General features: G+C 42.4%; 3 protein-coding genes across 3 annotated transcripts; 2 read left to right on the forward strand and 1 right to left on the reverse strand.

Moving 5' to 3' along the window:
- Positions 1 to 9,224: 9,224 nt before the first annotated feature.
- Positions 9,225 to 88,608, forward strand: Rxfp1 (relaxin family peptide receptor 1). The gene is made up of 18 exons (XM_042055985.1): positions 9,225 to 9,405; positions 31,370 to 31,507; positions 51,253 to 51,336; positions 53,985 to 54,090; positions 57,357 to 57,428; positions 62,289 to 62,360; positions 63,513 to 63,584; positions 63,671 to 63,742; positions 64,506 to 64,580; positions 68,039 to 68,110; positions 69,706 to 69,777; positions 71,120 to 71,191; positions 73,902 to 73,973; positions 75,100 to 75,171; positions 78,871 to 79,100; positions 81,473 to 81,883; positions 85,275 to 85,493; positions 88,307 to 88,608. Exons 1-18 carry the CDS (start codon positions 9,225 to 9,227, stop codon positions 88,606 to 88,608), a joined length of 2,394 nt encoding a protein of 797 aa, XP_041911919.1.
- A 6,974-nt stretch (positions 88,609 to 95,582) lies between these two features.
- On the reverse strand, positions 95,583 to 99,177 carry C11H4orf46 (chromosome 11 C4orf46 homolog). The gene is made up of 2 exons (XM_038347382.1): positions 98,276 to 99,177; positions 95,583 to 97,100 (listed from the first exon to the last, which is right to left on the reverse strand). The coding sequence occupies exons 1-2, from the start codon at positions 98,450 to 98,452 to the stop codon at positions 96,945 to 96,947; spliced, it is 333 nt and encodes a 110-aa protein (XP_038203310.1). The 5' UTR covers positions 98,453 to 99,177; the 3' UTR covers positions 95,583 to 96,944.
- On the forward strand, positions 98,831 to 121,672 carry Etfdh (electron transfer flavoprotein dehydrogenase). Its single transcript, XM_038347380.1, has 13 exons — positions 98,831 to 99,064; positions 102,728 to 102,868; positions 103,610 to 103,839; positions 105,396 to 105,477; positions 105,827 to 105,945; positions 107,154 to 107,231; positions 109,935 to 110,081; positions 111,521 to 111,661; positions 112,992 to 113,135; positions 115,819 to 115,987; positions 119,515 to 119,697; positions 120,326 to 120,547; positions 121,331 to 121,672. Exons 1-13 carry the CDS (start codon positions 99,031 to 99,033, stop codon positions 121,492 to 121,494), a joined length of 1,854 nt encoding a protein of 617 aa, XP_038203308.1. The 5' UTR covers positions 98,831 to 99,030; the 3' UTR covers positions 121,495 to 121,672.
- Positions 121,673 to 121,896: the final 224 nt, after the last annotated feature.

A 121,896-nucleotide genomic window follows, 5' to 3' on the forward strand; every position in this document is an offset into this window, starting at 1 on the left:
AGTTCTGTCAGTGTCCTTATATGTATGTGGAGATTTTTCAAGGCAGAGAACCAAGATGTTTAGAGGAAATGGATCTGTGTGCTCTCACAAACTTTCCTTGCTGCCTGCTTCTCTCTCTCTCTCTCTCTCTCTCTCTCTCTCTCTCTCTCTCTCTCTCTCTCTCTCTCTCTCTCTCTCTCTCTCTCTCTCTCTGTGTGTGTGTGTGTGTGTGTGTGTGCAAAAATATTAAGACTTTCAGAAAAGGGAATCAAGAGAAGAGAGAGGGAGGGGTGGAGGGATAAAGGAAGGAAGGGAATGAGGGAGGGAGGGACAACGAGAGAGCGAGAGAGAGAGAGAGAACTGCCTTCTAGCTGCTAAGACAGCGGACAGAAATAGCACAACCACTGTGAGCTGTGCGCGACTCATTGTATCCAAGACCACATTTTATCTACGTTCATTAATCAGTTGCTCAGAAAGAAGGAAATGACATCTGGTCCATTCTTCTTCTGCGTCTTCATTATTGGAAGATATTGTGAGTATGCTCAGCGTCTAATTTTATGTGCCTTAGTGTTTCGTGGAATAATCACAAGTGCAAATGCTCCTTCCTTACACGTACGCTGTGAAGCTAAAATGCATGCTCTAATAAAACTGCAGTCTTACTTTCGAGTCATTCTGCTTAGTAGATTTCTGATGTTTGTCCTAGAATATCCTGCCATAATCAAAAGTTAAGCAAAATTGCATGTTTTAAGCCTATGATTAATATCAGACAACTTTTATAATTGATAAGTAGTCTTTAAATATTTAAAAAAAGACTCTGTAGATTCTGTGCAAGGAGCAAGCATGTCCATTGAGAGGTCCCGGGGAGTTCCTGATATTGGCTCATTTCTGTGTGGTTGTCGCATGTTGTCACCCTTAATGTGCTCCCTGAGGTTTGCATCCACACAGGGATGCAGCCATGTAACCTTTCTGCCAGGTATTGTATGAGACCGTGAAAGAAAAATAAGAGAAAGAATAAAGCAGTGAAAAACATGGATAGGCAAGAAAATAAAAAGTCATTTTGCTTGTAATAGAATGGCAATTTTCCTTGGTGTGTGCAGCCATAGGTCTTTTTTATAATTCTAGGGAAAGGGCTGCTGTGTATTCTGTCTCATTAAACTGTCATGTCTGGGTTAAGAAAACACTTATGTGTGTTTGAACAATGAAATAATTCAAACCCGGTACAGAATGAAAGTTTCTGAGTCCCCCTCATACCTTAGGATTGTGAGGGAGTAAACATCACCAAATTTAAAACACAAGCGTGTTTATATTCTTCTGGCTCTCAAAGTCTACAAAAGTTTTATTTATACTAAGATATTCTACTTAATTTCCCAAGATAACCTTTCATCTTAAATCTCTTAATTCTGACAGCATATAGTATACTTTGATGATTTTTTTCCTCCTTTTCTCCACAGTACAACTAATCTAAATAGTCAAAGATTAAGATGGTTTCAAAACCAGAGGAATGTCTAGGAATACCTGAGAGTATTCTGTTCTTGTTTTTATCTACCTCAGTCTTAATTATGACATTCCCACGTGTAACTACAGTAAGAAAACCTCAAACTTCTCATCACCAAAAGACTGGATCTCTCTAATTATAACCCACTACTTAATGGATCAGGGCTGCACACACACACACACACACACGAGCTGTGCCCAAGCTTTTGACATTTGCAACAGTGCAACGGGAGAAATGAAAGATCAATTTTAGCATTTTCTATTCCATTTGAAGGAAGTGCATGGATTGAGAGACCCAAATAAATCCTCCTAGAACAGGTGTTCTATGATGAAGAATTTCAGATGTATAAAAGGTTTTCTGGACAGGCTAAGAAGGAATTCCGGCTGGTGCGGTACTAAAGACATTCCAGGCTATTAAAATGCTCCATGTGAACATTCTTTTGTTAATAAATTATTTTCATGAGCAAAATACTGAAAGTGATAAAGATGATGACAATGTCATAACCCTCCATCCTTTTACATTTAAGTTCTCTTAGGTTAAAAAAAAAAAAGTAAGTTGTTGCTTAGTCACAAACTCCAAATTTTCCACATTCCATGCTTCCCACTGGGGATGAGGGAACCATGGTGATGCAGAGATGAGGGGTGGGATTCTAGGCTGCTCGCTCTATCTGAATAATTGGGGGACCTTGGGAGAAACCCTACACTAGTAACCCACAATAAACTCAGCCCACCTTTATTGTAGCCCATCACTCAACTCCAACTGAGTGGGGACTTTCTATGCACACAGAAAAGACATGAGCAAAGGTGATCATCAGTAGCAGAGACGGGCAGGCTTCTAACCCTCCACTGCTGTCCTGAGCTGTGGATTGTTTACTCTGCTAGCTGGGCTTGCTTGGTTGGGCTTTGTTTGTTGTTGTGTTGTGTTGATCCAGTCCTCTGGTGCTTCGGAAAGGGAATGTGATAGCATAAGAGACACCATCCTAACACGTTCAGCTACACTGCCATGTACTGCTTCTACCATTCTCAGCCATTAATTTACCATCTTTGAACTTAGTTTGTGAAACAGCAATCAAATACTTTATGGTATCTACTTTCCAGGACCCTTGTATTCAGCCTTTGCTAGAAAAAAAATTAAGTCTTCACAATAACAATTATGTAGAAACAATTCAGTAAGACCCAGGGACATTTCATGCCTGTCACACGACTCACACTAATAATGCCAAGAGTTGAGTGATTTGGGTTCATGCTCTTCCTTCTGGACAATGATTGTCCACAGCAGGGGTGGCACAGATAATTGGGCCTTGAAAACAGCAAAATTTCCTATAGATGGAAAGAGCTCTTGCCCACGTTTAATGAAAAAGCCCAATTGAATGCCAGATGCTTTAATAAGCAATAAGATAAAGTGTCACTAAAACTTCAGCCTTGCCAAAGATGGCAGCACATTAACCCAGTACTGCTCAGTGACACACACAGCAGCCAAGCTGGGCTCAGGAAAGTCAGGCTTTTATTCTTCAGTCCTCTGTCCATGCTCTATGAATCGTAATAAACCAAAGTTTATCATAAATCCCTCAACCAGAGATATTTTTAGTATTAAACAATATCATCAAGCAAAATAGTCATTGTACATGATACATTAAGGAGGGCAGAGAAAACAAGTATAGGAGAGAAAGCAAGGGGGGCTTTGAAGGAACAAGCCTGACCATTTTTAGAATGTCTTATTCTTTTGCTTCTTCTATGTCTTTCTTCTTTCTTTTCTGACTGGCGGAAGGCCCTCCCCGTCCTCCTCCAGAAGAAGACTCCTCCTCCTCCTCTCCTCCTCCTCCTCTTCTTCTTCTTTCTCTTCTTCTTTTCTTTCCTTCTCCTCTCCTCCTCCTCCTCTTTCTCCTCTTCCTCCTCCTCCTTCTTCTTCGAGACAGGGTTTCTCCTTGTTACTCTGGCTGTCTTAGAACTCGCTCTGTAGACCAGGCTCTGGCTCCAGAGTGCTGGGGTTAAAGGCGTGTGACACCACCACTAGGCCACCTTAGAATTTCTAAAAGACTAGTCCAGATGTTGAGGGCTTCAGCTACAGAACCCCAAGGAGACCTAGCAGACTGTCTGACCTTGGCCCTGGAGCCTATACCAGTGTGACTTCTTAGCAACTCTCTAAGAAGAAAAGAAAGGCAAAGACAGACATCCCATGAAAGGCCATAAACTTGATGAAGACATTCAAAAAGACCCACACTGACTGACATACTTATCCATGTCCAAATATGGGAGAATAAGTTTACCAATGCACAGACTACCGGATACCTAGTGTTCCTAGTCAAGTCTGTAAAGGTTGCTACAATTTTGTGCTATTCTTACTCTGAATTTGGACTCACATTTTTAAGTTTCAAGCAGATAAGGAATTAATAGTCCATGTAAATGCATTACCACCTGAATAGAAGGAAACAAATTACATTTGTGAAGCAAATAGACATTGAAGCATAATTTCATACCTCAGAACAACCTTGTTCAACTGGAGTGCCTGGAGATGGGTGCTTTAGTTAAGTTTGCTCTTTTGCATGTAGGAAAAAAGTTGTTAGCATTTAAACAACTTATTTTCAAACTTTATAGTGATTGTTTTTATATTTCCCATTCACTGTGAGCTTTCCAAAAACCAGAAACCACGATAAATGTTCACAAATGTCTCATGTTTCCCCATGACTTAGGAGATGTTCCTACCTTAATGTAGAAAACAGAAAATGAGCACTGCTCTGTAGTACATCCTTGGCTCCACTTTCCAAAAAGTGTTGCAAAAGAGATTTGCATCCAACTCTGTTAACCACGCCCTGCCAGTAAGGAGTAATTTGGTCCCAATATTTCTAAAATTATAGTATCTTAGAACTTAAAGGTACTGGGAAGACACCCTGATTGGGCTGACTTGCTTTCATACAAATTACATAGCACCCACTTCAGAATCTGAGCAACCCCAGGTCTCAAAACCAGAAATACAGGTGTTCTACCAGACAGGGCGAGGCCAGGCAGTGGAACTCCTTCGACCTCGGTGTCCAGGCACGTCTTTTGATGGACGGGTGAGGCTCCATGTACCAGTTAACACATACCAACAACCAGAGGATTAGGGTACAGATGTGAGCTACTTGTATCTACAGAAAACGCTTTTGCTTCCAACGGTGTAGCAAATGCCACTAAATATCAGCTTAGTTCCTGTGTCAACTCCCTCCTTCCTCCTCCTTGGCTATGTCCTCCCTCGCTAGCTCTGCTGCCCTGGGAGCGCCTCTCTTACCCGATGGAGAGAGATCCAGAGCCACCGGGCACTGCTCAGTTCTACAGGTCCAGACACTGACCCAGTAAGAACACCCGGAGTCCACCCGGGACACCAAGACCCCTTTCCGTCTTTGCTAAAGCAACAGGAAGTTAGGAAGACTTCAGATTTAGGTCTTCATCTCCAACCCCAGAAACAAACAAACAAAAAAATTAAGTAACAAGAACGGGACCGAACAGAGTAAACAATCCTGTAATTTGTGTTAGGAAATGTTTTTTCTTCTTAAATTGTTGTGTTCTACAATGTCGGGTTCATTGCTTCTTGGGTTTCATTTTATAATTGATTCAATATTTGCCTGAATTAACTGGGGTCTCTCATTACTTCAATCTTCTATTATAATGAATATATCTTTGGGAAATAATCAAAAATTTTCTGAGTGTTCCTCATGGAGAAGAGGGCGCGCTCTCAGAACTTTCACTGGCTGTTCTGGGTCACGTGGCATCCCCAACTCTGGCTGTGGTGTCTTTCCTTTCTGCCTGTCTCTCCCTATGGTTCTTCCAGAACTCCCCGAATCCTGTCTTAGGAACAAGAGCGTTCATTCAGTGTAGACCCCGACCCCAAAGTCAGCTCCACGTCCACCTTTAGTCAAGGAGCCCAGTGAAAGCCCAAATGTCACCTTCATGATTAACTACAAAAGGGGGCAGCAGTGGTTCTGGCAAATTCTTCAATGGTGAAATTTGCTATTTTTTTTTTAAGAAAGATAGTTGACATTTTAAGTAATTTGATGTTTTTGTTAGAGGACCCATAGGCACTTGAACTCAGAGGCCATGGAATTCTGAGCGATTTTGATGACTGTAACATCTAATTATATAAAGGTCTTCTAAGCATCTTTCCCCTTGGCTCTTATCTAATTCACCTATGGAGAAATAATATGAAGTTTCTTTTTTCCCCCTCTCTCTCTTTGCTGCATGGAGTCTGAAGCGCAAATGAATTGCTATTACCTTAGGCAACTCCATAAGTATTTTTAAAAGACATTTCGGCTTTACACAGTAAAGCTCCTTTGAGTTGGAAGGAAACCTGAAGTTTCAGAAGATGACACCCACATCTCTGACACGGGAAGACGTTACGGCTTTTCCTTTTCTCTGCATGATCTTGGCTCCCTTCTAACCACGGCTCTCCAGTTGCACACATAGGTGATAAAGGACAGGAAGGAACAGAAGGGCAGAATATCGCCTAAACATAGAAATAATCTAGACTGAAGCTCTTAAATTTAGTATCCACCGAAATGCTGGTCTCAAATGCTGTGACTTAGCCCATATGCTACCCAGTAGCCACTTTTCCTGCACCTGCCTGGTAAACAGACGCTTCCAGTCTTTCTCAGAACCAGCGAGAAAGGTTCTGATCCCATGTCTCCAGCGCTGTTTGCAGTCAGGCCCTCTGTCGGAAATGGCAATCTCTGTTCTCCAGTGCCCCCAGGTATCAAGTCACTTTCTATTTTTCCCCCCAATTTCCCTGGTAGTGTAGGCACTGAACACCTGTGTATCCCACCTCTTCCTGCTTCTTCCTCCCTGCAGGAAGAATGCCACCTCCCTGCCTTCCCACTGTTCTGGTGCCATGTAGACTTACCTACACGGGTCCTATTGTTCCTTTCCCAGCCCAGTTTCTAGAGATGGAGTAATGTGTTTTATTTTATATGTGGAGTAAAAGGTGCTTGTGGGAGCAAGCGGTGAGCCCTCACTGTCAGGGAAAACTACCCCAGGCTTTAACAAGCCATGGCTTGCTGCCATGCTGAGCCTACATTGGTAGTTCATTGTCCATTACGACACATCTGGTCTCTCATTCATCATACAGGGCAAGACTATCATTGTATTTTGGATTCAGGTCTAGGAATGAAATGGGAATGTCAAAACGCAGCCTGTTACCTCTAGCCCCCTTCTAACCTCCTTGGGTTTGAGTCTACTGTGTGCTCTGTTCCACCCCTGTTCTCCCCTACACAGAAGTAGCTGGTTGTCACATGTGCTCGTACATTTCCTTTCCCCCCACCAGGAGCCCAGATGTGCATGTTGAGAGGATCAGACCCAACCTCCTGTTCCCTTCGTGTTAGTTTCTCTCTTCTATCTTGTCTCCTTTCCTTAGTCTCTCAGTGGCTCCTGACATAGTACCCATAGTTCTCCTTTCTTGATACCAAATCCTGCTCACCTCTTCTCCCAAGTGCTTCCTCCTCGTGAGTGGAAACTTCCACATAAGAGTTGTGTGAGGCACCCTTACAATAGCAGCAGCAACAACAACAACAACACACACACACATACACACAAAAACACACACACAGACTTACTTTGTAGCTATCTGGATTCATAGGCTCTGGAGCTGACATTTTCAGTTATTAAATAAATTGGTTCCAACATCTTTCTCAAACATATGGAAACTATTAGCCTACAGTTTTCCTTAGCCACATCCATTTAAACAGATATATATGACTTCATAGGGTTGAAATTAAAATGTTATGGAATAAAAATGAATACGAACTTACAGACCTTAATAAAAAATGTATGTATCTTGATCTACTGAGAGAGATCAGATAAGCAGTCCTATAGTGATTTCCTGGGCATTTTTACTGAGGTTGCATATTTTTAATATGTTAAGGAAAGTGGCTGATCAGGTTCTGGGGTCATCAGGCACCAGCTTCAGGGACTGAGCTCGAGTCTCTGCCCCCACATCACTCACAACTCCTGATCCCTGTCTTTCCTTCACATCCTCTTCTCATCCCTTGCTGCTGTTTTATTTGTTGGGGTTTCATTGCTGTTGATGTTTTAATGTGTTATCCCAAGGTGGGCTAGACATGCCTAATGCATTTTTTTTTATTTTTTTCAAGACAGGATTTCCCTGTAGTTTCTAGAGCCTGTCCTGGAACTAGCTCTTGTAGACCAGACTGGCCTCGAACTCAGAGATCTGCCTGTCTCTGCCTCCCGAGTGCTGGGATTAAAGGTGTGTGCCACCACCGCCCGGCCCTGATGCATTTTGAATGGTCCAGAAGACTGGCCATTTTTACTTTCTCACTTGTCGCTAATTAGTTGGACTAATTAGTTGGAAATTGCAGATGACCTCATGGTTTATAAATTTTTCTACTTTCTCACACATCTCAAACTTAAAAAGACAACACTCTCAGACGCGCTTCCCACCGTGGGCTTCTCCTAGCTTCTGCTGACCATCTTCTTTGTATAGGGCCCTGGGAGGGAGGAGACCCAGAGAAATGACCAGTTAGCGCAGTTAAAGTTAGATTTTGTTTTTGCTCTTCTGACTGTCTTACCTTGACCCTGTAAGCTGACAGCAGAGTTTAAGTACTTGGAGAAGAGATGGATTTTATTTTCTAGGTGTTTCAGCAACCTTCTGGACAGCTGAATTCACCCCAGCCCTGGCCAGAAGCAATGCAGTAGCATTTGTCCAGCAGATCCACTTTAATGGGGGAGATGCATATGACTTGTTTGGGTTGCTCTTGGCCACCTGCTTTCAAGTTCCTGTGCCAACCTATGTGGCAAGTCCAAAATTATTCTCACTATCCAGCAAGCGAGAAGTGCTTCACACGCCAAAATGTAAAAAACAGTCTCATTTTCCCTTAAAGGCTTCATAATCAATTATAGACAAACCGAAATAGACACAAACTTGGTTTACTAAAATGCAAACAGAAACACCAAGGCCAGCCAGGGCAGCATCATTTCATCTGCTCAACAATTTAGGTTTAACGCAGTCACAATAAATGCCTGAAGAGGTGAGAATGGATGGATGGATGGTATGGTATTCATGAAGAAAACTGGACTCTAGCAAGAATGTGAATTATGGAGGGAAGGAAAAAATGAAGAATGGTTGTATTAAGTAAAAATAAATGTTATTTTGGATGGCTTGGAGGCATGGCGAAAGCTCTGAGGTATAAAGAAGGCTTCATGGCAGCTTAGGACCTAGAGCCAGGACAGGCATTAGAGCAAGGAACACAGGCTGGAGGTGATGCCGGAGCAACTGTCATTCCATGTCCTGTGCCAGCATGGTTTGTCACTGCCTCTGAGATGAGTTACAGAATGTTCACTTTATTATAGCTACTCTGCTCTGTTCTGAACAACTGTGAAGAAAAAATCTCGTAGATCATAAAATCAGAGAACATTTGACAGTAGGAGCTATAACCATGAAGCCATAGTACTTTGAAATCCAGTTGTAGTGAAAACCTGGGTGAAATATGAACTCAAGACTTCTCAGTTTATAGCATCAGGGTTTTAGCAGTGACCAGTGGATATCAGTGAGTGTGCATGTCAACTGTCATCCCACGAGATTGTACAAGAGAATCCAGACCTTCGAAGCTTTCCCGGTGGTTTTGTTTAGCAGAGAAGCACCCCTACTGGGAAATAAAAATGTGTTTAAATCAAACTCAAATATTTTGACTCAAAGTCCTACCTCATTTTAGATGTCATTCCTCCACGTTTTTCTATTTTGTTGCTGTCTTACTTACCTTTCTGCTGCCATGAAGAGATACGACGCCCAAGGCGACTCATCAAACCGAATTGGGTCTCACAGCTCCAGGGCTTTGGAGTCTGTAGGTGTCATGGCAGGGAGCATGGCAGCAGGCAGGCGGGCATGGCTGATGTTGGAGCAACATGATGATGTCCACAAGTGCAAGGCAGAGAGAGAGTTATCTAGGAATGGTAAGGACTTTTGAAACCTCAAAGAACACCCTCCAACAAGGCCACGCCTACTACTTCATCCCATACAGTTCCGCTAAGTGGGGCCCAAGCCTTCAAACACATGAGTTTATGGGGACCGTTCTTATTCAAACCACCACAGTTGACCAAATTAGTTCCTGTTGCTTTACCTTTGCTTACATCTACCTACACTGCATGTAAATTTTATTTTTAATTCCTTACCCTGGTTTCTGAGGCAGATATTTTTGCGTTGCTGGGACTAAAATACCTGGAAGAGTAGGAAGGAGGCATGATTTAATTGGCTCGCAGATTCAGGTGGTTTCGCCTCAGGTGCTTGATTGCCTGGGCTTGGGCAGAACACAGTGGCGTGGGACTGGGTGTCAGAGTTGCTTCAAGGCATCCTTTTAAACAGCAGGCAGAAACAAGAAGAGAGGGAACCAGTGTAGATTTCAGTCCTGTGATATACTTCCTCTAGTCCTGACTCCCAACATTTCCACAGCCTCCCCAGATAGTAGTGACACCCGAGGACCACACCATAAAAATACAAACCCGGGAAAAAAACATGTCATATTCAAACCATAAAGAAAATAGTGCATGCATTTCATAATATGCTTTTCCCCTTTTTCTAGCAACACTATTGATAGTATTATAAAATAAAATAGCCGAACACAGAAATGTTGCTCTAAATATGGAAAATTCCTAATGACTGGTGTTATTAGCTTTATTATACAAAAAAAATTTCCAAGGAAGTCCCTAAAGCCATATGATGTGTAATCCATAATTAAAAGGAGCAAAGAATGATATCATATAGTAATCTCCTCTGTTTGGAAGCTGAGCTGTCTGATTAGTCACTGCGGAATGTATTCTACTTTAACATTTACGCTGGAGGAAATCATGGCAAACTTTTAATATAAGCTTTAATATTCTTTAGTCCATGTACTTTAAATACACAGACGTGCTCGAACAAAGTCACTGCGCTTTGGTTGTTGGTATGAATTATTGACCTTACTTAAGTTGTAGCACAGTCAGGTACATCATTGAAGTTCTAGTTAAATGACACAGTAATGTCTACTTAAACCATAGAGGGGGGTACATATAGCATTGTCTCTCCAAACGCAACGCTCAGCTTCAGAGAGATTTGTGAACTGACCCAGGTCACAGGCCCACAAATACTCAGGGTTAAACTCGGGTTTATCTAATTCCCAAGTCAGGCATTTCTGCTCAGCATGCCAGTACCAAAGTCATGTCACACAGCTTGTACGTGGTCTGTTATTTGGGCAGTTATTCCTGTTCCCATACACGGATGAGCACGTTGATCCAGTAATCCACAGTCCGTTTAGATCTACAGGGCACTACTTCCCCAGAAGGAGAAAGACGCCACACAAACAGCAGCGGTATGGCGTAGTAAGGGCCCAGGACAGGGAGGGGCGTGGCAGATGTGGGAGATGACGAGAAGTTCAGTGGTTTACAAAAGGCTGAAGCAAACACTTGGAGAAAGCGGGAGAGCACGGTGGCAACCGGGTCATGAAGTTGGTTGCCTTTGGAGGCCACACTCCGCAACATAGACTGCATTCAATGAATTCATCACAAAGTGGTGGAAGGCAATGTATGCCTAAGGAAGTAGCTCCTGAGACTTAAAAGGAAATGGGCTAGAATGGGAGACGCTGGAGAATTCCTCAAAGAGGCATGGCTGTTGCAGGGAGTCATCAGAAAGGAAGGGGCTGTGACCAACCGATTGAGTAGCTGGTGTTCAAGTTTTTGAAGGACGCCTTTATGTTTTTAATGTATTTTCTCTCCGACACATGTATATAAAACACCCAGAATCCATGTGGAATACATTGCATAGTATATTTTTAATTGAAAATAGATTCCCTTCTTATATACTACATCCTGATTACAGTTTCCCCTCCCCCTACTCCGCCCAGTTCCTCCCCTCTGGATCCACTCCCTTTCTGTCTCTTGTGAGAAAAGAGCAAGTGTCTAAGAAATGACAACCAAACATGACAAAATAAAATGGAATAAGATTAGATAAAGTTTGAGAATAAGGCAAGAGATAAAAGCATTGGAGAAAGCACTGTCAGCAATGGCTAATTCAATAGTAGACCCAAAATAAAGGCACACAATCATTTGAGTAAAAAGGCAGGCAGTCTCTGTAAACATGTTATATACTCTTTAATCTCTCTACAGTAAGGAGCTGGTATTGAGAAAGCATTTGTGAACAAATGCATCTTTCCTCACCTGTGACGTCACAACAGTAGAAAGCATCATATGTGCAAATAATTTCAGCTACTTAGCTCATAGGACCAAAGCATGGCATCTCTAAGAAAATAGTTTTTACTGTACTTTATTAATATTTTAAATAATGGCACCACTCAGGGTAAGTTTTGCACAGGTTTATGTGCCTGTCTGTAGTTCACCTGGAGTTTTCTTGGGGGAAGGGGTGTTGGAGTGGATTTTTCTTTATAGGAGAAAGAATCTGTAAGAGCAGAATGCAACGGGCCTGAACCTGAAGCTGCACTGGTCACTCTGGACCAGGAATCCCCCCACTCCCTCAGCACAGTTTTTAATTTCCGTAAAAACTGCATAACTGTAGTCATGCTAACTGATTAGTTTGAAAAAAATTCTTAAAATAGGAGCGAATGCATCCACTCATTCTTGCAAACAATAATGTAGCCAAAAGATCCCTGAAAGCGACCTTTTGCAGATATATTATAAAGCATTGCAATTGAATAGAGAAAAATACAGATTCATAAGGAAAAGTCTATACCACTTCAATATACTTATGAAGATTAGGGACTCACCTTCAGCTGCACTAAGTCGGACTCTCCGAGTTGGGTAAATTTCTTGCTGATATAAACTAAGACACATTTGAAAATTGTGGGCAGGATCTCAAAACACTTGCCAGGAAATCAGATGTATTCTGGAATTCCAAAATCAGTGAACTAAATCAAATTCATGCTGGCTGGCTGAAGGAATTTCTTAAACATGGACTACACCATTTGACCGTCTGTTATAAACAGTGAACACTGTCAGAGCTACTTTTCTTTTTCTGTGTTAAAATGCCATGACCTTCCAGGGGATTAGAGTCCATGATGGCGGAGTGAGCACAGCAGGTGGCAGGCAGATGGAGCAGGAGTTGAGAGCTCTCATCTCATCTCATCCAGCAGGAAGCTGAGGGCGCTAACTGGGGATGGCCAGAGTCCTTGGATACCTTGGAGCCCACTGTCTCAGTTACTTTCCTATTACTGTGAGACATTGTGACTAAGGCAACATATAGAAGAAAGAGTTTGTTTGGGTTTACAGTTTCAGAAAATGAGTCCATGTCCATCCTAACCAGGAAGGTGGCAGAGGGTGAGCAGACATGGTGCTGGAGCACTAACTGAGAGTTTACGTCCTTCCCCACAAGCTGAGGTAGTGGGGGGGGAGTGGGGCTGAAGGGAGAGGAAGAGGGTGCACACGATCTAACTGGAAATGACGTGGGCTTCTGAAACCTAAAGGCCCACATCTAGTGACAAACCTCCTCCAACAAGGCCACATCCCCTAATCCTTCCCAAACAGTTCCACTAACTGGAGTCTGGCTATTCAAATATATGACCCTAAGGCATCCATTCTCTTTCAAACCACCATACCCACCCATAGTCACACATTTTCTCCAGCAAGGCCCCATATCTGAATCTTCCCCAACCAGCTACCAAGTAGGGCTCAAGTATTCAGAAGTCTGATGCTTGGGGAGGGGGACATCTCATAACCACCACAAGTACTGCTCCAATTATCAGAATGGATCTGGGAAAACTGACTTCTAGTCACGTGATTAATACAATGTATGTTCTAAAGTCTAAGTCCAATCACTCTGAGATTTTTAGCCATCATTTGATGACAACGACCTTGTGAAGAATCAGTACTAGCCCCACAGCTGGCTTTACTGAAGAGGTAGCCACAATTTAAAACATTCCATTTTTAATCTCTTTCTTGCATTACTTTCCTTTACCACAAAAAAAAAAAAAAAAAACAGTAAGTCTCCTTAGTCTAGTTGTTCACAGACAGAATCTGTGGGCCCTAGAGTTTCCGAGAGGCTGATGAGGGGCAGCATTCTCTGAGGAAATAAGAAATGAGGACTCTTGACTGACTACACCAATCTCAAACATCAGAGATGTTGGCAGACACTGCATCGAGTGGTGTAGGCTGGAGAAAAGGCCCACTTTCTGTGCATATTAAAGATAGCTTCACAGCATCATGACTCTTTGAGCTCTGTCCTAAATGTGGTAACTACAGAACTAGTAATTGTTTGTAGCCTCTTTCCTTCTACTCTGTGTGTTTAACACAGTACACCTAGGACCAGTAAAGTCATAAACAATCATTGGGGGGCAACATTGAAAAGACCCTTCACCTATAGGAATTTCATTCTGGAACTTGACAGAAGGCAAGCTCATAGTCTGAGTCTCATTTCCTGTGGCTGTGATAAGATACCCTGGCAAAAGCAATTTCCAGGAGAAAAGGTCTCCTTGGCTCAGAGTTCCAGGTTACAATTGCATGAAAGTCAAAACAGCAGGAAGCAGTGGTCACATTACAAACACAGCCGAAAACAGACCAGCGAATTAATGACTTCATGCTCAGCTCTTCCTCTTCTGTTCATTCAACACAGGGCCAAGCCCATGATATAGGATTGCACATATTCAGGATGGGCCTTCCCACCTCAGTTCATCCAGTGTAACAATAATGATTACAGACCCGCGCGTGTGGGCTGCGTAGCTAATTCCAAGCCAACCTAAGATACACAGCAGGACCTTATCTCGGAGACAGGATGGAAGACCAGGAGGAGAGGGAAGGCAGAGAAAGGAAGAAAACGCTACAGTTGCACCTTCAAGGAACATGCCTTTAGAGGTATAGCATGGGAGAGATGATGAGATGAAGCATGAATTCTGGGCTGGGCATGCGGCCAGTGCTCACCTGGCACGGTCAGTCCCCAGCCCTGAAAGCAAATCAGCTGTGTGTGCTGACTTCTTGGCACTCCACAGACGCCTTGCCTTGCACGACACATTCTGACTTGAGTCCTGAAGCAGGAAATCTCAGCACTGGCTGCTCACCCAGAGGACAGGGTCCAGTCCCATCCCCCACAGGGCAGCTCACAACCATCACAGGGAATCTGACTCTCTCTTCTGACCCCCAAGATCACCAGGCATGCATGTGGCTCACACATCCATGCATGTTACAAAGCACACCCGCTCACATTAAATAAACAGGAAAATACAGGCCCATTGGCCCTGTTTAAGTCAGAGTTCCTCAAGAGATTTCATCTTGTGGTCATCAACACACCAACCCAGTCTAACTGGAGAAGGCACTGAAGGCCATGGGAGTTGGTCGGCGTGCACCACTGTGTGGTTAGGAGTCGACTCCGGGTCAAATGTGGTGGTTCACATCTGTAATCACAGTATTTGGGAAGCTAAGGCAGGAGGATTGCTGCAAGTTAGAGGCCAGCGTGAACTGTAGGGTGAGTTTGAGGACAACCTGGACTACAAGGTTGGGACCTTATCTCAAAACAAACACACGGAAAAAGAACATTCTCTGTCTGTAATGCTTTTCATCAGCATCATGGTGGGAAGACAGATTTAATAGTATATGCCTGTAATGTCAGCACAGGGGAAACTGAGGCAAGACGACAGCCATTAATTAAAGAACAGCCTGGATGCTGATGAGACCCTGACTCTAAATTGATAAATAAATAACCTTGGTTAAACAAAAAAAAAAAACAATAATGATTACAGAAGAGTTCCTAAATTTGAGTGGGAGGACAAAGGAGAATTTGAAGAGGGGGAAAAGGTGGGGTGGATATGATGTAAATACAGAAATTCTCGAAAACATTAAGTTTTAAGAAAGAAAATTCCTCCCATGCATGGCCATGAGTCAGCCTAATCTAGAGAACTCCTCATTTAGACTCCCTTCCCAGTTTTATCTATGTTTTATTGAGCCAAAAATCAAAACTATTCAGCACGCTAATAAATTTCTCAAATGGCAATATGTTCTGAAGAAAACAAACACATGGACTAGGATAGTAACGAGCAAAGAATGTGGGGGAACGTTCGCTGGCACAATCCTAAACAGCATCTCCCATCCAAGTACTAACCAGGCCCAGCATGCTTCACTCCAGATCAGGGCAATATTTTAGTCGACAGAAACAGTCTTTCTAAGGCAGTGTTACTTACGAGAAGAACCCCTTGCCTCATAGAGATCTGGACAACAATAATCCAAATATCCAGAAAGATAGACTGGCTCACTCAAAGACCTGGAGAAGCTGAGAACACAGCAAGGGTAGCGCTGAGAAAAGGACGTCAGCCAGGGGACAGCTGTGACCTATGCACAGATGATCTGAGAGTAAACGTGAAAAGGTTGGATGTTACTCTAGGGACAGTGAGGTCCCGGGAGAATTCTGGAGGGAGAACACTTTTATAATCTCTTTTTTTTTTGAAGAGTATTCTAGGTGATGTATGATGGCCAGGTTGGCAAGAGACTGAGAAGAAGTCAGAAGGCCAAGTAGGGGACAGCTACTCTTCAGTCAGTCAGCCTGGTTATCCACACACGGGACACCGTAGAGATGAGGAGTTGACACACTGATCACAGTCATACACAAATGCTCTCTAGCACTTGAAAACCAGATGAAAAACGAGAAAGAGAATTGCTTACCCCTAGAAAATAAGAGGATATAAAATGACTCAAAACGGTCAATCATTTCCACTTTAAAAAAAAAGAGAGGGGGAATATGTAGGAGTCTAGGTCGTCTCTCCCGGATCACTCTTGCCTCTTCCCTGCCACAGGTGTGTGTCTAACCCACTTAACATTCTTGAGAGCTGGATAGAGATGGGTATCCAGCCACCAGTCACACGAAGCAAGGTCTGGTGGTGATGGCTGTATCAAAGTGCAACTGAAGATGGGGAAAAGCAATCCGCCCTCACTACTTAACTTAGTGACCGGAATTGGCAACCATGTCCATCACAAGCTTAACTCTTAATTTGAGGTGGCAGCATGGACAGAGAAAGGAAGACATACATCCAGCAACATCAATTAAGTGTTTGCTAGCAGTCCTGTCCATGACGGGGCAATCGGGAGAGGCTTGGAGGTGCCTCATTAAAGAGCGTAAATGTTGGCTGGTTCCCCATAGACACTTGTAAGACATGATGGAAGATGCCTGCCATCTCTATGCAGTAGGAAAGTTGCCCATTCCTTCCGCATGAACCTTGACATAGAGTGCTTGTAACTTTATGGACTGGTGTTTGATGGGATATTTGACAGAGTCCATGAAAAATGATTTTAGCACAGCTATTAGTTACCGTATAACTAACCTGGAGGTAAAGACAGGTGGGCGTGCAGAGGTAATGAACATCTGCGCTTGGATGTCAGCCAAGGCAGCGGTGAGTAGCTGCTTCAGATTCCTTATCGTTCACTTAACCGCACTAGGTACCTAGGAGTTAGTGAATCCTATATCTAAAAATAAAAAATGTTTAAGAATCTGTTCAGGGGTTGCAGAGACATCTTGGAGTTAAGGAAATTTGTTGAGCTTGCAGGGGACACCTGTCTGAGTTCCAGAACCCACATGGCAGCTACATGTTGGAGTTGTAACTGTCTGTAACTCCAGTGTTGAGATAGAGATTTTTGTCCCACCCATCCTGAAACCATTCAGTCCCAAAGAAACACACAAAGGCCTGTGTTAATTATAAACTGTTTGGCCCATTAGCTCAGGCTTTCTTATTAACTAATTCTTACATCTTACATTAATACATAATTCTTACAACTTATATTAACCCATAATTCTTGTCTGTCTTAGCCACATGACTTGGTACCTTTATCAGTGAGGCATTCTCATCTTGCTTTCTCTGCATCTGGGTAACGGCTGAAGACTGGGCATTTCCTCTTCCCGGAATTCTCCTGTTCTGTTGCCCCACTTATACTTCCTGCCTGACTACTGGCCAATCGGCATTTTATTAAACCAATAAAAGTAACAATTTTTACAGAGTACAAAACTATTGTCCCGTTCCAGGACAGGCTCCAAAGCTACAGAGAAACCCTGTCTCGAAAAACCAAAAAAAAAAAAAAAAAACTATTGTCCCACAGTACTCCAGTTCCAGAGAATCCAGCAGCCCTCTTTTGGCTCCTGTGGGCATCAATCGTACATGCAGTACACATGCATACATGCAGACAAAAACTCATACACATAATATAAAAATAAATAAAATCTTTTTAAAATACTTTTAAAATTTACTTTATTTTATGTTTATCAGTGCTTTGCCTGCATGTATGTAGTATACTATGTGCATGCCTGGTGACTGTAAAGGCAAAAAGAAGCCATTGGATTCCCTGGAGCTGGAATTATGAATGATCCCGAGCCTCCATATGAGTTTTGGGAATTGGCCCCAGGTCCCCTGGAAAAGCAGCCAGTGCTATTAACTGCTAAGTCAACTCTCATCTTGTCTCAAAAAACCAAAATAATAATAGTAATGATGATAATAAAATTTAAATCCTGTGCAAAGCCCACAAGGTCCAGTTGGGAACACTTTAGCTAACTGTCTGAGCCACAGTAGCCAGGTAGTCTATACAGGGAGTGGGGAAGAGCATCAGCCACTCCTTCTGTCTGAGACCAGTATTCCCAAGAGAGGATAACAGCAAGAAAATACAGGATTTAATCATATTTAAATAAACCTCTTTGCTTTTGACGAAGAGTGAGTAGCTATAGGGGACAGAGTCAAACCAAGCTTTTAATAGACATCACAAAGAGAATAGTAGACACCATGTGACTCCTAAAGAGGCACTGGCCACCTAACCTACAGCCTGCAGGCCTTTCCTGGATCCTGAATGCCCAAAAGGCATCCAGGCAAAGTCTCCACTGTGCACCATGTCCGGGAATGCTTGTCTGCTTCTCACAGCCTCTATGTGTCTTTGAGATTATCCTATTATTTTCCAAAGTCATGCATTTCAAGTCATAAATACACAAGTGAAATAAACTGTCTTATGAACAATATTCCTAACTTATAAAAGTCTTCCTATTTCTTACCCAGAATTCTCAGAGAACATAAAGCACACACACATGTATGATACCTGGGTCATTTTCTAGTTTCTCAAAGTTGCTGTACCAAACCCAAACTCAAGGTAAATGGGAGCCAAGGCATCTCCAAACAATGAAAATCTGAAACCTTTTCAAAAACCATTTCAGCTACCTATAAAAACAGCTTTTCAAAGAATCCTACCAAACCTAATTTAAAATTTTTCAAACATACAGAAATAATATTTGAAACTGTTTCCTCTGGATCCATCTCCCTTTACTTGATCTCAGCGCTCACCAAACTTACACTTCTTTGCTGAGTGGCTTCAGAATGAATTGCATGCATCGTGACTGCTCATGTAGATGCTCTGGAGTGTGTCTCTAAGGATTGCATTATCTTAACCCCCATACAATTACTGAGTGGTACAAATTTAGATTCACAAAATAATGCTGTCTAATGTAAAACCCATCTTCATATTTCATCAGCTGCCCCCTCCTGTATTGTATGTGGCGTTCTCATACCTACTCGGAGGTAGGGTGGGGTGGTTGTATATCGTACTCTTCAGATTGAGTTTGTTTAGTGCAGGCACATTTTTATGAAGTGATAGACGCACATCCAGTGCATACACAAGACCACTGCAGACGCTGTGCTAAGGGTGTTCAGAGGAACACTGCATGTTGAGTCACAAGGCCTCCTCACGGCTGCCTCAGTCTACCTATCAAATTATGACTCGTGTGGTTTTCTTTTTTCCATGTCCTTGGTCTTCTAGTTGTTCATAACCAAATGTGAAACGTCACTCATCTCCTCTAACTTTCAAAGTTGTCTTGTGGAGTTGGTGGTGTTTGTGTGTGTATGTGAATGCATGTACAGGTAAATGTGTACATTTAAATGTAGAAACAGAAGGTCCACACTGGGCTCTTCTTCAGTCATTGCCCACCTTAGCCTTTGAGATAAGGTCTGTCATTGAACTTGAAATCCGCTGGTTAGGCTAGGCTAATCCAAGGACCCACTTTTCTCCACCCATCTGCCCACAGTGCTGGAGTTACAGGCACAAGCTAGCACATCAAGCTTTTTATGTAGGTGCTGGGAATCCAAACTTAACTCTCCACACTTGCATGGCTAAGTCTTAACCAACACTTCATGCTTGCATGACAAAACCTTCACAAAGCCATTTCCACAGCCCACAGCATCATTCCTAAAGCAAGATCTGCTCTAGTCCGACTCTTCGCCCTGGCCTTGAGACAGTTCATTTCAAGGGTCTTTTGTAAAAACCCACTCCCAGATCCTTTGCTGGCCTCCGGAATAGAGTCTGATCGCCTTAAATCCTTCAAGACTGCTTGGGAAAGCATCCTCGATGCAACAAAGGGAAATACCAAGCAAGAGCAACTTAAAGCAGGATCCTTTTCACTTCCTTGTAGGTGCATCAAGTCAGCAATCAGCCAGCCCCGAAGGTCACAGGTTTTTCTACCCTCCCATCCCACCTATCCCTCGTGTTTATAAGGTTCAACCTTCTAAAGTTCTACAGAGAAACTTGGGTCATAAGCCACACTGCCTTCATGGAAGGCAACGTTCCACACAAACCATGAGTCGTCTATAGGGCTTACATCTTCAAACTTTCTGCAGAAAAATCATTTTTAAAAGATTTATTTTGATTCAAAATATATTTTAAACCCAGAGGGGAATAACTTTGAAATTCCAGAGCAAACGAATGAAAAGAAACTGACTCCCGTCTTGTCTTTGCAACTGAAGGTTTTCAGACAGTGGACAGAGTGCCTAGAGGAAAATAATTATAGAAGAGTTAGAAAATAACATTGGCTTTGATTTTGAAGGGAAGGACTTCAGTGGAAAAAAGAAAAGGAAGGCAAAGATATTCCAAGCACCTTCAATATGGATGTCAGAACTCAAGGGGGCATGATGTAAAGAATGCTTGACAAGTCTATGCCCTGAATCAGACAGACCTACGTTTAAATCCATTTCCCACTGATGAGCCCGGTGGCCCCTGAGCAGGTTGCTTCTCTGTGCAATGGCTTATGCATTCATAAAATCAGGATGTTGTTAACCACGTTTGACAGAATTATGACAAGACTGAAGTAAAACAGGCGTGTAGCGTGCTCACCTTGCTTGCCTACCACAATTGCACAAAACATGGAAAAACAACGTGCCCACCTTTTAATAGTAGGATGCAGTCCTGATGGTTCATCCATAGCTCATGGTAAAGCATAACTTAAAAAGACGATGAAGTCTTGGGCTATGGAGACGGCTGAGCGGGTATAGGCACTTACTCTGCAACCTGGCAAACTGAGTTCAATGCCTAGAGCCCACGTGAAGGGGAGAACTGACTCCACAAAGTTGTCCTCTGACCTCAAGACACAAGCCGTACCATGTGCGTGCACACACATATCATACACACAAATAACAACAACAGGAGCAATTTTAAAAATAAACTTACAAAATAAGAGGAAGAAATATTATCATTTGTGGCAATGTGGATGATCCTGGAAGACACAAGTAAAATAAGACAGGGATGAGAAGACACCTGCATAATCTCACTGATAGAAAGTACAGCAGTCTAATGAGCACGGGCAGAGTACCATGGTGGGCACCATAGTAGTGGAGTAAGAAACTACATATAGGCCAAAGCGTGAACGTTTCAGTTAGGACGACTCTGTTCCAGATCTCGTATGAAGTACAGTCTCTAAGGTTAGTCACAGTGTGTTACAGGTATGGAAATCACCTAGCCTAGATTTTAAATAAAATATAAATAAATAAATAGATAGATGATAGATGATAGATAGATAGATAGATAGATAGATAGATAAGTGCCTGAGATAACAAATTTAAGTTTATTGAATGACTTCATCATTCCACTCTCTATATATTCCATTATATCCCAAATGTGTATGCAATATTATAAACTAAAAATACACATTTTTAAATAAAGGCCAGGTGTGTATTTCTTGCCTAGAGTGTATAAGGCTCTAAATTTAAACTCAGCATTGTAATAATAATAATAATAATAATAATTTGTTAGAGATACTCCCTAGGAAAAAAGAAGGTTGCCACTATGGTTGATTCTGGATACTTTGACCATAAGGCTAAGGAGTAGACAAAAGGAAGACACTACCTTTTTACTTCCTAGACATTTAAATTCCTAGTACGAATTAGAATGGTAGCTGCAACAGTAAGAGTAGAAATTGTTGTTGAGTGAAGAGGTATTCAGAAAGAACAGAACTCAAGTGCCCTTGGTTCCGGATCTCACTTCCTGGCTGCTCCGGTATGTTGGTTTTAGTGCCTGTGCAAATGTCCATTCCGACCCTTGTCATGAAAGCATGTTGGATTTGTCAAAGGTCTTTTCTGCGTCTGAGATGATCATGTGGTTTTTGTCTTTCAGTTTGTTTATGTTGTGGATTGCATTTATCAATATACATATGTTGAACCATCTCTCCCTCTCTGGGACCAAACTTACTTACCATAGAGGATAATCTTTTTCAATGTGTTCTTGGATTTGGTTTGCAAGTATTTTATTCAGATTTTTTTGCATCTTGTTCCTAAAGGAAATTGGTCTGTAATTTTATCATTGTCTATAGGTTCAATGACCTATAGACTGCTATGTGGAAATGTGATTGTACAAATAGGGTCTCTTATGAGGGGGCAGACTGGGTGGGGCAGAGATCAAGAAGATCTGTGTGCTTGAACTCTTCTTAGCCTCTCTGCTAAGTTTTTCTTTCTCTCAAGTAGGCATGCCACAGAAGATCTCTGACATATTGTGAGACAAGGGCGGGTCGCAGAAGCTCTTTATAGCTAGTACTTACACAGAAAACCAAGGGAAGGTCAGGGCAGTATTTTTAGATTTTATTGCTAACTTTTGAGAAAGTTCCAGTTTCTATGACCTACCGTGAGGAAGAAGAATTCCAGCTTCTATGGTTTCACTAGTGAAGTAGAGGCAGAATGAGGGAGGAGAGGCAGGAAGGCAAGAATAAGCCAGAACCTGTGCTTCTGAGTCTGCTTCTGACATCATTTTAGGGTCTCAGTTCTTCTGAGTCCAACATGCCTCCCAAAGTGGAATCATGCTTTAACACTGGTTACGTATAAAATTCAATTGCTAAAAATTAACAAAAGCCAGATTCAAAAGTCTTGACTATTTTGGTCAGACATTGAGTCACTCAGTACAGATTTACAACATCAAGATGTTTTGTGAGTGTTCGGTAGACACGTCTCAAATCTCACACATGCTCTCTTGGTTTCCTGCTGTATCTGTTTATATTAGCATGGGTTTGTGGTGCTAACACACTCTTCCAGAAAATATCCTCTGCCTGTGCTCCCTACCTTGAGCAGGATAGACTTGAATTGTCAAAAACTCCTGAAATGTTTTTTGCTAACTCAGCCCATTGTTCAATAATCCTCACTGTTATCACTAACGTGGATATTCCCCACTGATAATAGTGGCACAAACTGCAGCCTTTTTCCCAAGACTCTCATCCAAAACAGAAACCATCACTGCTTCCAAAATAGCAAAACAGCTGCACTCATCCCCTACTTGCTAGTGTCCAGCTACTTCTTAATTCTCTTGGGATCAATTATAAAATCTCAGCAATAAGGAATCTTATAAATAAGGAATATAAGGATAAGATATCCTTATATTCCTTATAAATAAGGATATAAGGATATAAGGATATAAGGATATAAGGATATAAGGATATAAGGATATAAGGATATAAATAAGGATATAAGGATAAGATAAGGAATCTTAAAAATAGTTAACTGTCCGCTCCACAATGAGCAGTCTGTGGATGTTTCTATTATGTATTTCTGTGGTTTGGAAGACTGTCTCGTAGAGGTGTATTTTAAGCTTAGTCCCCAGACAATGACACTGATAAGAGACAGAGGGATCTTTAAAAGGCAGGACCTTTTGGAAGGATGTTGTGTCACCAGGGATGTGCATTTGAAGAGGATGTCAAAACCCCAGCCTTTCCTTCTTCCTCTTTGCTGACTGGCTGGCATAAAGGTGAGCTGTAGATTTCACTGTATTGCCCTATGCAATAGGCCATTGGTCATAGACTAACACCACCAAAACTCTGGACCAAATAAACCTTTCCTTGTTTTAGGATGTGTTTTTCACATATTTCGTGGCAATTAGTTACTCAGTTGTAAGTGTTGCAGTTATGAAGGAAAACGTATAGCATATTTGGGTCGCCAGAAGCTGAGGGATACCTGGAAGTGTTACAGCTCTGAAGGGAAAGGTATCCTGGCTGTCAGAAGCTGGGGAATACCCTGCAGGTATTATAGCTCTGTTCCTATAGACTATGGTGGACAGTCTCCCCAGCCAAGTGTTACAGTCCTTGCTCCCGGAAAGGATTGCTAATGCAAGTGTAACAATGTTGATCCAGCAGGGGAGGATTTCCCCGGGGAATTTGTTACAATTTGGCTCTGCTCTGCTCCAGAGAAGGGTTACAGCTCTGCTCATCTTCCCCAGAGTGTAACAACTTGGTTCCAGTAAGGGAAAGTTTCCCAGCCAAAAATGTTACAGTTCTGTTCTGACTCCTCTCTGGCGAGACCATTACAGCCCTGCTCTGCTCTGCTCTGCTCTGCTAAGGGAGTTTGCAGGGGGAAATGTAGCAGTTCTGCTTCACTTCCGCAAAAGAAAGTCACTACAACCAACCTCACTGTAGAGATTTATTGGGAGGGAGGAGTCTAGGTGAGTGGCTGCCTCTGTCATGGTGGGAAAAGGCAGCCCCAAACTGATCAGGTGCAGGGCTTATGTATGATTTCTTAGGGCTGGAGCTTCCCAGGGTGACAGTTTTCGGAGTGGGGTTGATAGAGATCTCAATTCCTGATCTTGAGACAAGCTCACAGACTGGTTGGACTTTGTGCTCAGGGATTAGCTGGATTTCAATTCCTGAGTCGGTTAGGGGCAGGGTGTGTTTCCTTGGCTCTGGTCTCGGGGCCAGGGCGTTCTTTCATTGGCCCTTTTTACCCTACATCCATACATAGCTCTGCATCTCTCAGCCTAAACTCTTATGAGATTTTAGAGCAGAGAAACTGCCCTGTGCATGTGGCATATCTATCAGAAACCCTGGCCTCTATTTACTAGATGTCGTTAACACCCTCTATCTGCTGGCAATCAAATATTTTTCCAGCCAGATGTAGTTGCTGCTACTTGTAGTTTGAGCTACCTGAGACACATATTAGTCAGGGCTCTGTAGAGGAACATAACTAACTGAGAGGGGTTTACTTGATTGGTTTGCACATTAAGGTCTAGGTGATTCACCAATAGCTGCTTTACACTGAAGAGGCCAAGAATTCGGAAGTTGCTCTGCCCATAAAAGTAGAGGTCTCAGCAGTCTCAAAATGGCACTGAAAATCTGGACAGTTCCTGGGGAGCTGCTTGTCTTCATCTGTTTTAAAAGTCAAAGTTACCTGGGTCTGTCAACAAAGGAATACAGCGGTGGCAGCAACATAGTTGGACTTGGCAGGAAGTGTGAAGGCAAGCAAGCAAGGCAATGCTTCCTTCGTCCACATGCCTCTCCAGATTCAGCCTTTGAATCCCATTCGTACAAAGACTCCAGAGCTACACAGAGCCCAGCTGCTTCCCTTCCCTGTGCGCGCAGTCAAAACAGATTCCAGGACATAATGTGGTCATACAAAAATAGCAATAACTTGCTCTCTGACAGAAAACATAAAGCTGGTACTCACCAAGTTCTTTGTTTCTCGCTTGGAAATGAGTAGATATGATTGCTCATCTCTTTTAACAGCGACCCAAGCTCAAAGATCTTCCAAGAAAGAGGAGACTTAAACTGTTCAGGAAAAAACATTCCCTACTGTCAAAGCAAACAACCAGCGGTGAAAAAATAGCCTACGGAACAGAAGAGAGTCTCTGCCGAGGGACTCATGGCTAGAGTCTAAAAGGCACTCAAAAAAAAATTCAACATCCCAAAACTCGCATCAACAAATGAGCAAATGAACTGGATAATTCTCAACAGAAAAAAAATACCGATGGCATGATTGTGCACACCTTGTCTTTAATCTCAGCACTCAAGAGGCAGAAGCAGGCAGATCTCACCCAATTCAAGGCCAGCGAGAGGTACACAGTGAGATCCCAACTCATAGAGAGAAAGGAAGGAAGGGAAAGAGGGATGGAAGGAGTGAGGGAGGGAAAGAGGAAGGGAAAGACAGGCAAATGGCTAGCCTATATTTGAAAAAAAAATGTTCAATAGTCTTATCCTGGAGAGACTACGAGTTGAAATGACTTGGAAAGCATCTCTCGACCCAACCAGAATGGTTATTCTCAACTGTTTGCTGCTGGTATGAATAAGAATAACTTCCCATTATTGCGGAAGTTCCTCAGAAAACTAAAAATAGAACTATCATATAACTCAACATTCTACTCCTGGGAATATACCACAGAATCCTCAGCATACCACAAGACACCTGAACATCCATGTTTTCCGTGTTTGTTGGAACACTAGTCACAACAGCCAAGGTATAGAATCATCTTAAGTGATCATTAATAGATAAAAGCATTACCTACATGAATGGTATTATGTAATTCAACAGAATGAATGGAACTGGAGAGCATGTCAAATAAAATACGCCAGTCTCAAAATGACAATTATTGTATGTTTCTCTCATCTCAAGAGTCAAGATTTAATTATACACATATGCACATGTGCACATACACACACACACACAAATGTAAGACATAAAAATAGAGAATGATGAAGATGGGAGAAATGATGTGGGTTGTTCTTCTGCATATGTGTTGCTCTTATTGGCTAATGAATAAATCTGTTTCAGCCAAAAACTTCAGCAGAATAGAGCCAGGCAGGAAATCCAAACAGAGATATATAGTCATATATAAGTAGGCAGAGTCAAGGGAATGCCCTGTAGCTGCTGAAGGAGAAAGACACCTGCCAGAACCTTACCTGGTAAACCACAGCCTCGTGGCGATATACAGAATAATAGAAATAGGTTAATTTAATATGTAAGAGCTAGCTAGAAATATGCATGAACCATTGGCCAAACAGTGTTGCAATTACTATAGTTTCTGTGTGATTATTCAGGTCTAGGAGGCCGGGAAATGAATGAGAAACAGGGATAGGACAAAGAACAAAAGAGCAATGGAGGATAGAAAGATAAATATCATTATCACTTTGCCCCTCTCTTTCATATACAGGACCTACATTTAATGATGTGATGTGATGGGATATGATATGATATGATTTGACATGTAAGCTACTTGGGAGGAAGGAAAGCCATTGAGTTATTGTACTCACTGATTTTCCTCATAATGAAAGCTAAGGTTGAGGCTTTCAGAAACTCACGGATCTGTGGAGGTGACAGATGAAGGCTGGGAGCCCTAGCCCATGGAGTCCCCATAATGACTGCTTTTCTTCCACCATACCAGGTGCGGGTGTGTTTTGCAAATATTTGCATGACGATTAAGCATTCACCATTAAGACAAGTGGCTGAAAATTCTGAATTAATGGCATGCATATTAACAAAAAAAAGACTGCTTCTTTTTCTAATATAAATTGCAAGGTTATAACATGCAAACTGGGACAGCAAGAAGGCAGTCGAGAGATGCACTTGCCTTTTCAAAATTGATATTCCTATAAAATTCTGCAGTAATGTTAAATGCTTTCCTCTGCTTCGGTGATATTACTGAATTGGCATTAGCTTAATACATAAAATTAAATGACAAATGAAATTTATCATCAGGCCAAAGGAACCTCAGAACTGTGACTATTCATTCATGGAAAACTAAGGTATAAAGCTTGCAGGGTATTTTAATGTTTAGTGGGCCTTTTCTCCCAAGGGGAAAGTCAAGTTCTCCTCCACAGCCTGGGACTCTAACATGGTATTTTCAGGAAGCAGAAGGACCCAGGCTCAGCTCTGGCTGCTCCTCCCCAGCTTGTGTGGAGAATGTGAACTCAAGTCTGCAGGGCCACCAGGACCCATCCTGTCACACAGAACACAACATACCTACTTGCCACTGGCAAAATGTCCCCATGCCAATGCTCTTTGCTTCCATCCAGCTAGGCACCAGAGAAGATGTGATAGCTCAGGAAGGTCTCTAATCTCAGTTGCTGTGATAAGGCCACCACAAATCCTCCCATCATAGAAACCTATGCTACTAATGTACCCTCCATCCATCTCTCTGGCGAGTCTGTCATCCTTTCAAATAGATTGTCAACCTGACCTGAAATTTCTCATCTTTAAAAGGAAACTGTGTGGAGGAAAAAAGACACTAGTGTTTCTTTCTTGCTTGGTTGGTTGGTTTGATTTTGTTTGGAAAAGAGTCTCACTATGTAGCTCTGACTGTCCTGGAACCCACTACGTAGACCACACTGACCTAGACCCCTCAGAGATCTTCCTGCCTCCCCAGTGCTGGGATTAAAGGTATGTGCCACCACACCCAGTATACTGGAAATTCAGTTATTAGAAGAAAAAAATAGGAGCCTACAAGTCTAAAGTAACAGAGGTTTATTCTTCTCACTGAAAAGAACCTGGTGAGCTAGTGATTCCAAGGTCAGCATGTGTGACTTGGCTCTGCGAGCGCCTTTCGTGTGTCGGTGCTGGCTAATCACAGCTGCGAGGAGGTTGCTGAGGGTCTACACGCCATCTCATGTTGGAGGCTGGAACATGGAAGGCATTTGTTAGATTCAGGAACGTGAGCTTCTCCAGGACTTTCTGGGGAGCACCCACGTGCGGTCTCCATCGCCAGAAGAGTGTGTTGTAGCCAACTGAAAGCAGGAGAGCTGGAAAAGTTGTTCTTTCCAGTCCGTGATGGGGAGGCTGTGAGCCGGCAGGGTTTCTGGAATAGCCAGGTAACCAGCAAGCCAACAGTGCCCACCACACTTGCGTCTAACAGTGATGTGAGTTTACTATGTGCACAATCATGAAACCTTTGATTTCTTGTTTCAGGTCTTACTATTCTATTCATAATCTTTCAGGATGGGAAATCATCCTCACTTTCTAACTCACCAAGTTCAGCTTAAGTTGAGGGAGCTGAGCTCCTTACAAACCCCTTCACAAACATACTGAACTATTATTTGAAGAAAATCTTACACGTGCACTAATTTTATTTTATATGGTTCAAATGTTTGCTTAAAATTCTTTTAAAAATCCAATAAAATGAATTTTAAATATAGCAAATGTCAACTTTTCTTCAGCATTTCAATGCTGCTTATATATTTTATTCCATTTTTTCTGATTAAAGTGCACATGTAGAACCAGACACAGTGATGCTTACTTGTAACCATGTGTACTTGGGAATCTGGGGTTAAGGGGATATGAGTTCAAAACCAGCTTTGGCAATATAAGAGGACTATATCTCAAAAAGGGGAGGAAGAAAAAAGAAAAAATAAAGGGGGGAAGGAAGGAGAGAGTGGGGGGAGAGACAGACAGACAGACAGACAGACAAACAGACAGAGAGACAGAGAGAGAGAGATCTGGGGATCTGGAGTTGGAGAGATGATTCAGCAGTTAAGAAATCACACCTTTTTTTCTAGGGCACTGAAACTTGTTTCCTGTTCTGTGACTGGACAGCTCACAACTACCTGAGCTTCAGCTTCAGGGTGTCTAACACCCTTTGTTGTCCTCCTCAGCACCCACATATGTGTGACAGACACACACACATTCATATAAATAAATTTTTAAGAAAATACACACACACACACACACACACACACACACACATATATATATATATATATATATATATATATATATATATCCTTCAAGGCGAAAATTGTACAAGTCAGTCAAAGCTTCATCTTAGACAAACAAGTAGAAAGGAGAGAGAAAGAGAAAGAGAGAGAGAGAGAGAGAGAGAGAGAGAGAGAGAGAGAGAGAGAGAGAACACATATTCGTGCCACAACATACATGTGGAAGTCAGAGAATAACTTGCAAGAGTAAGACCCAGGATGGAAGCTAGGTCATCAGGCTTAGTGGCAAGCATCTTTACCCACTAAGCCAGCTCACTTGCCCAAAGAGGTGTTTAAGAGACCAAACAGCAGATAAGAAAGTCTGTGTCATCTCTGTCCCTGTGCATCTGATGTGGGTCTCTGTGTCATCTCTGCCCCTGTGCATCTGATGTGGGTCTCTGTGTCATCTCTACCCCTGTGCATCTGATGTGGGTCTCTGTGTCATCTCTGCCCCTGTGCATCTGATGTGGGTCTCTGTGTCATCTCTGCCCCTGTGCATCTGATGTGGGTCTCTGTGTCATCTCTGCCCCTGTGCATCTGATGTGTGTCTCTATTCATCCTCTGGGGCTCTCTTTGTCACTGCTCTAGTGCTGGGAAGAGACACCATGACCAAGGCAATTCTTATAAAATAAGGCATTTAATTGGGGCTGCTTATAGTTTTAGAAGATCAGTTCATTATCATTACAGTGGGGAGCAGACAGGCACGCTGTTGGTATAGTAGCTGAGAGCTTTACATCCTGATCCACAGGCAGCAGGAAAAGAGAGAGACATTGGGCCTGGCACTGACTTTTGAAACCCCAAAGCCCACATTCAATGACACACTTCCTGCAACAAGCTCAAACCTCCTGATTCTTCCCAAAAGTCCCACTCCCTGGTGACTAAACATTTGAATATATTAGCTATGAGGGCCATCCATCCTCATTCTCATATCCTCAGGAAAGAGGTCCACTAGAGGTTACCCTTGGCCTCACTCCTGGGACTAACTAGACTGGCCCAAAGAGGGAGTCAATGCCAGCTTTATTTCCCAGATGTTTCTGCTGTTAGTCAGACAAATGAGTTCTAAGAAGGCACATTTCTCCATCTGTTGAGGTCCAAATGTCTTTAGTTCAAAATACCAACTCTGGAACACCAAGTAAATCCCCCACACCTGTTACAGGATAATTTAACAAGAATTGGGGGAAGAAGAGATTAGGAGTTATGAGTCATACAGATATAGAATCAAAATGTCTCAAAGACTATTTAACTCATTTACTAATAAGAAAATCAGTGGTAATTCAAGAGAGATTTATGTGTGTGTTTAGCCAATAGGAACAATGGAACAAAAGCATACAAAATCAACCAAAATACCATGGAACAATAATTAATATATCTCACCATCTTGTCTCTACCACAGAAAATCTGTATTTCTAGGGACAATGGTTATTTGCATTTTTATATGCTAGAGTTGAAAAAACAACAATCAAACAAACAAACCAAACAAAGAAGCTGTGAGGTGAAGAGAACTCCGTTCTGTGATCTTGTGTGTTTTTCCAGTTTCAAAGTCTTTCACTTTTGTTCCAGTCCCATGGTTGTGCTGGGACAAAGCCAAACATCATGAGACATCTGGGTAGTCAGGTGACAGGCAGGCTGGCATGCTTTCCCAGGGATGTTACTTTGCAAACCTTTGGGTGACCTTCCAGAGAGGTTCATTATCACATCTCGTATTTGCCAGTCCCACAACAACACGACTTCTTCCTTCTGCTGTAAGGAACTGATGCCATAATCGAAGGGAGACATTCTTCCCATGTCTTTACAGATTGCCTTCAGCGTCTCCAGAACTTTCCAAGAGCACTGCTTCCAGGTCGTTTGTCCCGAGAAATTGTGACCTGAAGGCATTTGGGACCTCGCAGGAAGATATTCTGTGTTGGGGGTGTAAGGAGTGACAGGTGCCAGAGCATGCTAGAGAAAGTCTCTGCAGGGAAAGCGGTCCACTTTGGCACTCAGAGGTGTAGGGGCAGTGGATAAAGAAAGAGAGGTTGGTTGGCAAGAGAATCCTAGGAACAGAAGCCAGTAAGAGCATTCTAGTGAGGCAGAGACTCTAGAAAGCAGCCATAGCCGTCCTAGATAGTAATGCCAGGTTCCTGCTGTAACCGGTCCAGGGGACAAACGGGTGGGAACTATGAGGGGACTACCTTTAGTGCTATGTGTATATTAACCGTCTCCAAACATTGCATCTCTCTCCCTCTTCCCCAGTTACTCCTGGGAGTGCACAGGATGTCAGCTGTCCCCTTGGTTCCTTCCCCTGTGGGAACATCACCAAGTGCTTGCCCCAGCTGCTTCACTGCAACGGTGTGGACGACTGTGGTAACCGAGCGGACGAAGAAAACTGCGGTGAGTGAGGGGTCACAGCCGGCAAGGCCTGACCACACCAACCTGGAAGAGAACTGAGTATAGAGCGTGCCTGGTTGGGGGTTGATTTGCTTCCATGTCTACTTTAGGAAAGGGCCAGAATCAGCACAAGACACCCCAAGACCAAGATCTCAGCACAAAGGAGATTTATTTGCCCTGGAGGTGTAGTAGGAGGCTGCTTGTTCATTCCCTGCCACCCAGACCCAAAATAATCACCCAGAAACTATATTAATGAAAACACTATTTGGCCTATTAGCTTAGGCATCTTTTTTCTTTCTTTCTTCCTTCCTTTTTTGTTTTGTTTTGTTTTTCAAGACAGGGTTTCTCTCTAGCTTTGGAGCCTGTCCTAGAACTAGCTTTTGTAGACCCAGCTGGCTTCAAACACACAGAGATTTGCCTGCCTCTGCCTCCCAAGTGCTGGGATGAAAGGCGTTCATCACCACCACCTGGCTTAGTTTAGGCTTCTTATTAACTAACACATCTTAAATTAACCCATTCCTATTATTTTATATTTTACCACAAGACTGTGGCCTATGGGTAGGCATCTTTCTCCTTAGGCAGCTACATGGCATCTGCCTGACTCTGCCTTCTTTCCTCCTCTATCTGCTTGGAATCCCCACCTTACTCTATTCTGCCCTGCTCTAGGCCAAAGCAGCTTAATTCATTAACCAATAAAAACAACACACATACAGAAGGACTTCCCACACCATGCAGGTACAGAGATCTGCCTCTGGATAGAGAGGATGTAGCCCATAGTAAATGGCATTTATAAAGGGAAAAGGGGAAACCCTGCGTTAGGATGAATTGGTTTGTTTTGATTGGGCACATTAATTAAGGTAGCCAAAAGGGAACTTTCGATTGCTGGACTTCAATACTATGATAGCTCAACCCTGGTAGTCAGCCTCAGGAGAAGGAAGTGGCTAAATAAGGGAATAGACTTAGGAGGTTAGCTTGAGGAACATAATCTAACAGTTTAGCAAGGCAGAGGGCATGGAGAAGGGCAAGGCCTGACAGAGCCTTGTTTGCCATGTTTGGGCCTACTAGAGCCCTCTGCCTCCCTATTACTGTTACTATAGTGACGAACTGTCACATCCAGCGCCAGCTGGGTTTTTTTCTCTTTTTTTAAAAATTTATTCTTATTGAGCTATGTATTTTCCCCATTTCCCCCCACTTCTTCTCCCCTCCCTTTACTCCTCTCCCATGGTTGCCATGCTCCCAATTTACTCAGGAGCTCTTGTCTTTTTCTATTTCCCATGTAGATTAGATTTATGTATGTCTATCTCTCTTAGGGTCCTCATTGTTGTCTAGGTTCCCTGGAATTATGATTGTAGGCTGATTTTTCTTTGTTTTATGTCTAAAAGCCACTTATGAGTGAGTACATATGATATTTGTCTTTCTGGGTCTGGGTTACCTCACTCAATATGATGTTTTCTAGATCCATCAATTTGCCCACAAATTTCAAGATGTCATTATTTTTTTCTGCTATGTAGTACTCCATTCTGTAAATGTAACACATTTTCCTTATCCATTCTTCAGTAGAGGAGCATTTAGGTTGCTTCCAGGTTCTGGCTATGACAAACAATGCTGCTATGAACATAGTTGAGCACATGTCCTTGTGGCACGATTGAGCATCCTTTGGATATATACCCAAAAGTGGTATTGCTGGGTCTTGAGGAAGGTTGTTTCCTAATTTTCTGAGAAATCGCCACACTGACATCCAAAGGGGCTGTACCAGCTTGCATTCCCACCAGCAATGCAGGAGTGTTCCCTTTATTCCACAACCTCTCCAGCATAAGCTGTCATCAACGTTTTTTATCTTGGCCATTCTTACAGGTGTAAGATGAAATCTCAGAGTTGTTTTGATTTGCATTTCTCTGATGGCTAAGGATGTTGAATATTTCCTTAAGTGTCTCTCAGTCATTTTAGATTCCTCTGTTGAGAGTTCTCTTTTTAGGTCTGTACTCCATTTTTTATTGGATTATTTGTTCTTTTGATGACCAATTTCTTGAGTTCTTTGTATATTTTGGAGATCAGCCTTCTGTCTGATATGGGTTGGTAAAGATCTTTTCCCATTCTATAGGTTGCCGTTTTGTCTTATTGACCTTGTCCTTTGCTTTACGAAAGATTCTCAGTTTCAGGAGGTCCCATTTATTAATTGATTCTCCCAGTGTCTGATACTGGGGTTCTATTTAGGAAGTGGTCGCCTGTGCCAATGCGCTCAAGTGTCCTTCCCACTTTCTCTTCTGTGAAGTTCAGTGTGGTTGATTTTATGTTGAGGTCTTTGATCCATTTGAACTTGAGTTTTGTGCATAGCAATAGATATGAATCTATTAGCATTCTTCTACACATTGATATCCAGTTATGCCAGCACCATTTCTTGAATATACTTTCTTTTTTTCCATTTTATATATTTTTTGTTTCTCTCTCAAAAATCAGTTGTTCATAAGTATGTGGATTGATATCCAGGTCTTTGATTGAGTTCCATTTATTCTCCTGTCTGTTTTGATGCCAATACCAGATTGTTTTCAGTACTGAGACAAACTCTATAGTAGAGTTTGAAGTCGGGGATTGTGATGCTTCCAGAAGTTCCTTTATTGTACAGGATTGTCTTGGCTATGCTGGGCAGCTCCAGTTGTTTCATAGGGAATAGTGTTACCCTCAGTATTTCAGATAAGCAGTTATTTGGCATAGTCAAGATTTTTTTAACCAAGAAACCTGCAGCGCTCATGTCTTTGAGGCACAACGGTATCAAAATTGAGAACAGGGTATCTGGAGACTGAACCTAGGAACAGCGTTCACTCACCAATTTGGCAAACTTTTGAGAACACTTTTTAACCTCTGTGTGCCTTGGTTTCCTCATTCTGTAGAAAGGTTTAATGATGGCACCTACACTGAGACTTTGAGAAGATTAAGTATAAAGGACTAGGAGAGTGCCAGGCATATGACAGGGACTCACAGCATGTTAGAGACTGCTCTGCCGTTCTATTTAATCCAGCTAGGGAGGAAATGGGAGAATCCTGAAACAGAGGTAGACTTGTTCCAACAACAACCCATCCTACAGCCTTACAAGGGCAGTGAGTGAGGCTGTTGGCCACATCAGATATTTAGAAAAATAGCTAGCTTGCAGTTGATGTTTTTGTTCAAGTTTCTGAAACTTTAAAGTACAAATTTATCAAAACCACTTGAATGCCCTGAAGCTGGTTCACCGCAAAAAAAAAAAAAAAAAAAAAAAAAAAAAAATCTGTTAATCAATATACAAGCTAGTAATATTCTCACTTGCAGGAAAACATGAGGCTATTTTTGGAAGGCCGAAACATACCTACAGTGCTAAGGCTGGATGCACTGTATAAATGATAAGCCTGCAGGAGGCCTCGCTGCCTGACTCTGGGCATTCCAGATTTACAAAGCACCACCCTTATGAATGAAACTTCCTTTACAAACAGAACGGAAAGGAGAAAAGGCTTAAAAACCTCCACTCTGAGTAAGCTTCACCCAGCTTATGTCAGAGCCAGCGCTTGGGCCTTGAGAAACAGGTCATTTCTTGTAAATGAAGAGTATAATCACAAACAACCCTAGATCATCTTCCTAACAGGATATGAAGTAACCATTTTCACCCAACTCCTGCTGCCTGTGGGAATCCCAGGGCAATAGCCAAGAACCGCAAAGCGCTAACAAAGTCTTCAGTTTCACTGCCTGAGCCTCCTCTGGCCGAGCTTCTCACCTGGGCTAAGGTGCAGAACTGCAAGCTGCAGTTTCTCTTTGACCACAAACATCCCTGTTGGATCCCCCAAGCCAAGCAGGCAGAACTGAAGCTGAGTTTAGGCAAGCAGTCACCGAGCCACACCCTCCAGCCTCAGGCTTTTATGGTTTGCTTTGCTTTGCTTTGTTGTTTTGCTTTGTTTTGTTTTGGTTTTGTTTGTTTTAACACCTTCCCCTGGTTGTATTTTCACAGCTTCTCAGTTTGGAACACTTTCTCTCTCCATAGGGGGTAAACCAAGTGCAGACACTTAACTCGTGAGTGAAAGCTTCATTTGCCTTTGAGTGAGAGGTTCGCAAACATTTCAAAGAACAGCGTTTGCTAAAATAACCGAAAATTACGATGCAAATGGCAACCCTGATCTGTGTGCTGCCAGCCGCTTCCCTCCGCACCTGCTTGGTATTTGGACACAGTCCCAGGTGGCGTCCCATCAGGCAGAATGGGTTCCAGGAGGCAGAAGCCGGGTAACTGTCTCAAGTTCACCAGTAAAAGCAGGTCTTCCGCATAAAAGGAAACGCTAGCTTTAGTGGCAGTCTTAAAGAGACCATATTAAAAAATAAAAATAATAAGTAGCCGTTCTTGTGATAATAATCTTTAGTCTGGTGCGTTCCTCAAGACTCCCCAGTGAGCGGCGCAAACACAGACAATAAGGCATTCGATGCAGCTGGCTCAGCCTCCAAAATTCCTACTTCAGTGCTGGCCTGAAGAGTGCTAAATGACGCTTCTCGTTTCTGAAAAAAAAAAAAAAAATGCCTATGCTATGGGTCGGTGAAGGCTGGAGACAAACAAAGCTCAGCAGTCAATAGCACTCGCAACTGCTGCAGAGGATACTCAGGTACCTCAGAACCATCTCTAACCCTAGCTCCAGAGGATATGACTCCTTCCAAGGGCAGTACACATATTCTACAGAGAGTGGGAGGAAGATGTTGGGGATTAAATGAGATGCTATAGGAGAGGTGTTTAGCAGAAGATAGATATGATGATTTTGTGACACCCCCCCCCGTTCATGCATGAGAATCCTACCCTCTAACATGTTAAAATGTTCGCTCTGATCAAACCTCTAAGATGTCCAAGTACATACTGCTGCGTCTGTCCTTGCCAGAGTGGGCTGGTGCGCTCAGAAGAGACTGCAGAATTCCACCATCTGTAGAGTCAGGTGATTACAACTAGAAGCCTGTGTTGCTTCTGCCTCTCGTTGTTCTGATTTCCCTGGCCAGCTGTGGCTTTTTATTTCTTCCCTTTATGGTATCTGGATAATTCATGCTCCCAAGGCTGCTCACTTTTAAGACATTCATATTTAAATTCTTGCTAATGCTAATTAAATTAAACCAGAAATGTGGTCTTTTCAGAATATAAACTTCATGAATATCTGATGAAGCAGTATTAGATATATTTCCAACTATGCAAAATAAAGTGTTTTACCTTATATAGATGGAAAGAATTCATGATCATTTGTGATTAAAAGTATATTGTCGAATCAAATGTCCTTTTTTTAGAAGAGAACATTTTTCATTAATCAGAGAAAAATTGAAAGTAAAACTTAAGATTCCAACATTCAGGAGGGAGAGGGAGCCAGTTCTTTGCCAGTTGGAGGCCAGTGTGGCCTATAATCTTTCTTTTCTTTTCTTTTCTGAGACAGGATTCTGTGGCTTTGGAGCCTGTCCTGGAACCAGCTCTTTTTTTTTTTTTTTTTTTCTTTTTTCGAGACAGGGTTTCCCTGTAGTTTCTAGAGCCTGTCCTGGAGCTAGCTCTTGTAGACCAGGCTGGTCTCAAACTCACAGAGATCCGCCTGCCTCTGCCTCCCAAGTGCTGGGATTAAAGGTGTGCACCACCACTGCCCAGTTTAAATCACTTTTATTAGATATTTTGTCATAGGTTTTAATAGATACATTAAAGGTAACTGATTTAGAAGTTAGGGAGATGGCTTAACAATTAAAAGCAGTTGCTGCTCTTCCAGAGGACCATGGTTTGATCCTGGTACCTACACCAGGGGGCTGTCAACTGCTTGTAACTCCAGCTTTGGGAAATCTGACTCCCCCTCTGGGCAGACAGACAGACAGACACACACACACACAATATTTTTTTAAGCAACTGATACAGAAAACATGTGCCAGGAAGTAGCATCTTTGCTGTGATAAAAAACGAACACATGGTTTATAAGCTTTTAAAACTGGTCTGTGAGAGGAATGTGAAATGGTTTGCAGGTACAGGCTAAGGAAATAAGCAGAGATTAATGGGCCATTCTGATGAGAGTTTGGGAGACCAAAAGGCCAAGGGAACAGGCGAACAGTGGAGGCCCAGCGCCTGAGTTTTCAGGAAGAACACGGCCAGAAGTCATTTTGGGAAAGATTCTGACTTCATTCTGCCTGTGTCCTGACCTTAACTCTGATCAAACCTCTACCATGTCCCGGGATGTAGTGCTGCTGTCTGTCTGTGTCAGAATCATCTGGAACACTCAGGAAGGAAAGCAGGATCACCCATCCTCTGTAGAGCCAGGTGATAAAACGTGGGAGTGAGTGTTGCGGAATTTCAAAGGAATGGGTTCTTCTTGTGGTTGTTGTGCAATGGAAATTCCAAAGCAGCACAGAAATCAGGCGGTGGCGTGACGACAGGTGTCACTCTCTCACCCAGATCTACGGTGGAAGCAAGAGAGGGATGTGGAAACTCTGAATCACCCGAGGAAGGGGGTTTGAGGTTGCGGACAAAGACCATGTAGCAAAAGTAGCTATGGTATGTAAAAAAGATTAGCACCAGAAAAGATGAACATCATGTTCCTCTATGGGACCATAGGAAAGCCGCCCTAAGCAAGAGTCAACCAACGAAGCCTCCAGCCTGCAAAACACCAATTAATTTGGAAAGGGGAGCCTAAGCTAAGAATACTTAGTTTCTTGTTCAAAAGCAGTAACCTAAAAAAAAAAAAGTTTGCTCAAGGTTCAGTAAGGCACAGCAGTGGCTGCAACCACGGTCCAAGAGAACAAGACCAACCAGGAGCTGGCAGCGGAACTCGGCAGCAGCGTCTGTGTGGTGCTGGTTTTATAAGCATGAAAGATGCGAGGGTGAGGGAGCCTTGTAGGCTTGCAGGAAGGTCCTTAAAAGCAGATTGAACATCTATCGTGTGCTTGGGTTGGAGTCCCTGTAAGGAGATTCTGAAACGCAATTGCATGAAGCTAAAAAGGTAGAAACCTACAATGCAGTGGAAACTTCGGGATGTTGGAGATGCCAGGACTGTGAGGTTTCCACTAAGGAATTCTGCAGAGACAGAACAGAGGCCACCCAAGAAAGAGACTGCATGCTGCAAGAGGCAGAGCTGGAGACACGGGGCTAACAAATCACTGTGGAGTCTAGATGATTCGTTCAAAAGTCCGAGTGGCCAAACAGCAATGATTTCCTTCCTGGGTATTCATCTCCTTTGGTTTGTTCTTCCCTTGCTCTGCCCCCTTTCTTCTCTGCTGGAATGGGCATATTTAGTCTGTGCCATTGTATATTAAGAGTACATGAGATTTTATTATTATTTTATAGGAGCTCACAGTTTAAAAAACCATCTTGAGTCTCAACTGAGACTTGGGTTTTGGACTTTTAAACAGTGTTGAAACTGGTCAAGACTGTGGGGAACTTTTGTAGTTGGACTAAATGCAGGTTTCATTAACTAGGTGGTCGTGAGCCTAGGAGTACAAACAGTGGAAGATGTGGCTTCAGAGTGACTTAGAAGAGGTAGACTCGTGATGCTTAACATAGATTATCAGCTTAGGACCTAGAATTACAAAGGAGGAAAGTCTCTAGGTTTGTCTGTGAGATACTTTCTAGACCTGAGTTCATTGCAGTAAGAAGGCCCACCCTGCCGGTGTGGATACCATTCCATGGGCTGGGATCCCAAACTGAATAAAATGGAGAAAGCAAACTGAGCATATACCGCCATCTTCAGCAAACCCTAAAAAGGGACTAGCGTAAGCAAAAGAATAACCATGAAAACGTTAAGTCACCACCGTTCATCTCTGTACGCTTTCCGACTCTAAGGCAGCCAGCTGCCTGAAGCTTCTGCCCTGCCTTCCCTGCCATGACGAGTTACACCCTTGAACTGTGAGACGAAGTAACTCTTACTTCTTTAAGCTATTTTTGTGGCATTTCATCCAAACATAAAGAAATTAACACAATAACCAAGCATGAGGAATAAAATACCTAATACAAAAACCATTAAAACATATTAAACCATTGAACATGTCCATGAGCATAATGCAAGAAAAAAATACTTAGAACCTTTCAATTGAATTCACTGGAATCCTTTTCTTTCTAAAAAGTAATATAGAGACCACTTACGTGATTTACTTAGATAGAAAAGTGAATTTCTCCAAGTTCTAGTATTTAATATAGTTCCCATATAATTTCTGTATGTTTTACCATGTGTCACTAATACAGTTTTTATCTCTCCTGAGACTTTTCACGAACGCAGTCTGAGCACAAACAAAAACAACACTCTGAAGTCATCAGAGTGGAAATTTGGTGTGTCTGTTGCCAAGCAGAGAGACAGAAAAAAACCTTTCCTTTTTTTGTGCCCGGGGAAACAGCAAGGGAATCTGATCACAAAATGCTGACAGTTCTCATTTAGAAATCACATGTGCTCATTTTGAACTGAATGCCAACTCGGTTGTGAAAGTGTAAAGTTAAAGTCTCATCAAATTCTTGGGTGAGGACTGGGGTTGGAACTCAGTGGTAGAGCGTTTGCCTAGCATGTACAAGGCCTTGGGATCGTTTACCTTCCATGGCCAATGTGTGTTTGTGTGTGTGTGTGTGTGTGTATGTATGTGTGTGTGTGTGTGTTCCTATCAGAATAAATTCACAATAACTAGATTTCCACTTGAGAGAGCTCTGCATTTCCAACATCTCTTCATGTTTTTTAAGTAGAGCCAATACACAGAGTGACCCCTCTCACGTCAGCTACACCACCTCATTTGAACTAGGCTGCTTGCTCTATTACGGAGTTCAAGTCTTCTACAGACCATGTCATCATGCCTGTCCTTGCTAGACTTGCTCTTTGAACATCTCTCGCCTCCTCGACACCTCTACAGTGCCATGCACAAAAAAAAAAAGAAGACATTTTGGACTGTTTCACACTAGCATTTCCACACTAGCCTTAGAAGAAATGGCATGAAATGTCTTCTATGACATTTCAAATGGTGTACATTAGCGAGAAAATGTCCAGAAAGCTTTGTGTCTTCATGGAACCTAAGAATGTGACCTTATTTAGAAGCAGAGTCTCTGCCAAGACAAGGACTAAGACCATGTTCATACAGAATCATTAGGATAGACCCCAAAGCCAATGACATAGTGTCCTTGCAAGAAAGAGAAAACGGTTGCAGAGATGTAGTGTTGGTGGGCAGGCAGAGGCAAAGGCTAGACTTTTGCTGGCACACCAGAAGCATGGAACAGCCTGGACAGGCAAGAGAAGAGCTGGAACCTGAAGAGAGTACGTAGCTCTGCTGACCCCTTGAGTTTAGATTCTGGCCTCCAAACCATGAGAGAATCCATTTCTATTGTTTCAAGTCACCAGATGGCAGTAATTTGTTAGAGCAATCAAGGCAGGGGATGAGAAACAGAGAAAGGTAGCCCCTCTGTAGGCCTGATCCCCGATCCAGATGAAAACAATCTGGAGCTGGATACATTACGGACAGCATTTCCAGTGCGGCGTCTTTGCACATTACTGCGTGCAGCATAGACTCTCTAAAGATAAGTTCTCTTCTCAGACAGTTGTCCTAGACTTGAAAAACATCTTTTTTGGTGAATACTCTTTGTTCTTTTATGTGCTGGTCAGTCATCCATAGTGACAAGGGAGGCACAAGAGAGGAATGGAGAAGAGTCACAACAACAGGAGGCAGAGCTCTCCAGACAGAGCACCCAGAAAGACATTAATGTGTTTAACGGACAGACAGGAGGAAGGGAAGGTCTTTGGCCAGAGTCGTTGGTATGAGCGCCATAGGAGAGGAAAAGCAAACTGAAAAGGCCAAGCCTGAATAACTTCAAAGGGCTCCACGCTGTAGGAGTGGTCATTGGCTGCCTCTCCTCTCCCTGTAGCTGGTTTTGGATGCTTCGGGAAGAGGAAGTTGTCTCCCGGGTCCATGGGCCAAATAGATGAACTCCTTTGGCTTCAGACTGATGATTTCATGTGTAATTGGGCTAAATGCATTTTCTCATTATTAGAGAGTCATGAGCCTTTCTCCCAGCTGTGTTCTTTGTTCCCTCTGAGAACCGTCTGGGCTGTGGAGAGCCAGCTGTCCTCGGCCAGGAAGGTTAGTGGCACAGCATTCCCTGGGCACAGGCACACAAAAATTAGTGTGGAGTATATGAGGTCTTCATGAATTCAGCTGTACTAGCACGTCCTTGCCTTCCCCCCTCGCAAGCAGATAGCAATGAACGGAAGGCAGCTTTGACTGCAGTGAAAACTGCACCATGCTTCCTGGGAAAGCTCCCCGCAAAGATAAGAACGATTGCTTACAGAATTTATATCGCAGCTGTGCGTTCACTTCCTGTCCCTGTAACAAATTCCTAAGAAAATCAATTAAGAAACTTACAAAGACGAGAGGTTCATTGTGCCTCACAATTGGCTCACAGGCCAGTTGGGCCATTTCAGCTCATGGGTTCTGGTACATGATTGATGGGTCTTGCCGTGGCAGAGGCACATGGCACAGTAGAGCCATTTACTTCATGTCCAAGAAGGAAAACAAAAGTAGGAAGGGATAAGAGTCCTCTTTCTGGCTACATGTCTGAGAATCGATAGATTTCCAACTAGACTCCGCCATATAAAAATCCCATTACCGTCACTTTTAGGACCAAACCTTTAAAACATGAACCTTTGGGAGAAGTCAACACTCAGACCTCAGCTTGAACTTTCCAGATTTTACCTTAACTGCTTCTCCTTTACCCCTCCCTCTAGACATCAATTGTTAATGCTGTATTTTTATTTGGAAAAATCCCAAGGTACTGGAAAGCCCATTTTTTTCATAGCTTTCTTATGTTTTTCTTACCTTCTTGACAGTAGTTGGTTTTCTCTAACAGGAGCTATAACCAGATTGTCTTCTGTATTTGAGTATTTATGTGTGCAGACACAATACAAGTCCCTCATATGCTGTCTTTCATTTTTTCCTCACTGTAAATGGGTATGCCGTCAGATACGCATTCCATTCCATAAATATGGAAAATAAAAGTGCAGAGAGATGACGTTAGTCTCCTGATAACAGGGTTAGTAGAATCCCATCCCAACTGTTTGCCTTGTGGGTCAGCTTCCCATCACCCCAACAGTTTAGGGAATCCACCTGGTAACAGGAATTGGTTTGTTTTGGTTCACAGCTTAGGAGGTTTCGGTTCATGATCAGTTTACCCCATGGCTTTAGCCTACAGCAAGGGAGTGCACCATGATAGGAGCACATGGTCAGAAAACTGCTCATAGTCAAAGGCCAAGGGACTAGGGTCCCCTTCGAGGACCGCTCTAAGTGGCCTAAAGCCCCCCCCCTTGGTCCCCAGTTCTCAAGAGCTCCATCATCTCCCAGTAATGGCGTGGGCTAAGGACTTTGAGAGATGCTTATCCAAACACGGAAGCTCCCCACATTCTGCTTTTGCCTGGGTGGAAGAACAAGGCCCGTGCTGTTAATCATTAGATGATTTTGCATTCAAACAAATGTCTTGTTGATAAAATTTAAATTGGATGGCACCTCCTCTTACATGATATTTAAAACATTTAGACTTCTTTTTAAAGAAAAGTTATTTTAAATTTCTTTCTTAGAAAAGTAGTGTATGAGAAATTAGAGATACCTCCAAATTTTAAATATCAAGTGTGGTGATGGGAGTAAGAGCTGATGTTTGTACGTAGTTACTAAATATAAGACACAATTCTAAGTCTGTATTTTACCTCATTTAATCTTCATGATGGTCTTTGAGACAGGAACTGTTTCAAACTGGGGAAGTTAAAGCCCTGCACTGCACATGAACTGGGAATGTCAGCTCCCGTCCCCAAATGAGTAACAGTGTTTATTTATGCAAACCTTCCTCTGCGGCCAAAGGTTGTTGCTATTGCAAGCTTCCATCCTTCCAAGAGAGAAAAGCCGTTAAATCTCTCATCTATGTCCTTTCTACTAGGATTACAGCTGGACTCGTGTGTCTCTGAAGTGACAGGACACTATATGGGATCCACAGGGACGGAGGTCTGGCTAGCAGTTGTCTTGTGAATCCACATAATCCCCTGAGACATGCATGGATTATTCTGGTCCTTTGCCTTAAACACCTCTGAGTAGTCACCAGCCTGTCACAGGCACCTCCACACCCAGTCTTTCTTGCCTCCATCCTTAGCCCTCCGGGGCTAGAGGGTAACATTTCATTGTTCCTGAGTTAGCCTTGCCCCTAGAGAACTTTCGTGGTCCTGAGACTCACCTGCCTTAGCCATTCTAATCTCTTCCATTCTGCTGCTTTGTTGTCAAGGCTCTGACTGTAGCAATTGCCCCGTGACCCCAGGTCACCCTGCTCCAGAATCCAGTGAGGGAAATATGACCCGTAACTAACCCAGAAATGAAGTACATACATTTCAGCTGTCCTTTTTCGGCCCACGTCTCTTATCTCGTTTGTGAGCAGAAAAGCCCAATGGTTCTCTTTAACAGGCTTGCAAACCTCTTGTCAAATGTCACTCTTAAGCATTTGAAAATAAAATCCCAGGAACTGAGCTCTTCTGTGAACTTTTGAACTTCTGTCTCATCTTTTTCAGATGGTGCAAGTGTGAACGTCTAGTTGCCTAAAGCAGGAAAGGGGTAGGGGCTGCAAGATATTTAAGAGAAGAGAAACTGTTAACACCCCAGGGAGATTTTCCAACACTGGCTTGGCATTGACTTTGAGAACAAGATAAGCAGTGCCTATTTTGGGGTGTGATGGTGATGATATGTGTTTTTAATAGGATTAGAAACCTGAAGTATATTCAAGGACTCTTTTAATGTTAATTTGTCCTGCATTTAAAATTCAGAAATATTAGATATTCCATAACTTCTTAAGTAAGCTTCTTATGTTGTTCTCAGGAGGACGACCGTGCCTAGCAGAGCAATGCTGGAATCAGCTCCCATTTCAGAATACCCCACTAAAGCTGTTGATGTGTCTTTTTAAAGTTAAAAACAGAGGGGTGTAGTGACATGGGTCATGACTCTTGTATTAATGTACAGTCGTGTGTGCATGTGTGTGTGAATGCATGTGTGTGGATATCCATATAGGCCAGAAGAGGGGGGCAGAGGCCCTGGAGCTGTAGTTACAGGTGCCTATAGGTACCACCATGGTAGCAGAAACTGAACTCAGGTCTATAAGATAGCAAGCAATCTTCACCACTGAGCCATTCCCTTCACCCTTTTAATGTAGGCATTTGTAGTTTTTACAAACTTACCTTTTAGGGCTGCTTTCATTGTGGATTTGGGGTTGTTGTATCTTCATTTTCATTCAGTCTTAGAAATATGTTTATATTTATTTTGATTTCTTAAGTCAATCATTCTTCACTCAATAGCATGTTGCTTAAGCTCCATAAATTAGTGTAAGTCTTGTAATTTCCCTTACTGTGATTTCTAGTTTTATTCCATACAGTCTAAAAGAATATAAGAAATTATTTCAGTATTTCCCTATATTTGTTAATACTTGTTTTGTGTCCTATTGTAAGATCTATTTCAGAAAAACTTCCATGGGCTGCTGAGAAGAATGTATGTTCTGTAGAATTTTTGTTCTTGATAATGATGGCATGTTCTATAGATGTCTGTAGAACCATTTGATCTATGAAGTCGTTTGACCAAGATGTTTCTCTTCTTTTGTTGGGATATGACCTATTTATTAGTGAGAGTGGGGTATTGAAGTAACATGTTGCTGCAATAGTATTGCCTGCATCTTTCTGTCTAGAAGGACTTAGTTTTATGAAATTGGGTGCCCCCATGTTCAATGAATACACGCTTAGATCTGTAATGTCATCTTGAGGGCTTTGTTCCCCTAACAAGAGACTTTATTTTTTTATGATTAACCCTTATTTCCACAGACACTAGAACACCAGTGTCTCCTTACTTCCTAGTTCCCTTGCCAGGGACACCTTTTTCCACCCTTCCTCTTTACCACCACATACTTCTCTGATGGTGAGGTTCATAGCCTGGATGGAGCAAACAGATTCTGCCTTTTAATCTAATCTCCTAACCTGTGTTTTAAAATGTCATATCGAGATCGCTAATATTCAGAGTTATGATAAAGGAGGGTCAAAATATTAGTTCACCATTTATTAATAAGCAAAATTCATGCACAAATATCACAAGACAAATGAGAATCTCAACCGAGCCACCAGCCACCAAATCCACCACTCATTCTTGGTCCTAAAGGACCCGCGCGCCTCTCTGCCCCACCTTTTCTTTTGACCTTGTCCATTCCCCCCCCCACCAAAAAAAACTCTGCCCTTGGGGGAAAATGAAAAGCTTCTCCCTTCTGGCTAATGGATCAGTGACATAAATTCCATGACATTTCCCCATTTTTGTCTAATTAAAAAGGAAAGGTTGTAAGCCTAGCATAATAAAAGCAAGTACAATAAGAATTATTACCAAGTATTGCCCACATAGAAAGGAAAGATAATAACCTTAACAAAAATGAAGCTCCATACAACAAGCACAATTATTAAGTAAGAAATGCATCCTAAATGCCCAGCCCATAAGTAACTGACAAATTTATAGAGATAATTCCATTAGTGGTCCGCTCCTGAAGAGTCCAAAGTTTTTTTTTTTGTTTTTTTTTTTTTACCTAATGTGTCTTTTGCTAAGATTCAGGAGGACTGTGGCTGTAACTCTCTAGTCTTCAACCCCACCAAAGACCTGAGAAGGCAAATAATATTACCTGAGTAAGTAGGAAGTGTAAGCAAGTGACTTCCAAAAACTGTGAGAAATGACAAAAACAGTTGGCCGCCTGGTCAGTCATCCAAGTTTCCCCTGAGGACTTGCCCTAAGATTCCTCAGGATACATAAAATGCAGCTATCCAGCCCCATAGTGTAAAACCCAGGCCCCACACTGTCAAAATTGATGAGAACTGGAACAAAAGAGTCTCTGTTCTTGGTAGTGCCTTAATTAGAGCAAAGGAGACTGAGATCTCTTTGACTGGTGTATCTTTAAGTACTCCACCCATTCAGCGGATATCCCCAGTCTTCTTTCAATGTAAAATACTCTGCAGATTACCCAAGATCACCTCAAAAAAAAGCAGAGATCTGAATTCCCGCTGTAGTTACTAATGTATGAAAAACTGTGTATCCTTAAAATATCAAGTGTTATATGAGTTAAAATATAGAAACACATAATACTAAAAAGCTGTTCTCTTAAAAATGCTAACTCCGACTTTGCAATGCTGGCCACATGTCTCTTGCTCTGTGTGCCTGCCTTCTGCTGGAGGAAGTAAAGGCTAGGAAGAAGAAAATGCCTTGGCAAGCAGAAAGAAGGTAAAAACTCATTACCAAATGCTTGTACTATTTAAAAAGAAATTTCTACAAAACAGACCTCCGACCTCAAGAAGAATGAGCAGGTCTGTTTTGTTTCTGCTAGTCAGAAATCCCTCATTGCCATTCTGATTTTCCTTATTTCCCCTTTTTCTGTTTCCCCACTGCTCTCTGTCTGCGTGTGCAGGGTGGGGGAGGGGAGCTGGAATGGAGTGAAGTAAGAATGAGAAAGAGAAAGAGTGGGAGCAGGGATGCCTGTGGCTCCACCCTGACCTCGCGTATGCACTCAGTGTGTCAAGGACACTGTCCCAGACACAGCAGTGGGAACAAAGTCACAATTGCTTATCATGAGCAGCAGCTCAGCTGCAACCGTCAGTGGAAATGACAGGAAGAAGTTCCAATAAACAGTAGGGGTGCAGGGGTCCTCTCCAGAATGGTCCATGTTGCCCAGCGACGTCGCCTTTAAGAAGGTCACCGGTGTGACAGTCACTCATGTTGGGCACCATCCATGGTCAGCTACTGTACCTCAGCAATGGTGTGCTACAAGAGCAGCCTGTCTACAGCCAGGTCTTCCATCGCTACTTGGGCTTCAGGCTTTCCCACTGCTAATATCCACAAACCCCTGCCTCTCTTCCCTTACCGTTCATGTCAACCACAAGAGTAATGGATGGCATTGTCATCCCTTCCCCAACAGCCAGCTTGTCCCTGCTGAAGGAGCTTTGGACCCCAATGTTCCATAAATACGTATGACAAGGGTGTAAATATTTATGATTTTTTAATGCCTGTTATGAGACAGATGCAGTCCACGCGGTGGGGTTTATGGTGATACATATATTTTGGTAACACCTGCTAAGGGTTAATATTATCTGTGAAGCCACCCTTGCCTGTAACAGGTCCACCTGGTCCCAGGTAGTGTCCCAGGGAAAGGCTTACTAAAGCCATTTTATAACAGAAAAGAAAGGAGAAAGAGCGAGCAACGACAAGACTTAAGCAACTACACCGTTTGGACTTGATTGACAGAATTGTTGCCACAGTGACGGCCAAGGCTAATTGTCAACTGGGAAAATCCAGAATTACCTGATAAACGGGCCGCTGGGCATGTCTGTGGGGAGGGGCGGTATTGTGACTGGGTTAATCGAGAAATGGCATCATTCCCTTGGCAAGGTTTCCTGGAGATGGCAAGGGTAAAGAAGGGGAACTGGGTGTAGCTGCATAGCCGAATTCAGCACAGCTGCCAAGTTCCTATGTGACTGAACATCCCCAAAGCAATGGACGGTAACCTCGGAGTTAAAATAAACTCTTCTCCCCTTAACTAGCTTTTGTCAGAGGCTTTTTTCACAGAAACAGTACGGAAGCTAAGATAGCCACGCATAGCGCATGCCTTAAAATAGCAGAAAGGTCGGAGAGCACTCATGAGAGACAAATAACCGGGAAGGGCACCAAGCCGGTGGTGTCAAGTCACTGCACTATGTATGACAAAGATGTGACAACTTAAAATAGTCCACTTACAAAAGCTCTGAGTTAAATATAGGACCTGCTAAAGGAGCATTGAGAAAAGCAACATCACATCAGTCACTGGCACGTCTGTCAGTTTCAGCAGCAAGGAAATACCACCTACAAAACAGTCCCGTGTCTCGGAGAGCTGCTGGGCCCTCAGTTTCCCTGCACTGCTTAGGAACAGAGGCGTAGCCAAATGAGCCTCGGCTGCCCGGTCCACGGTTTCACAACCCACTCTGCAGCCTGCAAGGTCAAGACTGCAGACCCTCCTAAGACCTGCTCGTCTTATCACTAGCTCTCTGGGCTCTGACACAAAGTTTTAGTTATAAAAAATAAGAAGATTGGGGGGCTGGAGAGATGGCTCAGAGGTTAAGAGCACTGCCTGCTCTTCCAAAGGTCCTGAGTTCAATTCCCAGCAACCACATAGTGGCTCACAACCATCTGTAAAGAGGTCTGGTGCCCTGTTCTGGCCTGCAGGCATACAGACAGAATATTGTATACATAATAAATAAATAAATAAATATTTTAAAAAAAATAAGAAGATTGGGAATGTTACCTCAGTAGTAGGGCGCTTGCCTGGTATGTGTGAGTCCCTGGGTTAAATCTATAGTATCACAGCAAAAGAAGAGAGAGAAGAGGGAGGGAGTTCGAGGGAGGGGAGGATGGTGAAAATGGGAGAGAGGAAGGCAGAAGCAGCAGCCCCCTCAACATTGCCAGAGACCAATGAATCACGTTATTCATTTCCACACTTTATTTATAAATAGATAACAACTTATAATGCTACTCTGAAAAATGGATTTTATTTATCTTGAAATTTTTGATAACAGTTTGTAATGTTCAAAACTTTCCTTAATTCCAGTTCCTAAATACTTCTGTATTAATTAAAAGAATTGATTAATTATTTACATAGATGTCCAAAATAAAAAACCCTGCCAAATCCACAAAAGGGGAAATTTCAGTGCCCAAAACTTCAAAACCCAATGTGCCCATGATTACACTGGTAACTTGTCGCTTCAACAAAATACCTGGCAAATGCAACTTAAGGAACAAAGCTTATTTTTGACACATGCTTCATGGGTCCAGGCCATTACGGAGGGGAGTCCCAGTGGCTGCAGGCTTGAAGCAGCTGGTCACAATGCACCCACAGTCAAGAAGCACAGGGCTGGAGACGAGGCTGATGCAGTAGGAAATTGCTGGCCTCATAGGCATGGTGAGAGTCAGTCCTCAGTGGCGAAGGAGAAAAGGTGATGAATGATTATCTCCAGCGCACGTCTTTTCTGTTTTGTCTGGGACCCTAAACTTGGTTATGGTTCTGTGCACATCTAGCAGGGTTCCCCTCCCCTTCAGCTAGTTCAGTCTACCCATCCTTCACAAATACACCCAGAAGCTTTCATCCTTAGGAAAGGAGGGTTCTGTCAAGCTGACACTATAAAATGCCACAAATGCACCCTTTATCAATGTGACACCCAACTATATCTCTCAGGCATTAACTCTCTGCTCTTTGTCCCTGTACATCCGTGGCCATAATACAGAATTCATCTGTTCCAGCTCCAACACTCCCCACATGCTTTAGCAGTTCCAACACTGAAAAGTCCAAAGTCCTCTGGTACTAGAGACAGTGACTGAACTGTGAACTCCTGTGAAGTTACAAGCGAGAGCTAATACACACAATGGCACGGAATAACTGCTCCCGTTCCAACCTAGAAGAATGGGAACAGAGATCAGACCAAACCAATACCACAGCCCGAAATGGCAAAACCAAACCACAGAGTTCCGTGTCCAGCTTCTGGAGCTCTTGATGGGGCAGTCTGGGTCCCAGAGGGCTTTAGTGCCGTTTTCAACAGCTCTGCTACCTACAGCACACACAGCCTTTCTCTTGAGTCAGTTCTGCTCCCTCTATTCTGCTTTTCCTCCACACACTGGGATTACAAGAATACACCACCATATCCCGTTTTCCTTCTTTTAGTTTTTTTTTTTTTCAATGTGGATTCTGTGTGTTAAATTCAGGTCCTCTTAAAAACAAACAAACAAACAGAAACAGATGGAAGGGCATGGTGGTGCACGCCTTTAATCCCAGTAATAAGGAGGCAGAGGCAGATGGATCTCTGTGAGTCTGAGGTCAGCCTGGTCTACAAAGTGAGTTACAGGATGGCCAGGGAAGTTACAGAGAAATCCTGTCTCAAGAAAACAAAAACAAGCAAACAAAAAAACCCTCAGGTTCAGGTCCTTCTGTTTGTACAACAAATACTTTACCAGTTGAGACACCTTCTGGGCCTACTGCTTCTTGTCTTAAATATAGTCAGCATGGGCACCTTAGTTAGGGTTCTGACAGTGTGAAGAGACCCCTGCCCAAAGTAACTCTTTTGAAAGGGAGCATTAGTCGGGGGCTTGCTTCTAGCTTCATAGAACTAGTCTGTGATTGCTACTGTGGGAAGCAGACAGGCATGATTACATCATGATCTGCAGGCAGCAGGCAAAGAGAGATGCTAGAGCCAGCATGGGTTTTTGAGTCCTCAGATCCCACCCCCAGTGACACACCACCTCTTTCCAGGCCATACCTACTCCAACAAGGCCATACCTCCCAACCCTTCCTAAACAATCAGCCAACTGGAGACCAAACATGAGACTAGCCATTCTCATTCAAACCCCCACGGCCACCTATCCAAAACCAGCTTTGATGAATCAAGATGTGTCTATATACACCAGGGATCAGTTTCTGTTCATGAAGGCAGTCTAGGAAACTAAAAACGACGTGGAGAAATGGTGGACCACGTTTCGGCATTTCTACCACTGGCTCACGGGTAGCCAGATATGACTTGCAGGAAGCTACGACACTGTTTGATGAGCGTAGAGAGCTGGGCCACCCCAAACCTCCCACTGGGGACAGAAACACACCACTGCACTGAACCACTGGCTTATTTAGAGGGATTGTTTGTGCCGAGATAGCGAAGTCTATCTGCTCGGTTTTCCTTTTTGACTCTCTCGCTCTCGGATTTTTTTTTTCTTTTCAGGAGACAACAATGGCTGGTCTCTACAATTCGACAAGTACTTTTCCAATATCTCCAAACTGACTCCACTACCCCCTTCTGAATGCTGTAAGTAGTCACACAGCAGATGAGTTCATGGTAAGATGCCAAGCTATTACGTTTTGGATACAGCAAACTTTTTGTGTCCAAGGTCATCCTGGGCCACGCAGTGGGAATCTGTCTCCAAAAACACTGGAAAGAAAAAGGGGAAAGGGAGACAAAAGGGAAGAAGGAGACAAGACGGAAGAGGGAAGGAGGAAAACGAAGATAGAGGAGGGAGAGAGAGAGAGAGAGCTGGAAAGCTCTTGCTGAGGAGAGTTCAGCGACCACATCCAAAGCTCAGGTCCCTAAGGTCAAGGAGAGGAACCGGCAGCTTACCTAACTCATAGTTTGTAAAGCAAAAATAATGGGAGGAAAACGGACTGGGTTGGCTAAAAAACCCTATTTTGCCCACTCTGTCACCATGGAAGAGATTTGTCATAAGTATAAATTACTCAAGGATTCAGGCACTATGCAACAAACAGAGGATCAAGATCAGCACAGAGGTAATTTTTTATCAATACTTTGAAGACATACAAAGCTCAATTTTTAGTTAGATTTTTTTAAAGAGAGTGGGGATTAAATTTGCTAAATTAAACCTCTTTTTCAAGCAGTACATGAAATACAAGTGCAGGATAAAAATCTTGGGGTGAAACTTAAATTAAGGTTCCTATTTGCAGCACTGTTCTCGTATTAGATTCTTGGTGGAAATTCACCCAAGAACAGCTCAAAAAACGTTTTCGGGTGCTTGAAAGGATGTGAGCGGCTCACATTTTAAAGTCCACTCCTCAGAGGAAAGTCGTGGAAAGTGTCATTCACAGGAAAGCCGATGCCTGACCAAAGTTTAACTTGAAGGATTGGAGGAAGAAATTGTTTACTCACTGTCCACAAGCATTGACTGGCCAATGCTTTCATCTTCTTTTTAACCCAGCTGAAATTCTTACACGAACAATTTTTAATATGATTTTATATTAGCAGGGTGGCTTTGAACCTACAGCCCTTCTACCTCTGCCTCCCAAATGCTGGATCACGGGTGTGTGCCACCACGGTCTGCAGAACAGGTACAACTTTGGGATGTGACGGGATTCAGTTTTCCAACATCATTTCCCATCATATATAGGGCGAATAATGCCTAAAACTGCACTTACGGGGTGAAGCTTTGCTGGGCATTCCAAGGTCACTGACATTGGGTATTGGGAAGATGCAGAATGGGATGGGTGGATGCTTTTAGCCATCTTGCAGGGCTGGAGTATCTTAAAGATGAGATTCAGCACATCTAGAATCCCCTGGAGGCCTGCAGTTGACACAGCTGAGCAGTTCGTTGGTATTTGTATCCCACGTAACTTACACGGCATGGTTTCTGCTCACTGTGGAACGGACACTGTCAAGACTGCGAGGGTTGCCCTCCCTCCGCATGTCCTCCTCCCAAGACTGTGAGGGTTGCCCTCCCTCCGCATGTGCTCCTCCCTGGTGCTGGGAGCTTCGCAGCTGCAGCTACGGCTGCCAACACTTACCGCCCCGGTGAACAAGGGAAACCACTTCCAACAGTTGTCCATCAGGAGCATGTGTAGCCATGTCTACCAAATTTTTCAAAGCAGCTAAAATTACAGTGCTTTCCATATAATTGCTTAAGACAGTTGTAGCTCCTTTAAAATGCTGCATGGACAAGCAGAAGCCTCTGCAGGGTTTCGGCTCTCTCAGTCCTCCACCCTGAGCCACCCAGGAAAACCCTTCTGGAAAAATGAAACCTCACCATTCAGTGCTTAGGTCTCCTTTCTTGCTTGCTTCTGGTTCAAATGAGTTCGTCTTTCAGCAAAGGCTTTTTTATTTGTTACTTCCGATTCTCATCCTCAAACAGAAGCTTGCAAGCGGACGTTAAGCCCCTCCACCACCACTCCTCCAGCTGGAGACAGTAGCAGAAGATTTCATTCATGTTGCAGCAAATGAAGGTCAACCCAATATTTAAAAATAAATGGGTGGAGCTGGGACGATGGCTCTTCTGCTCCTGCTCTCTACTCACCCATCCATCCCACTGTGTGATTCCTTTCCTTATCTCCTAGGTCTAGAGAAGATCCTAAGGAACTTTGTTCAGGAAACTCTCTTTTTTTCCCTAACCCCAAGTTAGTCAGCTCTCCATTATCATAACAAAGACGTGAGTTGTCAAGAACATTTTCTTCTCTTGGAGACCTAGAGTTTGGTTTTCAGGGTCCACCACCTCCCACCTCTCCTATCCCCATCCTCCCATCCCCACCCTCGCCAGCAGATACTCACAACCACCTGTGACCACCAGCGGCAAGAGATCTACTGCCCTCTGGGCACCCAGGAACACAAACACACATACACAAGCAAACGCATGTGCTCAGGACTACACACACATATACACGTGCACAGACACACAAAAATCAATCTTCAAAAAAAGAAAGGAAGAAGAAAAAAGGATGGGCTCCTCAATTCATGTGTTTCCTAATGTTAATGCTAGACCAGTCTGGTCTTGAAGTTAAATTCAGAGCAAACTGCGGAACCTTAATTTAAAGCCTTCCCCCAAGCACTTGGGTAAAGAAAGCATGGTAGACGTTATACTCGTCAATATTCTCATGGCTTTGCATTTCTTTCTCTTCGTCCCCCTCCTCTCCCTGGCCCCTCACTTCAACATTCCTCCCCGCTTCCTCTCTGTTCAGTGGTTGGCTCTGTGCCCAAGCACTGTATGTGCCGAGATCTAGAGATTGACTGTGATGGAGCCAATTTACGCGCTGTCCCGTCAGTTTCTGCCAATGTGACTGTAATGTAAGTAGCAAAGATTGGCTCGTCCTTAAGGCTGGATAGAACGGCAGGGAGACCGCCCAGACTGACACCAGGTCACTCCTGATGAGGCATTGTGTTCAAAGACTGCTCCATCTGTCCATCAGTTATAACAAACTTTTCACACATGGTTCTAAACACTTTAAAATACTAGGCCTCACCTTAAGTTACTTCGTAAACAATTCTGTGAGGTGTTGACTACTCACCGTATTTTATCCAAGCAGAAGACGCCGTCCATTTCAACTGTTACTGGGGGTGAAGGGACTAAAGAAACGATGATCCCCATCTTTCCCCATTACACGGAAATTTTATTGGATGCTTATTGCAAGAGCTGGCTTAGAGTTTATTATACAGGAAGACACTCTCGTGTATTCCTGAGGACAAGTAGACGTAATTTACTTAAGGAAAGAGTAAAATAAATTGGATAAATTATTCCCAAAGCTTCACATTTAAATTAATTTCTAAATCACCTTGACATTGTGGTCTTTTCCTACAAAATTCAAACTTACATATAGAAGACAAAAGGAGTCTATTAGGAGTAATAGTGTCTTGTTGGGCTCAGTGTTTGTGGTGCTAATTTCTAGTTCTGGTTATTTGAACTCAACCAGATGTGAGCAGCACACAAACACATAGTTTTTGGTCCAGATTTTTTTTTCCAAGAATACAATGGAAAGTAAAAGTTTTGATATACGCTTTATTCAGTGGGTTGGGTTTGGGGTTTTTTTTTGTGTGGGCTCTTCCTCCATGTGTTTTAATGTCTTGTGACTCTGGCTTTCTGGTTCATGCAGACACAGTAAGAGTAACCCTTGAGTATACAGGTGTTGGCAAGTCTTGCCTTTCTCAAACAACCTACCAGACAACCCAGATGCTTGGCACACAGGTAAAGGAGCTGCAGCAGAGTCCCATCAAGTTGGCAGAATCTGGGTACTGCCCCGTGGATCTCAGTCTGGGAACATAAACAGAGAACATGGGGAAAATCATTTACACAAACTTGTTTTCTGAAGGAAGTGACATTTCCTGAACAAAGAGAAGTAGCTGCTAGTGTTCCTCCTTTCTCACCTCCCGTGACTTATCATAGCAATTAGTCCCGCTAGAGGAAAAGTAATGATTTCCCCCCAAGGAAACTGAAGGAGGTCCTAGGAAGGGTTTATATAAATTCCTTGGTGAGAGAAATAATTATCACCCCCACTGCTTACATCGGAGTTGCTGGAAAATCCTAATGAAAACCTGATGCAGCCAACCTGACTTTTCATTTGCCCACAAGTAATACTGGAATCCATTTGCCAACAATCCAACTAACCTTTGTGAAAGAAAGTAACAGAGGAAAAAACGCTAGAGGGAGGAAGGCCGGGGGGACAGGGTAAATAGTTAAATTATGATTCGATTTAAAAAAGAAATGTTCTGACCACATATGTGTAGTATACATATGTAAATAGATATGAATCAGTCAACTTTAACCTAGGAAGGAAAAAAAAAAGGAAGGGAGGGAGGGAGGGAGGGAGGGAGGGAGGGAGGGAGGGAGGGAGGTAGAGATGAAGAGAGGGAGGGATGGAAAGGAAAAAGTAAAGCTAAGATCATATCCTGCAAGAAGACAAGGGGAGAACGTGGGTAAAGTGACTTCAGGGCACCTACCCTGGAGCACAGATTGATGGAAGAAAGAAGAGCCAGGTCCCAGTAAGTGGGGATGACCAAGACTTCAATGTTAGATTTCTTATTTCAACTTAACATTAGCAGGTCATTCAGTGGCTATTCAACAGGCATTTATAGATATAGGTTTAATGCTCAGAGGTCTAAGTCTACAATATTTGACTATTTGTGATTTTTTTAAAAAGCATTATTAGACTTGGGGTGTAACTCAGTAATATTGCACTTGCTTAAAATGCATGAGGCCTCTGAATTCATCATCAGGACTGTAAACACACACACACGCATGCACACATGCACGCACATGAGCACATACAAACTCTGAGTGTATATATACCAATAGATATAGCTATACAGCATTGTTCTGACTTTTGATTAAACCACTTGATTCCAGTTGTCCCTACAGACTCTTCTCTGAAGATACTGGCTCAATATCATACTTTGTTCCAGTCTGTTTGTTCTGTTCAAGAGGGAAAAAATTCTCTAGACTTTAGTGGACACGTATTAAAGACTAAATATCAAATTCCATTACTGAGTTCTTCCAGATTTTGAGTTGCAACTATTATAGGAAAACTTCAGGAATGGCTTAACTCACATGTAAGGAAAGTATCCCAGAGGCCAATCATCCAATGAGTATTTACTGAAGTCGAGACTTTTGGGAAATGTTTCAAATAAACGCTAAAGAGATGGGCAAACACAGGTAGCTATGAATATTTATGCATTTTTCTTGCTCAATAAATGTTAACTTCGAGAGTTGACGTTTAGATCCCCGCATGCAGCCACTGAAAGGTGAAGCTCTGGCTTGCCCTTCCCTCTCTGTGACATGCACATGCTATATATGAGTGTGTGTATGCATATGATTTAGTGAGGAACCAAACAGGGTACTGAATTTTAAAATATAAAGGTATCTTACTGATGAAAGTGTTTGGGGTTTTCCTAATCAATGTAAACAATATCTACCCCTTTCAATATGAGGCCATTTTGAAAATATAAATGAAGCTATTTCTTAAAATATTTTGTATCATTTAGAAAGAATGATATTTGTCTATAAACCCTAGGGATGCGCTAATAAGGATCCAGCTTTTCAAGAGTGATTTCTTGGAAACTCTTGAAGAAGCCTACCTCCCTGTATGACAAACCACTGCACTCAAGGGTAGTTAGCCCCTGCTTTAGGGGCTCTCATAGGATCGTACTTGGACCTCTCTTTAAGAACATTAAGTGCTTCCTTGCATAGTCTTTGGGGTCCCAATCTTCTCTTACAAGAGGGGAAAAGACCATCATCTCCATAGTTTTTCTAGATATCTTCCAAAATTTTGGTGTATAAATACCAAAAGACTGTAAGGCAGAGTTTGGTTCAGAAGCTCAGTCAGAACACTGGTTGGAAAGGATGTCCCAGCGAGCTAGGATAAAGAGGAGAGAAGGTTCAGCTGTGGCCCAGCTGCCCAGAGGGGCTTGGAAAAAGCATGACTAGTTCGGCTTTGTCAGTCACTCCTTAACACATCATGAAACCAGTGCATCCAGCTCAAGAGCACGGGGTAGATATCGTTAGAAGTAAGACATTTGAGTGAAAATCTGCTCAGCAAGACCGAACTATGTGTGTGTTTCAGGTCCCTGAAGCGGAACTTCATAAGAACGCTCCCTCCCAACGGCTTCAGGAAGTACCGTGAGCTCGAAAAGCTGTAAGGAAAACTCTTAACGCTGGGCTTGCGATGACCCTGCGGTCTTGTGCGCTATTTCTTGTTCCTTCTGTAGAGATTAGCATCATATCACGTGTTAATAATCCCATCTGGAGAAATTATGTGTCCCTTAGCTGGAAACTTGTAGGGAGATACTCTAGAAAAAACTCAGATAAAAACTCAGATAACAGTTCCTAAACAAACTGGAACCCATATGCCGTGGCTCCTCCACCATGCTCCACAGAATGGAAATAAGTATTTCTGCCTCCTCCTGTCATGGATCAGCTCAATGCTCATCTCAGAGAAAGTGTGCTGAGCTTGGGGCCAGCAAGATGGCTAGATGTGTAAAAGTCATATTAACTGATTTAGTCATATTAACCAGGGTTCTGTCGAGTAACAGAACATACATACATATGTATGTATATATGTACAGGTATACATATGTGTATGAGATTTATTAGAATACACATATGTATATATATGTGTGTGTGTGTGTGTGTGGATAGATAGATAGATAGATAGATAGATAGATAGATAGATAGATGTATATGATTTATTAGAATAAAACTATCCAGCATGGGCAGCAAGTCTGATGACCCGAGCACAAGCTCTGGAAGGAAAAACCTGACTCTCAAAAGTTGTCCTCTGATCCTTGCATATACTGCATGGTGTCCATACACAAACAGATGAATGAAGAAAAAAAAGAAAGAAAAGAAGCAGGGACTGCAGCGAAGCCTCAGCAGTTAGGAGTAAGTATTACTCTTTCAGAGGACCAGAGTTCAGATCCCAGCCCAAATCTGACCCTCACAACTCTCTGTCACTCTAGCTCCAGGGAATCCAACCCCTCTGGCTTCCAGGCAAACCCACTCATGTGCACATATGAACACACAGACACAAACACATACACATCATCAAAAATAAAATCAATCTTTAAAAAAATATATTTAAAATTTTGTTCATTTTGCATACCAACCTTAGTTCCCCCTTCCTCTGCTTTACCAACCTACCCTCCTCCCCCAATCCCACCTCCCCCATCCACTCCTCTGAGGGGGTAAGACCTCCCTTAGGGAGTCAACAAAGTCTGGTGTTCCAAGTTGAGGCAGGACCAAGCGCCTCCACCTGTATCAAGGCAAAGTAAGGTATCCCACCATAGGAAATGGGCTCCAAAAAGCCAGTTCATGCACCCAGGATAAGTCCTGGTTCCACTACCAGGGCCCTCCCAACAGATCAAGCCACATAACTGTCACCCACATTCAGAGTTTGGCCCCATACAGGTTCCCCAACTGTCAGACAAGAGTCCCGGAGCTCCCACTAGCTTGGGTCAGCTGTCTCCATGGTTTTCCCCATCATGGTCTTGCCCTTGCTCATGTGATCCCTCCTCCCTCTCTTCAGCTGGGCTCCAAGAGCTCAGCCCAGTGCTTGGCTGTGAATCTCTGCATCTGCTTCCATCAGTTACTGGATGTAGGTTCTATGATAATGATTAGGGTGGTCACTAATCTGATTATAGGGGAAGGCCAGCTCAAGCACCCTCTCCATTATTGCTAGGAGTCTTAGCTGGGGTCATCCATGGATTTCTGGGAATTTCCCTAACACCTGGTTTCTCCCTAACCCATAATGGCTCCCTCTATCAAAATATCTCTTTCATTGTTCACTCCTCCATCCCTTCCCCAACTGGGCTATCTCAAACCCTCATGTTCCCATCACCCATCCACCCCCTTCTACCCAGAAGATGTTAACTATTTCCCCTTCCTAGGACCCTCCATATGTTTCCCTCTTAGAGTCCTCCCTCTTACCTAGCTTCTCTGGAGTTGTGGATTGTAGCCTGGTTTCTCCTTTGCTTTACATCTAGTATCCACTTGTGAGTGAGTACATACCGTGTTTGTCTGGATCTGGGTTACCTCACTCAGGATGGTTTTTCCTAGTTCCGTCTATTTGCCTGCAAATTTCCTAATGGCATTGCTTTTTACCACTGAGTAATACTCCATTGTGTAAATGCATCGCATTTTCTTTACCCATTCTTTGGTTGAGGGGCATCTAGGTTGTTTCCAGGTTCTGATTGTTACAAATATTGCTGCTTTGAACATAGGTGAGCAACTAAATGTCCTTGTGATATGATTGTGCATCCTTTGGGTATATGACCAAGAGTGGTCTTGCTGGGTCTTGAGGTAGATTGATTCCCAATTTTCTGAGAAACTGCCATACTGATCTCAAGGTGTCTGTACAAGTTTGCTCTCCCACCAGCAATGGAGGAGTGCTCCCCTTACTTCACATTCTCTCCAACACAAGCAATTCCCATCAAAACCCCAACAAAATTCTGCACAGACCTCAAAAGAACAATATTCAATATCATATGGAAAAACAAAAAGCCCACAATAGCCAAAACAATCCTGTACAATAAAGGAACTTCCAGAGGCATCACCATCTCTGACTTCAAGCTCTGCTATAGAGCTATAGCTGGTTCAGCTCGGCGGCTGTGCCTGCCTTCAGCGGATCTCCAATGTATCTGTTAATGTTTCATCTACACCCCAACATCGGTTCTGTCTCTGCCTTCAGTGAGGCCCCGCTGAATTACAACCTCCATAATCTTTTTACTGTAACACCCCCCATGGGTCCTGAGAGTTAATATGGGTAATGAAAGAATCCGTGATGGCCACGGCCAGGCTGAAGAGCAGCGGCTCTCAACCTTCCCAATGCCGTGACTCTAATACAGTTCCTCATCTTGTGCTGAGCCTCGACCATAAAATTATTCCATCACTACTTCAGAACTATAGTTTTGTTACTGTTGTGAATCATAACATAAATATCTGATATGCAACCCCAAGAGGTCGCAATCAACAAACAGGTTGAAAATCACTGCTGTAAAGAGCTATCAGGACTACTTTATAAACTACGGCCAGCCAAAGCCATAGTTCTTGCAAATTTGTTGTTTTTCAATAAGTTCTGGCATGGTAAAAATACAAACATGCCCATCTATGTCGACACCGTATGCTCATGACAGACATAATTCTTTAGTTTTATCTTCTGTTAAAAAAAAATAAAAAGAAAGGCACAACCCTCAGAAGACCAAGGTCCGGCCTCATGTTGTCAGCAACTTGCTTGTCTTCCTGATAGTTTAAACTGTGTAATAAATGTGATATTACTAAAAATGATAATTATAGATTGAAATGGAGGAAAGTCAAATGGAAAATTAGTTACTTCACACAAATGGACTATTCTAAAGCACCAGATAACGTGAAAACAATATACTTCATGTTTGAAAATAAAACTCAAATAACAATCCATTTTTCAGAATTTCACTGTTAAAAGGGGCTCTTTAGCTGAGAGCAAGAGAATTGGTTTGTTTTTTGCTACATGCTGCACTGGGTGAGCTAGCAGAGGCAGTGCTGGAGAGCTTGCCCTGGTATTGATGGTGAGGGAAAGCTGACAGACTGACCACCCCAGCTACCACCCAGCCCCAGAACCAAGACTGTGAGTTGGCCCACCCCAGCATTCACATGTGAAGGGAACGAACCTACAGATTCAAAACTGCAGGATCTCCATGACACAGGACACACTCCTAATTTACTCAGGAGATCTTGTCTTTTTTTCTCCTTCCTAATAGGATTCATGTTTTTCCCTCTTAGGGTCTTCTTTGTTGTCTAGGTTCTCTGGGTTTGGGAACTGTAGGCTGGTTTTTCTTAGTTTTATGTCTAAAAGCCACTTATGAGTGAGTACTTATTACATTTGTCTTTCTGGGTTACCTCACTCAGGATTGTTTTTATCTAGTTCCATCCATTTGCCTGCAAATTTCAAGATGTTGTGCAGTACTCCATTGTGTTAATGTACCACATGTTCCTTATCCATCCTTCAGTTGAGGGGCATCTAGGTTGTCTCCAGGTTCTGGCTATTATGAATAATGCTGCTATGAACATGGTTGCACAAATACTTCAAATTTTTATAATAGTTCTACTGATTGCAAATTTCATATAATGTATTTTTATCACATTCATCCCACACTCCTCCCAGGTTTGCCTCCCCACCCCCCACCTCCCCACCCCTTCCAGCTGTGTGTTTTCTTTCTGTGTGTGTTTTTCAATGACCCACTAAGTCCAGTTTGTGTTGCCCATATACTCACAGAGGGGTGCCATCCCCTGGAGCATAGTCAACCTACCAGGGCTCACAGTCTTAAAGAAACCTCCTAGTCTCTCCCTCCTCCTAGAAGTCACTAACCATCAATAGCTCCTCAGTTAGGGGTGGAGGCTCATGATGCCCTCCCCTCCCATGCTAGAGTGTCTGCTGACTTGACCTTGTGCAAGGCAACATCTATTGTGAGCTCATGAATGTAATGGTCCGGTCACATCCAGAACACACTGTCTCGCGCCTGTCCTCCAGACCTCTGGTTCTTACAAACTTCGTACCTCCTTCACAACGGTCCCCGCACCTAGGGCAGGGGTGTGATGCAGATGTCCCAGTTAGCCCAGCATCCCACGGCACATGTACTCTGCGCCTTGACCCGTTGTTAGCATCCGCAGCAAGGAACCGTCCCTGAGGAGGTCCAAGAGCTGAGTATATAGCCTATGAGTAGATAAACACTTAGAGGACAGTTTGATACTGTTTGCATTTACACCTTCAGCTTGTAAAGAAAAACTGGCTCAAGCTGGCACAAATTTGGCAGCAAAACACCAGTTTCAGCCAGTTGATCAAGCGTGTCCCCTTTCCTCTCAAGTCAATTTCTAATTTCAGTAAAAGACTCTCAATAAGATGCACCATCTCAGCTTACAGGGGCCACCCGTACATGCGCGTGCCGCCGCCACTGCAGGCTCTTCCATCCTGCGAAGCTGAGACTGTTTTGTTCTTTTTTTCTTTGCCTGTTCTTACTCACAGGTGCCTGCAAAACAATAAGATTCGCTTCGTGTCCGTCTCGGCTTTCAGAGGACTGCGCAGCCTCACCAAACTGTAAGCACAAATGGGGGGCTAGAGGGGAGTTAAACGGTTCCCTGGACCGTCAGCATCCTGTCAGGCTAACCCATTCCGGCCCAAACCAGTTCCCCAAACCAGTGAGTCGGTTGTCTCACTGGGTGGTATCCTGAGCATAGGAGGCCTCAAAGCCCACCCTCCTAGTGACACACTGCCTCCAGTAAGGCCCCGGTACCCACTCCAGCAACACCACACCTCCTAATAATGCCGCTCTCCATGAGATTATGGGGACCGATCACATTCAAACTACCACAGGGAGGCACACTGAATATTCTAACAATCTCTTAACCCCTTACTCTCCTGGAGTTGTTGTTTTTGCATATGCTATTTCCTCTGCCTAAAGCAACTCCTGCCAGTTCTTTTTGCCTTGTGGACTTCCTCCTTTCCATCACCGTTCCCTGGTGTTCCTAAGTGTCCCATCTTCACAGGTCAGGTGCATTCTGTAAATGAAGAGTAACCACACGTTCGACACATCTGTCTGGTTTTGTGTGTTACCTGTTCACATCGCTGTCTGCCTTTCCATATTCAATGGTCCGATATACCTGTCACAACTAGCCTAGCCCCTTTGGTTAGTTATCTGTCACTAAAACAAAATCCCTGAGCTCATCAACTCATAAAGAGGAAATATTTTTGGCTCACACGTTTCGAGGCTTGTCTGATATTGACTGCCTCCATTACTTTGAGCCTGTTTTTGAGGCAACACAAGCCCGTGGGAACTCGTGGTGAGCATTCCCCCACCTCACAACTGGGAAGTAAGGAAGAGAAAGACATCCTTCAAGTGCACCACAGACAAGCACATTCCCTAATGACCTGAGGATTCATTCCCACAGGGCCTTACTCCCGAAAGGTCCTCAGCTCCTCCCAACAGTGCCCCCTGGGAACCAAGCCTTTGACCCACAGAAACCTATCCAGCAGAGTAGGTCATTAAAACATAGGCCAATTCTTTAGCCAACTATGGGAAAAGAAAGGCAAGAAACGACACTGTCAGTGGCAAGGGCCCTTAGACGTCCAAGCTGGAAGTGGAAGGGAGTGCTGTAGGAGGGGACTCAGGAAGGGTGATGACAACCGCCACCGTCCTTCTGGCGAAACATCAAAAAGAATAAACTCATTGCGGTTGTGTCTCCTTCCCAGGTATCTCAGCCATAACAGAATAACCTTCCTGAAGCCGGGAGTGTTTGAAGAGCTGCACAGGCTGGAATGGCTGTACGTCTCATTTGTGTGGCATTTCCTTGTATTAGTTCCGATGTGCCGAAAATACATGTGTCACTCTGCTCTCTTCCCGCTGACAGGATAATCGAAGACAATCACCTCAGCCGAATCTCCCCACTCACGTTTTATGGACTGAATTCTCTTATTCTCTTGTAAGTACTCAAACAGGGAGGCAAGATGGCTCAGTGAGTGAGATGGTTCATGGGCAGCCTGGTTCAATTCCCCGGGCCTAAGGGGTTGAAAGACCAACTCCAGCTAGCTATCAACTCTACATAAAGACTGGCATACACACACACACTCACATATGCATGTACGCATGCATGCATGCGTGCATGCATAAACAGCAATAAATAAGTAAATCAATGTAGCAAAAAAATTTTTAATTATTCCAATTGAAAAAAAGAGAGAAATAAAAGAATTAAGGCTTTAGGCATAGTAGCATTAAATTTGCAATTATTAAAGCTTTCTTGACTAAGACCTACCTTGCCTATATTCTCTAAGGCTGCTTATGGGTCTGACCATTTTGTAACAAAGTCCTGCCCGACCAGTCTGAGCACAGACTCACTGTGGTGCCTCAAGTACTCCTAAGCACTGCCCCTCCTACCCAGCAACTGCCCCCACCCTTCCCCCACCCCCACAAAAGAAAAGCCTCATACGTGGCCATTGTACAGCTCATGCTGATGGGTGCAGGCTTCATCAAAGACTGGCATTGCTGCACCCTGTGTGAGACCCGGAGAGTGTAGAAATGTCCTTACTACCAAAGCACTTCAGTACTTTGGGGTGTGTAGAGAGAAGGTGGTGGGGAGACTTGTGGCTTGAGGGTTTATCAGTTTCCGAATAATAATGATAACTGTGTTTGCCTAGAGATAGAAAAGAACCAGAAAATGTGACGTTGGTGGTCTCTTTCCTTTCTAGAGTGCTGATGGATAATGTCCTCACCCGTTTGCCGGACAAACCCCTCTGTCAGCACATGCCCCGGCTACACTGGCTGTAAGTCGGTCTTTCTCTCTCTCTCTCTTTCTCTCTCTCTCTCTCTCTCTCTCTCTCTCTCTCTCTCTCTCTCTCTCTCTTTCTCTCTCTCTCTCCCCTGTCTCTCTCTAATACACACATATGTATATGTATGCATATATATTTACCTGTATAAGTATACATATATTTACTTATATATGTATATTTTATATTCTGAATTTGACTAGCTCAGATACCAGGGGTCTTCTGTGCCAGGTGGTTAGTGTATCAAGTTCCTTGCATTACTTTATTGTATTTTTATATTAAACATACTCAGTGGCTAACTTCTCTAAACTTTCACCAAAATGCAATATCTGGAAGAGAAAAAAAAATATTTTGGAGCCAGGAAGAAGGAAGACAGAAAGGAGGTCACATGGTTGGCATCACACTTCCTTTTCCAGCTGCCAAATCACTCACCTATTAAGTTGGCACAGAAAGCTAAGTCATTTTCATGTTATCCCTAAATTCTGAGCACTGAGAATGTGTTTCTTAGCACTAATCATGAGAAAGTGGGGGCTGTGGGACGTTTTGAGACAGTCCCTTACCAGTTCTGTGTAGTTTTTTTGGCACAGTAGCTTTACCTGGTAACAAATTTCACTATACTCCACTAGGGAAAGGTCAATCAGCAGTAAATATGTTTATTTAGAATATAAGTTTGGTCATGTGTGGTGGCTCACACCTGTAATCTCAGGAGAATAAAACAAGAGGCTAAGGAAGGAGAAGCACCGTAAGTTCAAAGAGAGCCGGGTGTGTGGAGTGAGGCCATAGAAAAAAAACAGACTAAAGGTGTTTGTTCTGTTTTAAATTAAGAAATAACCAAAATTATTACTTAAAAGTTCAATCCACAAACTGCCTACCAGAATCAGGAAAACTTTCTACATCTTGTTTTATAAGAAATATTCAAAAGTTGATGGTTTAGTATCCAAGTTCACAGCAAACTAGAGGTGTCAAATTACAAGGACAGGAAGATGATGAGAAACATGGGGTTTGTAAGTAGTGACAGCTGTCAACCCCACAAGAGAAAGGGGTCAGATAAAAAACAAAGCAGCTTTGGCCTGTGCTCACTTAGAATCCCTTCGGGGAAGCAAGCATTTTATACACATTTCTAAGGTCGGAAGAACCTTGGTGCAACAGCTCTTTCTGCACGTGGACAACAAGCTGAAGCCAGAAGGAAAACTGAATCAGTAACCTTCTTCGTAACTGAAGCCTGATTCAACAGGATACTCTATGGCCGTTTTAATTAGTGATGAAAGACAGCTGAGCGATACTTCCACAAGCAATCAATTAAAACCTCGGGCCTTGTGAGACCAGAGCGGGAGCTCAATGGTTGAGAGTTTACTTAGTGCGCGGCATCCTGGGTTGAATCCCAAGCACACGCTCGCGCGTGCACACACACACAAATGTGAATTGAGACTAATTTTTTTCGTTAAAACAAGGTTTCATTATGTAGCCCAGGCTGGCTTTGAACTCATTCACGGGTATCCTCCTGCCCCAGTCTTCCCAGTACTGAGGTTATATAGACGAGCTGCAGCAAGCCAATACTTTGAGTATTCGTTGATTCTTCGGAGAGCACTGCCACCTGGTGGTAGGTTCATGATTAACCCTTGGCGATAAAAGGAATTTTAAAAAAATGAATAAAAATTTTAAAAGTTAAAAATAAAATAAATAGAAATAAAAATACACATTTGATTTAAGAACCGACAAAAAACCTGCACCAAGGCAAGATGCTAAGCATTAGCAGCCACTTTCGTTGAACAAAAACTCTGCCTCCAGAGGGTCAGTCTGCTGTTCGTTCTACAGCCTGATTTCAAATGCATTTCTCTTAGGTTACTCTCCATCCTCACTACACCTTCATCTTCAACGGGCTCAATTTTTAGGTCCATTAATTCCCAATCCCCCCAATCTTTCAGATATATTTCACTCTGTCAATGTCAGCCTCGGTGCAGTTCCCAAATCAAGGCTGGCAGTCCCCCCGGAGCTGGCGGACACTGGCTTTTCTCTAGAGCTTTCCAACTTTTCCTTGGTGATTTCGGGAACTCTTCCACACGTGTATTGTGCATGTATCACTGTCGCTTCTGAGTAACTCCATGCCATCTGGCGACCATTACACTAAGTGTGTTTTGCCCTTAGACCCAGGGGCAGAGTCCACCCCCTTCAGCTCTGCCAACTTCTACCACGCACCTAGTGATGGGGTCAAAGAAGAGGGGCCGTGTGAGGACAAGTCCAGCTGGGGACACAACTCAGTGGTAGGGCACTAACATCTTAAGTGCAAAGCCTTCCACTTGACGTTCCGTGCGCAAAGAAAAAGAGGTACCTTTCGATGCTGCAACTAGAGTTCTTGAGATGACAGCCCCACACAGCGCGAGCACTCAAGGGGAATGCGTAGTGGCTCCCCCTGCTTGAGAGTGGAGAGCAGGGGCAGCTGTTACAGTAATTTGAAAAGGCAATGACGATGCCCCCTCCACACACAGAGGCAACGTGTTGGGAATCCTTCCTAGGACTGTTTAAGTTAGGGAGACGGGAACTAAATAGTGTCTTCTGGAGACCATCACAAAAAACAACGACTGTCAAAATGCAGAGAACAGCTGATCGTGGTGTGCATAGCCCCAACAATAATAACACTAAGAGACACGCTATATCAAAAAGGGGCTATATCACCGAAGGGGGATATCCACCCTGTGACAAAGAGGTACGGGCAACTAATGACTTCTGGGAGAGGGAGAATTAATCTTCCCAGTGATGAGCATCTAATTGGTTGCCCAATGCCAAGTGGTCAGCTCTTAAGTCATATATAAACAAACAATACTAAGAGATCCAGCAGGTCGTATGTATGTATGTATGTATGTATGCATATATATGTAAAAATAATAATCAAAGAAAAAGAGGTCAGGAATTTGAAGGACGGGAGAGACTAGAGGAAAAAAATGAAAGAGTAAAATTCTGTAATTATATTTTAATTTAAATTTTTAAATTATTAAGATAATAATATCTTATTATAATTATAAAATTATTAATATAATAATCATTTCTGCTTATGGAAGCACCTTGCACCTCTGGACAAATGACAAGTGTTTAATATGCTTAACTACTAAATATTTATTAACAAATTAGATACTTCCCGCAAGAACTGCTTTTCTTCAATTTCTTGGAGTAATAATATCCATGTCATTGTGGACACATGAAGAAGATGTGACTCAAAATATTTTTATTCCTTGGTACTGGGGATTGAACCCAGGACCCCACGTCATTTCTACTGATGATACAGAAAACAAACAATACTACATGTACATGACATATATATAGTATATGTGTAAATTCAGCTTCATACAAAGGATTTTAAACAGAATGTAAGAAAAGATACCTTTTAGATAGCAGATAATTCTTAGCAGTTTATTTCTGTCTACGGTTTAATTTGATTGTGTTTTATTTTTATGTTCCAGGGACTTTGAAGGCAACCATATCCATAATCTAAGAAATTTGACTTTTATCGCCTGCAATAATTTAACTGTTTTGTAAGTACTATTTTTTTTAAAAGTAATATCAACTCCCCTTACAAACCAAATGAATCTTGTCTATGGGCAGAACCCGGCCTGAGCGTGTGCGGAGGCAGGAAGGTGTGACGTCTTTGTCTGTGTGTGTGAAATAAGCCAGACTCAAAGGCAAACACAGCACATTTTCTCTCATAAATGGAATCGAATTTGCGTTTGTGAAGTGTGTGTGTGCGCGCACGCACGTGCGTGTGCACGCATGTTATGAAAGGAGAAAGGGGACCATGAGGAGAAGGAAGAGATCTTAAGGAGCTGGAGAGGAGGGCAAAGATACCAATAGTGCACATATCACATCAAAGCAAACTGAAGGACCATTTGGTCCATTCATATATATATGAATCCCATTATTTTATAAACTAAGTTAAAAAGTTTTTAAATAAAAGAGTAGATTCTAAAACAACGGGAAGCCCTTTGAAATTTCCCAAATTAGCCATTTATGCTGGTAGCTAACAGGGATCATGAGGAGGGGACAGGGTGTGGAGCTAAAGTACAAGTGCCCAGCATATGTGAGGTCCTAGACTCAACCTCTCTCTCTCTCTCTCTCTCTCTCTCTCTCTCTCTCTCTCTCTCTCTCTCTCTCTCTCCTATCTGTCTCATTCTCTGCCTTTCTCTGTCTCTTTCACACACACACACACACACACAGTCAAGAACAAGCACTACAGTCTGACTCATGTTTCCAAACTAAAGAGTCATTGAACTGGTCCATTCAGACAACTCTCTCTCAAGCAGTTCCATCCTAATTCTATGCTCTAGCAAACAAGAGCTCTGTGGTGCATGGAGCCTTTTGTTAGACAGACACACTTTGCAGATTGAGGAGGTAAGTCTGAAACAATTCCCACGCTCATAGCTGCAAGGCACCCAGTTCTTGTTAAGGAGAGATGAGGTTTCCCCATTCCTTTCAAAGCCCTTCTTCATTTCTAATTACAAATTTAAATTCCAATTCATATTGTCCCTCCTAAAAGACTCAGGAAATTCAATAATAAAACTGAGTTGAAGCTGGGTGTGACGGCACACACCTATAACTGCAACTCCCAAGAGTCTGGTGCAGAAAAGCCATGAGTTCCAGGCCAGCCAGGACCGCATAGTTGAGACCATTTTTGAAATTAATAATATCATACTAATCAAAATATCCAGACATGAGGATGCACTCTATCTTGGTCTGTTTGAGGGGTCCCTGGCAGTGGGATCAGGATCTATCCCTCATGCATGAGCTTTTTGGATCCCATTCCCTATGGTGAGATGCCTTGCTCAGCCTTGATGTGTGTCGGGGGTGGGGGGGCAGGGGAGGCTTGTTCCTGCCTCAACTTAATGTGCCGGGCTTTGTTGACTCCCCATGGGAGGCCTTACCTTTGCTGAGGAGTGAATGGGGAGTGGGTTGAGCAGGAGGTGTGGGGAGAAGGAGGAAGGGAGGAAGGAAGAACTGTGGTTGGTATATAAACTGTATAAAAATTTTAAATAAAAATGCACTCTATATTCACTATCTTTGTAGGAGTTATACTTAGTAATCCATGTGATCATTGTGTTGACATGTTAACACGTACTTTTCCTTTTCCTTTCAGGGTAATGAGGAAAAACAAAATTAATCACTTAAATGAACATGCATTTACACACCTCCAGAAACTAGATGAATTGTAAGTTTAACTAAATACGTATTAAGAATGCTTTTGTCCGTTTTACTTTGTATTACTTATACATATAAGGTTCATATATTTAAGAAATAGTAATTTCCTCTTTCCAAACAGTATTTATATGTAACGTGGATCACAAAACAATTCAGATAGCTTACAAAAGTAAACATAAAATAAAATATGAAAGAAATAGTCAAAATAGTTAGATCAGGGCTTGAGATATGGCTCATTGGTTAAGAGCATGCACTGCTCTTGGCGAGGACCCCAGTTCAGTACCCGGGACCCTGTGGGTGGCTTACAAGGACTGATAACACCGTCTCTCCAGAGATCTGATGCTCTTCATCCCTCAAGCTCTTTCACGCTTGTGCACTTAGCCACACACAGACACATACAAAATTTTTTAAATAATAAAAAAATATAAAAATAAATCATTCTGCCCTTCAAAGTTGATTAACCAACTGGCATAGGCGACTCCTCAGCTTTTCTCCTGTCTGTCCCCTGGAGGTGTGGGGGAGGAAGTTACATTTTCTGTTTGAATTGAGTCACCGAATTCAAGCTCACCGAGATGTTTTCGTGTTCAAAGGAAGCTGCAGTCTTTCTCCTGAAATCTGTCACTGGAGAAATGTCACAGCTTCTGCTGCTGAAAGCCCCTTTTAGCTCCGAGGTGATGTCATGTTAGGCACCCCCTCTGCACATGTGCATCCTGCCCAAGAGAGTAGAAGCCTGTGCATCTCTCTGAAAGAAATTTGAACCTTAAATGGCATGCTTTGAGGTTACCTTAATGAACCCGGGCAAAAGAAAAACCAGGGCCTCAAGTCATGTTCTCAAACAGAAAAGGAGAAAGGGAAGAGAGAGGCTTAAGGGACATCATACAGTCCATAAATGAAATTAATATGTCAGAGCCACGTTAAATACCATCAATGATCTGTCTCCAAGGAAACATGAAATGGGGGAGGAGCATTAGTAGCCCATGCTGGCCTTGCACACACTCAGTTATAGTTGAGAATGTCCATGAACTTCTGATCCTCCTGCCTCTGCTTCCCAAATGTTGGGATTATAGGTGTGTACTACCATGCTTGGCTCAGGATAAAATGTTCTGTGCTCCTATCCACTCCCTCTGTGAAGCCTGTCAACTTCCAGGACCTGGAGTGGTAGGGCACACGCTGAGCAGGAGAGAGGCTGTGACTTCAATACACACAAAAAGGTGACACTTACTTCTTGGTATTTAAAACAACTAACAAATGGAGCTGTTGGAAAGTTGCAAATGGTTTTCTAATAAATTTTCTACCAGTGAATGAAGTCTTCAGAAAGCAATAATGTGATTTGCTTGCAATTGTTTCTCTAGGGACTTGGGAAGCAATCGGATTGAAAACCTTCCACCGAACATCTTTAAGGATCTAAAGGAGCTGACACAATTGTAAGACATTAACTTACCACTTCTTTATCTTATTTTTCAATTGTGGTAAAAAATATATACATAGAACTGGGTCATCCATCTGTTTCTGTACCACTGGATTACATCAAGATCTCCCATATTGCTGTTCAGCTCTCACCAGCATCCACCCTCCTAGCTTTCCACTGAGTACAGAGCTGAAACCCTGTGGCCATCCAGCAGTAACGCCACATTCATTCCACCACAGTCCTGGCAAGCCCCATCGTGCTCGCTCTCTCTGTATCGTAGTTGCCATCTTGTGACCAGCTTATTTCTCTTTACCAGACCAACATGGTGCATCAGTGTGGAGGTCTGTGTCAGAATTCCCTTTGCTGTGAAAGCTGAAATAGCACCTCGTACACTGTGTACAACCATCTGCCAACGTGTGGGCACTTAGGTTGCTTCCACCTGTGTGCAAATTCGTGTCTGGACGCCCACACTCAGTCCTTTGGGTTCTGTGTGCCTTCTCGGCTCACAGCAAACTTAAATATACCCAACGAAGGCATCATAAATCAGAACTGATATTTTTAAAGTTCATTAATGCACCTACCCTATCAACTATGGTAACTTAGGAACCAGTCCACTGTAGAGTATCAGTTTTGTACTCCTGTGTTTCCATGGCTGGCTGGGAGCTGCAGCACACACTAGATCATAACACACACTGCTATCCCAAGGAACGATCAAACAGGATCTTCTTCTTTATCCCTTCCTCCCTTCCTTCCTCGATATTGCTGTACTGGAATTCAGGGATGTGAGCACTGGACCACTAACCACCTCCCTTAGAGTACAGCTTCCACTAAAGGTATATTGTTTTGTAAAGTGAGAACATAACAAGCCAGAAACCACCACTACACCCCTAGCTATTGGGGGACTGGGTCACATGGAAGTTCTACTTTTGTTCTGTTTAATTCTACTTCCTGTCAGAGCTGTGCCATCCTTCATCTCTACTATCAGGGCCCAGGGTCCTCACTTCTGCAGTACCAACACCTGCTGCTTTCATTTTTCTGGCTCATAGCCGTCTCAACTGAGCATCCTTGAGGATGCTCTGATATCAGTGATGTTGAGCATCTTTCCCACGTGTTTGGTCACCTGTTTGTCTTCTTGGGGGGGAAACTACTCAAGTTCTTCATTCACTCCACGTGAGCTGCTTTTGTACTTGCTGAGCTCTTGTCTTCATCCTTCCTGGGGCTCAGCTCTACAGACTCGTATTTTCCCGCTATTGTGGGTGGCAGGTCCCTCTGAAGCAGTGTTCTTTATTTTTTTTTTTTTTTTTTAATTTTTTTGGTTTTTCGAGACAGGGTTTCCCTGTAGTTTCTAGAGCCTGTCCTGGAACTAGCTCTTGTAGACCAGGCTGGCCTCGAACTCAGAGATCCGCCTGCCTCTGCCTCCCGAGTGCTGGGATTATAGGCGTGCGCCACCACCGCCCGGCAGCAGTGTTCTTTAATTTTAATACACCTCCACTTTTTAATCTTTTACTTTATTGTCCATACTTTAAGTTTCACAATACATGACACTGCCAAATCCACACGATGGAGTTTTCTTCCTATATTTTCTTCTAGTTTGATAGCTTTCTATTTAAGCATGTGATCCATTTGAGTTCATGGTACAGAAGGGTCCGTTTCTATTCTTTTGCATAGGATATTCAATTTTCCCATTACTGTTAGAAAGATTGTCCTTTTCCTGTTGAATGCCTTTGGCACTTGTGTCAAACGTATTTGATTATGTCTGAGTGGGGTTGTTCCTGTGCTCTGTAGTCAGTCCCTTTGGTCTGCGTAGCTGTAGATGACTGTGCAAGCCCTAACTTTCGTGTTCTTTTTTTTCAAGATTGCTTTTGCTATTTGGGCTACTTTGATGTCTTGCATGAATTCATAAATTTTAATATGGACTGAGTCTTCCAATGCCATGAACAAGAGTATCTTCTTCGTTGGTGTTGATCTAGTCCATTTTCTGCTATTAGGAGGCTACCACAGCCTGGCTAATTTATAAACAATAGAATTTTGTGTGGCTCATTGTTCTTGAGGTTCAGAAGTTCAAACGTCAAGGTCAGATCTTGTGAGATGTAATTTATCCTCAGCCATACCTTGTCTCTAATATATAAATTAGCATTTTCTGACGAAGTGTTTCATATATCTCTCAGCCACTTTTGCATCTTCCTTGGAGAAATGTCAGCTCAGAGTCTTAATCTTTTCCTTAATCGGATTACTTGTCTCTTTACTATTGATTTGAGTTCCTTATATCTTTGTAGATATTAATCCATCCCCTGAGATACACTTTCAGGGATAGGGAATCTGGCTCAGTGGTAGAGTGTGTGCTTGTGGTCCCTGGAAGAGAATAAAGCAGCAAAGGATAGAGAGACAGCTTTGTGAATCATGTCTTCCATGCTGTGGTCTTCTCTTATGGTGGGAAGAAGCTTCTGACTTTAATGTGGTCCTCTTTGTCTATTGTTGCCTTCACTGTCTACATTTTGAAAAATCTCATCCAGGCTTTTACTGTCTGAGTTCTGAAAGTCACTGCCAGGCCAGTGTCAGGGAGGTCTTTTTCTACAGTCTCAGGTCTTACATTTAAATCTTCAATACACTTTGAACTGTACTATACTTTTTTGGTAAGTGTTTCAAATTCACTCAAAGTCAACAAATAAATTCCCTTGGCCCAAGCAATTTTTAGGAATGACGTTGCTTTTTTTTTTTTTAAACAGGAATATTTCCTATAATCCAATCCAGAAAATTCAAGTAAATCAATTTGATTATCTTGCCAAACTCAAGTCTCTGTAAGTATAGCCATATACAGTTTTGCTTCAATACTAATAGCATATATGTTCTTTTGTCTTTTAATTCTGTTTTATTTCCAGATCCACAAAAATGTATGAATCCTTGATTGACTATAGACAGCTATTACTTCTATCTCAAGTGTTAATAAACTAAAAATTAAACGATAATGAATCCCTACATCTCTGCCCCCAGAGATACTGAATTGTGCATTTACATCTCTCAATGTATGGGACATAGTCATGGCCCCATTAATTCTGAGTACTTGAGATTTTCTATGGGTGTATGTCCTAGTTTGTGTCTCCATTTCTGTAATAAAACACTCACCAAAAACAACATGAAAAGGGTTTATTTAGCTTATAGGTTACAGTCCATCATTGAGGAAAACCAGAGAGGAACTCAGGGCTTAAAGCAGAAACCATGGAGGAATGCCGCCTACTGGCTTGCTTCCCTGGCTTTCACTGCCGGCTTTCTTACACAGCCCAGAGCCATCTTCCTAGGGATGGTACCGCCCACAGTGGACTGCGCCCTCCCTATCAACCATTAATCAAGAAAATACGATATGCCCACAAGATATGCCCACTGGCCAAAATGATGGAGGCAGTTTCCTCAACTGAGGTTCCCTCTTCTTAAGTGTGTCAAGTTAAACACCAAGATTAGCATCCCTATCCTAAAATAGAATTTTCTAGACCATGTAAATCATGCCTCCCACAACACAAAAAGGACAAAAATTCTATTAATGCTAAGAATGGTCTTTAGAAGATAAGTCTTAGCTCATCTAACTATTCTACAGTAAAATAGAACTTCACTGGGGAAAAAGTATGACTTAAAAGGTACTAGGAAAATTTAAAGGAGTCCAGAATATAATGTGCATGCTCTACACATATTCTACAAATATTTATTGACTAGCTGGCATGCATTGGGCATTATACCATAAACTGGGAATATTTTTAAAAAATAGGCTTATATGTCTATAACCTGGGGAAGTGTTCAGGCAGGCTGAGTGTGAGCATTTCACTTAGAGTTATGCTAACCTAAAGCCTTTGACTGCATTGTTCTTCACAAAAGTAACTATTTTATTCGCTGTGGATAACCTATGTTCTCTTGACCATTACTTGGTATTTTTAGCAGCCTAGAGGGAATTGAGATCACAAATATCCAGCAGAGGATGTTTAGGCCTCTCGTGAATCTCTCTCACATGTAAGTAGATGTTGGCTTGTCATTCACCTTCATTTTAATCTGTGTCCCCACATGTCTTGTGATAATACACCCATACTAAATGCAAATAAAATATGAATAATTTCTACTAATTTGCCTCTGTACGCTTAGTATTTAAGCCCCTCTTCCAAATTGTATGTTACAATGCTAACCCAGAGTGATGGCATTATTAAAAGGCCAAGTTTTGAAAATGATTAGCCCCTGAGGGTAGAGCCTTCATGAACAGCATTAGCGTCTTTAAAACAGAACTGAAGACGAGGGGTGGTGGTGCACACCTCCAATCCCAGCACTTGGGAGGCAGAGACAGGCGGATCTCTGAGTTTGGAGTCAGTTTGGTCTATATGGCAAGTTCTAACCTAATTAGGGCTTCATAGTGAGACCCTGACTTAAAATGAATTTGAGAAAGACTGAAGCTAATGCACCATAGTTCTGGGTTTGATGGGTACCAAACAAGTGGTAGGAGGAATGGAGAGGGGGAGGCATGCTGGGGAGAAAACTCATTGGGGAGAGTGCCTGCTAGGAAGGCGGAGGGTCTGAGTTCACAGCACCCATGTGAGCCTAGAACTATGTGAGCCTAGAACTATGTGAGCCTGTAACCAAAGTGTCTGAGGTGGCCAGAGACAAAAGATCACAGGGGCTGGCTAGGTGAGCAGTCTAGCTCTGGTTTCAAAGAGAGGTTTTGTCTTAAGGGAATAATAAAGAGCGTAACAGAGAAAGACTTCCTAACTTTCCCTCCTTAGGGTTCTACCATGAATGTATACGCAAAAGAGAAAATAAGAGAATTAAAAGTATCAAACTTTAGGAAAGGAAAAAAAGAAGGAAGGAAGGAAGGAAGGAAGGAAGGAAGGAAGGAAGGATGAAAGGAGGGAGGGAGGGAGGGAGGGAGGGAGGGAGGGAGGGAGGGAGAGAGGGAAGGAAAGAGGGAGGGAGGGAGGGAGGGAGGGAAGGAGGGAAGGAAGGAAGTAAGGAGGGAGGGAGGGAAGGAAGGAAGGAGGGAGGGAGGAAAGGAAGGTTCTCTCCTGTGCCATCCTCCCTGTAAGAATGTTTCAGGAAGCAGCAGGTCACCAGACATCTAACCTGCTTGGTTCTGACTTTTGAACTCCCCAGCATGGAGAATTGGGAAGGAAATGTTGATTGTTCAAGTTCCCAGGCTATGTGGTTTTTTCAGCAGGCTAAATGGTCTCAGACATCAGTTGTCAATGATTTACTCTGAAAGTTGGCATTGGGTGAATGGATTTGAGTTTCCCACACTCTGTTAACAGTTTATGGGAAATTTTTCAAATACCAGGAAACACAAATGTGAGAGGGGTCTACTCAGTCTTCCAGAACACTCTCATCTCTGATTCCAGTCACGGGGGCTGACTTTACCCATCAGTCATGTGTACATTTTATGTAGGTGCCACCAGATGAAGAAGTAAGAATGTGTATAAGTTATATAAATCAATTATAAATAAGGCTGAGGAAATGGCTCAGCGGGTAAAAGTTCCTGAGTTCAGATCCTTGGGACCCAAGCAGAAGAACAAGTGGCATGTGTCTATGATCTCAGCGCTCCTCGGGTGAGCTGGGATGCACCGACAGGAGAGCCCACCTGAAAGCCTGGGGGCCGGATAACCTAGACTATGAAGCACAACAACAGACAACAAGAGAGATTCTGCCTCAAAAACAAGGTGGGAGGTCAGGACCAGCACCGGAAGCCGTTCTCTCACCTACACACACACACACACACACACACACACACCATGGCACACATGAGACCTCAAGTGTATGAGGTACATACACACATCTCACATACAACACACACATGTATGCATGTATGCATATATGTATATATTAATTTGTAGCAATTATTTTTCTATCTTTTAAGTATTGTATATGATATACGTATATATAATATACATATATAATATATAAACATATAATTTAAACATTAGAAATAAATAGTTGGCTACAGATTAATGAAGTCAGGAGAACTCTTCCCCAGGGAAAACTGTCCCTAATGTCAGAATGTGACCGGAGGAAGTGCAAGGATGAAATAGTAGCTTTTGTAAATCCCATGCAGTGTGTCTTGTTTGGCATTGATTATAACTTTTCTAAATATTTTGAGTGAAGCTCATAGCAAGTGCTCGAAGCTGACAGAAGTACTAGCTTGCTCTTCACACTGGCAATTTTCAGTGATTTAGAAGTACCTTGTCAGTCACAGTGCAATCTTCCTGGCACTGTAAGTCTACACAGGACATGGCTCATGTTCCCATGATTTCTCGGAGACAAGGCTTTTATAAGTTTCTTCGCTTGCCTACAACAAAACAGTCTGACCCAGAAAAACTGAGTTGATTGGAAGAAACTAGTATGGTTTGTAAAACTGAGAAATAACTAAAAGGGGAACCTGAGTTGGGCAGGTATCGTGGAATCAAGAGTTGGACCAAACACGGACAAAATAAGCCATTCACACGCCAGCACCAAGGCTCAGGATTCCTTATAGGGTATTTGCCTACCCTGGGCTAGGGGAGGGTCTCCACTGTACCTCCACTGTGGGTCCTGGAGCTAGAGAATGACTTCCCTCAGAAGAAATCAAGACACTGTTGCTAAAAGTTGAGTCTGTGCTAAGCAGCTAAACTAGCAACCAAGTGTCTGCTCAAGTTATTTCCATGAAAGCAGTTCACCCCCAGACACTTACAAGAAGAAACATCACGTCCTCCCTTATAGATTCTCTGTTCCACCCCATCACAGCTCATGCAGAAATCAAACTAGCAAATGGACACACCAGCAACTGACCTTGCCTATTGCGAGACACAAAATAACCATCTGCCTTGTACCATTTACTACTGCAACTTTTTATACTGCAGAGATAATTCCTATGGTTTTGCCACCCATCTTTGCCTATGAGGCAGACTGGCACAGTCTAAATTCTAATATCTACAATTACTAGAAAATGTCCCATCAACTAGATTCTCCTCCATTGAAGATTTATCTCCTATTATGGTGGTACTACCACTGATCTCATGGAATTCATTTATTTCTGATGTCTAAAAGATGCCCAGGAAGTGTTGCTTGTGTTGCTTCTGACACACAGTGATTCTTGTTTATCCAGATGCTGTCTTTATCAAAGTGGGTATCTATAAAAGAAAACATTTCATTCTTCATTGTGTTTCAAAATCCAGTGTGAGTGATAAATATGTTTAGCAGTTATTGATAATAAGTTGATGTAATGTTATATTATAACTTCTATGACAAAAAGCTATGGAAGCAGCAAGGAGAAAGCTTTTGATTTTTTTACCCAAGAGCCGAGCAGTAAGATCAGCCGTGGCAAAGTTATGGCTATAAGAACTCCATAACCGTGTGTTTATAAGGACCGAATTCTGGAAACAGTCATTGAAAGCGTCTTTGATAAATTGCTTCTCATGTTCACAAGCTAACCAATTATGTATATACTAAGACATGTCTAACATGTATTCATTACACCCGCTTTCAGTTCTTAACCACAGTTCTTTTACTGTAAAGTCAAGTGACTAAGAATTAAATTTTGAACTTCAGAATCATGGGGAATCAGTAAGGAATGTTTTCTATTCCACGAAATCTTATATGAACACATTTTTGACTGAGAAAATGTTGAAAACAAATAGCAGTGATGTTTAACTTAATGTTAAACATACGCTCTAATTTTGTCTTCTCTTTATACGTCAGCTATTTTAAGAGATTTCAGTACTGTGGCTATGCCCCTCACGTGCGCAGCTGTAAGCCCAACACGGATGGAATTTCGTCTCTGGAGAACCTCTTGGCAAACATCATTCAGAGAGTCTTTGTCTGGGTTGTGTCTGCAGTTACCTGCTTTGGAAACATTTTTGTCATTTGCATGCGACCCTACATCAGGTCTGAGAACAAGCTGCATGCTTTGTCCATCATTTCTCTCTGCTGTGAGTATTTCCCGGTTAAAGAGGAACTCGGTTTGAAACGTGCAAAGCTGTTGCTACTAGAAAATATATTCTGTGGGACTGAAGAGATGGCTCAGTGGTGATGAGCACACACAGCTCCTTCAGAAGACCCAAATTGGGTTCCCAGCCCCCGTACATGGTGGCTTACAACAGCTTGTAACGTCAGCTCCAGGGACTTCAACACCTCTGGTCTCCAAGGGTAAATACAAGCATGTGCACATACCCACATGCAAACACAGATGTACCCATGCATAATAAAAATAAAACCTTGTAAAAGAGAGAGAGGGGCCGAAGAGGCCAGAGAGATGAAGCAGCAGTTAAGGGCATATGTTGTTCTCACAAAGTACCCAGGTTCAGTTCCCAGCACTCACATGGTAGATACAACTGTTCATACCTCCACTTTCAGGGGGTCCTCTTTCTGACTTCTGTTGGCACCAGGCACCACACGTTCTTACCTGCAAGGAAACATGCCCATACTATAAGATAAATAAATCTTAAAACAATCTCAGAAAGAAAATAAGTTCTGTGAGTGTTAGAAAGATGAGATTTTAAATCTTACTTCTTTTTATTTATATGGTATTTTTGCCTTTTCTACATAAAAAAAAAGATCACTTTAGTTGTAAAAAAAATTAGTTTTAAAGCTGAGAAAACTTAGGGGCTAGAGAAATGGCTGAGCAGTTCAGAGTGGTTACTTCGTAAGGACATATACATACATACATACATGAATCATTTTAAAAAATTGAACTGAATGATTTCACTACAAATGAAAATGACGACTTCCCCTCTGAACCAACTAAACAAGGCACATATGAGCTCAGACTGAAACAGCAAGCACAGGGCCTACACGGGTCTACCCCAGGTCCTCTGTGTATGTATCATTGCTGTTAGCTTAGCATCTTTATGAGACTCCTGACTATGAGACCAAGTGGGTCTCTGACTCCTGAGCCTGCTCTTGGGACTCTTTTCCTCCCGTTGCGTTGCCATGTCCAGCTTCGATATGAGGGGTGTTTTGTTTTGTTTTGTTTTGTTGGTTTTTCGAGACAGTTTCTCTGTGTATAATCCTGGCTGTCTTGGAACTTGCCCTATAGACCAGGCTGGCCTCAAACCTAGAGATCCACCTGCCTTTGCCTTCCAAGTGCTAGCATTAAAGACCTGTGCCACCACCACCCACCCGGCAAAAAAGGATAGTTTTTGCTTCATCTTATTATATTTTATTTTGTTATGTTTGGTTGTTATCTCTTAGAAGCCTATTCTTTTCTAAAGAGAGACAGAAAGGGAATGGCTCCAAAGGAGAGAAGAAGTAGGAAGGAACTGGAAGGTTTAGAGAGAAAGGAAAGTATAATCAAAATATATTGAGAAAAAAATCTATTTCCAATAAAAGAGAAAAGAACATTTTCACACCCAGAGCTGTGTTTGTTCTTGGTTTGCATATTTAGTTACTAAACACTGATTTTACCACTTGTCATTTTTCTGGTCTCTGAGCTACTAGAATATTTTTCACTTGAAGCTTAAAATATGCAAATAGGGAAGTATTTCCGGGTAGTATTAATTTTAAAAAATCAGACTTCAGGACGTCCCAAGCTGATTATGTATGTATGTTTTTCAAGACAGTTTCTCTGTAGCTTTGGAGCCTGTCCAGAAACTAGCTCTTAAAGACCAGGCTGGCCTCGAACTCACAGACATCTGCCTGTCTCTGCCTCCTGAGTGCTGGTATTAAAGGCACAGGCAACCACCACCGGCTCCAACCTATGAATTCTTAAGAGAGTAAAATGTGTCTCCTCTTAATATAGAAGAAACTGGATCGGGCTGGAGAGATGGCTCAGAGGTTAAGAGCACTGCCTGCTCTTCCAAAGGTCTTGAGTTCAATTCCCAGCAACCACATGGTGGCTCACAACCATCTGTAATGAGATCTGGTGCCCTCTTCTGGCTTGCAGGCATACACACAGACAGAATATTGTATACTAACTAAATAAATAAATAAATAATAAATATTTAAAAAAAAAAAAAAAAAAAAAAAAAAAAAAAAAAGAAACTGGATCATTTAAAATGTTGACCCAGCACTCGGGAGGCAGAGGCAGGTGGATCTCTGTGAGTTCGAGACCAGCCTGGTCTACAAGAGCTAGTTCCAGGACAGGCTCTAAAGCCACAGAGAAACCCTGTCTCGAAAAACCAAAAAAAAAAAAAAAAAAAAAAAAAAAAAAAAAAAGAGCTAGTTCCAGGACACTCCAAAGCCACAGAGAAACCCTGTTTCGAAAAACAAAATTAATTAATTAATTAAAAATTTAAAAAATGTTTCGTGTAAAGGTAAGCATACTTTGTGTTTCTCTGAACCTGTAAACTTCGGACTCTCATAGGTGCTGACTGCCTAATGGGAGTATATTTATTCGTGATCGGAGCCTTTGACCTCAAGTTTCGGGGTGAATATAACCAACATGCGCAGCCATGGATGGAGAGCGCTCATTGCCAGCTTATGGGGTCTTTGGCCATTCTATCCACGGAAGTATCCGTTCTGCTTTTAACATTCCTAACATTGGAAAAGTACATCTGCATCGTGTATCCTTTTCGGTGTCTCAGGCCTCGGAAAAGCAGAACAATCACGGTTCTGACTTTCATTTGGATTGTTGGGTTTATAGTGGCTTTTGCTCCACTCAGCAATAAGGAATTTTTCAGAAACTACTACGGCACGAACGGAGTGTGCTTTCCACTTCACTCAGAGGACTCGGGAAGTACGGGAGCCCAGATCTATTCCGTGGTGATTTTTCTTGGTAAGAAACCCTGCATTGCCAGCCTTTGTGTGTTCCAGCTCTAGCTAGTGATGCAGGAGCTGACCAATCCCTTTGTCTGAGGGGCGTGACCCCTCGGGGCCCCAAATACCTTTAAAAGATCCGTGTGCTTTTGTTTGCTCTTTTTTATTTTCCTGCGCTCCTAGCTGGAACCTTGGCTTTTGTAAGTTCCCTTTTCTTTCCTTTATTAAAGCTAAATATTATATATTCAAGCTAGTCTGGTTAATCATAATTGCCGATCGACCATGCCCCTACAAGCTAGAGTCATTCACAGTAGGGAACTCATTTATTTAAGCCTTCTGTTGTTTACAAAGTTCTGTCCTTCCAACGTGCAGCTGGAGGGGTGAATGCAATCAGAATCAGAATACCAAGGGAGAATTCGGTTCCCTCAAATGACACTTTTAGCAGCTAAATTCCAATCTGATGTATTCAATAAAGGACATTAAGTGATTACATTTCACATACTTACCCCCAATAATATAAACATAATGATATTTGCTATTTTTCAAATTCCTATGTACAGGAATGCATAACTTTGGCTGCAGCATATATGTGAAACTGTTCTAAAACAAAAAATGAAAATATTCTCAAAGCACAGCACAAGGTTTTTAAAATATGAGAAAATATCATTAATATTAGAGAGCAAATGACCTGTGATATTTGTCAAATTTATTTAATATGCTAAATTAAAATTAAACATATCATCCTTCATTACTTCAACAATATTTGAGTCAAAAGAATTCATGACTTCTGTGTATGAAGTGATTCTGAAAAGCAAACAAAAAATAAGAAAAAAGATTTATTAAAAGTTAAGCATCGGCTGGAGAGATAAGCAGTTAACGGCACTGCCTGTTCTAAAAGTCCTGAGTTCAATTCCCAGCACATCCTTGACAACATGAGTTGTCATGTGTTTTATGGATCTTGGTTATGCAACTGGTGTCAGATGAAATTTCAAAGGAGTTTGATTCACATTTCCCTGATAGCTAAAACTGGTGAATGTTCCTCTAAATGTTCCCGAGCGATTTAGAACTGTCTTTTTAAGTCTGTACCCTGCTTTTCATTGGTTTATTTTACTGATGTCCAGTTCTTTTTTCTTTTTAGCTCTTTATATATGTTAGATATTGAATGTGTCATTAATAAAAATCTTTTCCCATTCTGTGGCCTACTTCTTTTTCTGAATGGTGGTGTCCTTTGCCATTCAGAAGCTTGTCAGTTTCATGAGGTCACGTTTATTAATTGTTGTTAGAAGTACCCGTTGAAACAATCTTTTTCTATGATAAAACTATTATCTACTTTCTCTTTTATCAGACTGAGGATATTCAGCCATATGTTCAGGTCTTTCATACACTTTAACTTGAGTTTTGTTCAGGATGACAAATATGGATCTATTTGAATCCTTCTGCAGGCAGCTTGCTTCTTAGATCTATTTGCTTGGAATAACTTTTTCCATCCTTTACACTGAGCCAATATCTATCCTTGATGTTGAGGTGTGCTTCCTGGATGCAGCAGAATAGTGGATCTTAGCACTTAGTCTGTCAGCCTGCATCTTTGTATTGGGAGAATTGAGACCATTGATGCTGAAAGCTTCAACGTTTGTTTTGTTCATTCCTGCTATTTGGATGTTATGGTGTGAGATTTTTCCACTCTTTTGATTTGCTGGTCTGGGATCATTTATTCCTTGTGTTTTCTTAGGAGTGGTTAGTCTTCAGGTTGAAGTTTTCATTCTAGTGCCTTCTCTAGGGGTGGAGTTGTTTTGCTTTTATTGTGGAGTGTTTTTCTTCATCTATTGTGATTGAAAGTTTTGCTGGGTATAGTAATCTGGGGGTGGCATCTGTGGGCATCTCTTAGAGTTTATTAAACATCCATCTATACCTGTCTGGCTTTTAGAGTCTCCGCTATTTGTTTATGCTTTCACAGACGTTACTGGTAGACTTCTTTATGCCCTCTTTGAGGTCCTTGAGCATATTCATAGTGGCTATTTTGAAATCCTTGTTTGGGGCTGAAACTATATAGCTTTTTCAGGACCTACTAGAGTAGGGTTCCTGGGTTCTGGTGGAGACATATTGTCTTGGCTACTAACTATTGTGGGTTTTTTTTGTACTGGCATCTAGGCATCTGGGTTTGTGTGGACAGAAGTTTCTGTTCTGCCTGGTTCTGTAGTTGTAAAGTTCCAAAGAAATACACAGAGGTCTGCATTAATTATAAACTGGTTGGTATATTAGCTCAGGCTTCTTATTAACTAATTCTTACATCTTAAGTTAGCCCATTATTCTTGTCTATGTTAGCCATGTGGCTTGGTGCCTTTATCAACAAGACATTCTCATCTTGCTTCCTCTGTGTCTGGGTGATGATCGCAGACTGAACATTTTCCTCTTCCCAGAATTCTCCTGTTCTTGTTGCCCCGCCTCTACTTCCTGCCTGGTCACCCTGCCTATACCTCCTGCCTAGCAACTGGCCAATCAGCATTTTATTAAAGTAAAACAAATGACAGGATACAAGACCATTATCCCACAGCGGGTTTAGGATTAGTATGATTTAGGTGCTGACGTCAGGTCTTGTCTTTGATAGGTTGAATATTCTTGCTTCTGTTATCCTCTCTGGATCTTCAGAGAGTATGATAGCTGAGGGTTGCCTGGGAGGGAGTGCTTTTGAGTCCCTGTCAGGTATGGCCACTGGGAGTTCCAGATTGAATGTATTTCTAGGTATTGGGAGCTGAAATGAAGGACTGGGGGTGGGCGGTAAGGGAGGTGGGACCCCAAGGGTCTACAAGAGGGAGGAGAGCTGGGTCTGTTTCAAGGTCTGAGGGAGTATCCAGAGAGTGCAATCAGAGAGGAAGGACAGGCACTTGTAGGTGGTCTGCCACAGAGCTGGGGTAAGGCTGGGGTGAGGCTGGGGAATTGGAATTGAAGGACAGGAAGGAGAGTGAGAGAATCGGTGCCTACCTGATCCTCAGTAGCCAGCGTGTTCCCAGGTAGAGCGTGTCTCTGGGTATTGGTGGCTGACACAGAGGGATGGGGTATGGGAGGAAGGCTGGGTCCAGAGGATGCGCAGAGTCCCTGGGGAACACAGGCAGACCTGGAAGCAAGGGGATGAGACTGTAGACGTGGAAATGGAGGTCGGGAAGGAGACCTGGTACACATCTGTAATCTGCAGCGGGACTGTGAGCTGGTGTCTAGCCTAGGCTACCTAGTCAAGCTGAAGGCTAGCCTGAACTCCACAGTAAGGCCCTGTCTCCAAGTAATGAAGTGGGCAAATAAATAAGTACCACTTTATGGGCTCCGCGGTCTTTAACAGTGAAGTCTAAGGCCTGTTTTGTCTGTTCTTCCTAGGAGAACGCTAACACGCACTACCGCTGTTCTCGTTGTCTGCACAGGTATCAACCTGGTGGCGTTCGTCATCATCGTGTTCTCCTACGGCAGCATGTTTTACAGCGTCCACCAGAGCGCCATCACAGCGACCGAGATCCAGAAGCAGGTGAAGCGGGAGATGATCCTCGCCAAGCGCTTTTTCCTCATCGTCTTTACTGATGCGCTGTGCTGGATCCCCATCTTCATCCTGAAATTTCTTTCACTGCTTCAGGTGGAAATCCCAGGTACAAGCTTTTCCTGGAATGGATAAATCTGTGCGGGGCTAACAACCAACACGCTTAATACTAACTCACTTTAAGAATTCCCAGTTAGGCCGGGCGATGGTGGCGCACGCCTTTAATCCCAGCACTCGAGAGGCAGAGGCAGGCTGATCTCTGTGAGTTCGAGGCCAGCCTGGTCTACAAGAGCTAGTTCCAGGACAGGCTTCAAAGCTACAGAGAAACCCTGTCTCGAAAAACCAAAAAAAGAAAAAGAAAAAAAAGAATTCCCAGTCAGGGCCTGGATGGCTCAGCAGTTGAGAGCACTGACTGCTCTTGCAGAGGACCCAGATTCGACTCCCAGCACCCACATGACAGCTCACACCTGTCTGTAACTCCAGTTCCAGGGGATCCAGCACCCTCACAGAGACATGCAGGCAAAATACTGATGTACATAAAATAAAAATAAAGTTTTGATTTTTTTTTTTAAAATTACCAGTCAGAGTAATGTGGACTCTGGTTCCACCATCAAGAAAATGTTTACTGATGGGGACTGTTCAGTCCTTTCCAGAAATGCTAAGTGCCACAAAAACAAAGTACGATGACCAAACGAAATGGTATGCAGGGCTGGAACTGGTTGCCTGCTTAAGGTAACCATGAAGAAAAACAAGCTGAAGGAGTTACCACATCATGAATTCATTTTTTTTTTTTTGAGAACATAATAGATGCTCCTCCCTACCTCCTATGTTAGGGAACACTGCACCGGGACGTGACATAATAGAGAACATTTTAGGTTTTAAAATAATGTACATTGCATGCGTCACGGTGACTGCTATGTTCAGAGAGGGAAATATGAATATAAATATGAATATAAATATGAATATGTTTGCGAGAAGAAAAGTGACAGTTTGTGCACTGATCGCAGAATCAGAACACAGTGTAGCTACCGAGGAAGGTGTGCTGGCGACCGCCAAATTTTAGATATAGGATTGCCAGACAATCCAGCCATTCTACTACTTGATAAACGTCCAAGAGAATTGAAAGCCAACACTAAAATAGATATCCACACACAACTAAGTTCACTGCAGCGTTAGTCACAGCAGCCAAGAGGGAGCAGCAGCACAGTGTCTACAGATACGTGGATGTATCCAAAAATGCACACAGATCATTACTCAGGTGCATAAAGGAAGGAACTTTTATTTTTTTTACATTTATGTATTTTGCATGTGTATGCATGTGTGCACACACACTTGTGCTATGACATACACGTGGAAGTCAGGGGACAGTCGCCGGAGTCAATTCTCCCCTTTCACCCTGAGTATCCTGAGCACCAAACTCAGGCTGTCAGGCTCGTTGGCACGAATCTTGACTCGCTGAGCATCCTTGTCATCCCTGAGAAGCATATTCTGGCACGTACTATGTGATAAATGAATCTTGAAGGTGTTAGGTTGAGTAATAACCTTGACACAAAAGGAGCAGGAGTTTTATGATTTATCTTACACAAGACTCTTGGAATAGAGTTCACTGCAAGGTCCTGTCTCAAAAAATAATGTGGGGAACAATGGAAAAAGACACCTGACATTGACCTCTCTGGCCTCCACATGCATGAACACACATGTGTACATATACCTGCATGTATCACACACACACACAATGTGTATGTGCGCAAGCCTTAAAATGTGTGCGGATTTTTAAAACAAACAGGTCTGGGAGCAGCGGAGTACTTGCCTAGAGTGTACAGTGCACTAGGTTTCATCCCTAGCAATGCCACCAAGAAAAGCAGACAAAAATCAAATAAATCACAAAAAAGAAATTCATTCAGGATAAATCTACATATTATGAGAACAGAAATACTACATGCGCTTGTTATGCCCAGATTGCAGGGTCCCCCCCCCCAAAAAAAAAACACCACAGAGTCTGCCTTCATATGTAAAAGCTTTATTCAATCAAGCTTAAGCTTAGACTCTCCACCTGTCCTTTGCAGCAGTTGAGAGCAGAGAGTGCCCAGCCCAGTCGGGATAGGGTTTTATCATAGTAGAGGTTGAAGTGAGGGGATTTCCAGAGTTCGGGGCTCTGATTGGCTGACATTTGTCCAGGGGTCCTGGCAAAGGGAAATAGCTGAGTCCTGGGCTCAGGGACAGCTGGTGATTAGAAAGTTAGCTACTGTCCCTCCCTGGGTGGTGTCAGCTTATGGCTTTTCCTGGAAGCCAGTGCTGCCTGCCATGGCAGGTATGTGGCCTAGGCCCCACGTGTGGCCAGGCTGCCCTGGGTCCCACATACTTCCTATTAATTAAAACATTTGCAACAACCGGGCCATGGTGGCACACACCTTTAATTCCAGCACTCAGGAGGCAGAGGCAGGTGGAACTCTGTGAGTTCGAGGCCAGCCTGGTAAACAGTGAATTCCAGGACAGCCAGAGCCATTACAGAGAGTAACCCTGTCTCAAGAAATTTAGATAGATGATAGATATCTAGATAGATAGATAGATAGATAGATAGATAGATAGATAGATAGATCAAAGGGTGATAAAGGCTAAAGAACATGTTTTTTTCTTTAAATGGATTCATCATGATACGTCGTGACTTTGTGTAAACACTCCCAATAGAGCTCTTTTATTGATACTCCTATGTAGTCAGGAAAAAACACACAGAAAGAACCCCATGCCTTCACAGCACTGGCATTTATGCCTTTAAACACTGACACTCCAGAAAGACATCCTGAAAATACCAGAGACTTGGTCTTTAAAAGAAAAGGGGGGGGGGGCCTGAAGATGGGAGACACAAAAGATGCCTGTGTCACCTATGAACACTCAGATATTTTTCCACTTTTTCTCTTCCAGACACTATCACCTCCTGGGTGGTGATTTTTATTCTGCCCATCAACAGCGCTTTGAACCCAATCATCTATACTTTGACCACCAGACCTTTCAAGGAAATGATCCATCAGCTCTGGTACAATTACAGGCAAAGGAGGTCTGTGGACAGAAAAGAGACTCCAAAGGCATTTGCTCCCTCATTCATCTGGGTGGAAATGTGGCCCGTGCAAGAGATGCCCACTGAGTTCATGAAGCCAGGGGTTTTCACAGACCCCTGCAATCTGTCACTAGTTTCTCAGTCATCTCGACTCAATTCTTATTCATAGCTGGTTCTGGGAACCATTTATTCTCAGAGAATACTGTGAAGTGCATCTAGAGGGACTTGGTGATATGAAGTAAATGTCACAAAATGTATAACTTATGGTTAAGACAAGTTCGCTAACAGTGACGCCAGGCAGGGAAAGGTAGCTGATGTTCATACAAAGAGAAGCAGCTTACTGACAATGTGTGCATGGATACTCATACTCATTTGCATAGGAAACGAAGGGGACTCTTTTTCTAGCATGCGTTTATGCACACTGCATGGAGGTAAAGTGCTGGACACACACAATATAAAGCCTCTTTAATCTACGTATTGTGTTTAACTGCTAACGACACAAATTCTACCCATGGCGCCTCAATTTCTCTGCTGTGCATATCAGCAAGCATGAAGCCCATAGACATTTTAAAACTGAGGACAAAAGCTTTATGGTACTCAAAGATTATAGCATCAGATAAAATGTGTGGAGCCACGGAGGCGCTCAGGGGATAAAAGTGATTACTTTACAAACGTGCTGATCTGAGCTCAGTATCTGGATCCCAGGTAAAGCTGGAAGGAGAGAATAGACTCTAAAAAAAAATGGTCTCTAACCTCCACCTGTGTGACATAGCATAGTATGTGTGTGCACGCATGCACATCACACTCATACAAATTATTAAATATGGTTGTATGCAAAGCAGAAACATTCTATCTAAAGAATCCTCTGTATTGTTCTCTGAGTCTCCACGCTTGAGAGTCAACACAACATATTTATTCAAAGGAAGCTTTGCTGCCAGATGTGGCGGACAAACCTGTGATCCTCACATTTAGAGAGGAAGAAGCAGGCGCACAAGTTCAAGGCCAGCCTCAGCAACCTAAAAAAAGACCCTGCCTCTGACGTGCAAAAGTAGAGCTTGGGATAGGGCCCAATCGCTAACGTGCTTGCTGCACACACACAGGGACCTGAGTTTGAATGTAGAGCATACCTATAATGCTGGGGAGGCAGGATCCCCGAGGCTTGTTGATCAGCTATCGGGAAGACACCTAACGTCAGCCTGACTTCCACACAAGTGTGCTCACCCATATGCACATACATACAGACACGACAGACGTACACAGAGATAAAGGAGCTAAGCAAACTTTATTATCAATTCAGAACCAGAAGTTTTGTCTCTCCCTACCCAGTTTTCTTTTGGCTTTAAGTGAGCACCATCGTGAGGAAACAGGACAGTAGGTGGGAATATTGTAGAGGGGTGAGGCAGAAAAAGGAGAATGAGGGCGTTTAAATCAATGAAATCCAATTCTGAGTCCAGGAATAAACCTTCATGTTTCCACCAACTGATTGTTTAAAAGGGTGACAAGTATAACCGAAATAAATTAAATCAGGAGGATATAGGCAACTCACACCCAGAGCCAGCCAATAACACTCTAAAGAATAAAGTTCCTCGACCATTCCTCAGACAGGAAGTGAAGGCACACCAGCAAACTCACTCCATGAGCCCAGCACAGCCTTACCCCAAACCAGAGAAAAGCACAACAAATAAAAACTACCTGGCAAACATAGATGCAAAGATTCTCAGTAAACACCCGCAAGTCGAAGCCAAGAACAGATTGGGGAAAATCACACACCTTCACCAAGTTTGTTTGAGCCAAGGATGCAAGTTTGTTGGTCCAATACACATAAATCAGTAAATCTAATATAACACACAAGCAGAAAAGGGCAGATCTCACATGATTATTTCAAGAGGCACATAGAAAGAAGGTCTTTGACAAAATTCAACACCCTTCATGATAAAAACCCTATCGAAGCTAAGAATAGAGGAACAAATGCCAGTGTAATAAAGGTTATAGAAAACAAAACTTTAGCTGACTAAATGAAGTGGGAAATGAATGAAAGAATTTCCTTTACAGCAGGGAATGAGATAAGAGTGCCTTTCGGGGTCCACACAAGTGTCGCGGGTGACAGGAAAACCACCTGCCTGAGGTGAAGAGGGAAACTCGAGGCAGCACCAATTTTTCAGGCACTGGAACAAAACTTCCAGAGTCTACCTTGTGGTTTATTTTTCTTACACACTTAGGCACAGTAAAACTTTGGAAAGAGAGGCAAGTATGTGACAATTATCACAACAAAGCTTGAGGCACAGGTTCATAGAGACTCCCTAGCAAAGTAGGAAACACCTGTGACCTTTGCAGTATGTTCTATTGACTGGTGAACAGCGCTCAGGACTAGGGCCTCAGGAGGAAGGACTTGTCATACGCATAAGGATGGATTCTATTGGTGGAGGATACAAGAACATAAGCCCTCTGTCATAAGGATGGGTTCTAGTCACTGAGACACAAAGCTCAGGATTAAACCTAAACAATGCCCAGGATTTGGAGGGATTCAAGTAGACTGACTCCATAGAATAACAAAAATATCACCAGGTAGTCAAGACAACATCCACTTCAGCCGTCCAGGTGACCAAGTGCCAGTCACGTTCTTCCTTTGAAGAAAACAGGCCCGTATGTTTAACAGTTCTGGTTCCTCCAATGCGTTCTTTAAGCTGTGCTTCCTACAAGTGCCCACTTACAAAATTCTTACTCAAGACACTGTTCAAAGTCCTAGCTTGAGAAAGAATAAAAAGAAACACAATGAACACAAACATGACAGGGAAAAGTTAATATATCCTTATTGTAGATAACCCAAAGCTACACTTAAAAGACCCTGAAAAGATTCCCCCAGAAAGCTCCTGGATCTCAACATTTTCTATATAGTGTTTCTAATACAAATACCATGTGACCTAGCAAATCAGTTGATGTGAAATTATTTGGCTTTGTGTTAGCAGACCCCTGAGATGCCTGTGTACCCATATTTATTGTTAATTCTGTTCACGAAAAAAGGAAAGAAAAAAAAACAAAAGAGCCTTGATGTTCATTGTAAGAAAAAGAGAATTTACATACTTACAAAAAATGCAGTAGCCTTCCTATATATCAATAAGAAACTTCATTTGAATTGAAGCAAGTTCATCGTGGATACATAGAAATACTTCTGGTTTTGGATTCATTTTGCAAATCTGTTAGCATGGAAATCTCCAGTTACATCCAATTTTCTGAAAATGCCAGTTCCTTTTTCTTGATGACTGAATAAAGTTCTATTATGTATATGTTAAATGAGATAAGCCAGACTCAAATGGTAAATAGTACGTTTCCTCTCACATGAGTGTGCGTGTGTGTGTGTATGAGTGTGTGCGTGTGTGTGTGAGTGTGCGCGTGTGTGTGTATGAGTGTGCGCGTGTGTGTATGAGTGTGGATACATATGTGAAATGAAATTACAAAAGGAACCGCGAGAGGGAAGACATATTGAGTAAGGGACAGGGAAGAGAGGTGGGGAAGAGGGTAGTATTTTTGTGGAGTTAGGGGCACAAAGGCTGGCAGTGTGGGGAAGAAATGAGGACAAGTGTACCTGCGTGTGAAGATGCCATCTACACTCATTATTTGGCATGTGAACCTTAAAGTAACTTCCAAAGCTCTTAGGAGAAAGCACAGTGTAATTCTTTGAGATTTTTGGATTGTGTAATGGATTCTGAATGAGGCAAAAATGAAAACAACAAAAGAGGAGAAATGGCTTTATCTCAGTTCAGACCTTTGGACATCAAGGAGGTGAACTGGGTTGGGGGAACACGGAACCCTTGCTACTTTTCCCGAGGACCCAAATTTCACTCCAGGTACTCTCATTGGTCCAGAGGATTTGATCTGACACCCTCCTCTGGCTTCCTCAGACATGGCACACAGAATAAATCTACCATGTGACCTAGCTATTCCACTGTGAGATACACTCCCATGGGAGTTGAAACCAGGACACAGACAAGCACTTTCAGAAAGACAAGGTTCTCCTCAACCTTTCGTGGTTGGATTTGTTGAAGTCTGGAAGAAATGAGTGTCTACGTTTACTGAGAAGAGTGAGTGATGGAGAGATGGCTCAGAGGTTAAGAGCATTGCCTGCTCTTCCAAAGGTCCTGAGTTCAATTCCCAGCAACCACATGGTGGCTCACAACCATCTGTAAAGGGGTCTGGTGCCCTCTTCTGGCCTGCAGGTATACACACAGACAGAATATTGTATATATAATAAACAAACAAATAAATAAATAAATAAATATAAATAGAGTGAGTGAGTGAGAGCCATAAGAAGTAGAATCAAGGACAGAGGAAGGTATGCTAACACTCAGGTTCCTGCTGGATCTACTTCCTGAAGGATATCTGGAAGAGCTAAATTATTTATAAAACAGGTTGGAGGAGGTTGTGGGGGAAGGGATGTGAGCATAAAGACAGTCTTTCATAGGGTTGTCATGGATGTCCCTAAGGTTAATCTCAGCTCATCAAGCACCAGAGCAATCAGGCCCGAAGGAGACAAGAAAGGAGGCCTGAAGGGTTAAGACCCCCAGCGTGTTTGCCGTGGCGCTGTTTTAGGTCACTGATAGGTGCCAAAGGTAGCCAGGACAAGGATTGATAGGCCAGCAATATCGGTGCCCATTTTGAGGTCTGGTGAGTCAAAGTATATGAACAGGAGAAAAAGAAACAAGCCTCTTGTGACCCTCAGTTTCCCTTCCAGAATTGTGGTCAGAGCAACAAGTGTGAAGCCGGAGTCTTAGCTTCCCAGCAACTGGTGGATCTGGGGAAAGGAGCAGACTTCAGCCCAGAGATCTCATTACCTGGTACTAGGATGGACAGGAAGCCTGGGAACGCAGAATCTCGCCCATTTGGAGACACAGTTCTGATACTGGAGAAAGATGGTATCCCCAATGAGGAAAAGAGGACAGGTGCCCTCGGGGCTGGGGGAGGTGGCAGAAAAGCCCTGGTCTGCCTGGACAGCCCACTTGCACACACCACCACCACAGCCACCACCATAGCCGCCACCACCATAACTTAATTGCTTTGGATTCCATCTTTTCTTATGCAGAATGGTGCCAGTAAATTTTCTTGATTCTACCTCATGAAGGTTTCTTCGACCCAACACCCAGGGCCTTAGTTCATTCATGTTTCACTTGGATATTTGCAATAACCTTCTAACATGATGGCTGCACCTTCAGTTCCAATCTATCAGCTGATCATCAAAGATTTTTAAACTTCTCAAAAAAAAGTATTAGGGTGGGGGTGTTGCATGTTATATTAGCGTTACATTTACATAACAATGTTGTTCTCTACAGATGTGTATATGCATACATGGATAAACACATATACATGTAAGAGATAATTACAAAGAAGGGACTCATGTGATTCTGAAGGTAAGCAGCACCGGGAGGTCTACAGAGAGGGGGTATCAGTTCAAGTCTGAAGACTGACAGATTATTGCAAAATCAGCAGCCATCAGCGTCCAATCCAAAGGCTGACAGAACTCTCTCTTGAGAACCTTCTCTATTTGCCCATCCCCTGTGTGGATGAGGATTACCACCTTAACTAGAATATGACTTGCTTCCTCTGTAAAAATCTACCTCCACCTGGTATACCCCTGTCATACAAGGGAGGTAGAAGCGAGGTCAGGAGTCCATGACCAGCCACAGACATTTACAGAATTAAAGCTACCCTGGGATACAAGAGACCCTATTATAAACAAACAAACAACAATTTCAAGGGCTGAGGGGCACCTGTGGCATCACCACCTATTAAGAGAGGACAGTCCTGGAAGCTTCTAGGCAGAAGGTATAGTACAAGCAAGTATTAATAATTATATGTCATAGGATATTAAAGATTTTAAGATTCCTGAGGAAGAGTGCTCACCTTGCCCAAAGAGGCCAGAAGAGAGTGTCAGGTCACCCAGAACCAGAGCCACCATGGGGTGTCAGGAACCAAACCTGGGTCCTCTGCAAGAGCAGCAAGTGTTCTTAACCACTGAGCCATCTCTCCAGCCCTGGGAAATTGTTTCCATCTCCTGCTCGGTGACAGATACCACTGTCCTTAGAGCAGATGACTTTATATAAAATAATGCTCCAAAGTTCTAACACAGTGCCTGACACATGGTTCACTTCACATCAATGAGAAAACTAAGTTTTCCCCTGAAGTTTGTAAAGAGCTACTTGCCAAGTCATAAAGTAGCTTAGGTCTTTAAGAAAATGAGTCTCCTCAAACTTTTTTACAAAATAAAGCAAAAAATATATGGAAGAGGATAATTTTTAATCCCAGCACTTGGGAAGTAGAGGCCACATAGGAATTCAAGGTCACTTTTTTCTACATAGCAACTTCAAGTTCCATCTAGGCTAATTTGAACACCTTATCTCGAAACCTAAATTACCTGTGGTGTGGGGTCTTCATTAGGGTTTCTATTGCTGTGTTGAAACACCATGACCAAAAAGCCAACTGGGGAGGGTTTATTTGACTTACATTTTCCTATCAATCTGTTCATCACTAAAGAAAGTCAGAACAGGATCTTAAACAGGGTAGAAACGGCAAGGCAGGAGCTGATGCAGAGGCTGCTTTCTGGTTTGCACAGCCTGCTTTTCTCACAGAACTCAGGACCACCAGTCCAGGGATGACACCACCTGCAATGGGCTGGGCCCTCCCTCATCAGTCACTAATTTAAAAATGCCTTGCAGCTGGATCTTATGGAGGTATTTTCTCATCTGAGGTTCCCTCCTTTCACGGTGACATAGCCTAGCCAGCACATACTGGCTGTATAAAACATAAAAACACAAAGCATACACAAGGCTCTGGCTCAATTCTCAGCATGATGTGGGGTAGCAGGGGATACAAGTAAGCAATTATTTAAAGCATGTAATCACAAAGTAACAAAAAATGAGCACCTCTAAGGCTGTGGCTGTAGGAAGGAAGATAAGGGGATAGGTATAAGAGGTAGCAAAACCCATTTCCAGTGGTTCTAACATTGGGGAGAGGGGCGGGGGAGGACAACTGAAAAAATGCAAATATTATCTCTGCATGGTAGGAATACATGGAAATTATTTAAATCATTCACCTTTTCTGTATGGCTAAGCTACCTCAGGAAGTTTTAAATAATGACCAAGGTAACAGAAATTTACTTGTAACATATTTATTTTTATACATTTTTAAACTGCAATTTTCAGATTACAATTCATATTTCTCTTATACGGGAATAAGCATCTCTTTGGTACAGAAATCACACCATACGTGTTGTGTGATCTTAACTAAAAGACAAACAAACAAAAAAAATTAACTATGACTGTGTCAAAACTAGTCTTTGCCCATCCATTTGTCCCCTACCACAGCTCACTGTGAGACTCTAGAATACAGCTCTGTTCACATAGACGTATCTGCAGAAACACCACATAAAGGATACTTAAAGCTCCTGTGCATCAAGGTGGTGCGTGGCTTGATGAGAGATGGCACAAATTACATAAAATACAGTACAGGTAAATCCAAACCCAACAGCAAGGGCAACTGATATGAAACGCATTGAAACAGTTAAATGGATACACTGGAAACAAAGTAATTTTAGAATAATGCAAATAACTTGCAAAGCTCTATTAATAGCATACGGCCATAAATTTGGTAGCGTATTTCAAAGATAACAATCAGACATATAGAACACTAACAATAAGAAAGATATTAGCTATAAAAGCAGCTAACTATAAAAATAGACCAAAGTATGTAGTCTATAAAAGTTTTCATTTTATGAAGTAAAAGCTTTTTAAAAATAGGTCATAGAATGGGAAAAATATTTTTAAAAATATCTTTAAAAGTCATCATCAAGACTCAGCCCCCCTAGCCTGGGTATGGGGCTGCCTACAATACTCCTGCCTGCCGCTGAAGAGCCTGAGACAGAAGCCTGGCCGCAAGACAGAAGAACACTCAGATTCCCACAAAATATACAGTATTTTTTCTTCAAGCCAATGAAGTTTAGACCCAGGTGGTTTTCGCAGAGAAACAATTAGTCTTCAGCCTAGAAATCAGGAGCAAAAGTGCTTCTAGTGACACTCCTCGAGTCTCAGTCACAGGCACCGAGGGCTGTGTGACGCGGCGGCGGTGGGTATGACAAGGAAAGAAGGCGGCATCACTGTTCCCATGGAGCTGGACCACCTCAGGTCTTCATGGGCTGCCTTAGGGGACAAAACGACGCCAAACAGCCATTTTGGGAATCTTCTCGAAAAACAAATAATGACCTGGCTGCACTGGGGCACTAAGACAGTCAATTATTTACTCATGAAATTAGCTTTCATAAAGAAGGCAGAAAGTATTTAAGGTAAAAACTGTCATAAGAGAGAAAACAAACAAACAAAATGGCCTTCGGTATTCTGCTTTCTCAAAGTCAAGAAAACTCTCGTTCTCGGCGTGTCTGGAGATGGGCGGCCTCATAAACGTGGTCCATGTGCAAATATCTCACGAGTGAGTCATTCGTTACCCGACCGCATCTGCAAGTCAGTTGTCGGGTTTCAAGGAATCATAGCCTTCTTTCAGGAGGTCCCGCCACGTTTTCAGGAAGCGTGCATTTTCTGTACACTTCAAGGCAAGCTCCTCCACCTGGGCTGATACCGCAGATGTGGCTTCAAGAAGTTTCGTTAATGAAAACGCCGCCTGCAGTTTAAAGAAAGAAAAGTCAAGCGGGTTTGTTTGTGGTCTCGGGGACAAAGCAAGCTCAGCTCCACCACTGAGCTACACCCCGAACCCCACATGTGCTTATTTTTTAAATTCTCATCTAACGTCATGGTTTAAAAATAGCTTAAGTCAGGCAATCAAGTGACGTGTTTTTCTTTTAAAACAAAACAAAACGAATTTTCAAATAAAAACACTGCTTCTTTCTTGAACCCAAAGCGTCAGGGCACAGTAGGCACAAAGCTCTACCTCTGAGCTACACTACTTGGAAACCCCTTGGCTAAAAGTGACAGAACCATCTAAAGGATTTCCCCGTAAGCCACTCCCGCTGAGAATAGGTAACAAAAGCAACTGTCCCACTAATCTGTGAACACTTTTTTTTTGGACTACAAAAAGAAAAGTGTGAAATCAAAGACTGACATTTTGAAAACATCTAAAATCACACACATAGTTATGAAAAACTGCATTTTAAATCAAATGTTTTCTCCACCAGAGATATAAAATAGCACTTTTTTTGGATATGACTTCGGTACTTAGTCTACACATTTAATTGTAACCAGTATTGTTTAGCAAAAAAGAAACCCTGGACCAGCAACTTCAGTCATCTATTAAAAAGAAAAAAAAAAAAGCCAACAAAAAACTTGTCGCTCTCCTGGGAAGGTTTACCAGCCACATACTTCATTCTGCTCTACCTCTCCAGAGTCCCTAGAAAGTGAAACTGACACCCTCCAACCCCCTCAGCGGCACGCGCGTTGAGGTCAGGTGGTGATGTCTGGGGAATTCGGGACTGAACAAAAACTTTCCAAAATGTTTGTATTGCAGGAATCAGTGAATCATCCTGCCAATGGTCTCAGCGGAGCCCTGGTCCGCGCAAGTCCAGAACAGAACCAGCCTGCGACACACAATAGCATCACCAGCTGGCACTGGGCTGGTGGCCAACGAGAAGAGCAAGCTCTAGTCCCTAGGAGAGTACCAACGGGCAGGCAGGGAGGCTGGGAGCGCCCAAAGCACTCGGAGAGATGCGAGGAGGAGGAGAGCGGATCCCGGTGGCGGGGCTGCGGCGGACCGCAGCAGAAGGGGAAGGGGAAGGGGAAGCCGAGGAGCGCGGGCGGGAGCACCCAGCTTTGCCAGCAGCTCCTGGGGCGGGCGACACTCACGTCCCCGATCTGCAGCTCCACTTGCTCCAGGGGGTCCACCGCTGCGGCGTGGCTTCGGCTCGGACTCCGCCAGCCCAAACGCACTGGCATGCTGAGGGACGACGAAGAGGCTCCTGAAGACGGAGACGAGGGAGGCGGCGGCGGCGGCGAAGCCCGAATCTCCTCGGGGTCAGCCATGGGGCCGGCCGGGGCCGCACCGAGCAACCGAACCCGCACCAACCGCCTTTCAACAGCTCGCGCCCAAAGCCCGCTGGCTCCGCCTCCTCCCCCTCGGGGTCCCGCCCCATCTTCGCTTAGGTCTCCACCCGGGACCACACCACGGGCGGGCTCGCAGGACGCTGGGGCCGAAACTACAACTCCCAGAAGGCCGAGCGACTCATCCCGGCTTTGTGGTCGATGCGCGTGCGCGCAGCGGAGAGGGGGCGGGGCTTGTGGGCCTCTTCCGCAGACTCAGTTCCCGGATGAGGAGGATGGCTGGGAGATGGAGTCTTCTGCCTTTTCCCTGCTTGTGCGGGACCCAGAAACCTTATTGGCCGTCGGGTCCTCCGTGGCGCCGGCGCAAAGCAGAAGAGGGGCGGGCACGCCGCGGAGCAAGGGCGCTCGGCACAGCCCAGAGGCTGACTTCAGCGAGGCCGTCGGGGCTTCCTGGCAAGTGATGGCGCCCCCCGTGGCCTAGAAGTCCAGCGCCCTCGGCCCGCCGCAGACTGGCCTCTCTCTCCGTTGTGTCTTGGGCAGGTCTCCTGGCTCCTTGGAACATGTTGGTGCGGCTAGCCAAGCTGTCGTGCCCTGGTGAGACAGAATTCCTGATGGGGACGGATGGAGCAAGGTGCAAAAGTTAGGACGAAGGAGACGGGGCCATACCTGGGGTACTGCGAGCGCCTCTCTCCTCTTCTTTTCTTAGGCTAAACTAGGGCAAAGGTCAGTGCTGCCAGCGCCTGTTGGTGGACCCTGACTTCCGACCTTGACGTTGCCCCAGTTGGCAGAATTAACAACTGGGTTAAAAGTCATGAACGGAGGAGACTTGTCAACACAGCTCCCACGGCCCTAATCTTTATCCCGGGGCTCAGGTGTTATCTGCTGCCTTATTAGGAATGAGAAAGAAAGGAAGCAAAACTAGTGTGGGATTTCTCCTTGACTCTGACCAGACTTTCGTGTGAAGTCTGAGCTGTCATATCGTGTTATGTGCTGCCCCTGTCACCGATTATGTCTGGAGCCTCAACATTTTCTGCGTGCCCAGTTAACTCCAGACGCTCTGTGATGGGTGCTTCTTAAAGCAGTTGGATGATATTTTTAAAGTTTTACCTTAAAACAACCCCTAATTCACACAGAAGTTTAGAGGATCGTGAATTCTGATGTAACTGACTTAATAGAAATCTTTACTGATGTTAGGATTTGGCATGCATGTTGTAAATTCAAACCAAGTATCTCTTACACACAGGGTATGTTCCATTTTGGGGGCCATCGATGTATCAGATCTTGTCCCCTTTACAGCCTAGTTTAGCTACCTTCAGTCTTGAGTCCAGTCAGTGACTTTTCTTTGGATGCTAATTTGTTACGTTTTCATAACCCAGCGTTAGCTCTAATGACGTGAGTGTGGAATGTGTTTGGCTGATGGTTGTTCAGTGGAATCTGTGACTTTGTTTCCCCACCGTAACTCAGCCTCTGTGTTCTATGTTCACATGCCTCGTGATAAACGCCAGGCCTGTTGTAGCAAAGGAGTAAAGGTTATGCCTTTTTAAAATCCCCTGGTGGAAATCAGAGGTCATGGTCCCAACTGTTCTCAAGCAAACTAGCAGCTGAACAAATAACAGAATGAAAGTCTGTCATATTCCACTCAGCTTGCAGAAGTAAATGAGAACTTGTATATGCTAAACTCCAGTGTATAATAGCCTTTTTAAATGATAGTATGTTTGAGCTCAAACTAAATTCGTATATAATATTTATAGTTTTCTTGCTTTCAAGATTTAGAGTACGTGAAGGCTTAATCTTGGTCTTGATAAAGTATTCCCAATATAGATTTTATACTTATTTATTTATTTTGGCTTTTTGAGACAACATTTCTCTATGTAGCCCTAACTGCCCTGCTACTTGTTCTGCAGACCAGGCTGGCCTCAAAGTCACAGAAATCAATGTGCCTCTGCCTTCCAAGTGCTATGATTGAAGGTATGTGCCACCACCACCCAGTAATATTGTAACTTTTAGTATGCATTAAAGTAGATAAAATGGGTTTCCCTGCCACTTGAAAGTTATCAAAAGCAAATGTATAGATAGCACTTAGAAAGCATTAGACTTCTGCTCCGAATGCTTTCTTCCCCTCCATTCAGCGTAACATTTAGCCACATATTACTTTAATAACTACTTTGTCGAAAAATATTAAATGATATTAACCATGCAGTTGTTACTAAAAAAGTAAAATTAGTTTATGTCAAGTTGATTTTGTTTAAACAGGCCTTTTTTCTATTTAATTGGAAGAAAAGAAAAATTACCACAGCCTCAGGTTCCATCACTTCAGAGATCATTTACTTCAAATCAATTATTAGTCTCAGAGTTGGACAGTTATTGGAAAAAGACTATCTGAATTTCTCCTTGTTGGCTGTAAATAGGGATTGTAGCTACTCCACATATCTCAGGAAGTTCTGAGGGATAAGATATGATGGGTTTGTTTTGTTTGGAGTGGGTTCTCATGTATTACAGGCTGGTTATGACCTCATTATGTAGCCGAGGATGACCTTGAATTTCTGGTCCTCCCAGCGCACATCACCACTCCTAGTTCACGTGGTGGGGAGATAGATATTCTGCCATCTGAGTCACATCCAGCCAAGACGTAGTATTTAAATGGAAAGTTCTGAACCATTCATTGTGTCCTAGAAAGCATAAACTATGTACTCAAATTTAAATTCTTTGTCTTTACTGTTTACGTTCTACAGTCCATATATAAAAGTTTCTTCATTTGCAGATGCTTTATTAGACACAGCCCAAGTTAGAAAGAACCAGAATTTACTATTTTGCCAGAAATTAAACAGACCTTCATAGGCTTCTAAGTATACAACCGTTGAAATTGTTCCTAGGAAGGTCCTGACCCAATGAGCACACAGGTATTCCTTGTTTTTTGAAATAGAGTCTATAGACCACCAGAACTCTCTCTGTGTAGACCAGCAGGCCTGGTAGTCACAGAGATCTGCCTGCCTCTGCCAAATCCTGGGATTAAAGACATGTGCCACCAAACCCACCTAAATAGTTGTAGCTCTTGTATTCCAGTCTTTGATCTACTTCCGTTCTCACTCTATTCTTTATTTAAGTTTTTATTTTGAACCTGGTTTCGGCTTTCAGATGAATTGTAGAGCAAATGTAGAGTTCCCATGCGCCTTTTCCCGAGACCAACAGCTTACATAATCATGGTGACTATGGAGACTAAGAAATTAACATTGATGAAATGTTACTACATGACAAGGTTATTCCAATCCCCGTTTTTCTGCTCCAGGATCTAGTACCTGTTGCTTTTAGTTAGCATACCTTCATCTGTTTGAATGAGACAGTTCCTCTGCTTGTCTTTCGTGACCTTGATGTTTTTAATGTATATTTGTCAAACATTTTATTGAATGCCTCTCAGTCTAAAGTTGCTTGTTGATTTCTCATGATTTCCTGACTAGATGGAGGTGTAAGGACTTTGAGGGTATGTACCACACAGGTAAAGACCCTCTCATTATATCATGTCAATGGCATGTGCTATCTGTGTGTGGCTAGTAACATTTAAATGATATTTGGTCACTTAATTCAAATTATATTTACTGATGTTTTTCTACTATAAAGTTTTTTTTTCTCTTCTAGTTTTCTATTTACTAGAAACTAGTTAAATCCGGTCCACACTCATGGGAAAGAATCAAAAAATGTAGGGTATATTCTCACAGTCTTTTTAGTACTTTGAGTTTCTCTCCAAAACAATGTTTGATTAAAGCTTAGTATAGTGCTGTTCACCTTTAACCTCAGCCCTTGGGAGGCAAAGGCAGGTGGATCTCTGTAGTTGAAACCCAGCATCATCTATATAACAAGTTCCACATAAGCCCGGGCTGTATAATGAGACCATTTCTCAAACACAAGTGTGCACACACAGACAAAACATTGAACAGAATTTGTTTTGACATAAAGAACAGGGTATATGTTTTTTCCAAATGTTTTTCTGTCTGTTTTTGTGCCATTTGATGGGTAACCATCTCCCCTGTATGTATTCAGTCTCCGGGTCATTCATTTTATTACACTATTTCTTACTTGTTTTAAAAGATTTGAGAATGTTGCATCATGACCAAAAGTTAGCTGTGTAATTCATCTGAGAAAGCGTGCTCCATTTCCATGTGTGTCATTCATTAGGAACAGTTGTTCTGCTTAGAGCCTTTTTCATTCTGTGACAGGTGAAGACTAATTTTAAAAAAGATATTGTTCATAATTTTTATGCAGTGTATCAGTGCTTTCATGCCTTAAAAATTAAGAAAAAGTGCCTACCTCTGTGTGCTACAAGATGGTCTTCAACCTCTGTCGTGCCTCAAATTACCACCCACTATACTGTTCATCCCCGGGAGAAAGACAAACGATGGGAAGGTATGTGATAACTTTCATAAAGTTCTCAAGGCTTTCCTACATACTTTGTATTATCTTGTTGGTCTGAATATTTTATTTTTCATGGTAATTTAAAAGCATTCACTGTATCTCACAGCTTCATCAAGTATATTCCGTGTTACTGTTTAGATAAGTAAAAAACTTGGTTTTGTTCATTTGTTTCTCTCTAAGAAAGGTGCTTCATGTAGTGGCCTGGCCTTGAGCTCCCGGTTCTCCTGCTCTTGCCTTCCAAGTATTGAGACTATGAATGGGCACCACCATGCCTTATACATTTATTTTTAAAATAAATATTTTTTATGTGCATTGGTATTTTGCCAATGCAAAATGGTCCCCTGGAACTGAAGTTAAAGACAGTAGTTGTGAGCTGCCATGTGGGTGCTGGAAATTGAACCCAAGTCCTCTGGAAGAACAATCAGTGCTCTTAACCCACTGAGCCATCTCTCCAGCTCATAAATTTATAAGAATGGATTTCAAAGCCAAAACTTGGTTTATGGGAACCAGATTAAGATAGACAGAACCTAAGAGAACGTGAAATTCATCAAATAATATGTTGACTATAATTATTATGCAGAGCCCAGAGAGAATATCTACAAATTATACTCTGAAGCATTGTAGCATACTAAAATACATATTGAAGTATCCAGCACCAGCATGTGACTTATGTGCTTATCAGATCATATTAATCCAAGAATTGTTCTATGTTTTTAACATGTTTCCTCCTAGGAGTGAACATGGAGAGGTTTGCAGAAGAAGCAGATGTGGTAATAGTTGGCGCCGGCCCTGCAGGGCTCTCTGCGGCTATCCGTCTGAAGCAGCTGGCTGCTGAGCATGGGAAGGACATCCGTGTGTGTCTGGTGGAGAAGGCCGCTCAGATAGGAGCTCATACGCTCTCAGGAGCCTGCCTCGATCCAGTTGCTTTCAACGAGCTCTTCCCAGACTGGAAGGAGAAGGGGGTAGGACAAGTTGATCTTACACAAGGTCTAATCTTTGCTGTCCTCTGTAAGAGCAACAAGTGCTCTTAACCACTGAGCCACCTTCCAACACCTGATAATCTAATTTTCTAAAGAAATAATTAAACTCAGCAGAAAATGCTATAGGTGTGATATGCAGAGGACTCAGTGCTAAGTTTCATTGCTCTCAAAATTAGTTTAAAACTGGTTAAAATCTTACATTCAACTTTTTCTTTTATAGGATGAGTTATATATGTTCTGCTTCCAAAGTTAGAATATTTGTGAATATTCTTTTTTTTAATTTTATGTTCATTAGTGTTTGGCCTATATGTATGTCTATGTGAGGGTATCAGATCCCCTGGAACTGGAGTTACAGACAGTTGTGAGCTGCCATGTGGGTACTGGGAATTGAAACGGTGTCCTCTGGAAGAGCAGCCAATACTCTTAACTGCTGAGCCATCTCTCCACCCTTGAGAATACTCTTTTGGTTTTTTTTTTTGTTGTTGTTGTTGTTGTTGTTGTTCTTTGTTTGGTTGGTTTTTTGAGACAGGGTTTCTCTGTAGCTTTGGAGCCTGTCCTGGAACTAGCTCTGTAGACCAGGCTGTCCTCAAACTCACAGAGATTCACCTGCCTCTGCCTCCCAAGTGCTGGGTTAAAGGCGTGCGCCACCACCATCCAGCCCTGTGAATACTCTTAATAAAGGTGAAATAAGTGTATGAATATCATTTGTACTCATTTTTTATGGAATAAGCTAAAATATGAAACTTTCCTTTGTGCTCTCCTTCACAAAATAGCATGCCTTTTTAACACAAAAACACTTTAAAGGAATTAATTCTCTTCAGTATATCAGAAACCAGGTATCATTGAATTGGTACAGTGTCAGTTCTATTGTCAAAGCTCTTTATCGCCTTGATACCTTTACACACACACTGTGTCAGTGATCTGTCATTACATACATATTAATTGTCCGTATCACCCAAAAGGATAACTTTTCTAATTTTTTTTCAACAAGGCAGGCAGTTTCAGCTAGAGCCAGGCACCTAGGCTGTGCTCCCACAGAGACAAGGAAACATGGTGATGGCACAGTTCACACATGTCTCCGGAGCTTCCAGAAAATAGTCAGTAGGACAAAACTAGCAAGAGGCATGGGTTAGCTTTCAGGAGTTCATCTCAAGGCTGGAGAGGTGGCTCAGCACTTTAGAGCACTGCTTGCTTTTCCAGAGGATCAAGATTCAATTCCCAACACCCAGTGTGGCAGCTCACAACTGTCTGTAACTCCAGTTCCAGGGGATCCAAAGCCACCTTCTGGTCTCTGCGGGCTCTTGGCACACAGCCTTACATATAGGCAAGACACCTTACACATTAAAAAAGAAAAAGAAAAAAGATTTCTGTTTCAAGCGGACATAAAAAGAAGATTTGGTCACAGAAGACTGAAAAAAAGGAAAGAGGAAGACAGGAGTCCCTTTCCCCTTCTCTCTTTAGGGAGCTTTTTAAAATGTGTATGTTCACCCGCACAAACATAACTGAAACATTTCCTTCCTGTTTTCGTTTATTCCTAGGCTCCGCTTAACACTCCTGTAACGGAAGACAGATTTGCCATTTTGACAGAGAAACACAGAATCCCCGTGCCGATCCTTCCAGGTAGAGTACGGCAGTCACGGAGCAGGGACTTGCTCAGCTGAGAGCAGCCGCACCTCAGTGGGGAAGTGTAGCTAAGGAGACAGCCAGACTAGGAGCAGTTCTTTGTCTTCTAGTCTACAAGAGCCTTGTAAGCCAGCCAGGAAGTTTAATTCTAGGCTTTACTATTCATTTTATTTTAATAGACTGGAACTTTCAACCAAGTAAATAACATGTATTAAATAACATGTTACTGTGACCATAAAGATAATGCAACAGTACACACTGGTTAGATTTTTTAATTAAGTATATTATATTATTTAGATACCTTAGCAATTAATTCTCAGGTTTTAAATTACATAAATATTTGCAGGTCTTCCGATGAACAACCATGGCAATTACATTGTACGCCTAGGACATCTAGTGAGCTGGATGGGGGAGCAGGCAGAGGCTCTTGGAGTTGAGGTGTACCCTGGATATGCTGCTGCTGAGGTCTGTATAATTTTGTTTTTAATATTTATAGAAGAAATATCTTTTTATTTTAAAAGTAATAATTTATGGAAGTAAATTTTAAAAAATTATAAGATTTTAGAATTTCAGGATTGGGAAAATAACTAAAATGTTGTAATCCAAAGAGGAATTGAATTTCTTACATTGCCCTCATCATGTGATTGAACACCATGGGGATAGGACTCCCTCAGTGTGGAGTCTTGGTCATCTTACTTGCTCAGTGGAAATAATCTGCTCTGTGTGCATTACAGGATAAATCCGTGCCCTCTCCCAAGGGCACCCTTGTGCTTCTACTCTTCTTCCCACCTTACTCACCAGGAGGTTTCTGTTTGCCAGGCTGTGGATTCTCGTTCCTTTCAACAAACATGCTATGTAATCTGATTGCCCTCTAATACACACATTCCTTTCCACCCTTTTAATACCTGTAGTGGTACTGTGTGTGTACACATGCATGTACACACACACACACACACCTACAAGGAATAAGCTCGTTCAAGCCTTGTGTAGATTATTCTTTATTCTGGAAACGTCTTCTGTTAGTTCTCACAAAGCAATAGTTTTGAGTAACCATTTCAAACTTTGACCCCCATCAATAAAATTTGAAAGCCCAGAAGAATCTTCATAACTTGTAAAAAATGACTTAAATCAGTTTAGTATTGAATGAGCATTAAGTCAGGAACACTGCTGTTGTCACGGGCACTAGGCACGATGGTGCCTGCCCTTAGTCCCAGCTCTCAGGAGGCAGAGAAAAGCACATCTCTGAGAATCTGAGGCTAGCCTGGTCTATATAGCAAGTTTCAGGCTAGCCAGGGCTACATAATGAGACCCTGCTTCAAAAGCAGAAAGGAGGGGACTGAAAAAAGAGGGGGGCTCAGCAGTTAAAAGCACTGGCTGTTTCTCCAGAGGATCGAGGTATAGATCCAAGCACCTACATGCTAGCACACACAACTGTCTGCAACTTTAGTCCAGGACCTCTGCCACCCTCTTCTGACTTGGCTATCCAGAGAGCATTTTCCTCTACAGGAAACAGAAATTAGGAGGTAAGAATAGTATAGCTTCTTGTCTTCACGATTGTACTTTTTACCTCCCCCCTGCCTTCTTGCTTCAAAAGTAAACTGCAGTCACCATCATTTCGAATATGTCCAAGTGTGAATACTGAGGTAATAGTAATTTTTTTAAATCATTTTTAGGTCCTTTATCATGAAGATGGGAGTGTAAAAGGAATTGCCACTAATGATGTAGGGATACAAAAGGATGGCGCACCAAAGGTATGCCTTTTAATAGTCACGTGCTTAAAAAGAAGAAGCAGGGGGGGAACACTGGCTGCTCTTCCAGACACCCAGTTCAGTTCCCAGCGCCCACATGGCAGCTCACGCCAGTCTGTAACTCCAGTCCAGGAGATCTGACTCCATCAACCAGACTCACATGCAGGCAAAACAGCAGCGCACATAAAATAAAAATTAAATTAAAGAGAAGAACAGGTCAGGGTGGCATATTTGCAATTCTCAGCTTGAGAGGCTGAGGCTGAAGGTCAAGGCCTTTTCTCAGAAAACAAACCAACAACAGCAAAAAAAACACAAACCAACTCAAACTCAATATTTAGGTTTTCCTATGTAGAGTTTTCAATATGTAGAGTTTAGAATATAATTCATAATAGTGGTGTTTTTTGTAGTTGATAAAAAATAGAAGCAAGTCAGCTCAACACAAATATGCCATGGCTAAGGATAATTTCAAAAGATTGAAGCATGAGCCACAGTGCAGTCATCGGCAGTGGCTCCCCCGTTCACTCCTGTGGACAGGAGCCGCTCACTCTATCAGCAGCAGAAAGCTTTCGGGAAATGAAAACTGGTTGCCTTCCTCTCATTCAGAATGTCAGCCTGACAAAGTACACACGATGCATGCTAGCTGCAGCTGGAATGTGGACCACATACTACAAAACCTGAAAAGGGGTCACTAATTAGATTAATAACTGAACTACGGATTTAAACAGACATATCTAGAGCCAGGCATGACAGATGTACCTGTGGTCCTAGCATTTGGGAGGCTGAGACAGAAGGATGGCTGTGAGTTTGAGACCAGCCTGGCCTATGGATGAGACCCTGTTTTTTTGTTTTCGTTTTTGTTTTTGTTTTTTTAAAAAAAAAAAGGTTTGAAAAGAATGTTTCATGTAAGCTTAGGTTGAAGCTACAAAAGAACTACAAAGCTCTCAATTGTTAAGTTTCCTTTCCTATGAAAAGAGTAAACACAAATTCCTGTCTTGATACAGCATGTGATTATTACCTAGTCTCCCAACTATATGCTCAGTTCCTTGAGGGCATAGGTAGTAGACGGTTACTCTAGTTCTGGGCGACTGTTTATTGCTATTTGCCCCTTTCTGCCTCTCTTGAACAACAGTGGGAGTCTGGTCTACTCCAGTATGTCTTCCTGCTAAGAAAGCAAGTGGCAGAGGCACACAAGCCATGCCATGCCATGCTGTTGTCCTGTGCGATTATTTTCTATATATAATGACAATTTAGTTACAAATTTATCAGAACATTTACATATGACAAATAATAAATAACATTGCATCATCACAGCAAATTCTACCTTTCTAATAGTTCAGGGTTTTGTTCTCATTCAAGATTTTTCATATTCTATGCTTTGCATTTGTAAAAAATATATTTTATATCTGCATAAATATAACACATAAAAGAAGGCAGGCATGGTAGCACATACCTGTAGACAGGCAGAACTCAGTAGGAGAATGCATTTGGATCTACTGCCCCATGTTTGCCTTGAGAAAAGCAGAGATTGCTTCTGCTGCTGTTCACTCTCTCTTTAACCTCCCGTTCCTTGATTCTGACCCCTGACATTCTGAAACAGCTTGTCAGTCTCTGTCAGCCTTGCCATCTCTTCCTTGCCCTTCTAGTAGGTGCATGCTGTGCACTCGGCAGATGTGACACAAATGAGCCAGAGGAACCAAAATCACCAGCCAAAGTGAAGGACGCCCTAGTTCTCTGAGTATGCACAGCTAGTACTGAGGTCATGCTTACAGTCCAGACTGCGCCACTCACTGGCTAGAGTTCACAGCCAGTGTGGGCTTCACCACAGATGTAGACAAAGACTTGCCCACTAAAAATGAATGCTTCATTTGTGGTACATTGCCTTAGGTAAACCACTTCTAATTTGTAAACTATTATGAGGCATTACCTTGCTATAAGCATATTATATGATATATCTGTATACACACATAGAAAAATATCAAGAAAGGTATATTTTATAAGGGACTTCCTTAACTATTGTTCAGGTATCTGCATGTGCTAGATGTAAATGCAAAAAGAAGCAAAAAAGAAAAGTCTGTTTTTGTTTTGAGACCATCTCTACAGTGGGGCCTAAGCTGATTTCACATTCACAATTCTCCTGCCTTGTCTCTTCAGAAAGTGTGCACCGTGCCTAGCTTTTATATCCATCCATACATACATATGTACATACATACATACATATATACGTACATCCATACACACATACGTACATACATACATACATACTACTGCTTTTTTAGTAGGAGAAGACATTTGTTCTACAATACTGTATGTTGAACCATAGGGAAAGGTTAAAGTAAACAAAGCAAGGACGGAGGAGTGTCTTCAGTGTAGTCTGCATGAACTTAAAAGGCTGTAACTAGACTCTGTGTAGTCTTTAGTTCATTGTTTCTCATGACCCAGAAGAAACCTTTTTTTTTTTTCTGATGGTGAGTGAAAACTCTGGAACATATGGAGATGGGAAGGCCTTTTCATTTGTAGAGACACTGCGAGCATAAGCATACTTTACTTTTCTGGAACAAAGACGTCACAGAATTTAGATTTTACTTATAATAGTTCTGTTAGTTTTCTTTCTGGTATATAGGTCTACTATGTCTTGTGTACCTAAATCATTATTTAACTTTTTTAATGCATCAAATATTGTTACTTTAATGTGTTTTTGCTTTTCAGACAACATTTGAGAGGGGACTAGAACTACATGCCAAAGTCACAGTCTTTGCAGAGGGTTGCCATGGACACCTAGCCAAACAGCTTTATAAGAAGTTTGACCTGAGGGCCAGCTGTGATCCCCAGACTTATGGAATTGGTTTGAAGGAGGTATCCTGGTTTGCTTGTACACTTTTCATTTTTTTGAAGATTTATTTATTTATTAGTGTACAGTGTTCTGTCTGCATGTATGCCTGCAGACTGGAAGAGGGCACCACATCTCATTACAGATGGCTGTGAGCCACCATGTGGTTGCTGGGAATTGAACTCAGGACCTTGGAAGATCAGTCAGTGCTCCTAACCTCTGAGCATCCAGTCCAGCCCCCTACAATTTTAAGTAATGGAATTGTATTTTCATGTAGTTTATAATACTGACTGAATTTTGTACCTAAAGTTTTTCATTAACTTAAAATGTTATTTATAACTATAACTGGAATCTTTTCTGAGATATAAGAAAATGTTATAGGTCAAATGATTGCCTAAGTTTTGTATACATTAAGCCCTAAGCTTGCAAATATTTGAACCTTGATATTTTTCATAGCCTGCCCTTCTATACTATCTTATGTGCTGCCTGTAGAACGGCCATATCCTACAAGAACTTATTTATTCAAAATTGTGTTGTAAAAACATTTCATTAACTACATTCAGACATTGTATAACAATCTATAATTTAGTAAGGTTAAATGTATATTTTCCTAATTTATAGTCTATTAACCCTTTCGTTTGCTTATTTTTTATTTGTTTTGCAGTGCTAGGGATTAAACTCAGGGCCTTGAATATGTTAAGTAAACATTCTACATTCTACTACTGAGCTATATCCCAAGCTAATTTAAGAATTTAAGCCAGGCATGGGGGTATAGATCTGTACTTAGTACTTGGAAGGATGGGGCAGAAGGATTGAAAAGCTTCAGATATATAGCAAAGCTCAGTCTAAATAAGTAAGTAAAAAATTGTTTATGTGTGTGTGTGTGTGTGCTGGCCTGGAACTAGCTATGTAGACCAATAGACCCAACTGATCTTGAATTTATAGAAATCTGCCTCCCTCCCAAATGCTGGGATTAAAGGCTTGCACCACCATACCCAGCATATGTAAGCATTTTTAAGGGGCTAGAAATGTCATAGAGTGCTCACCTAACATGTATATGAGGCTATTCGAGTTCAGCCTCCAGCACTGCAAAAATGAAATACGCTGCCATTATTCTGTGCACAAACGTCTGCAGTGGCCAGTTTCATTGCATGGCAACTGCAGTGGGACAGACAGACAGTCAGATCTGAACTGAGTGCTCTCTTCTTGTCCTTCTCCCAGCAGTGGGCATGCCCAAGTAGCTGGTACTCAGAGATGGCTTCTTCAGTATCTTTTCTGTAATCCCACAAAAGAAATTCCTAATTTGAGGTTCTAATGTCTTGAATGGTTCATAACTTTTATGACCCATTTCTTTGTCCTGGATTAACATGTTATCATTTGATTGTAATTTTCCTTGATGTACAAAATAATTATTCCTGCTTTCATGTAATACCGTCAGACTTGTTGGGTTTGTTTTTGCTTTTAGTTATGGATTATTGATGAGAAGAAGTGGAAGCCTGGGAGAGTAGACCACACCGTGGGCTGGCCCTTGGACAGACACACTTATGGAGGCTCTTTCCTTTATCATCTGAATGAAGGCGAACCTCTAGTAGCTCTCGGTCTGGTGGTAAGTTTTCTCCTTACTGCAAAAGATGTTGCCAGAGTTAGAGTGACTTGTGTGCAAACAGGGCTTTAAACCTGGAAAATACTTACTTTTCCATTAGAAAGCTGACCTTTGAATTTATCTGCATGTAAAATGTCTATGGCTACTGTAGACATTCAACTTATTTAACTAAAATACTAGTAGCCACTACACTCTGGACACTGTTCTAGAAGCCATCCTGTGCTATGAAATATATCCTTATTATGCCATTAAGAAAATCAAAATATGAGCAAATTAAACTAGTTTACCCAAAGGCCACAGGAGCATCTGCCTCAGTATTGTTCTATTGCTGTGAAGAGACTCCATGACCAAGGCAACTCTTACTAAAGAAAGCATCTCACTGGGGGCTTGCTCACAGTTCCAGAGGGCTAACCCATGGTCATCAGTGGTGCTGGAGCAGTAGCTGGGAGCTTTACATCCTGATCCAAGCCAGAGAGACAGACTGGGCCTAGTCTGGGCCTTTAACCACACCAAGCCCATCCCCAGGGACACACCTCCTCCAACAAGACCACACCTCATAACTGTCTGGAAGGCCCAGACAGTTCAGCAACTGGTGAAGCAAGCATTCAATACCTGAACCTATGGAGGGCCATTCTCATTCAGTCCAGCACAGTGATGGAGGCAGGATTCATGCCCGATGCTGACTTTAAAACCACTTTCATTACGACATGCTGCCACGGAAAATAAAATTTGCCCTCATTTGAACCTGCTACTTTAAGAATAATCACAGGCAGTTTCCTCTTCCATCACTCTAGCAATAAGTTATATCTTGAACTCTGAGAAATGCGAACTATAGTTCCTCCACCTGTAGCTGACGGCAGCATCGTGGGTACTGCCGCGATCCTACTTTCACATCATGAGATTGATGCACTGTCGGTGCCTCATACTCAGGTCTCGTGTCACCCTAGTGACTCAGTCTCATCCAAGGACAAAGGTGTAGCTGTTAATTCTAGCCACGAACCTGTATCTCATCCTGCTGTATTTCTGAATACAATCTACAACCCTTCTCTTCAGTTTTGCCCTAGTAATAGTGTAACATAATTACTGTCTTGACAAGTTGGTATTGATAAACCAGTAATAAGTAATCACAACTCCATTTGTGGATACTTATTTAAAAGGGGATTTATTTTATTTTTTTCTCCTTAATTTGAACTTTGATTTCCAGAGCACAATGGTTTGTTAATGTCATCTTAATTTTTGAAGTTTTGCTGGTTAGGAGCAATTATCCTTTTGCTTACTTTCTTTTCCTTAGAGTTTTAGAGTTTACCTGTATGCATTTTGGTTTTGGTTTAAGGTGGGTCTCGACTATCAGAATCCATACCTGAGTCCATTCAGAGAGTTCCAGAGGTGGAAGCACCACCCCAGCATCCAGCCCACACTGGAAGGTGGGAAGAGGATAGCCTACGGAGCCCGGGCACTCAATGAAGGCGGCTTGCAGGTAGATTCCAGCACTTACTTGTATTTTGAAATTAAATAGCCAGTTAAAAACAATATTTATTTTATAGGACGAAAATTTATTTAAGTAATTTAACAAAATACTGTTTATAAAATTATGCATGAACACACTAATTAAATTATACCATGAATTTAGTTTCAAGAATGTTGAGAGGCTAGGTGGTGGTGGCGCACACCTTTAATCCCAGCACTTGGGAGGCAGAGGCAGGCAGATCTTTATGAGATCTAGGCCAACCTGGTCTACAAGAGCTAGTTCTAGGACAGGCTCCAAAGCTACAGAGAAACCCTGTCTCAAAAACCAAAAAAAAAAAAAAATAATAATATTTGTTCTAGCCGAGGACTCAGGCTCAGTTCTCAGCACCCACATGACAGCTCACAATGTCCCCAACTCCAGTTCCAGGGCATCTGACACCCTCTTCTCCTCTTCTGACCTCCTCAGACACTAGCACACTCCTGGTGAACAGACATACAACAGAACACTCACACACAGAAGAAAAAAATATATTGACTTCATTGGGTGTAGTGGTACATGCCTTTAACCTCAGCACTTGGTTAGTGTTGTAGATGAGCTTCGACAAACTTACCAGGGTAGGGGCATGGGATTAGAAAAGTTAGTCAGAAGTACAGAGACACAGTGAAAATAACGAAACAGAAAACACAGGATAGTACTGGGAGAGAGTTCCAGTAGATACGCCATGTTTAATTTTCCATACATCTTTATACCCCAACACAACAGGGAAAGAAGACAAAAGGCTGCTTTAACATGATACAAAGGACAGTTAATTAGAACAGTTATTTGCTTTAATACTTTGAGATATCAAGTCATTAGCATTTTGTTGTTTAGGTAGTGAAACCACCCTAGACCAAGTGTCCTGAAGGCAGCCACTCTCAAGGTCAAACTTCCTATTTCAAAAGAAGGAGAAGTATGCTTGACCATTTGTCAGGGTGGAGTGGACCTCCTGTATGTGCTATCTTAATGTCAAAAGACCAGGAATCCACATCCTGGGGCAAGGTGTGCGGCCACACTGTGTCAACAACTCGCTGACCCACAGACCCATGTGTTTGGGCCTCCACAGGATAGCAGAGGCAAGTGGATTTCTTAAGTTTGAGGTCAGACAAGAGTGTATGTGTGTGTGTTTGTGTGTGTGTGTCTTCATGGCCTTTTGATTTTTTTCTTACTAGGAAACAAAACCTGTAATTCGTGTTATTTCCTTTTATTCCTTAACTACACCAGGAAACTAAAAAGGAAATTTATTTTTCAAAAATGATTTATCCCAACTAAGTCTTTCAGGTAGCTGTTAGGATCCTATCACTAATTATTCTGTTAGTACACATTCAAAATAAATATTTCAAAATATGATTTATTGAGTATGCATTAATGAAGTAAGACCTAACTAACCATGATCAAAGCTGTCAGTACTGCTGTAAAAACAGTCAGACCAGGATGAGAAGTGAAAGCAGCTCTGAGGGTTCGACCCAACTTCTCTGCCCTTCTGATACTGTCACCCCTTCTAGTCTAGATTCCCAGACTATTTTAGGTACTGGGGTTTGGGTTTCCTTAATTGATTAGAAAAGTAATATGGGGGAGCACTTAACCTTAAAATAAAGCTCTGAATACATTGCTACTATTAACAGTTAACTCATAAAGTTAAGGGAAGTCATACTGGTATTGTAAACAAGGTCACTCAAGTGTGTGTGTGTGTGTGTGTGTGTGTGTACATGCATGAGGTCAGAGAACCACTTCTGAGTGAAAGGTTCTCTCCTTCCACTGTGTGGATTCTGAGGAGTAAACTCAAGTCATCAAGCTTGCCTTGACAGCCAGCTTTACCCATTTAGCAGTCTGGGCACGGTCCTTCTGATTCCCTTTGCCCTCAGGTTTTGCTTCTTGCTTTGGGATTGTACCATTGGTGGGAACTGTGGCCACAGAGCGTTCCCCGTGTCTCTTTTGCAGCTGATGCCAAGTTTTGTGAGTCAGTGAGCACCACCACTCTAGCCACTCCACCACCTGCCAACAAAGGCTGTCTGTGGCCGGTGATGGAGAAAGAACACCCTGCACTGCAGATGGAGAAAGAACACCCTGCATTGGCTTACTGCCTTTTCAAACTAGAGTGCGCGTTCCCATGCAGTCTTTTTTTTTTTTTTTTTTTTTGGCTCCTATTCCTTAGACAATATACTTTTATTGGCTAAATTGAAAAAAATGATACTTTTATTTACACTGGTGATTTTAATCAGAAATTGAAAGTTCAGTTTGTTAAGCTAATAAAAATTTGTTTAGAGTGATACCTGGTTATTGTAACATCATTAGAGCATGTCAGAGTAAATAAAAATAGGTGGAATCTTTTCCCAAAATACATGTAAAGGAAGTTATAATTTGTCAACCAAATTTAGAAAATCTTTTAACTGTGACACAGATATATATATATATAAATAAAAACATGTCATTTCAAATATGTTTTCATAATTCTGTCTCATAGAAACAAAAATGAGATAGGAAAAAAAGTAGAAAAATGGCCATAATCGTAATCCTACACTGCCCTGGCTGTCTCCTTCCTTGTCCATTCCTTCTCATGCCGTGCTCACTGTTCTTTTTCCTACAGCTTTAGGTTTGGGATGTGTGTTGGTTTTGCCTCATTTGAACTGACATGTGTTTTGGATCTTCTTTTCAGTCTATTCCAAAACTCACTTTTCCCGGTGGCTTACTAATTGGTTGTAGCCCTGGCTTCATGAATGTTCCCAAGATCAAAGGTACCCACACAGCAATGAAAAGTGGAAGTTTGGCAGCAGAATCAATTTTTAACCAACTAAATAGTGAAAATCTCCAATCAAAGACAGCAGGTGAGGAGCTCTTCCCGTAGTGAAGAAACCCTACTACAGTCAGAATTTTATAACTGTCACTTTACTCACATCACAGGCACAGGACCAGTGATTGTCTCTTCAGATCTGATGCTACTACATCTGCACTGCATATGTGGAATAACTCAAAAGATGTCACACAAATTGCCAAACATCCGTAGGCTACAAACAGCATCACTCAACAGGGCAAAATCAGCCACCTATCCTTAGCAAACCTGCAAGCATAATCACATGACTCTGTTATGGCAGAGAAAAGACATTACCACCACCATAAATCACTAAGAGGCCATCTATCTGGGCATCCATCAATCAAGAGACAGGCAGATTCCAGTGAGTTCCAGGCCAACCAAAGCTATGCTGTGAGACCCTATTTCTAAATCAGTTAATTAAAATAAAAAGAGCCCCTGCAAGTCTCTTATTCTGAAATCTAATTTTCCCTTTGATTTTATTTCTTTTTTTAAATTATTTATTTATTATGTATACAATGTTGTCTGCATGTATGCCTGCCCACCAGAAGAGGGCACCAGACCCCATTACAGATGGTTGTGAGCCACCATGTGGTTGCTGGGAATTGAACTCAGGACCTCTGGAAGAGCAGCCAGTGCTCTTAACCTCTGACCCATCTCTCCAGCTCTTATTTCCTTTTTTTTTTTTTTTTTTTTTTTTTTTTTTTGGTTTTTCGAGACAGGGTTTCTCTGTAGCTTTTTTAAAAGATTTATTTAATATATATACAATGTTCCTCCTCCATTATTCCTGAAGGCCAGAAAAGGGCACCAGACCTCATTACAGATGGTTATGAGTCACCATATGGGTGCTGGGAATTGAACTCAGGACCTCTGAAGAGCAGCCAGTGCACTTAACGTCTGAGCCATCTCTCCAGCCCCCCTTCTTTTTTTTTTTAATTATTGTGTGTTCGTGTATATGCTACTGTACATATGTGGAGGTCAGAGAACTTAAATTTTTTTTTTACTATTGTTTACTTGTGTGTGTAGGTATATGCACATGAGTGTAAGTTCCTGCAGAGGCCAGAGGAGTCAGACCCCCCTGGAGCCAGGATTACAAGCAGTTGTGAGCCACCCAATGTGCATGCTGGGAATCGCACTTAGGTCCCCTATCTTCCTAACTGCACATCATCTCTCTAGCTCACTATCAGAAGACTTTGGGAAGTCAGTTCTTGCACATGTATGTAGGTTCCAGGACTTGAACTCAGATCCTTATGCTTGTTTGGCAAGTGCTTTTACTGACTGAGCCATCTTACTGTTGTCAAAGAAACCTCCCAAGGAACTGTGATCACATGGAGTACTGCCAGTGGAGCAGCTCCATGGCGGTCAGCTGGAGGGTTTGTTGTTTTACCACTAGGCTCTCTCCCCAGCTGCTGACTTCACGTCTACAGCCCTGCCTTCCGGCCGCCGTCTCATGGCGGTTCCTGACCATGCCATGCGCGCTCTTGTCTTCACACGGTTTCTGCCTCTGTTCACGTAGCACTCTCAGCCTCTCTAAGTCTGACCTATTGGATACACACACACAGCCCGCTACCGCCGAACTGTCTATCATCGTGGGCCATCATTGACACATTATATATTTGGCTTAATTTGTCTACTGCCCCAAAAGAAATTTTTGTATCTACTGTCTCCTGTCAAAAACTCCAACAAAGACTTTTCATTTTTAGTTCTAAACACTTGGCATATAGTAGCAACCCAACAAGTATTTCATAAATAAACCTAGTCCTTAGAATCACAGATAACCAATGTTCCTTTACTAAGAAATAACAACTCAGGGACTCAGGGTGTGGCTCAATGGTTGAGGGAGTGCCTGGCATAAACAAGACCCTAGGTTTTATTGGTCCCTAGCACTGAAAAAAACAGAAAGTACAACTTGGTTATGCCTTCAAGTATCTAAGAATAAAGGTCTAGAACATGGGCTTGGTAAGCAGTAAGAAGACCATAAAAGCCAAGAGAATACCAGGCAGGGCAGAACAGGTGAGATGGAGTGCAGCAGTTAGGCAGACCTTTCTCTTAATTTTTTCCCAAGTGCTGTTCCTTGTGGAACCACCAGCCATACTCTCGCTGTTGTATACACAGTACCACATAATCCTGGAACTATTAAAATAAGGAGGAAAATCCCTTGAAAATTGTAACAGAAAACTTTTTTTTTTTTTTTTTTTTTTGGTTTTTCGAGACAGGGTTTCTCTGCAGCTTTTTTTTTTTTTTTTTTTAAGAGCCTGTCCTGGAACTAGCTCTTGTAGACCAGGTTGGCCTTGAACTCACAGAGATCCGCCTGCCTCTGCCTCCCGAGTGCTGGGATTAAAGGCGTGCGCCACCACCGCCCAGCTTAACAGAAAACTATTAACCAAAGAGTGTAACCACTTTGTAGTTTGTGCAAGTCAGTTAAGACTCAGTTGTAGGGCTGGAGATGGCTTAGAGGTTAAGAGCACTGGCTGCTCTTCAGAGGACCCGAGTTCAAGTCCCAGCAACCACATGGTAGCCCACAACCATCTATGAGATCTGGTGCCCTCTTCTGGTATATAAGCAATGCAGGCAGAACACTGTATACATAATAAATAAATCAACCTTAAGAAGAACAATCAGTTCTTTAAAAAAAAAAATCAGTTGTAGCAGGGTAATGGCACACGCCTTTAATCCCAGCATTTGAGAAGCCAGCCTGGTGTACAGAGTGGGTTCCAGGTCATTCAGGGATACACAGAGAAACTCTGTCTCAGAAGATTTAAAAAATAATTGTCCCCCCACTCAAAGATGAAATGTACCTCACCATATGTAGGGTTTGGCCAGCATCTGTGAACTACTAGGTCAGTCCCTAGCATCCACACCCACACACGGGTAAAGATGATTTTAGTTGTGTGCTAACAAAATCCCATAAACTAGATGACTTTAAACAAGTTTTGCTTTACAAATTCTGCCAGCAGGAAGTTCAAAATCAAGATAGTAATAGGACAATGCTCTCAGAGATGTGTATTTCCCTACCCATCCCAGTTTGATTTGTGCATTCTTTACTCCATTCTCTGCCTTTCTGCACCTCACCATCATCTGTCTGTCTCGTTAAATGGACACATCTAATAGATTAGGAACCCACTCTATTCCAGAAGACCCCAGTTAATTGTCTACAGTCGTCCCATTATATAGTCAGCCAGCCACTAGGGCTGAGGCAAAAGATATTCTTGCAGGGACATGATTCTACTTAAAAAAGATGTTTCAGAAATGATTTTGTATTTTTTTAAAATTTATGTCTGCAAATAGTCTGAACCTACACTGTTTTCCTTTTCAAACTAATTCTTTATGCTTCCAGTATAAAAATTAAGGTCAAAGGTTTATAGCCCAGTGGTAGGATATTCGCCTACCATGCACACAGTCCCAGTGCCACCCAAAGGATATAGAGTATCTTGTTGGAAGATGCCAACATTTGTGATTCTGCATGGATCCACATAGCCATGTTTCTAAAAACTAAGACTCACCATCTATGCTTTACTTATTCTTTCTTATTTTTCATAAAAGGACTTCATGTAACTGAGTATGAGGAGAATTTGAAGAAATCTTGGGTATGGAAAGAGCTACATGCTGTTAGGAATATAAGGCCATCCTGCCATGGGATACTGGGAGTATATGGAGGGATGATTTACACTGGAATATTTTACTGGATATTAAGAGGAATGGAGCCATGGACTCTAAAACATAAAGGTAATTTAAATATAATTAATGCCAGTGTTGATCTTAAGCACCTTTATACTAAAAAAGTGTATTGCGGAGGTGTGTTCATTAGTAGAGCATATAACTGTTAAAGTTTTGGTAGTGTTAGGGTTGGACCTGAGGCTCTCACTAAGCTGTGTCTATACTGTCGTGATATTTAAACTTGCTTTGTCAGTAACATGGTAAATAAGGGGAGGGGGCATTTTGCGACAGGATCAAATGTAACACAGATGACGTCAAATTTTCTTCACAAAGGGTGACGTAAAACTATTTCTCCTGCCTCTACCTAAGTGCTGGACCATACCCATCTTAAATTCAGTATCTTTAAAAGGTAAAAAGCCTAGACTGGGGTCTTTTCTTTGGTATGATGGTAACTCCAAGTTGTTCTCATATACTACTTGAGGCCAGGCATAGGCAGGAGGTAAAGGCAAGAAGGTAAGTTCAAGGCCAGTCTGAACTAAGTAACAAGATTGTTTCATTGACGGACTAAGAGTGAAATTCAGTGGTAAGAGAATATTAGTGCATGGGCCCTGGTCTGGTAGAATCACCAGCACCAAAAAAGACAAAGTACTGGAAAATTATGTTACTTTATTAATCATCTTCCTCAAAATTGCTTAAGGTTCCGATTCTGATCGTCTCAAACCAGCTAAGGATTGTACACCCATTGAGTATCCAAAACCCGATGGACAAATCAGTTTTGACCTCTTATCATCTGTGGCTCTGAGTGGTACTAATCATGAACATGATCAGCCAGCACATTTAACCTTAAAGGACGACAGCATACCTGTCAATAGAAATCTGTCAATATATGACGGGCCCGAGCAGCGGTTCTGCCCTGCAGGTCAGTGACAATTTCCTTCTCTTCCTAAACAGTAACAGATTTCCATTTGAAGATGTTCCTTTCCATTCTGCATTGCAATGGCAGGGAGACTGTTGTTTATTTAAAAAAAAAAAAAAAAAAGCAAAACCAAAGCACTTCTGTTGCGCATCCTTAAGGAAACTCCAACTAGCAGTGACAGAAGAGTAGGGATTCTGGTTAAGACCAGTGTGGGTGACCTAGCATCTCAAACAGCCTTCCTGTCTACCTTTAGACAAAAGGATTATAGAAAACAAACACAAAATACCTGTTCTTGGGTCTTTTTCAAAAGCTGTTTCGGCCACACTGAGTTCAATGACTGACACTTAATTTAAATTCATCAGATGTTGACTCTTATGTGCTAAGAGCTTTCAGTTAAAATTAATGAGAAACAGATCTAAATAATATAGTAGAATAAACAGCACTTGGATATATGAAAATTAGTGTATGCTCAAGTGAGATTAGAAGGTAAGTAAAAGTATTCAAGAATGAGGTCTTGTGTTGACTTTTAAAGTTATAATGTACTATAAACTCTCAGAGAAAAGGACCGGAGCTCATTTGTTAACTCGTTAGACTAACCAGGCAATACTGCTGTACTTCCACTATGTGTTTAGGAGAAGTGGTAAGTTTACTACGGTACTAATAGCAGCAACATACTCCAAGACCAGATAGTCTCTGGGGGAAGCATGAAAGCCTCAAAGGCTTCTAAACTTGTTCTAAGAATTTAATTTCACTCACTGTTAATATTTTTACCTTTTTGTTTTACAGGAGTTTATGAATTTGTTCCTTTGGAACAAGGTGATGGATTTCGATTACAGATCAACGCTCAGAACTGTGTGCATTGTAAAACATGTGATATCAAAGACCCAAGTCAGAACATTAACTGGGTGGTGCCAGAGGGTGGAGGGGGACCTGCTTATAATGGCATGTGACACAGACGCGCCTCATGCACTGGCACATGTGACAGCCAGCTTCCATAAAACCGTAAATGTTTAGATAACTTCTAAACAAGTGTCCTTAAACACTATTGAAGGGAAAAACTTTATTATCTAAAGTTGCCCCATAAAATCATGAACTATTTCTCATAAATAAAACTTTACAAATAAATGATGTAGCATCTCACTTCCCAAGTTCTTCAAACATTCAGTACCAATGGGATCTTGTACCTTGGCCTTCACAGTGCATTTGTCTTGCTAAACTTCAATCTTCAAATTTAAAAACAAGTGTGTAGGGCTGGAGAGATGGCTCAGAGGTTAAGAGAACTGACTGCTATTCCGGAGGTCCTGAGTTCAATTCCCAGCAACTACATGATGGCTCACAACCATCTGTAATGA

This window comes from Arvicola amphibius, chromosome 11, assembly GCF_903992535.2.
Source record: "Arvicola amphibius chromosome 11, mArvAmp1.2, whole genome shotgun sequence".
In the NCBI taxonomy this organism is placed as follows: domain Eukaryota; kingdom Metazoa; phylum Chordata; class Mammalia; order Rodentia; family Cricetidae; genus Arvicola; species Arvicola amphibius.

Bases quoted from the DNA above. Each gene is read 5' to 3' on its own strand.
- Rxfp1 (XM_042055985.1), top strand. From the start codon at position 9,225: ATGAAGAGATACGACGCCCAAGGCGACTCATCAAACCGAATTGGGTCT. The intron at 57,429-62,288 runs GTAAGGAAAACT...TCTTACTCACAG, and splicing joins TACCGTGAGCTCGAAAAGCT to GTGCCTGCAAAACAATAAGA. The intron at 63,585-63,670 runs GTACGTCTCATT...TCCCGCTGACAG, and splicing joins CTGCACAGGCTGGAATGGCT to GATAATCGAAGACAATCACC.
- C11H4orf46 (XM_038347382.1), bottom strand. From the start codon at position 98,452: ATGGCTGACCCCGAGGAGATTCGGGCTTCGCCGCCGCCGCCGCCTCCC. The intron at 97,101-98,275 runs GTGAGTGTCGCC...TTTAAACTGCAG, and splicing joins TGGAGCTGCAGATCGGGGAC to GCGGCGTTTTCATTAACGAA.
- Etfdh (XM_038347380.1), top strand. From the start codon at position 99,031: ATGTTGGTGCGGCTAGCCAAGCTGTCGTGCCCTG. The intron at 99,065-102,727 runs GTGAGACAGAAT...ATTTTTATGCAG, and splicing joins AGCCAAGCTGTCGTGCCCTG to TGTATCAGTGCTTTCATGCC. The intron at 103,840-105,395 runs GTAGGACAAGTT...GTTTATTCCTAG, and splicing joins CAGACTGGAAGGAGAAGGGG to GCTCCGCTTAACACTCCTGT.